Source organism: Pinus tabuliformis, chromosome 9 (assembly GCF_031772625.1).
Source record: "Pinus tabuliformis cultivar Carrire ecotype Pingquan chromosome 9, CPIR1, whole genome shotgun sequence".
NCBI classification, from domain to species: Eukaryota; Viridiplantae; Streptophyta; class Pinopsida; order Pinales; family Pinaceae; genus Pinus; species Pinus tabuliformis.
Window position 1 is genome coordinate 850,541,418 of NC_142307.1, and position 144,179 is coordinate 850,685,596.

Below are 144,179 nucleotides of genomic sequence, written 5' to 3' on the forward strand. Positions count from 1 at the left end.
AATTTTTCTTAGTTATTAGTTTAACTACCAAAACATGAAGATCAATAGTAAACATGAATACAATATATAGGTTGCAAGCTAGGGTCAAAACCTTTTAACTTGAGAGGAAAACCCACAATTTTCTTCTCTTCTTATAGATTCACCAATTGACAAATTCCAAGATCTCTAGACCAGGACCAATACCATTCCAAGACCAAGTCCAACCTCCTTGATGATGTGCTTCCTTAATCCAAGTCAAACCAACTCAAATCTCTTCCAGCAGCACAACTTCGACCCCCAACAACAGAACTCTAGCCTCTATGACAGGTCTGAAATTTTCAGCCCTCCTAGTAGCAGTTGCTTCCACACATGTAAGATTATTTTGGGCTTCCAATATTTATTTAGACCTTTGCTTGAATTTCTCCCTCTTATAGGGTTTGAGGGTTACCTAATGATTCTTCCTTTGACCTTCTATCTGCACTTTCTCCAAGTTCAATCCTGCAGCAGCAAAACCCTAACCCAGTAACAAAAACCCTAGCTTCCTTCCTTCACATGTGTGAAGAGAGAGAGAGAGAGAGAGAGAGAGAGAATATCCCAAACACTTGATGTTTGTCCTTCTCCTTTGTTCTCTGGCCCTTTACTTCTTCATCTTCACTTTCTTTATGAGAGAATGAATTGTTTTCCTAAGAGGTCGAGTTCCCTCCTATATATAGGCTTCCAATGTGGATGAAGTTCCTAAAATTAGGTTGACTTCTTAGCTAGCATGTCGACTTGGTCTTGGAGGGTATTCAGACACTTTTAAATACAAAAAAAATCATTTTACAAGTTACAGTATGCTCGAAGAGGTCTTCAACATATGAAAGTGACTCTTTTGACTTCTTGACCTAGGACAAACCCTATAAGCACTCAATGGGTGCTTGAACTCTAAAATAAAAGACCTCGAGCATGAAATCCATGCTTCCAAAATACCAATAATATTTTTATTTCATTTTACAATATACAAGAATGAAAAGTATATTTCATATTTATGAAGATCGAACCTAGTTACATATTTTTCAACACTCCCTCTTAACTAGTGAGGTGTTCATAAATGGTACATGGACATTCTCTATTTGAAGAGATATCATAAGAAGACTCAGATTGGTAACCCATCTATTTAGCATCATATCAACCAGCATTATCAAATAGCAAGGCCTTGAATAACAACTCTATCTCTCCACAAGATTAGAGCATAATGCTAACGAGACCAATGATTGATAGACACTATCATCATTTTCTATTAAGGCACATAACCCACCCTGGTGTTCATAGAGTATGTCCTTCCAGGACTATTCTTATCTTGGATAGCCAGTCGTCAAATAATATTAGCCCTTTATGACTACTCTTATCTTGGATGCCCTACCTCATTCTCAAAGAGTATCGGATGTCAGATGCTTACCCAATCCTCCATTATTTAGACTTCCCAAAGTGAAGACAAGAATGATGTGTCTATCTCTCCCTTTAAAATAGGGAGGATATATCAAACAATCCAAGCTTATCTCTCAAGTACAAAAGCTTCTTAGGAAGATATTTTTGTCAATATATCAACTACTTGTTCATCGATGGAGACATACCGTAGCTGCAACATACCATCCTCTACCAACTTTCGAATGTAGTGATACTTGTTATTTATATGCTTTTTCTTTCCATGAAACACTGGGTCTTCAGACATTCTTATACAGCTGGTGTTGTCACAATGTATCATTATAGGGTCCATTGGTCCTTCAAACATGTTGGATAACAACTTCTTCAACAAGACAACTTCTTTGCTTACTTCATAGGATGCAATATATTCAGCCTTAGCACTACTCAAAGTAATTAATTCTTGTTTTCTGCTCATCAAAGAGACCATGGAGGAACCCAAACTGAAACATAGTGCTTCTTCCATCCTTCTCACTGCCACACCAGTCGAAATCTATATATCCAATCAATTGGGCATCATTCCTCTTATCATATTTCAGGTAGTAGTGGATCGTTCCTTGAAGATATCTCAGTATATGCTTGGTTGCTATCCAATTATCATGTTTATTCTCTACCTGGAACTGGCTGAGAATATTTACTGCAAAACGTATGTCTAGTCAAGTATTCACCAAGTACATCAGCAAGCCAATCAATTGTCCACTAGGCTTGATTCATAGCTTCTTAGCCTTTTCATGTTTGTGATCATGGGAGTTTTCATATGTTTGCAATCCATTATGTCAAACCTCTTTAGCATCTTGATCACATGCTTTCCTTGACTTAGATACATCTCATCAAATCCCTGTCAATCTTCCATTCCCAAATAATAAAGCATCAACCCTAGATCCTTCATGTCAAATTTTGTTGCTAGTTTCTTTTTCCACTCTTGGATTCGACCTTCCACACTTGTCATGAGAAGATCATCCACATATAGAATAATGATTACAGGATCATCCTTCCCACCTTTGATATAGAGATTTAGATCAATAGAACTCTTTTTGAAACCCAATCTTTGTAGTTATGCATCCATCCTAGTATACTGTGCCCTTAGTGCTTGCTTAGATCCATATAATGCCTTCTTTAACCTGCAAACATAAGCCTCTCTATATTTGACTTCAAATCCCAAGGGTTTCTCTATATAGACTTCTTCATCAATAGTCACATTCAGGAATGTAGTCTTGACATCCATTTGATGAATGTTACATCCTATCAATGCTACCAAAGAGACTAGTGAATGTATAGTTGTATACCTTGTTGTGGGAGAAAATGTCTCTTCATAATCAATGCCTTCTTGTTGAGAGAAACCCCTAGCCATAAATCTTGCCTTATATTTATGAATACTTCCATCTGCTGCATGTTTGATCTTATAGAGCCATTTGGAAGTTACCACTGATTTGTCTTTGGGCCTAGGTACGATCTCCCAAACTTCATTCTTCATTATCGATTTATTCTTCCTTCATGGAATCTTTCCATTCTTGATGTTTGACAACCTCTTCTAAAATGGATCTCCTAAGAAAAATGTACAACCAAAATGAACTTTATAAGAACCAATAGGATTCAAGATGATGATGTCAACCATGGGGGATGATTCACCATTTTTGGAGTAAAAAAGTAAAAAAATAATAAAACTACTTTTTCAACTCGTAGTTTCAACTTATCTCCCTAAGGTTTTACTCAAATTTCGAGCAGGAATACTCGTTGGATGAAAAATTTAATTCCTCATCCAAGGAGTACCCATGTTGCATAATTTTGATGGATCTTGCTACATGAAAAGTGATAAATACATGAAAAATGTGATTGCAATCATGTCTTTTCATGTATTTCTCATTTTTCGTGTAGCAGGGTCCATCGAAAGTATGCAACATAGTTACTCCTTTGATGAGGAATCAAATTCTTCATCCAACAAGTTGAAAAAATAGTTTTTTTCATTTTTCCCTCTAAAATTTGATGATGTAATCTAATCTTATTTTATTATTTGCATTATTATTTTATAATTTCCTTAGGAGGCCCATTTTAGATCTCAAAATTCCTCTAATGGTTCTACTTCTATTAGCTTCATCATATAGGCTACATACCTAGAGTATCTTTTGGGCTTCTTACTTTCCATGAATGTGCATTTTGTTGCTCCATGACCCTCTACATCTAAAAGAGTAAACTTCAACCAATTAGGTCTCTTTCTGGTATCAGGGATGACCACGAGTTGTACAGGTTCACTAGGATCTTCATCTTCATGATTTGATTCTTCTTCCTCCATGGTACCTTTCTCTTCAATTATAGGAAGTTCTTCATCATCAAATTCCATCAAGAGGTCCTTTCATTTCTTGAATGCAATACTTTCATAAAATATCACATCTCGACTAAATTATATTTGGTGTCCTTCCTTTATGTAGATCCTATATGCCTTTGAATTATTACTGTAGCTAACAAATGTTCCCTTCATGCCTGTAGGATCCAACTTCTTTCCCTTATCCTTTGGTATGTGAATGTAAATAGGACAAACAAATATTTAGAGATGGTCCGCGCTTTGTTTCTTCTTAGTGAATGCTTCTTCAAGAGTCATGTTGTCTAGTGATCTGTGAGGACTTTGATTTTGAATATATACAATAGCCTTTTTTTCTTCACCCCAAAGAAATTTTGGCAAATCTTATTCATGTAACATGGCTCTTACACTTTCTTCAATAGATTTATTCTTTCGTTCTGCAACTCCATTTTGTTCAGGATTGTATGGGGCTATTAGCTCCCTCTTAATCCCATATTCCTTGCAAAAAGTTATGATTTCTTTTGAATTTTATCCCCATCATTGTCAGATCTTAGTATCTTTATTATTCTTTTTGTAAGGTTCTCTACTTCATCTTTGAATTCTTTAAATTTGATGAATACTTCATCCATGGATTTCAACCGATAAACCCAAGTTTTTCTTGAATGGTCATCAATGAATTCCACCTAATATAGGTGACCTCCAAGAGACTTTGGAGACATGGGACCACATACATTGAAATGAATGAGATCCAAAATTTATTTTGACCTTGAAGCACTGCTTCCAAATGGTCTCTTCGTGTTTTTACCCAATGCACATCCATTGCATACTCCTTTACGATCCTCTTTGAGTTCGAGGATGTCATTCACCATCGAATTTAGAGTTGGTAATATTTTGTAGATAAGGTGACAAAACCTTATATGCCAAAGCTCACATGGACTTACTTCAATGTGAACCAAGGCTTGAGAGACAGGAGTCAAAAATCTATAGATTCTTCCTTCATGAGTCCCAATCATCTTTGCATTTTTGATTCTTGAGTTTTTATCCCATATTACAACCTTTCCATCTATGAAAATAATTCTATCTCCCTTATTTCTAGACATGAAATGGAAAGTAGATTCTTATGCAAACATGGAAAAAATAGGATGTTGTTGAGATGAATATTTCCTCCATTCTCGAACCCTAGTGAGGTTGATCCAATTCCTCTTATAGGATAACTATTCTTGTCACCAAGATCAATGGAGTAAGAATATTTTCCTCTTGACAAGGTATTTCGTTGATTGTGCTCACCAATGATATATCTTGATGCTCCATTGTTGATTACCCAAATATTCTTGTCTTGAAATGTGCTAGTAAGTGATGAGAATAGTCCTTCGTACTTTGAGGATGTCTTGGTCATATCCTTCTTGAGAGATAATAAGAGATCCCATAATTATTTGATGCCTTTCTTGAGATGACTTGCTACCACAGTACAATTCTTTAGGAACTTCTTCAATGTAGTAGAGATCTTCATCATGCCCTTAGCCAACCTTAGCTCTGATACCATGTTGAGAAATCTATAGGGCAATAGTTAGAATGATTTCTCTTAAACTTAATAACTTCTTATGATGTATTTTTACTTTTTCTTACTTATTAGCTTCTTCTCTTATTATTATGTTTTTCTTATCATCAAAAAACTACCAAAACAAGAAGATCAATAGTACACAAGAACACAGGATATAGGCCACAAGCCATGGCCAAAATCTCTCCACTTGAGAGGAAAACCTACAAATCTCTTCTCTTCTTATAGATTATTCATTTGACTAATTATAAGACCTCTAGACTAATACCAATACCCTTACAAGACCAAGCCCAACATCCTTGATGATGTGCTTCCTTAGTCCAAGTCAAATCTAGTCAAATCTCTTCCAGCAACATAACTTCGACCCCCAACAATAGAATTTCGGCCTCTATTGCAGATCTGAAAATTTTGGACCTCCCAGTAGCAACAACTTCCACACGTGTGAGCTTATTTTGGGCTTCCAATATTTCTTCAAACCTTCACTTGAATTTCTCCTTCTTCTAGGGCTTGACGATGACCTAATGAGCCTTCCTTTGACCATCTTTCTGCACTTTCTCCCAGTCCAATCCTGCAGCAGAAAAACCCTAACCCAACAGTAGAAACCCTAGCTCCCTTCCTTCGAACATGTGAAGAGAGAGAGAGAAAAAAAAAATAGTCGAAACACTTGATATTCATCCTTCTCCTTCCTTTTTTAGCCCTTTCCTTCTTCTCCTCCACTTTCTTGATGAGAGAATGAATTGTGTCCCTAGGAGGTTGAGTTCCCTCCTATATATAGGCTTCCAAGGTGGATGAAGTTCCTCAAATTACACTGACTTATTAGCTGGTAGGGCAACATGCCCTTGGAGGGTATTCCAACACTTTTAAATACAAAAATAATTATTTTTACAAGTTACAATGTGCCCGAAGGGGTCTTCAACATATGACAATGACTCTTTTGACTTATTGACCTAGGGAAAACCCTAGAAGCATTCAATGGGTGCTTGACCTCTACAATAAAAGAGCTTGAGAATGATACCCATGTTTCCAAAATAGCAATAATAATTTTTCTTTCATTTTACAATATACAATAATCGAGAGTACATTCATATTTATGAACACCAAACCTAATTACACATTTTTCAGCTATGGGAAGGCAACCTATTAAAAAATTTAAAACAACGCTTTTTCAATTCTATTATAAAATGTGCGGTGGCATAAGAATATTAAAATCAATACACAAATATTGTTTATCTCCCTATTATTGCAACCTTCGACATGCAAACCCTCATGCATACAAACACACAAATAAATTGTGTAACACAAGAAACATTTATGAACTTACACATACGCATTTAGTTGTCAAACCTCCATGATTCCTTGCCTATTCTCGCCACGTCAATATGAAGTGAGTTGTTCCATCCACTCCATTAAATGAAATGCCACAACAAACCCCACCGAAAATCAAGAACCTGTTTCGCCACATCAATTTTCAAAATATCCTCACCGTACTTGGGTTAAGCCTTGAAGGAGGGTTCATAACACCAATAGTTATATTTAACATCGAACTTGATGTGTTCCTTGTGACTTGTAGGTATGTCAATAAACAAATTTATATCTGGCATACTGATGTGCCTCGTGACACTTTCTACACGGAGTTAAACACTGCAATTTCATAACTCTATCTCATAACTAGTTCTAATTGTTGTATCCACAAATCAAACTATGGGTTTTGTTATCACAACAAACTTAATTTTCAGGGGTTGTCATATATTATTTGTTAGGGATCTTGCCAACGATTATGTTAGTAGAGATTTTTCTCACGAATGTCAAGTGGAAATGTTCAACATATATTTGAACTGACTTTTTTAGTTTGACGTTGCAAATCATAGTGGTTTCTACAAATTGATGTCGATATGCCAATGAAAATTCCTGTCATAATACTTTTTATCATATAGACTTTTGTGGTTAAAATCTCACTTTTCTTAGTATTTTTTTTGTTTTGCAGGATTTAATTCAGTTTTCATGGTGAGAAACGAAAGCATAATATAATGGGATTTGTCCTCTAGAAAGAAGGATAAAATCCCAACTATCACTGTGCCATATCTAACCAAGAAAAAGGATGAGGAGAGACCAAATTTTTGAAATGTTTGTCTTTGACAGATTGAAGCTTAGGTTCAAAGATTATTGTTTTCCTTGCAACAAAATAGCTTCCATATCGACCATTTTCAGAATGTAAATCCAAAATTGATTTTGAATTTCAGATGCTTTGTTAGTTATGTATCCAAGGGATATTGATGTGTGACCCAATTGGGAAATCTCTATGTATAAGACTGACAGTTTCTTTGAAAATGGGAGGGGGGATCTAGAGGAAAAAAAGTGCGCACACCAGAGGCGATAGGAGGAAAGGATATGTTTTGTAATGTTATTGTGACAGTGGATATATTTTATATTTTTGTAAGTGTTAAACTTTATTTTTTTTATTCAATCAGTTGAAACTTATATTATTTGTTCTCTTTCCATGGTCACTATATTTATCATCTTTTGTACGTTTTGTGGTTTGATTCTTGAATGTTGGGAAGATAGTAATATTGTTGCTGTGTGATTTGATTCCATAAGCAAACAATAAATCTATTTGCATTTCATTTTTTCTCAGTTAAATTAATTTCAGTTGTTTCAATTCGATCACTTTTGCCTACAATGACTTGTGTCCTGAGGCTGATTATGATCTGGGCATTGATTTAGCTTAGATTTTTGTGGTTTGATTCCAGGAGTTTAGGCAGTGGTTGATGTTACTTTTATTAATATATATCCCTTATAATATTTTAGAAAGTTTTTTATTTATTTATTGGTTTTATTCATCAATGAATAACAGAAACATTATTTGATCTTTTGAAATTGTTATAGTCATTTTCTCCTCTATTTCGGCCAGAAATTGTGAATTTATATATTTAAGTTTTATTCTTAATGTGTGTAATCATAACTGACAGCTTTTGATCTTTGTTAGATTGAGAGAGTTGAAACTTGCTTTTACATAGCTTCATACATTTCATTTAAACCACATTAAGTATTATTTTCTATTAGTTTAATTCATAGTTGCACTTATAAATTAAAGATAGTTTGCATTTGCATTCTAGAATTAGTAACATGTTTATATTTGAACATTCAGTGTACATATACATAAATTCATTTTTTTTTTTTTTTTTTTTTTTTTTTTAATTATTTATCATTGCTAGTTACTTTTCTTTCTAGCTTTTATCCTTTGTTTATATATTTTGTATATGTTGCCATGTTGACTTGTATCATATTGTAAACACTTATTTAACTTGTAGAATAAGTACACTAACATAATTATAGATTAGATTAACTATATGATAAAATAGAATAGGATTAAACTTTGTCTTTTCCTTTTCATGAGAGAAAGAGGTGAAAGACCAACAAAGCCTATAAACCCATCAAGAACGACCACACCAAATAACCAGGCCTATTAAAGACCTTTGGTTTAGGTCATTTCTCCCCATTTGACTAGCTTGGAGCATAAAATCTGTGTCAACAAAATGGCACTAGAAGGAAGGCCTACAAAAAATTAATTGATTAAATCATGAAACTTGTGGCCTCTATTGTTTCTAGATTTTAACCCTTCATTATCTCATTTCTTATGTACTAGAAGACATGTCAGAAGATAAGCTAACCTATAGGGAGTCAATCTTTAATTGTTTCACTTAATTCATGGCTCTAGCTCTAACTTTTGTATGTGAGGATGTTTTTAATTTTCCATTATCATATACCCCTTTAAATACAACTAAATACTTGTCTAAATGTAGATTTGATGGTGAGGATCATTCTTTGACTGCTCTTATACATCTTCAGTATTTTATTTTTCAATGTAAAGATTTTGCAAAATTACTTGACAATGTGTTATGCAGGATGTTTACTTTGAATTTCGAGGGGAGGATACTTAACTGGTTCAAAGCACTTCCATCCAAATCCATTTATTCATGGGACCAATTCATTGATATATTTCTTAATGCACATCAAGATTATGATTATGATTCATTGTGTTCAGAAATTAATAGTTTATCTATGCATGAAAATGAATCATTGTAAGAATTTTCTTCTAGGTTTATTATAATTTGTTAGACACTTCCTTTAAAATATTTACCCCCTAGGCACAAGCTAACCTTATGGTTTCTTAATCTTGTTCTTTCTAGTAATAAAAAATAATAATGAAAAGAGCATATATTTTGATCCAATGGTTATTCTTGATCTTGTCTTGGAATTTTTAGTGCCAACCGATGAATCCCATATTCCTTAACGATCACTTCTAATAGGAAGTGATATTCCACTTTCTAAACAATCTAAAATTAATTTAGATTGTAAGTCTCAATTGTAAGCTATTTCGGAAATCCTTCTTGATGTTGGTTGTGAAGAGAAAAATTCATTAGAAGAGCTTTATATTGAAAATCAAGATTTAACTTGATAACATATTGATGATGATTCTTCCCTAGAGGATAATATAGAGCTAGTCTCTACTATTCTAACAAAAGATTCATTCAATAACCAAAATCTAACTAATAATAATTTTGAAGATGTTTCACTTCATCAAAATTACATGTACTATGTTAATCATTATTTCATGTATCCTAATTTGTTTATGAATCTTCATAGATGTAATAATGATTCATTTGATGTTTGTGCTCGAACTTCTATTTTAACTGGTTCAGATTTAACTAAAGAGGAAAATCATGCAAATCAACACAATGAGCTTGATGAGGTTTCATTAGACCCTGTTCATGAAATTGAGGTTGAAAATAATTTACATGAGTCTCTTGCATATCCATTTGTCAATAATATTTAGTTTGATCTTTGCCATGGTTTACAGGAGAGGGAAGTTCCTTATGATGATTATGATGATGATTTGCAAGATGATGGCATAGATCTTTCTAGACATGTGTCAAAATTATCAATTTTATGTTCTTTTGATGACAATATTTCATGCCCTAGACTTATTAATTATTTATCAGTAGGGATAAGAACTTATTCAAAGTTGTCTCAATGAATTTGTTCTATTGATTTAGATAAACCTGTGTTTAACAAAGAATCTTGTATTTATCATAATTAATTAGTTGAGATTGAAGATGATAATCAATTAAATGTGATTATTGTTCCCCATCATAATCATAAAACCTTTACATCAAGCCATGATGGTTCAAAATTATTGTTCAAATATGTTTCTTCATCTCAAATTGTTGATTTTCAACTATGTGATTTTGATAAGGACTATCAAGAAAATGGAACACTTTTTCAACCTAGAACTATCACACTTTCTTATTCTCTTGATGTAATCTATGAAATGGACCCTAATTATAATATCAAGATCCTTTTACAAAATTTTATTCATCATGATCAAGGATCTTTTGCATCTGCAAATTCTTTCAAACAATTTGATGTTAATGTTGGTATATACAAGGATATGATTAAAGATTGTCTTGAGCAATCTTATCGAGTAGTTCCTGAAGAATGATAAGATCATACATGCCATGTTTCTAAATGAAGAATTTCCAAGTAAGCATGATTTGTTTATATTTAATTTAACTATGCCCTAATTATTATACTAATTAGAGATCTCTTTGTCGTTGCAGGATTGGAGCTACCTGAATGGCTAAACTAGAAATTTCATTTCACCTAGCTTTTTCATTTTCTGGGTACTGTAGGGTAGGTTTGTATGTAGAATAGTCTTTGCTTGATTTTTCACTTTTTCTTGTTGAATAATGCAGGTATAAAAGTATGAAGTGAAGACAAGCCATCATCACGACATCATTAGGGAAGTTTACTTAACTGTGTTTCTTACGATTTTTATTCTTGTTCATCATGAAATATTTAATAACTATTGAATGAGGATACTTTAAGCGAATTAATGATTCATTAAAATTGACTTATGAAAATATACCTATTATGGTTCCCCTTGCTTTGAAATGAACATCATACTTGCAAATTTTCATTTAACTTTTTATTTTATGATTTATTTAATAAAGTATTAAACCATCAAACATCTCGAGCAATGTTTAACTTTTAAAGTCAAGAATATTCTTATAAATGGGATACAATATTAAAGGTTAAATTATGTAAGTTTTCGAAAGTTCATAGTCTCCCTATTCTTTTATCCTTTTTATCATTCTTGGCTTGTGATTTGATGAGCACATTTGTTGAAGTTCAATTTCTTTTGGTCCATTTTCATGTTTTTGCTTTGTTTTTGTTTGATTTCACATTTGTAGGTTTCCACAGCCTTTCTCCCTAGCTTGAATGAGGATCAATTTCACCATTTTTGGGTTCTCCTTGGCATGATTATTGGGAAAATAGTTTATCCTCAGTTATACATAAATGAAACTTCACCTTTAAGGAAATTCTTCTGCAAATATGTTTTCCTTGTGCTGACACCCAATTTTCTTGATTTTGTAAACTTATTATCAGACTACACTTAACGATTTCCTTAATCTTTCTGCCATATTTTAAAATATTTTTCTTAAACCCAAGACAAATTCTTCACATCACAAATTTCTTAAAAATGGATATTTAGGGAAGCAAAACCAACCAGTAATGATTAGTCATTAAAAAAAATTTCACGTCATCCCTCGCTCTTAAGGAGCAGATTTGCCTCCCCAATTATTAAGTAATCCATTGAAGGTTAATTGTAATTAGAGTTGGTTTTAACTAAGGGATACAAGGTCTCATTAGGAGTTAACCTATCATGATCATGGGTCCTAACAAAAATGGCATTACCACTATTGGTCACCAAGCCAGGGTAATGGATTTTGGTCCCAATACTAGAAGACAAAAAGTCTCATCATAAGCCAACTTGTTCACTTTGGTTATTTCTTTTGAATGGCACTGTCATTTGTTAGCTACCAAGCCAAGATAATGACCTTCGGTTTATTTCTAAGAAAACACAAGTAAAGTAAATATTCTCAAAAGATTCTAAATCTATATCTAATACGTGGGATAAAGACATTTCTTTGGGTTAAAAGGAATCCCTGTTGTGGACATAGACGCTTACTGGCAGCGGTGGCCATGCCTGTGGTATTAAAGTTTAATAAACACATATATTTACTCAGTTACCTTGTATTTCACTAATCTCATTTATGATAAAGTTTGTTGTTCTCATTTTTGGGTTTATCCTTAGAAAAGTTTTGAATTATGGTGGAAATGATTTGGGAATGTTGCATAATTCCAAGTTTTGTTCATAAGAATTAGATATGGAACTTTTCAGGTTACTTAAGCACCAACATTCCATAAGGTCTAATTTTTATTCCTTGATTTTTATAAATTTAGGATCCCTTACCCAAAGATAACTAGTTTTTCCCAATATGTCACCATTTGTTGCCCTGCCAACAACTCCCCTTACATTTTTTGTCAAAATGAATGGGTCCCCATTAGAGATTTTTGGAAACTCTCCTTTATTTCACTTGATTCACTAATGGTTCCTCCCATTTGCAGTAACTGAATTCTTCGCTTCTTGATCCTTTAAGGTTATCATGATGTTGTGGTCTCTTTCTTTTGTTTCAATCCTAGGGATTGTTGTTTTGGTTGATTGGTTTTGAGTGAGTTTGCATATCGATTTGGGTTGCATTACACTACTCTCACATTTCCTATAATTTTCCAATGAATGAACATTTTGGAGTGACATTGCTTTCACACCATGGAGCGTTATTTTGATGAATTTCGACTTATGCTTCGAAAGATTGGATGTATTTCCTTTCATCAATTCTTTGTTTCATGTCTCGTAGCCTTGAGTTGACGCAATTTCTTTCTGTGATTATTTTCTTAATCCCATGTATATATGTATAAGAATTATTATTTTTGTTGTTTATTTTCATTACTCGTAAATAATTATATTATTAAGAAAATATCGTAATGTATATATTAAATAAACATTTTACAATATATTAACAAACATAACATAAATATTTTAATGATATATATATATATATATATATATATATATATATATATATATATATATATATATATATATATATATATATATATATATATATATAAAACTTAATACATATATCAAAACACATGAATATCACATGAAAACAAATACGTAATCTGTATGATATGTTTCAATATGAAATGAGAAACATGAATATAATTGATAAAAATTAAAGTGAACAAAACGATGGAGCAGATGACTTCTCTTCTTAATATTACAAATCACTTAAATAAAATTACATTGGAAACATCACTAATAAATGACTCGAGTGGAATTCGACTTAAACTGGACTAAGTGAAACTAAACTAGGACACTTGGAGGGACGGTTTTGACACCTAACAGGTGGTTGGAATTAGATTCTCCAACACTCCCCCTTAATTACAACCACATAAAATTAAATTAAGATACCTATTGGTCTATGTATCAACTAGGTTTACAATTTAAAAATTGACTTCAACTTTTCTTCTTCTCTTTTTCTAGATCTTATAGCCTCTAAATTGTTTCAACATTTTCTTCTTGTTGTAGGATTCAAATTTTGTTTTCTTTAATTATTGGTGCAAGTCTTCCATAGTTCTAGATTGTCCAAGCAAATCCTAGAATTCTTCAAAAAATGATTTATATGTGGGTTGTTGTCACATATTATCTTCTGTAGTGCATTTTTCATCTTTAATCTACTGCAACATAAGACTATAATACATTTTCATCTCTTCATGACTCCAATACTTGAAAATTTCATTAATTTATTCATCATGCATGTTGTCTTCAACATTCAATTATGTAGCTTCTATGCATACCTCATCAAGGCATGGTGTTGCAAGCCATGCTTCAAGGAAAATTAATTCTTCTTCATAATAGTTCTATGTACCTGCACACTAGAAATCAATGTTAGAATTAAAAATATTTGCAGAACCACATTGGTTCTGTTCCTTCTGCTATGCAATGAGAGATTTCTCCTATTGCGCTTCTTTCTCTGCCTCTTTTTTGTCTCTATTTCCTCTTTGTGGGCTTTCTTGTTTTCCTCTGCCTTTATCTATGTCTATGTCTTTGTCTCTTCCTCTTCTATACTAAACTGTGTTACTGCACATAGGTTGTCTTCCACTCACTCAAGTGGGATTTTCTCACTTAATAGCATCATCTTTATATGATGTTTTTGCTGCATCACCTGCAACCATTCATCATTAGCCAACAATTCTTCATCAAATTTTACATCATAAATATTATTTGTTGGATTCAACATAGTATCAACTGCTCCAATGGCAGTTTCATTGCCATCAGCAAGCTCTGTTGCTTGATTCACCAAACTTTCATTAGTAAGCTCTGTTGTTGGTTTTACCAAATCTTCATCAGCAAGCTCTGTTGATGGATTTACCAAATCTTCATCAACAAGATTTTTTATTGGATTCACCAAACTTTCATTTTCAAGCTTTGTTGCTGTAATCACCAAATTTTCGTTAGCAAGCTCTGTTGCTATATTTACCAAATCTTCATCCACTTGCAACTGTGCATAGTTGGATTGAACAAAATTTTCATCTCGATGTAGATCTATTGCTATAGATCCACCTTCATCTTCAACTTCAATACTCTCCCTTACACCAAAACTCCTCTCAAGGGTATCCCAAGCTTCCTTGGTTGTAATGGCATCTGAAATCAAGGGAAGAATGTTGTCATCCATAGATTCTTTTATGCATGTCAATGCAAAGGCATCTTTTTTCTTTTTCGCTTCCAAGTCTTAAAAAATCCCAAATATCTCTTGATGTTGCTTTGACCTTCTTAGCCTCTTGGCTTTTCCCATTTGCTAAATGTTGACTCACTAGGACTCAACAGAAAAAACAAATTGTAGACATTGCATTTAATTGCAATAAAATAAAAGCTTTTTCTTCCATAAACAAACAAATTTATAAATTTTCACAAAAACAACATTTTTACAAAATCTTTAAAAAAATCACAATACCCTCGATTGAAAAAATACATTTAAAAAAAAAAAAAATTCAACCAAAACAATACCGCACCCTTTTTTTTTTATAACAAAATTAAATCAAACACCTTCTTACAAATATCTCTTTTTCCTTTCAAATATTTATAAAAGAACACTCAAAAACAACATTTTTAAAACCTAACAAAGAAAATTCCCTCTTTAAAAGAATTTAAATCACACACTTCCAAAAAGTTCAATTGTATTTCCTAAAAGAAATGCATAACTCTTGTTTTGAAATGACTAGTGAACTTTTACTTTTCAATAAAAAAGAAACTGGATCGTTTTACTATAACGCACTGAGTAGCATTATGATGGAGCGTGAAGGTTGAAAGCGTGAAAGGATTGTCGACTAACGTGGCTTTTAACCCTTCTTTGCTGCGTTAGCAACGCTTAACGCATTTGCTGAATTTCTGGGTTGCGTTAATAAAGCAGTGGATTAATTTTTTGATGCGTTATCGTGGATGCAGATTAATTTTTTTTTTTAAGCTCAATCTTTTTCAAGTGGTTTTTCTCTTTTTCTTCTTCGCATTAGATTGCTTCAAACATTTTTTTGCCCTGTCAAAGGGTTTTATGTTGGCTTGCCTATTCTTTCTGCTTCGCTCACGCTGTTGCTTTCGCTCACGCTGTTGCTTTCTCAGAGAGCCTTTTGCAAACTAGTTTATCTTCTATTCTCCTGCTCTCAAGGAGTCTCACGCAGGCTAAACTCTCATACCATGACAGAAATTGAAGTAAACAAAACGATTGAGTAGAAGACTACTCTTCTCAATATTACAAATCACTTAAAGAAGATTACATTTGATAATATCACTAATACATGACTCTAGTGAAACTCAATTTAAACTCGACTAAGTAAACATGCTTGACCACCTAAGTTAAAATTAAATTCTCTAAGTATATCAACTTAGAGCAGCTTGGTTACCGCTGTTTACTGATATGATAGAGCTTACTGTAATCATGGTAACAAAATATATGATATAACCATTATAAATCGTGTTTTTTTATGTATACATATTTCTTTTTTACCACGTTTGTCTTGTTTCGTATTTTATAATGCCATAAAGTACATAACGAATAGAGGGCAAAGGTAGTGGGGAGGCAACATATTGGAAAATTTACAACAATGTTTTCTCAATTCTATTATATGATGTGTGGCAACATGCGAATAATCGTTTATTGCCATATCACTGAAACCTTCGACATGAAAACCCTCATGCATATATGTACACACAAATAAATTGTGTAATGCATAAAACATTTGTGAACTTACACATACACAGTTAGCGATCAAACCTCTACGATTCCTTGCTTATTCTAGCCATGTCAACATGAAGTGAGTTGGTCCATTCGCTCCAAGAACACTGAAACAAATGAAACACCACAACAAACTGTAAATCATGCTAAAAATCAAGAACCTATTTCAGCACGTGAAATGTCAAAATATCATCGCAATACTTGGGTTAATCCATGAAGTGTTGAAGATAATGGAGAATATCCTAGAATAGGTAGAGTTGGTTCACATAACTTTCGGATAGGAATTAGTTTCTATTTCTTAGGATGTTGTTTTAACTTCCCTAAAACCATGTTTTCTATTTAATGTGTAATGTGGATGAACAATGTAGAGCATTCTGCAGAGCCAAACTCTCTTGGTTCAGACTCTCTTTCATAGAGCTGACTAGTGGGTTTTATTTTTATTAATACAAACATTACCATTTTTATCATGGTATCAGAGTGTCAGGGCTGAGGAGCCTATACGCTAGCTGGTGGGTGGTTCTTTGAACCGAGTTTATCACAGTTTTAAGGTGGATAAATGCGACGATTCCAAAATCGTCGCTGGTTCTGAGTGTACCGCTTTGACGAGTGCACTGTAGCTCCTTCGCACATATCTTTTAACTTTTTCGTCGCAGGAAACACGTGTACAGCTGTGATGACGTCGCAAAAAATACAAGCATATCTGCAATGATCGTGGAAGCCAATAACAAGGTTGTGGTTGCGAGGGGAAGCCAAGAACAAGGCTGTACTGCCAGAGAAGCTATGTGGAGAAGCCAAGAACAAGGTTGTAGTTGATAACAAAAGGTTGTCTGGAGGCTGAGAAAAAAGCCATGGTGATCTGTGGGTGTGTTGCGAGATCAAATAACATTGAAGGTCAGTGATCTGTCTTTGTCATAGATCTGGGTAAGTTTAACATCTTTTACCTGTCGAATTTTTTTTTCCTAAATCGCCAAGATGAATAACAATATTTTTGAAGCATGCATGAGCGAGTATAAAAAGCTTAATAGTTCCAATTATGAAAATTATAAGTTCAAGATGCAGACTCTGCTAGAAGCATAGAGTGCTTGGACGATTGTGAATGGGGAGGAGTCGAGGCCTGCGGCTGGATCAACATCGGTCCCAGATTGGGAGAAATGAGAAAGTAGAGCAAGGACAATGCTAAAGATGTCAGTGAAACACTGCATTATACCGCACATCAGAGAAGGGAAGTCAACTAACGAGATCTGGGGAATTCTGAAGGAATTGTACGAGATCAGGAATTCAAATCATCTTCTATTCCTCAAGAGTAAGATCCTATCCATGAAGATGGAGGAGAATGAAACAATTACTTCATTCGTAGCAAGGATTAAGGATCTGAAAACTAAATTATCAGATATTGGTCATACAATGGATGATACAGATCTTGTCACCATTACAATGAATGGTGTCACTGATGATTATCAAATGTTCATCACTGGGATAAATGCCAGAGAAAAGATCCTGCATTTTGAAGAGTTAACATGTATACTGATGCAAGAAGAAGAGAGGAGATCAACTCTGAAGCACCAGAGTTCCGATCTTGCATTGATGGCAAGGAAAAACTTCTAAAAAGGGAAAGGAGGTCCACAACAGTAAAACGGAGCAAGTTCATAGAAACAACCAAATCTGACCCAAGGTATGCATCCGAATAAAAACTACTCTGAAATTAAATGTTTTTATTACGGAAAATTGGGTCATATTGTCAGGGAGTGTAGGAAAAAGAAATATCATGAAGAACAGCAGAAGCCAAAAAGACATGCAGGTCATTTCGCGAATGGTGATCAGGTGCATAATTTAAGATTGTTCATGGCAGATTGTGATGAAAATGTTGATGCAGACATCTGGTATGTAGATTCAAGAGCGTCAATGCACATGACAGGGAATAAGAATTGGCTGGATGATTTTAAAGAGATCAATAAAGGCGCACAGATTTACCTAGGTGATGACATAAGTCATCAAATCAAAGGATGTGGGAAAGTTTTTGTTATTTTACCTGATGGTAATATCAAACAAATTTATAATGTGATGTATGTGCCTAGCATAACAAAGAACTTGATTTTTGTATCTATGATTACAGACCAAGATTTGAAAGTTGAATTTTTAAAATCTAACTGCTACATTAAAGATCTGCTAGATGGCATGAAGACAATTGCTATAGGGATCCGAATAGGAGGTCTGTACAAGTTGGATGTGAGACCTGCACCAATTCGAGCATTGACAGCAGCGATCCTGACTACAGAAGATCTTTGGCATCAGAGATTCGGCCACATCAACTATAATGATTTTCTGTTATTACAAAAGAAGGAAATGGTAAGAGATCTTCCTATGCTAAAACAAGTACATAATGATTGTGATGCCTGTACTTTAGTAAAAATGCATAGAGAATAATTCCCTGTTAGAGTAGAAAAGAAACAGAGGGATATACTGGAGTTAAGCACACAGACCTTTGTGGTCCTATGCAGACAAAATCATTAAGAGGTGCACTGTATTTCCTACTGTTTATTGATGACTGTATGAAGTTTTATTGGGTGTATTTCTTAAGTAAGAAGAGTCATACATTCAAATACTTTAAGCAGTTTAAAAATATGATTGAAAGATAAACAGGGAAACAGATAAAAATTCTTTGTTCTAATCAAGGGGAAGAATACATGAAAGATGAGCTTATCAGATATTGTAAAGATCATGGAATTTTGCAGCAGTTCACAGTACCCCATATTTCACAGCAGAATGGAGTGACATAAAGAAAGAACAAAACTTTGGTGGAATGTGCTAGAAGTATGCTGAAAGGTAATAATCTTTCGAATGGTTTTTGGGTTGAAGTAGTGAATACTGCGGTTTATTTGAAAAATAGGAGTCCTACAAAAAGTCTTGAGTCTAAAACTCCTTTTGAAGCATTATATGGATATAAGCCTGCAGTAAAACACTTAAGAATATTTGGATGTAAAGCATTTGCCCACATACTAAAGGAAGATAGAAGAAAGTTAGACTCAAAAGCCATTAGATTTACTTTTATAGGGTATTGTTCGTCATATAAAGCATACAGATTATTTAATCCCTCTACTCACAAGATCTTTGTTAGTAGAGATGTTAAATTCCATGAGCAAGATAGTGAAGAACCTGATGAGCACTATGATGGATGGGACATTCTGTACTTTGAGGAAGAAGAAGAAGAGAACAATCATGGTCAGCAACAAATTAAGGCAAAGGATGAACAACAACAGCAACAACAACAACAGTAGTAGCAGCAGGAAGAAAAAGTAAATGATGATCAAATAAGGTTTGAAACCACCACCCCACCACTTAGGAGATTAAGTAGGAAAGCTCAAATGGCTGCAAGATATAAGGAAAATTCTTTTATAACTAGTATGATGAATGTGGTTGAACCGTCTAGTTATAAAGAAGCAAATGAAAGTAGTGAATGGAAAGCAACCATGGAATAGGAATATGATTCAATAATCAGAAATAACACTTGGGAATTGGTAGAACTTCCTAGAGGAAACATACCATAGGTTGTAATGGTTATATAAACCAAAAATTAATGCAGATGGAACTATAGAAAAACTGAAAGCTAGGTTGGTTGCAAAGGGGTACACATAAAAAGAAGGAATATATTATGAATAAACCTTCACCCCTGTAGCTAAATTGAACACTATCAGAATGTTAATAGCTTTAGCTACTAAGAAACATTGGATGATGCACCAATTAGATGTAAAGTATGCATTTTTGAATGGAGAACTAAAAGAAGAGGTTTATCTAGAGCAACCGGAAGGGTTTGTCCAAAAAGGAAAAGAACATTTAGTCTGTAGATTGAAGAAAGCACTTTATGGACTAAAACAAGCTCCTGGGTAATGGTATGAGAAAATTGATTCATTTTTTCTATAAGCTGGCTACAATAGAAGTAAGAATGACCCTAATGTTTACACCATGAAAGATGAACAAGGGTGCGTAGTGCTGACTTCATTATATGTAGATGATTTGATAATTACAGGTGATGTTATATATCTAATTGATGAAATCAAGCAACAGATGTCACAGATGTTTGAGATGAAGCATCTCGGTGAACTCAGATACTGTTTAGGTCTTGAGATCTGGAGAGATTCAAGTCAAACATTTATGTCTCAAGAAAAGTATGTCAAAGGCATGTTAGAAAAGTTTAGAATGGATCAATGTAAGCCGGCACCAGTACCATTGCAGTAGAACATCAAATTGCAGTGTGAGGATGGCTCAAAAGTGGTGGATGCAACACTTTTCAGACAGCTGGTTGGGAATCTGATCTACCTAACCACCACTAGACCTGATTTGGCTTATGCAGTTAGCATGTTAAGCCAATTTATGTCTAAGCCACTCGAAAGCCTTTGGAATGTAGCGAAGAGTGTTTTGAGGTATCTACAAGGTACTATAGATTATGGAATTATTTACACTGACTCTTCTGATGTTAGATTGGAAGGATTTGTAGATTCATATTGGGTAGGAAATGTAGCTGATCGCAGATCTATAACAGGTTATGCATTCAGTCTTGGATCTGGGGTGATCACATGGAGCAGCAAGAAGCAGAACACAGTCTCCTTGTCTTCAGCAGAAGCAGAGTATCAAGCCATGTGTGCAGCAACGTGTGAGGCGGTTTGGTTGCAGAGACTTCTCCAGGATGTTGGGGAAGAACAAACAGTCACAACAACAATCAGATGCGACAATCAAAGTTCAATCAAGCTGGCCAACAATCCGGTGTTTCACAAAAACACTAAACATATTGATACTCAATTCCACTTTGTCAGGGAGAAAGTGAAATCCAAAGAAATTCATCTGGAATATTGTAATACATGTGATAATGTTGCAGACATTTTCACTAAGCCTCTTGGAATACTTAAGTTTCAAATGTTTGGGAGATGTTAGGCATATATGTGAACCCATTCTCCATTAAGGGGGAGTGTTGAAGATAATGGAGAATATCCTAGAATAGGTAGAGTTGGTTCACGTAACCTCAGGATAGGAATTAGTTTCTATTTCTTAGGATGTTGTTCTAACTTCCCTAAAACCATGTTTTCTATTTAATGTGTAATGTGGATGAACAATGTAGAGCGTTCTACAAAGCCAGACTCTCCTGGTTTAGACTCTCTTTCGTAGAGCTGACCAGTGGGTTTTATTTTTATTAATACAAACATTACCATTTTTATCATGAAGGAGGGTTCATAACACCAATAGTTACATTTAATAGAGAATTTAACATGTTCTTTGTAACTTGTTGGTATATCATAAACACATTTTTATTTGTCATATTGATATGCCTCCTAGCGCTTTCTACATGCAGTTCAACCATATGATTCGATTACTCTATCATATAACTGATTCTATTTGTCATACCCACAAATTGAATTATGGGATTTGTTATCACAACAAACTTATTTTTCAGGGGTTGTCATTATTATTTGCTTGGGATGTCACCAACGATTATGTCAATAGAGATTGTTCTAACGAGTGTCAAGTGGAAATGTTCAACATAGATTTGAACGACTTTTTTAGTTCGATTCTGCAGATCGTAGTCGTTTCCACACATTGTTATCGATATACCAAGGGAAAATATTGTCATAATTCTTTTAATCATATAGACCTTTGATTTTCCAATAATGAGAGTATTGGTTAAAATCTCACTTTTCTTAGTATTTGTTTGTTTTGTAGGATTTGGTTCAATTGTCATGGAGAGAAATGGAATCAGAATGCAATGGGATTTGTCCTATGGAAAGAAGGATATAATCCCAATTATCACTGTGCCATATCTGACCAAGAAAAGAGATGAGGAAACACCAAAGTTCTGAAATGTTTCTCTTTGATAGATCGAAGCTTAGGTTCAAAGATCACCATTGTCCTTGCAAGAAAATAGCTTCCATATCAACCATTTTCAAAATGTAAATCCAAAATTGATCCTGAATTTCAGATTCTTTTTTAATTTAAAATTTTGTATCCAAGGGATATCGATGTCTAACCCAAATGGGAAATATCTCTGTATAAAAGATTCGTTGTTTCTTTGGAAATGGGAATGGGGGTCTATAAGAGAGATAGTGCACACACCATAGGTGATAGGAGTTATGGATATGTTCAGTAATGTCATTGTGACCATGGATATATTTTAAATTTTTGGAATTGTTAGACTTGATTTGGTTTTATTCGATCAGTCAAAACTTATATCATTTGTTCTCTTCCCATGCTCACTCTATGTATCCTATACAGTTGTTGTGTGATTTGATTCTATAAGCAAACAATAAATCTATTTGCATTTCCTTTTTCCTCTATTAATTTAATTTTTTTTCAATTCGATCACTTCTGCTTTAGTGACTTGTCTCCTAAGGCTAATTATGATTTGGGGATCAATTTAGCTTAGATTTTTGTGGTTTGATTCTAGGAGTTTACACTGTAGTTGATGTTACTTTTATTGATATATATCCCTTGTTCCTAAAGCATTTTATTTTCTATTTTTTTTTATTATTTATTGGTTTTATTTATAAATGAATAGCAATTTCTTTTTTGATATTTTGAAATTTTTGGATCCATTTCATCCCTTTATTCTGGCAGAAAATTATGTGTGAATTTTTATATTTAAGTTTTATTCTTAATGTGAATTATCATAAATCACAGTGTTTGATCTATGTTAATTTGGGAGAGTTGAAATTTGCTTTTACTTAGCTTTATATCTTTTATTTATAATGTAGTAAGGATTATTTTTTATTAATTTAATTCATAGTTGCACTTATAAATTAAAAGATAGTTTGTATTTTCATTCTAGAATCAGTAACTTGTTTATATTTGAACATTCAATCTATATATACACATATTCATTGTTTTGTATCATTGCTAGTTACTTTTCTTTCTATCTTTTATCCTTTGTGTATATAATATGTATATGTTGCCATGCTAACTTGTATCATATTGTAGACAATTGTTTAACTCGTAGAATAAGTACGCTAACATAAGTATATGATAACTTTGACTATAGGATAAAATGGGTTAGGATTAACCATTTCCTTTTCCTTTTTGTGAGAGGAAGAGGCTAAAGACCAACGGAGCCTATAAACCTATCGAGAATGACCACACCAAACAACTAGGGCTATTAAAGAGCTTTAGTCAGGGTAGTTTCTCCTTGTTGACTAGGGTGCATAAAACTATTGTCAACAAGCATACCACTTGGCCATCCTGCATTAAGACTCCTCCAAGTCCTTCCTTGTAGGAATTTGGTCACACTAGAAAGTCTTTGTTTGGGTCTATTATACTAAGAACTAGTGCATGAGCTAACAAATACTTCAGCTACTTAAAGCTTGAAGCACATTCCATTGTCCATTTATGTTTTTTCCCTTTCTTTTGAAATATTGTGATTAGATAATCAATCTTGGAGAAATTTTTAATAAATCTCCTATAGTAACTTGAAAGCCCCATGCATGATCTGACCTCATTTGCATTTCTTGGTGTTGGTAATTTTATAATTTCTTTATTATTTTATGGATCAACTACCACACTTTCCTTTGAAATAACATGTGCCAAACATTGAATCTGAGACTTGAAGAACTCGCACTTGTTGAGCTTAATATATATCTTGTGCTCCCTCAACAGTTGTAATACCGCAACTAATTGTCCTTCATGCTCCTTAGTTTTTGAGTAAACCAATATGTCATCAACAAACACCAACAAAAACTTGTCCAAATATGGACTCAATACATTTTCATTAGGTGTATGAAAGTATCTGTTGCGTTAGTAAGCCCAACAGGCACAACCACAAATTCATAATGCCCATACCTTGTCTTGAACATTTTCTTATAAATGTTCTAGTCCTTCATGTGCACATGGTGATACCTAGACCTCAAATCAATATTTGAAAATAGTGTTGCTCCTCATAATTGATCAAACAAATCATAAATTTGTGGCAAGGGGTACCTATTCTTGATAGCGAGTTTGTTAAGCTACCTGTAGTCTATGCATAGTCCGAGCATGCCATCCTTCTTCTTCATAAATAATACCAGTGCTCCTCACGACAACACACTCGACCTTATATATCCTTTGTCTAGCATTTCCTTGAGTTTTAGCTTTAGCTCCATCAATTCTAGAAGGTCATTCAAGCGAGAGCAATAGATGCATGTGTTGTCCAAGGCAATAATTCTATGGAGAGGTCAACTTCTCCATGTGGTGGTAGTCCTAGGATATCCTCAAGGAAAATTATCCTTGAACAACTTTAGAACTTGGTGTTCCACCAAGTTGTTGCCACTATTAATCTCATAACTACTAGTTATTTTCACAACAAACATCTTGCATCCATTCTGGCCACTCCTTTTGGCTTGCATCACTATTATTAGTTGAATCGATATCAACTTTGACATTCCTTGTAGTACAATTCTTTCACTGGTCTCATTAAGGCATTCAATTGATTTTTCAAAATAGTGAACTTTGGTCCTATGAAGGGCTAGTCAATCCATCCCTAACAATGCGACATATGCACCTAGTGAAAATAAATTGAAATTAGTAGTTGTAGGCATGTTTCTCAACTCAAATGGGCATGATTTGACTATGTGCTCCACTCGCCTCCTTTCCCTATCGCCAATTGAACTAGCCAATATTCTTGGCGCATTTCCTAGTTCAAAGCAAATTTTTCGACAACTATTGGACTGATATAACTAAAATTCAATCCAGGGTCAATTAGAACAGAGATATTTCTATTTCAAATCATACCTTCCATTTCAATAATCGATGCCTAGTGGTCAACTTTCCTATTTTCCATTGCAACATAGATTCTGGGTCTATTCTAAGACATGTCCCGAACTATCTTAGCTTACTATACACTATAAAAAATTGGGACAACCTCCTTGCATTGGGGACAACTTATTTGTAAATTGTCTCCTCTACACTCCCTGCAACCATGGGTCTACTCTAGGGCTCATTCAATTCTTATCTGACAACTTTAGAGGAGTGGTCATGATCAACAGTAGCGATGGGCCTTACACTTCTACCTTGCTAGTGACCCACAACTTTTTCTCCTTTCCTTTATACATGTGATGTCCCTTGGGTTTCCAGTTGGTTTTCTACTTAGATCTAAACTTGGATTGATCTAAAAATATTTCAGTTTATGGCTCATCAAATTCTATCCTTTCCTTGAATGCTTGTGACAGGAAAATAAAATATATATTAACCTTTGGCTTCTCATCCCTGAGGTAGGGTATATACCTAAAAAATTCCAATAGCTTAGTTGTATGCTCATTAGATGACAATTTCCCCATATTGAGTTCATAAAAATCCTTGGCCTTACTATCATAGTACCCTTTAGACAGGAACTTCTTTCAAAAGTATCCCTCAAATCTCTTCGAGGACAACTCTTCTCCTTGAATGTTCTTGACATTCTTTAGGTATTCCCACTAGATACCAACTTTCACCCTTAGGATGAAGGTGGCTACCCTTGTTTTCATATTTTCAAACTAGTTATTAACCCTGAAAAAATTCTTCATCCCTAACATCCACACCTCTGATTCTTCAACCTTCTTCACCTCTTCATTAAATGTAGGAGGCTTTTTCTTCTTAAATTCTTCCAGCATGAAGTATTTCCCTTTCCTTCTTTGTCAATGGTGTAATAGATCTGACCTGCAAATATATGAAAATAATGCAAGTACGCTCAAAAATAACAAAAGAGTAATAGATAAACTTCAGTTCTTTATTAATATCAAACCCTTGAGGTAGGGTAACACCATACAATCACTCCTTAAGGAAGGAGAACACTCCACAAGCCATATGCTTTCCAATACAATAATCCTTGACACATATATCAATGGGGAGTCTCTAGCCTCTATATAGGCTTTATACATACAATACCGTGGATCATTACCATGGATCTCTCAATACCATATATCTAATATAATGGGCTTATCACATTATTCCTAACTACTTGTGGTCCCTTACATGATGTGGCTTAACCACTTTATTTATTAACTATGACCCATTTATTTATTATCCTTACATCTCATTATTACCTTGGGTACCTCCCTCTATACCCCATAATATCCTATAACATCCCCCCTAGGTATACTACATTCCACCCCCCTTAAACATGTTTCGTCCCCGAAACATAAGAAGAACACAAATAATAAGATCTACTCAAAAGAGTAGTCCACTGGTACCATGCACGTGCATCTATCCATCCAAGAGAAAGGTGAACCCTCGATCTAGCTGGTGCCTCGCTCACTTGAGATGGAAGTTGATCCTGGTGGTCCTCTGTGTTGATGTGATGTGGGTGGATCGTCGCACCTCTCTATTTGTCGTGTATGGGTTGTTGTCCTTGTTGCTAATTCGTTATCATCTTTTTGGTTGTTTTCTTGCTGGGTGATGTGGGTGGTGATATGTTGAAGTTTTTACCAATGGTGTATCTTTCTTTAATTTGCCATATAATGGATCCTAATTGGTATCTAGTGCATGTTGTGGTGCCTGCGGTGGTTGCTTATCTTCAAGTAGTACTTCAACCACTCACTCCTCATCCGATGTGTCAGTACCTACAACATTTTGTGCTTTAGCTTCCTTGGACTCTACCTGTTCATTGATGGAAATATTCTGTAATGTAATTTTCTTCTTTTTATACCATAGCTTTAGGAATTTCTTCTGCACATTAATATTGATAGTACCAACTGATTACATCCAAGGGTATCCCAAAATAACATCCATATTAGCCATATCTGAAGCAAAAAAATCAGAATGTAATACATACTTGTCCACAGAAACCTTCAAATATTTATAAACTTGAACATCCTCATTATCAACCTGTGTGTTTTCAATGTGTTTTGTTGGAACTTGCAATTTGTTTGCCAAATTAACATTGATAAAATTATGCTTGCAACTAGGATTTATAGACACAATTATCTTCTCCTTCTGAATACATCCATGAACCTGTAATAAGGAGATACCATCAGAAAATAACCCCTTATGTGTCTCATTCTCCTATTTTCTAGCATGAGATCATTTTTCTAAAAGAACTTCTATTTTTTCATGAGGAAGTCACCACACTGAATCGTCAAGTGAGTACAACCATTTAGCAGCCTCATCTTTTATATTAAATAGTAGGCAACTTGTCGAAAATTTCTTGGATTGAGACTTGTGATATTTTATAAATTCTTCAATAGTGGGACCATTATCACGACCTGTAAAATTCATCTGAGTAGAAGCCATGAAGTAGAATGGGGGTTTTGAAAAAAAAAATACCTACTTTATGCAGCAAATTTAAAATGGCCACAACTTTGTCAATATTGCTTAGAATCCTTATTATAGCCTATTTTCTCAAATAGAACGACCATTCTGCATCTTCCCATGTGATATAAATCTCTATCCAGACATTCTAGAAATTCAGATTCGCTCTGCAACTATTCCGCCATAAAAAAATTCTGAAAAAAAATAGCTGATTTTAAATCAACGATATCTCCCTCATCTGAACTCTGATTCGACCGATTTTTTTCTTCAAATTGGGTAATTTTTCGAGAGGATATTAGATATGCAATTATTTTCTTAAAATCCCCCACAAAAATGCAAAAATTGACTAGATATCCGCCATCCACAAATTGTCGTCGGAAATATTTATGCAACAGAGCTGATTTTTAACTCAGCGATATATCCCTCATTCGAACTCCAATTCGGCTGATTGTTTTTTTGAATTTGGGTATTTTTCACAAAGAATCCATATCTACAATTTTGTTTCTACAGAATTTTCCCCAGAATTTTTAGATCTGATCTGCAAATTCGCTGCCCCAAAAAAATCCTGCAATATATATATATATATATATATATATATATATATCCACTTTGCCCAAGAAAGTGCTATGATACCACTTCTAATAGGTTTGACCCAAAAAATATGAAAATAATGCAAATACACCCAGAAATAACAAAAGAGAAATAGATAAACCTTAGTCCTTTATTAATATCAAACCCTTGAGGTAGGGTAACACCATACAATCACTCATTAAGGAAGGAGAACACTCCACAAGCCATATGCTTTCCAATACAATAATCCTTGACACATATATCAACAGGGAGCCTCTAGCCTCTATATAGGCTTCATACATACCATATCATGGGTCATTACTGTGGATCTCTCAATACCATATATCTAATACAATGGGCTTATCACATTATTCCTAACTGCTTGTGGTCCCTTACATGATGCGGCTTAACCACTTTATTTATTAACTATGGCCCATTTATTTATTATCCTTAGATCTCATTATTACCTTGGGTCCCTCCCTCTGTACCCCATAATATCCCATAATGTACTCCATATTGAGTTCATAAAAATCCTTGGCCTTACTATCATAATACCCTTTAGACAGACACTTCTTTTAGAATTATCCCTCAAATCTCTTCTAGGACAACTTTTCTCCTTAAATGTTCTTGAAATTGTTTAGGTATTCCCACTGGATATCAACTTTCACACTTAGGATGAAGGTGGCTACCCTTGTTTTCATATATTCAAATTAGTTATTAACCTTGAAAAAACTCTTCATCGCTAACATCCATACCTCTGCTTCTTCAACCTTCTTCACCTCTTCATCAAATGTAGGAGGCTTTTCCTTCTTAAATTCTTCCAGCATGAAGTATTTCCCTTTCCTTCTTTGTCGATGGTGTATTTTTTGCTATAGAACTAGGTAGTTATTTAGGGAATATTATTGTCTTTTATGGGGTACTCAAAGGAGTTCCACCCCTCATGATGTCTTCACTTCCTTGTCTGTGCCTTTTCTTGCATCTGTTTCCTTTTGCACAATCAATCCTCATACTTTTCCTTACTTTCCCTAAATAAATCTGCTCGAACTTGTAGCTATCTCCAAGATCATGTTGCTTATATCTTTGTAAATATGATAAGCTTTGTAGTAGGAACACATTTACTTCATCCCATTTCTCTTGAGCTTTGACAATCCTCTTATTTTCAGCCTTACAACTTCTTAGCTTTTCCTTCAAACTTCTAAGTGTATCCATCTAGTCAGGAAATCCTACCTCTCCTCTCTTCTTAACTAATTCTTCCTCATGCACATGTTTTGACCTATCAGTGCTATACTATGCCATCTCGTTGTTTATTCCCTTTGATCTTGTGTTATGCCTTTTGTGTCTTTCTATCTTGTAACATCAAATTCCAAGTCAGTACATCTATCATAACAATAATGAAATTAATATGAAATCCATGGTTCAAGTATTATAAACATCATATAACAACATTCATGATCAGAGACTACACTCTACAATAGATCCTAAAACATCATCATACCAGGCAAAAGCCCCTAGCTCTTCTCCATAGGTCCAGTGTTGAACTATTTTCTCAAATAACACTTTGTAACACCTATATCCACCACATTGACCATACTAAGTGCAAAAGAAGACATTAATACCACTAATCAAACTTAAAAATCTTGTTATGGAAATGGGGTCTTAAAATTTCATCAATTTTCAAACTCCTCGAGACTAAAAATTAAGGCCACTGTTGCACCTGAATCAATGACACCTTTCCAGCGATATAAAATTTATCGAAATTGACTCATGAATCAAAGGTATAGTCATTTGAAGTTGAGCCATTAAACTCCAACCACATCAGTGTTATGATTCCATGTGGCACCCATGTGGTATCCCTCCACACCCTCATGGGAGGTCCCCATCATCCTTCTTTTCTCACGTTTTCATAACCATTCCTAAGTGGCATTTCATCCTCACCAGTGCATGGTATTAATCGGTCCACCCTCTTAACCTTGCAATCAACATTTTTCTCGTTATATTCATTCTCAACTTTGGCCACTCCTTTTCCTTAGCACAAAGTGAAAAATCACAAAACGTTAAGTCCATAATGATATAGGAAATTTACATCAACTCCTAAGTGGGGTTTCTCGTCTCTCGACCCTCAACCCCTCATTAACCTTGGCCTATTGCCAACCACCTTCCCATTGTTTCAAGGTGATATAAACTTGTTCGAATTAATTAATGGAAGGGATTTCCATCTCGATCGGCATCAATCTCAGCCCACATCTTATCATGCTTCGCCACAATCCTCCTGAGGTCTTGAGACCCCAAGGGCTGAGATGACATCATCACAACGTCATTCCCTCCAAGTGGACTCTTTCGGGAGCACCACATGTTAGTGAATATTTGGGCCTCTCGACCCTCTGATATGGCCTATTCTAGCTACAACATAGCAGACCATTATGGCACCATGTTAGCCTATAATCATGCCACCTTCCCACCTCACTTGGGTCCCACAGTTCTTGACCCTTAGTAACGAAACCATAATTTCACGTTATAATGATTTGGCCCTAATTCAAGGGATCAGTTTAGTGCTCAAAAGTCAAGGTGTGCGACAAAGATCGAAACATGTACCATAGCATGGATCTTGGCTTTCTGAAACCAACACAACTTGTCTCACTTAAAACAAATATCATGTGCTACCGATATCACATTTTGACCGATTTGTCAAGTAACTAAAATTTTTGTAATATGGATTGCAGGTACGCCCAGTCAGCAATTAATACACAGACTAGGAAGGTGACTGGGAAGTTTACTATTTTTTTTATGTTTTTATGAGCCGATGGCAGGTTTTCACTTAGCCTCTCCACGTTGGTCAAATTTTCTTGAGTTTTGATTGGTTGTGCATTCATTGAGGTGGTCCAATGGTGGAGAGCCATGTGGGCCAATGGTTGATTTCCATGTGGCCTCCCAAATGTATTGTAAAATTTTGTTTGTGGGTTGAACGAGCCTAATGGGATTCAAACGGGTGAGGGTGGTAGCACAGTGCTCCACCACTATGCCACCGATGTTCCTTGTAAACTAACCATTGCGCCACCAGTGTTCCTTGTAAACTATGGGTGCATGCATACATTTCAGGTTTATGTGGAACACATATGAGGGAAGGGGCCAAGGATAATCCCTAGCCCATGGCCACACCCCACACCATAGTACCATGGTGGAGGGAGCCAAGGGTTAGGGCTTAAGCCCATCCCACAGTGTCTGTGCCATCGTATACGCCCATGTGAACCACCAGCACTAATAGTCGAAGCTTGGAGTGGAGGGGGCCAGCCCTGGGCCATATGTGACCAATATAACCATAGGTCGGAGTAGGCAGGGAGAATTTGGGATGGGGGCGTAGCACAGGGCCTATCCCTCAATCATATAGCGCTTGATAAGACTATAGGTATAGTATGGAAGGGGTCATCCTCTAGGGCGAAAAGCGGGGGCTAACCCCAAAGCCACATGGCCACATATAACCACAACCCAATCCTTAAGTTCAGGTGTGGGTTTCAAGTGCCAAGTTCCAGGTTTTATGGTGCACCCAATGACCAAATCCAATTCTATTGGGGGCTCGGTCGATGGGGGTGGGCAGTTAGCCCCAGCCCTTGGGCACGTGGCTCCCATACAACCACAAATTTCAGAATTTGGGGTTTAGTGGACAAGTTAATTGTCTAAAAATTTCGCCCATTCGGTGGGATTTTAGGCCATGTTTGCATGCGAGTTCTGGGTTTGTGTTACATAGTATTTTGTCACCGACCCTGCATTCCCTGATCCTGGACACTGCCGGTCCGTGTTATTGACATCTACTTTGTGTCATGTTGCAAAATATGTGTCAGTGTATTCCTTTTCAGATCCGGAAGAATACCTCAATTCATTACTCCTGGAGCAGACCCATTTTAACTTATGTTTTTGGGTCGTTGCGGGTCATCAACTGTTCCACCCATGAAGATGACCAAGTTTGAACTAAGCCTAGCGACAATGTCACTCTGTCTCTTTGTTTCACGCGCGACGAGTTACTTTTGGCGAGTTTGTTTTAAAAAATTGTCAATGAGTAGTCCTAGGGTTGGTTGTTGGATTAGATGAGCTCGGCTCTCTCCCTTGGGATGGTTGTTCCACCTTTTGTGCAACCTCCTAAAGGGATAAGCTCTTTCTCCCATCTCTCATGGAGGCTCCTCCTCTCATAAATATCTCCTTCATGGATGAGATCTATTGGTTCAAGTAGTAGTAGTGGCAAGTGGAAGTTGAAGTTAGAGAGAGTAGAGTTTGGAAGTAGCCTCTTATGTAACTTAGCCTGGGATGGTTTTGTGTGGATTTGGCTTGATTGTATGAGTGTTCTAGCATCATAATTTTGCCTTCTGGGTAGGAGAGAGAGTTATTCATCCTCTTGGGAGACAATTCATGAGTGAATTCTTGCATAGACTTGCTGACAGGACCCTTCAAGGAGACCTACAATGTCAAGGCATGGTTGTAAGTTTTACTTCAGTTCATATTAATACAAATATCTTATGTCAAATTGCATATTGATAGATTGAAGTTCCTTGACCCTTTAAGTAGATTGTTTTTGTCGTATTCTATTATGTTCATTGTTGTTCTCTATATGTTGTTCCAGGTACAAAAGTGATTAGAAGAAGAGCTAGAGCAGCACAACGAGAACTTCATCAAACAAGGATTTGAAGGTAGGCCTTCATGACATTAACTATCTAAGGTAATTTTCTTTGATATTGTTTTTGATGTGATTAGACCCACTCTAGGGCTAGAGGGGTTGCCTTTGTCCATAGAGGGAACTATCCTGCATCATAGTTTGGGGTGCTCAAGCCAATTTTGGGCCAAATTAGAGGAGGGTTAGCTATGGAAATTGGGAAAAACTTGTAATATGCATAACTTCTACAGTTTTTGGCCAAATGAGGTGCAGAAAGAACCCATATGGGGGTTTTTGATAGTTTTGGATCCATTGGAGACATAAATTTGAGCACTTAATGAAAGAGGCCTTGCATTAGAAGATGGACCAGGAGATGTAGCCCAGGAGAGGGGTGAACTCCTTTATCATGTTTGTTGTTATGTGTTTATGATATGGAATTTTGTCTCTATTTTAGTTGTTAACTAAGTTTAAAAATCATTTGTTTATGTGTTCTATAACTTGATCCATTAGCCAAAATACATAAAATTTTCACATGAAATTTGTTCATCATCTTCAAGTTTCATAAACAGTTCATTTTGGTATAAGAGCATAAGGTTATTATGAAGGTTTGATTTTTTTTGCAAGTGTTTTTATGATTCTTACAGGGTTGAAGCTTAAAATAGGAGAAGGGGAACTTTTGGAGCCAAGATCTCAAATTGTTTCAAGGAGAACAAACACACCTCAAATTTCAATAGTCATGGCACATGAAGAAGGTCCTGAAGGGATGTTTGAAGATGAAAGAACTTTTAGAAAATATTTATTTGAGATGTCTGAAATGGTAAAGGTTCTTTATGAAGAGAGGAATTCAAGGTTGTATGGAGAGAGCTCAAAACCTCCAAAAGGAGATGGAGGAAAATGAGAGAAGCCTCAAAAAGGGAATGGAGGGAATGGTGACAAACCACCACCTTCACCTCCATCTTCATCCTCATATTCATCCTCATCTTCTTATACTTCTTCAAACCTTTCACAAACACCTCCAAATTCTGGAAAAGGACATGGTAAAACCCCTTTGTTAAATCTTGATATAAATTTTGAATTGTCTATGTGTGATGGAGAGGTAAATGCTGAGAAATTATATAATTGGATTTGTCAGATTGAAGTGTATTGCACGATACAAAGAATCAAGGATGATGAGACCAAAATTCAGCTTGCTTCTCTTAGGTTGGAAGATGCATCACTTATTTTGTGGAAAGCCAAAAATCAAGAGGACACGAAGAAACATGGTAAGGTTTTGTCCTCTTGGAATGATTTTTTTGTTGCAATATTAAGGTAGTTTTATACATTAGCATACATGCAAAAAGCTATCATGAATTAACAAAACTTTAGGCAAGCTAAGGGGAAAAATGTGCAAAGTTATACTCAATAATTTAGGAAAAGGGCTTTGATTTTGGGTATATATTTTTCCTCTCAAGATACTTTGCTCAAATACATTGGAGGATCACATAGTTATTTGAGAGATACCATTTTCATGTTTAACCCTACAAAACTAGATGAAGTTTGTGTACAAGCAACTCATTTAGAAGCAAGAGGGAAAAATGTTTCTAAAGAAACTAGTGACAAGTCATTCAAGTTTGGAGAAAAAGGAAAGGAGAAGTTTAAAGGCAAGCATAAAAAGAATGCTTCAACTGAGAAAGAAGGAGAAAAACTCACATGTAAACACTATTCTAAAGAAGGCCATGATGAAGACCACTATTGGAAAATTCATCCTAAGATGAGACCCAAAAAGTTAAAAAAAAAAGGAGAAAGAAAAGATTGTTACAACTACACAACAAGATCTAAGATCTGATTCTGGAGATGAAATAAAAATCATAGCCATGGGATTGAAAGGTAAGGATTCAATTGCAAGTACTATTTCTTCTACCAAACCCATTGAAACTCAAAATGAAAGATACATAATAGAGTTGTTCCATATTAGAATCATCACAAAACATAACAAGGTTGATACTTTGTTTGATAGTGGTTCACAAGAAAACCTCATTTCAGAAGGCGTTGTCAAAAAACTAAATTTGGAAACCATTCCCCATCCTAAACCTTATCCTTTGGATTGGGTATCTGAAAATTCCAAATTGCAAGTGACAAAAAAATGCATGCTTAGATTTGTCATCACTGCAAATTTTATTAATGAGGTAGAACTTGATGTGGTACCACTTGGAATTTGTGGGATTATTTTTGGAAGCCCATACTTATATGACAGGAAAGCCATCTTTCATCGCCATGAGAACAACTATCACTTGTTAAAATATGGGATTGAGTACACTGCTAGTCAAAATTTTACATTGTTGATGATTAAACGTAAAGATGTTGATGAATCTTAAGCCTTTCAAGGATATGAATCAAGTTTGAAATCATATTACATTGAGGTTGCTAATCCATGTGATAAGATGTTTCAAGAATCTATTGTGTTGCCTCTTAAAATAAGAAAACAATATGAAGTTCATTTGCAGTAGGATGATTCACTTTTGAACATTGGTTTGAACAAGATGCCATTGTTAAAGAATGCAAGGATAAAAAAAAATATGCAAAAGCTTTTTAACTAAGAGTAAATTGGTTCTAAAATATCTTCTTGTGGGTTTCATAACGTTTTGGCTTTGAAGAGGGATGGTGCAGGGTAATAGCGATCAGATTTAGTAAAGAGTCAAGCCAAGTGCAAGGCTAGACATGCTAAGCATCGTTATGAATACAGTGATCAAGGTGAAGTGCAATTGAGATTGAATAAGTCTTATTTGATTGAAGATCAAGGAGGGAAAGTTAAAATTCCTTCAAGGGTTGTTTTCTGTTCTGAATATCTTGAAAAATTGCAGCAAGATATTATCTTTGACAAAAGGATAAAGACTTCAAAAGTGAAGTACCTTCATGAGGAGCTAAAAGTGACAAAACAAACAAAACCAAATGGGTTGAAATTGGAAGGGTGAGGAAATTGCACCCTCATCTGTTTTTTGACTAAAAATGAGCTCTTGGAGGTTGAAAAGCTTCCAATGGGTAGGAGTAATCCAAGGGATCAATTTAGTGCTCAAAAATAAAGGTGTGCAACAGAGTGTGAAATTTTTTCCATTGAGTATATCTCAGCAATATGAATCCAACACAACTTGTTTCACTCAAAACCCATATCGTATGCTCCCAATATCGTGTTCTGATCAATTTGCCAAACAACTAATTTTTGTGTAATATGGGTTGTAGGTACACCCAGTTAGTAGTTTGTATGCTGAATAGGCAGGTAATTGGGAATTTGACTTTGTTTTATGGGTTTTTATGGGCCAGTGGTAGGCTTCCACTTAGCCTCTCTAGGTTAGTCAAATTTTCTTGAGTTTTGATTGGTTGTGGGTTTGTTGAGGTGGTCCAATGGTGGAGAGCCAAGTGGGCCAAAGGCTGACTGCCATGTGGCCTCCCAAATGTATTTTAAAATTTTATTTGTCAGTCAAAAGGGCCTGGTGGGATTTGAACAAGATACCTCTGGGGTGGCATCACAATGCTCCACCACTGCACCACCAGTGTTCCTTGTAAACTATGGGCGTGAACATACCTTTAAGGTTTATGTGGTGCACATATGGGGGAAGGGGCCAACGATAAGCCCTAGCCCATGGCCACACCCCACACCACACGACTGTGGCAGAGGGAGTCGAGGGCTAGGGCTTAGCCCTGGCCCATAGTCCTCGTGCCATCGCATACACCCACATGAAACCACCAGCACTAACATATGGAGCTTGGAGTGGAGGGGGCTAGCCTTAGGCCATATGCGACCCATATAACCACAGGTTGGAACATGTGGGAGAATTTTGGATGGGGGTGGAGCATAGGGCCTAGCCCTCAGTCATATAACGTTCGATAAGACCGTAGGCAGAGTATGGAGGGGGACAACCTCTATGGTGCAGAGTGGGGGCCAGCCACAAGGCCACATGGCCACATATAACCACAGCCTAATCCTTAAGTTCAGGTGCGGGTTTCAAGTTCTAAGCTCTTGGTTGTATGGAACACCCAATGGCCAACTCCAGTTCCATTGGGGGCTTGACTGGCGGGGGTGAGCAGTTAGCCCCACCCCTTGGGCACGTGGCCCCCATATGACCGCAAATTTCAAAATTTGGGGGTTAGTGGACAAGTTACATGTTTAATAATTTCTCCCACCGGGCAAGATTGTAGGCCAGGTTTGCGCTTTGGTTCTAGGTTAGGGGTGCTCAAGCCAGGTTTGGGATGAATTTTAGGAGGGTTAGCTATGGAAATTGGGAAAAGCTTGTAATATGCATAACTTTCTCAGTTTTTGGCCAAATGAGGTGTAGAAAGAACCCAGATAGGGGTTTTTGACATTTTTAGATCCATTGGTGACATAAGTTTTTAATTTTGAGCATTGTAAAGCCATCTAAAAACAAATTTTAGCACTTAATGAAAGAGGCCCTACATTGGAAGCTGGACCAGGAGATGTAGCCCAGGAGAGGGATGAAGTCCTTTATCATGTTTGTTGTTATGTGTTTTTGATATGGTATTTTGTCTCTGTTTTGGATGTTAACTACGTTTAAAAATCATTTTTTTATATGTTTTGTAACTTGATCCATTACCCAAAATATATAAAATTTTCACTTGAAATTTGTTCATCACATTCAAGTTTCATAAACAGATCGAGTCCCTTTTTATGATTTTTAGCCTTAAGGCTTCTATCCCTAGACGTTTTGTCATTAATTGTGTTTGGGAATCACCACACAACCCTAAGGCCCGAGACGGGAATTCCTTACGGAACTTATCAAGGAAATATTTGTCTCTTCCCACTGATCATGTGCACATATGTGAGGGCTTCCAAAGGTTTGATACCTAAAGGTCCCAATACGAGTATCTTGTTATGTTAATTGTCGGTAACATTACCATCTCATCCCCCTCCTCCCTCAATACTTAGTTGAATTCATGTGTGACTCCCTCCTGAGCTTGGGGTATGCATCTATATATGTATATAATATGGGGATGACGTGACATTTATGCAACTCGACATATCCCTCCTGAGCTTATATACGTATGTATGTATATGTGAGCCTTCGCCAAGTCTCTCAACATTTGTCAATGCCTATTTCTTCTAAGATTTTCTATGTGTGTGTGTGTGTATGCATAGAACAAATGCATGCCCCCTACAACCAATCTCATAATATAGGGCATGCTACTACAACTCATTCTAACACAAGAATTCAATCAACAATGGAGATTTACCTATCCCTTATTCTTAGGGAAAAAAATTGAATTCAGGCTCATAAATAGAGATAAGGGTTAGCCATTCCTCATCCATTACACAAGAAATAAACCTTTCCTCATTAATCACACAAGAAATAAACGTTCCTATTTATCAATATATACATTTTTAACAACACAATAAACATTTACATAACATTGGTAGACACAAGAATTCAAATAAACACTTATATTATAACGAGAGGTATAAAAACTAATATTAGGACTTCAACTCTCCACCCAACCTTAGATTGACTACACCATGATAATTCTTATAGTCAATCACCCCAGAGCTAGATTCCAAGATTGAGGAGGTAGTTTACTTAGGAATTCTCAATTGTTACTCACATACTGTGAAAAAACCCATTTCTCAGGTGCTTTCAACATTTCCCAATTGTTACACCAAAGAGGTCTTTATTCCAACATAAATGCATAGGATATTTTTAGTGCAAGAGTCTCAATTCAGTCCTAGATAGAGATTTACATAAATAGAAGGGAGAATTGTTAGTTGTGTTACCACTATAATAGTAAGAGAAAACCTGCCAATGACTTCTTAGTGGTGCTACACCTGTGTTCTCATCCCTAGGCTACACTAGGTGATATCAACCCATATAGACTTGGAGTGCCTCATCCTATGAGAAATTCTCAACCAATTATTTTTCTTGTGGTTTATCAGCCCCAGAAGTAAGCCACAACATTTTGATTCTCGGATAGCAAGCCCTCTTGGATTTCTCAAATGGGCTACCATTAGAGTGACCTCTTACCCATAAAATCTCTTTGACATTATTCTTCGCATGTTCATGCACAACCTTCCCATGCACTTCTTGAGAGTAGATCTCCCTCCCTTCCCCCATGAGATATCTCCTCCTTTTCACATCCCCCTCTTCCATCATGACCTACTCCCTTGTCTCTTGTGCTTCCTTGGAATGTTGACCATGTCAATGCCTTTCATGAGGACATGAATTCCTCATCCTCTCTTCCCAATTCCCAGACACACTCAATTAATTGTGCATATTTGCTTGTAGTTTTTCCCCCAAGAGGAGTATAGGCTTGTCCTCCCTGCGGGGAGGCCCATACAATTCCTCCACTTCATAAATGTGTAGGTCAAGTTCATTTAAAGCCTATCAATCATCCCCTGATTGTCATCAAATAACCAAGCTTCCTCCAATTTAAAAAGTAACCACCTCCCCAAAGTTCTGAAATCTATGTTCCATCTCTCATCTATTTAATTGTGCTTATATTTTTAATAATTTAATTACAAAAAAATATTTATAGATATTTACAAGAGGCGATTTTCCAAAAAAGGCTATCATAGACACCGCCCCCTTGGAGAAACATAGTCTTTAGTTTTCTATACCTAAACATAATTACAAACATGCTTTAAACCAAGCATCAAAGACTATTGTGAGCTTTATGTACACAATTCTATACACAATTTACAAAGTTATTTACATTTTCCTAAACAACAAATAAAAATGGATATGTTGCGCACATTTGATCAGTTATCTCTCATGTGGCTTCCTTGGGCCCAAATAGCCTCCACTACACTTTGACTTGCTTTATGACTCAATTTTGGAGCAGAAGTTTCCTCTGATCAAGGATGCATAGAGGTTCCAGAAGGAACTCTCCCTTTGGGTCTACATGTAACACCAAGCAATCATTCACATGATTAGCATCATGTACATACTTTTTCAGTAAAGAAACTAAGGAAAATTTTAAGGATGGATGTTTATCTTAAATTTTAGCAACCTTGGTGAATCTTACTAGTCCATAATATCCAAATTTTAAAATGTTTGATGATAATTTTGTAACAATATTTAGATTAAGTATTGGGGGTTTTCATAGTGCATTATATTAGATATCATTTTGGGATTCAACTACATTAAGTAAGTCATTGTGGGGACAACTCCACTGTTAAGCGCGCTTGAGCTAGAGGCAATCTAGGATGGGTGACCTCCTGGGAAGTCCTAGTTACTGGGTGCAAGCCCCGGAAGTGATGATTGATGCCATGTGATTCATTTCACTAGTTTCAATCCCACTTCTTCACCCTTGTGGGCATCACCCGATGCAATGAGTGCTAAGTGGACTATTCAAAAATCATGAGAAATTAGTCAGTTACGACTATCTCTCATGGAAATGGTCATAGATGAATGGCTTACTTAATGCAGTTGAATCCCAAAATGATATCTAATATAATGCACTGCGAAAACCCCCAATACTTAATTCAAAAGAGTGAAGGGAACTCTACTTGAATGGTTCATGAGGCATAATACTTGCTCAGGTTTTGCAAATGGGGTAGCAAGCTAAGTGGGCTTGATTGTGGGAAAACTCCACAGTTAAGCGCTCTTGAGCCAAAGGCAATCTGGGATGGGTGACCTCCTAGGAAGTCCTAGTTACCGGGTTCAAGCCCCTGGAAGTGATGATTGATGCCATGTGATTCATTTCACTAGTTTCAATCCCACTTCTTCACCCCTGTGAGTATCACTCGATGCAATGAGTGCTAAGTGGACTATTCAAAAATCATGAGAAATTAGTCAGTTACAACTACCTCTCATGGAAATGCTCATAGATGAATGACTTACTTAACACAGTTGAATCCCAAAATGATATCTAATATAATGCAATGCAAAAACCCCCAATACTTAATTCAAAAGAGTGAAGGGAACTCTACTTGAATGGTTCATGAGGCACAATACTTACTAAGGTTTTGCAAATGGGGTAGCAAGCTAAGTGGGCTTGATTGTGGGGAAAACTCCACTGTTAAGCACACTTGAGCCAGAGGCAATCTGGGATGGGTGACCTCCTGGGAAGTCCTAGTTACTGGGTGCAAGCCCCAAAAGTGATTATTGATTCCATGTGATCCATCTCACTAGTTTCAATCCCACTGTTTCACCCTTGTGAGCATCATGTGATGCAATGAGTGCTAAGTGGACTATTCAAAAGTCATGAGAAATTAGTCAATTACGACTACCTCTCATGGAAATGGTCATAGATGAATGACTTACTTAGTGCAGTTGAATCCCAAAATGATATCTAATATTTATATTTCTGATTATTTTATATTAGACAATATATAATATTGGTGATTTAAGATAAAATAATTTTATACTATAAAATTCGAGAGAATTCATTATTAGAAAAATGGAAATTGGCAAATCTTTTTTTGGAAAAAGCATGGAATATTAGCCCAATTGCAATTATTAGCCTCTAAAATTTTCCCTAAAAGAAAGATGAAAAACATTATAAAATTTTACTATTGGTGGCAAGTCCGGCCTATATGTTGCTGACCCTATCCTTTCAAGCACTTGAAATGACCCATAAAACCATGGTGTCATCTTAGCAGATGAACTAATTTTCAAAGAAATTTTCTTGGGTCAAATTCCTAGGTAGGCATGCTCCCCTACTTTAAATTCCTTATGCACTCTATGTTGGTCCACATAACTATTATGTTTATCTTGGGCCACATTTAAATTTTTCCTAATGGTCACCATTTTTTTCTCCATTTCTATTAGCAAATCAGGCCAAATAAGGACCCTAGTCACTGGATCACTCCAACTGATAGGAGTATTGCACCTCCTCCCACAAAGAGCCTCAAATGGATTCACTTTCAAGGATTCTTGGTAACTATTGTTGTAGGAAAAATCTACTAGTGGATGAAACTCCTCCCACTTCCTCGATTGGTGCATAACATACAATCTAAGAATGCCTTCTAGTACCCTATTTATCCTTTTTGTAGGCCCATCTGTTTGTGGATGATATGTTGTGTTAAATGTCAATTTTTTTCCTATGCAAGCAAACAATTCCTTCCAAAAAATTGAAGTAAACTTCACATCTCAATCTGATATAATTTTCTTAGGTATTCCATGCAACCTCACGATGTCTCTTATGAACAATTGATCTATATCACTTGTTGTATGAATCAATTTAAAGCCAAAAAGTGAGCCACCTTGCTTAACTTTTCGATCATTACCATGATGGCATTATTTTTCTTGGATTTCCTTGGAAATCCCATAATAAAGTACTTTGAAATTACTTCCCATTTCCATTTCGGAATGAGGATTGGTTGTAGTAAACCCACTGTATGTCTACATTTAGTCTTTACTTATTGACATTCGGTTCATTTAGAGATAAATTCAACCACGTCCTTCTTCATTCCAGGCCAATAACAATATTTCTTAATGGATGTTACCATATTTTGGTAGCTTGGGTAACATGAGTATGGTTTTTTTTTTAAGTTCATTTAGTATGAGATAAATTAAATTGTTTCCACAAGGGATGTATATGCAGATTTTAAATTGTAACTTCCTATCCCTTGAGAGGGAGAAATTTTGATTTCTCTTGCCTTTTGGCTCTTGTTTCAACTCTTCTTTTAATCATTGATATTTAATATCTTGTTTCCCTACTATTTTAATTATCTCTTGGAGATCAGTCCCATAGGAACCTATGGCTACTATATGGCATAATTGCAACCTCTTGTTAAGTGCATCAACAACTATATTATCCTTGCCTTTAATATATTTGATCTCAAATTCAAATTCACTAATTGTGGAAAGACATCTAGACTTACTTGCATTTAACTTTGGTTGGTTAAATAAATATTTCAGGCCCCCATGGTTTGTCATCAAAGCAAATTTCCTTCCAAGGACATAATGTTCCCACATCTTCAATGCATGAATGATCATTGCTAGCTCTAGATCATGAGTCACATAATTTTCTTCTTGCTCATCTAACTTCCTTGACTCATAGAATATCACTTGGTCATCCAAGATCAAGCCTCCTCCAAATACTTCTTTGTAGGCATATGTGCACATTACAAAGTCTTTATCTCGGTCTATTATTTTGAGCGCACGAGTTAACAAATACTTCAAATACTCAAAGCTTGCAGCACATTCCACTGTCCATTTGAATTTCTGCCATTTCTTTTGCAATGTTGTGATTAGATAAACAATCTTGGATAAATTTTAATAAATCTCCTATAGTGGCCTACAAGCCCCATGAATGATCTAACCTCAACAAAATTTCTTGGTGTTGCCGATTCCATAATTTCTCTAATATTTTTGGATCAAGAACCACACCTTCCTTTGAGACAACCTGTCTTGAATACTGAAAGCACTCGCACTTGCTGAACTTCACATACAACTTGTGCTCCATCAATAATTATAACACCACATCTATGTGTTCTTCATTCTCCTCCTTGGTTTTTGAGTAAACCAAGATACCATCAACAAACACCAACACAAACTTGTCCAAGTAAGTACTTAATATATTTATTCCTTAGGCACATGATAGTAGCTAGTGCATTAGTAAGCCCAAAGGGCACAACCACAAATTCATAATATGCCTTGTCTTGAACATTGTCTTACAAATGTCCTAATCCTTAATATGCACTAGGTGATACCCATGTTGGAAATAATACTGAGAGGGGGGGTGAATCAGTATTAACAAGTCAATAATTTTTCATTTCCATAATCATTTTCATATATGCTACTTCAGTTAATGGAACTCGCATGTATACACAACTGTGTTTAAGGCAACTAGCATATATCCTACAGACTTATGATTCAGTTAATTCATCATATGTTGATCTTTAATCAATGCATCATAACCATATAAACAGTAACCAGGTGCAGTAAAAATAGAACAAACAGTCACACACATGAACATAAGATATAAGGTGGAAATCCAATGTGGGTGAAAACCACCTGCTGCAATCATCTCTAACTTCTTTTTGAATTAGAAACTTATTTTTACAATTTTTGTACTGGTGCAGTCTTATACCAGTACGCAAGCTTCTACCTGCAGAAGGCTACAACCTTCCCTCGTTCTCCAGCTTCTCCTGGAAGGGAGCTACAACCCCCTAGCTCTTGTACTAGCTGCTATGTTTACTAGTACATAGGTGCTGGCCTACAGAAGGCTACAACCTTCTCTTTTCTTCCAGGGACCATGTTTCATAAATTTTCAGACTGGATCCATCAATAGCATCATTCAATCATCAAATCAACCAATCTCCTTTGCACCAACCACAACTGAATCAACCAATCACTTTGACAACCCTTCAATTTGATCTTTTAGAATGTTGTAACCAGAATATAGTAACTAGAACACAGTAACCAGAACCTAGAACACTGCAACAACAAACAGAGGTAGCTAAAACATATTTTATGAGGTATACGCTACTTCAATGTGTCAAACCTGCATGCATACAAACTTTTCTCAAGGCGAACATACGTAGAGATCTGCAAATCAAATTTAAGATGTATACGCTATTTTGATATGCAGAACCAGTGTGTATACGCGCCTTTTCTAAAGTGAACATGCGTACAGATCTATAAATGATGATTTAAACTTCACAACAATTGTAGACTTCAGTTATACCCAGATCATCATATTTACAAACTACAACATGCACTAGTTATTCAGATAAATGATCAAATCACATAAAGATACTTCACTTCAAGCCTTTAGATCTTGACCGATCATTAGATCTTATCATTTATCATGCACTAAGGTTCATCCTTGGTTCAGATCTAGCTATGCACCATAACCCATTAACTTATATACTAGATATTTCTCTTCATCAGATATTCAATACTTGAGTACCTTTGCCTAATGATCTTCTCCTCCTTTTATAGTCTTAGGCCTTACTCAATACCATGGACCAAAACTACTTAGGACCAATACCTTGGACCAAATACCTGGGGTCAACACTTCGGACTAGATACCTTGGACCAATACCATGGATCAAAATACCATGGACCAAATACCACGGACCAAAACTTAGTTTTCCAACATGTACGTGCCTTTCCTTTTGTGAAAGTGCATGTGTACATTATATGCTCCTTTTGGTCTTCTAACCCGCGTGTACACGCGGCTTGGTCAATGGGGAACCTACGTATACCTCTCTTTCTTCATTTTGTGAGTCTAAACTGTGATCTGTCATTTGAGTGAGTTGCCATCAAGGACAACACTTGTGTTATAGTGCCAAATCTGTGTCATAATGCCAACAATCTCCCCCTTTGGACTTGATGGCAACCCCAAGTCACTCTTCCCCTTTGTCATCAAGGGCAAAGGGTTATGTTCCCCCTGAGTACATGCTGAATTCTCTAATATGCTAAATTGTGTTGATTGAGCTCCATGATCGAGTCCATGCTCCCCCTGAATATAAGTAAGGTCTACAAAAAGATGTTCTAAAAGAAGAACTTGACTCTGTACATACATCATAAATGACCTTCCTATCACCAATGACTTATACATACATCCATCTCCCAACCAAGTGGGGATATACCAAGTTTGACTCATCCATCCAACCAAGTGGGGATATACCAATTGTTTATACATGTCAAAAAAAGAACATTACATCATCCATCCCATGCATAGTGGGGTAACAAAATAGGTCATTTCATGACCTTTACATTAAAAGACATACATGACATATATAACAGAGACCAAATATCTGAGACAAGACCATGATAGTCATCAACAACTAGCATGTGTCAATCAACATCCACACCAGCAACCATGATCTCCCCCTGAACCTATTCCACTTGAATAAAAAACAACTGTGTGAATTTTTACCATGATATTCTAAGATAATGCCAATAATGCAGAAGTATATGCTCCCCCTGAACCTGTGCCAGATGATAATTGTTAGATCTGATCATTTCATATAGTAGAAGAGTTATCAAGGCATCATCATCAATTAGATATACATCAAGTTATCAACAACTTATGAGAGCCAACATATTTCCACATGTCATCCACAGATTGTAACCATCATCAAGAAGAGCAGATGATTCACTTAACCATATTAGACTCCTTTCATCCTAAGTCTGGCCCACTACTTTTCCTCAAACCAACATATATGCGACTGTATCCACAGAAACCAATGTATGTACATGACTGTGCTTCATGAAACTCGTGTATAACCACCTTTCTCTGAAACAAATAAGTTTTAATAGTAGGATGATGCATCAACTACTCCCAGCTTCTGTCTGAGATATTCAAATGTCTCTCTAGGTAGTGGTTTGGTGAATATATCAGCAACTTGTTCTTTGGAGGGAACATACTCCAATTTTACCTTTTGTTCAAGCACTTGTTCACGTAGAAAATTATATTTGATAGGTATGTGCTTGGTCTTGGAATGCATGACTAGATTCTTTGAAATATTGATGGCACTTGTATTATCACATAGAATGGGGATGGGTGGAGTACATGTGATCTGAATGTCTTACAATGTTTGCATCATCCAAAGGAGTTGTGTGTAGCAAGATGCAGCAACCACATATTCTACTTCAGCTATAGATAATGCAATTGAACTTTGTTTCTTGCTGAACCAAGACACTAATCTTGAACCCATATAGAATGCACCGCCACTAGTGCTTTTTCTGTCATCAACGCTTCCTGCCCAATCTACATCTGTATATGCATGAAGTGTAAGATCTGTATCTCTAGGATACCATAAACAAAAATTCTGTGTCCCTTGAAGATATTTGAAAATCCTTTTGACTTCCTGAAGGTGTGATTCCTTTGGATTTTCTTGGAATCTTCCAACTATTCCTACTGCATGCATGATGTCTGATCGAGTACCTGTTAGATAAAGCAGACTGCTAATCATGGATTTGTAGGTTGGTTGATGTACTGCTGTTGATTCATCATTTGAACTGAGACTGCATCCTGTTACGATTAGGGTACAGATTGGTTTAGAATCTTCCATGCCATATTTTTTCAAGATCTGTTTGAGATATTTGGTTTGTGATAGAAAAATACCATCTTTATTTTGTTGAACTTGTGGACTAAGAAAATATGTAAGATCACCAAGAAGGGAAATTTCAAATTCCTGTTGCATTACCGAAGCAAAATTTTGACTCATGGCTTCTTCATTGCTACCAAAAATGATGTCATCAACATACACAACAAGTATTAGCAATTTATTATTGTCAATATTTGTATATAGATTGCTATCAGCTGATCCTTTTGAGAAACCTTGTTCATGGAGATATTTGTCAAGACGGTAATACGAGGCCCTTAGAGCTTGTTTTAGACCATAGAGAGCCTTTCTGAGTCTGCATACAAGTTTTGCATCATTTCCAAGAATGAATCTGTCTAGTTGCTCAATATAGACTTCTTCTTCTAAGTCTCCATTAAGAAAGGCAGATTTTACATCCATTTGGTATACTTTGAATTTCTGAAAACTAGAAAGAGCAAGGAACATTCTTATGGCTTCAAGTCTAGTAACAGGTGCAAATGTTTCTTCAAAATCTATACTTTCTTGTTGAGCATATCCTTTACAAACAAGTCTGGCCTTGTTTCTAATAACTTCTCCATTTTCATTCAACTTGTTTTTGAATATCCATTTAGTTCCTATGATATTCTTATCATGAGGTCTAGGAACTAATTCCCAAGTATTATTCTTTTCAATTTTCTCAAGTTCTTCATTCATGGCCTTGACCCAACATTCATCTTTGCATGCTTCATTTACATTTTGAGGTTCGGTGGAGGAAAGCAATGCTAGATAGCTTGAAGCTTCTGTAATAGTTCTTCTTGTCTGCACACCTGCCTCTTTCTGTCCCAAAATTTGAGTCTCTGGATGATTTTTCTGAACATACCTGGATGGAGTCTTTTCTTCTACTATTATTTTTTCTTCTGGTGCTTCATTGGTTTCTTCTTCAAAATTAGGCTGATTTGATGTGGGAGGATAATCCTCATCTTCTTCACAATCTTTGGTTTTTACTTGCTTTGGATTTTTGCATGCTTCATCAACCACAACATCAATACTTTCAATAATTTTCCCAAGTATTTTATTATAACATTTATATCCTTTACTTCAGAAAGAGTAACCAAGGAGAATGCCTTCATCTGCTCTGGGTTCAAACTTACCAAGTTTTTCATCAGTCCTTTTGGTGTAACATTTGCTTCCAAAAACTATGAATTATTTTACAGTAGGAGTCTTACCATACTAAAGTTCATGTGGAGTTTGAGTGTTGTTTACCCGAACATTTGCTTGGTTGAGAATAGTGACGGCAGGGAATGTAGCTTCACCCCAGAAGGTTGCAAGATTTCCAGACTCATTTAGCATAGCACGAGCCATTTGTTGAATAGTTCTGTTCATTCTTTCTACCACTCCATTTTGCTGAGGAGTCCTTGTAGTGGAGAATTGCCTTTTTATTCCATGTTCTTCACAAAATTCAAAGAATTCATCTGAGGTAAATTCCCCTCCTCAATCAGATCTGAGGCATTTGATTTTGTGATCTGATTCATTTTCAACCAAAGATTTGAAGGCTTTGAATTTTTCAAATGCTTCATCTTTATGCTTTAGAAGTCCTATCCAACACATTCTGGAAAAATCATCAATGAACAATATAAAGTATTCTTTTCCACGAGGTGACGTTTTCCTTGATGGTCCACATAAATCAATATGAACAAGTTCAAGAGGCTTACTAGATGATCCTTCCTTTTCAGGGAAGTGCGCTCTGGTTTGCTTACCAAATTGACATGTTTTTCATATTGTATTTTCTGGGATGTTGATATCAAGAAGATCATGAACATCCTGGAATCTGCATGCTTTTCTTATTTGAGAGAAGATTAGATGCCCCAATCTTTTGTGCCATAGCCAGTGTTCATCATTTTTTCTTAGATAGGACTGTTATTTTCCTCCCTTGAGTATGTATAAGTTGTTTAGAGTTATTATACCTTTGATCACAGTTTCTCCTGTATCAAGCTCACGAACAACACATCTATTTGATCGAAATACAACTTCATTTCCTTGATCACACATTTGACTGAAACTCAACAGGTTATGCTTTAGACCATCAACATACATAACATTCCCAGGTTTAAATTTTTCTTTTAAGAGAATAGAACCTTTACCTTTTATGACAGCGGGAGTGTCATTTCCAAATGGGACCTTCTTTTCCTTTTCTAAGGCATTATATGATTGAAGTTTTTCTTTGTCACCTGTCATGTGTTTTGAGCATCCACTATCGATATACCACTGATTTTCTTGTCCTTCTGCATACAAGGCTATACCACATATTTCTGTTTGCGGTTCTTTCTTTCTCAATATTTTGGGACTTAGTGAAGTTTGCTCCTTCTCAGATGTTTGCCGAAATTTACTCCTACATTCAGATTCTTCATGACTGAAGTTGTTGCAGATAGAGCATTCGATTTCATTTTCAAGAAGAGAAAAGTTATTGTAGGTCTGTTTCATGATCCCTACCACATTCCTTTGATTTCGTGCCTGTAGTCATGATGGTCTTGTAAGCAACACATTGAGAAGCTTTGTGTCCAAAGTTATGACGTGAAAAACATTGGCCATTAAAGAAGTTCCTGCGATTATCAAATCTACTAACCTGGTGATTGTAGTTTCTATTGATATTCATTCTTGAAGCAGATTGAGTATGATTTACTTGAGGTTGGTTGTAGCTTCTGTTCATCCTTGAAGTAAATTGAGCTTGATTTACCTGGTGATCTACTTTATGCCTTTGTTGACGATTGTCAAACTGTTCACTCCTCTTTGCTGCATCAAGATAGCTTTTAGTGGAGGTTGACAGCTTCTGTGATTGAGATGCTTCTTCAGTATATCCAAGACCTATCTTTATCAGAGGAGAATGCTACACTTTGATAATTTCATTTAATGTTTCTGATCCTTTTTTAAATCTAAGATTGAGAGCTTTTATTTTCTCAATATCTTTCTTAGACCCACAATTTCACATTCTAGTTTTTTATTGTGTTTTTCTATTTCAGCAAGTTGGAATGTAAAAGTATCTATAATCATGTTCTTTTCTTCTAAAACAGATTTTGAGTTTAGAGATTTCTTCATAAAGTTCATCTTCATCTAAAGCATTCAAGAAATCATCATCTTCAAAAGCCATCAGAAGTCTATAGTCATTACTATTTTCATCTTCATCACTAATTGATAAACCATCGCTATCTTCATGCGTATAGTAGCTCTTCTTACTTACATTTTGGTTTATATTCCATTTATCTGATTCCTTACCTTTATCAAGCTTATCTTTATGAGGACATTTGGAAACATAATGACTGACTCTTCCACAAGAAAAACATTTGAAAGGTAGTTTACCTCTGAATCTTCTAAAACCCCGGTTGAAGGTTCTTAAAAAAGTTTTCTTCTTCCTCTCCTTCTGAAATATGTCTTGATTCATTGAGTTCTTCTCTTCTTGAAGCTTCTCTCATATTTGATGGACTTCCTTTTCTCATTTCGAAAGCAGTTAAGATTTCGTGTAGCTATGTCATAGTAATATTCTAAAGATCCTGCTTTTCTTCTATGGCAGATACTTTTGATTCAAACTTAGTAGACAAGGATCTTAAAACCTTTTCAACTAAAGTAACTTCTTTTATCTCTTCACCCAAATTCTTCATGTGATTAACAATCTCATCTATACATAAGAAGTAACTAGCTATACTTTCATCATTGTGCATTTTGATAGTTTCATATTGAATTCTAAGAGTTTACAGTTTTGCACATTTTACCTGAATGTCTCCTTCATAGCTTAGAACGATATTGTCCCATATTTCTTTGGTGGATTTGAGCTACATAACTTTGACAAATTCTGATTGTGACAGACTCCCCAATAATGTATTGACAACCTTGGCATTATTTTCATATTGCTTTTTACCTGCTGCATCTATAGGAATTGCTAATGGAAATGTATATCCTTCTTCTACGATTTCCTAGACATCTATTCCAAGAGATTGAAGATAGGTTGTGGTTCTTACCTTCCAATAAACGAACTTTCTCCCATCAAAGATTGGTGGTCTGATGGATCCCTCTCTTTCATGGTTACTCATGATGATGGATCTTCCTTCAAGCAATCAAACTTCTTTTGAAGGACCTGCTCTGAAACCAATTGTTGGAAATAATACTGAGAGGGGGGGTGAATTAGTATTAGCAAGTCAATAATTTTTAATTTCCATAACCAGATTCATATACGCTACTTCAGTTAATGGAACTCACGTGTATACACAACTGTGTTTAAGGCAACTAGCGTATATCCTACAGACTTATGATTCAGTTAATTCATCATATGTTGATCTTTAATCAATGCATCAGAACCATATAAACAGTAACCAGGTGCAGTAAAAACATAACAAATAGTCACACACATGAACACAAGATATAAGGTGGAAACCCAATGTGGGTGAAAGCCACTTGCTGCAATCGTCTCTATCTTCTTTTTAAATTAGAAACTTATTTTTACAATTTTTGTACTGGTGCAGTCTTATACCAGTACGCAAGCTTCTACCTGTAGAAGGCTACAACCTTCTCTCATTCTCCAGCTTCTCCTGGAAGGGAGCTACAACCCCTATCTCTTGTACTAGCTGCTATGTTTACTAGTATGTAGGTGTCAGCCTACAGAAGCCTACAACCTTCTCTTTTCTTCCAGGGACCATGTTTCATAAATTTTCAGACTGGATCCATCAATAGCATCATTCAGTCATCAAATCAACCAATCTCCTTTGCACCAACCACAACTGAATCAACCAATCACTTTGACAACCCTTCAATTTGATCTTTCAAAATGCTGTAACCAGAACACAGTAACTAGAACATAGTAACCAAAACACAATAACCAAAACACAGTAACCAGAACCCAAAACACTGCAACAAAAAATAGAGGCAGCTAAAACATATTTTATGAGGTATACGCTACTTCAATGTGTTGAACTTGCGTGCATACGCACTTTTCTCAAGGTGAACCTGCGTACAGATCTGCAAATCAAATTTAAGATGTATACTTTGTTTTGATATGTAGAACCAGCATGTATACGCGCCTTTTTTAAAGTGAACCTGCATACAGATCTCTAAATGATGATTTAAACTTCAGAACAATTCCAGACTTCGGATATACTCAGATCATCATATTTATAGACTATAACATGCGCTAGTTATTAAGATAAATGATCAAATCACATAAATATACTTCACTTCAAGCCTTTAGATCTTGACCCATCACTAGATCTTATCCTTTATCAAGCGCTAAGGTTCATCCTTGGTTCAGATCCAGCTATGCACCATAACTCAATAACCTATATACTAGATCTTTATCTTCATCAGATATTCAATACTTGAGTACCTTTGCCTTATGATCTTCTCCTCCTTTTATAGTCTTAGGCCTTATTCAATACCATGGACCAAAACTACTTAGGACCAATACCTTGGACCAAATACCTGGGGTCAACACTTCGGACCAGATACCTTGGACCAATACCATGGGTCAAAATACCATGGACCAAATACCACGAACCAAAACTTAGTTTTCCAACATGTACGTGACTTTCCTTTTGTGAAAGTGCGTGTGTACGTTATATGCTCCTTTTGGTCGTCTAACCCGCATGTACACACAGATTGGTCTATGCGGAACCTACATATACCTCTCTTTCTTCATTATATGAGTCTGAACTGTGATCTGTCATCTCAGTGAGTTGCCACCAAGGAAAACACTTGTGTTATAGTGTCAAATCTATGTCATAATGCCAACAAACCAATCCTAAAATCAATCTTTGACAAGGTTGTTTCTCCCCACAATTGATTAAACAAATCATCAATTTGCAACAAGGGGTGTCTATTCTTGATTGTGACTTTGTTAAGCCACTTGTAGTCTATGTGTAGTCTAAGGGTGCCATCCTTCTTCAAAAAAAAAACTGGTGCTCCCCATGACGACACACTCAACCTTATGTACCTTTTATCTAGCATTTATTTTAAGTTGTAGATTCATCTCCATTAATTCTCGATTGATCATTTGATTAGGAACTTTAGATGAAGGTGTTCTACCAAGAATTAATTCTATGTAGAAATCAACTTCTCTATGTGGTGGTAGCATTGGGATATCTGCAAGAAAAGTGTCATTGAAGTGCTTTAAAACTAGGTGTTCCACTAAGTTTTTGGCACAGCTAATCTCATAACTATTGTTTGTTTTCACAAAAATTTATCTTGCAACCCTTCCTAACACTCCTTTTGGATTGCATTTTTTTTAGTAGTTGGACTGATGTCAACATCGACTTTTCTTGCAACACAATTCTTTCACTAGCTTCATCAAGGCATTCAATCGATTTTTCAAAATAATCAATGTTGTGTTAATTTTTGCAATTGTGGTCAAATTCTACCTTGGAAATCTCAAATGAATGAGATGGTGATTGCATTATATTCCTCTTTTTGAGAGGACCAAATAGATCACCTTATTTCGACAAGTGAAAGTTGGTTTTTGAATTTATTTATTTAATCATGTATATTGGGTTAGGTCAACCCTAGGCACATGTTAAATTGGACAAGTCGGCCTCAACCCCAAGTGGACCCTGATGGAAGCCTATAAATAGAAGAGACCTCAAGCTCATTTGGACACATTTTTCAAGCCATATTCTCTTCTCTTATTGTCTTGGTTTGCATAGGTATGTTAGAGGAAAGTTTGTGCAAGGGTCTGAAATCTCAAGAGTGAAACTCACACTAATATAGGGTTTTCTGATTCCAGGACACTGGCACAAAACTGGGCATTTTATTCCCTGGACATTGGAACATGGTGGTCAATACATTGTCCATAAACCCCTAGATGCTAGCACGAAGTGTTTATGGGAGTGTACGGGGGTTTTTGCTACTCAGTTTGGTCCCTGAACGCACACACAGTACGGTCCTACGAGTGTTTGGGCTGTCATAGATGCTCGAACAAAATACTTATGAGAGCATCCATAGTTTGAGGTATATCTGGGTATGCTTGACCCTGGACACCCTCATCCTATTCAACTGGGAGCATCTAGATCTGTTCTAGACACAATCTTCCAGTTCTACAGAGAGTGTCTAGGATTGCTATAAATCCTCGCATAGCTCCTCCTCCCTCCATCGGGACTGAAAGATGCAATTTCAGTATTTTGAAGAATATTCTCAATGACAATAGTGCTCAACATTATCCAACAGTTGACTACAGTCGATAACAACACATTACAACCATCTGAATGAGGGTTTTGATTATAAGCATGATTAGATTTGTTTAATGGATATCATAGTTGTTTTGTTGCATAGATAAAGTTATGGATCATTGTACTTTCTTTTTCTGAATCATTTGATGACAATCTAAGAAGAAGAATATTTGCAAGGGTTTTCCCCATAGTGGGTTTTCCCCTGGTCTCAGACCAATCCTGATGTCTCTATGTGTGTGCATGTTTTTCTTCTATTGTTCCTTTATGTTTCATTGCATTGATGATGATGATGGTTGTTCTTTCTATATAAATGCATATGATGATGAATAATTGTGTAGATCTTAATAATGTATGATGATATGGGGAGAACTTAATGTATTAATGAATAAATTCAATTATCAAAGAAAATAATAATGTGTCCCTATGAAAAATTAACATGGTATCATATTAGGCCTGAAGAAAAGCCATGGAGATCACCCTGGTGATGACACCTTTGATGGAAGCAAGAAGAGGATGGTGGAGACCTAAAATAATTCTATGGTTTGAAGAAAACCCTAGGAAACTTGATTATTAGGGTTTGATGGATTCTATGAGGTTAGGGTTGGAGAGAAAACCCTGGTTTATGTAAACAATATGGTATATGGAACCTAGTTGGTCAATGTGAAGATGCTCAAGAACTTTACAAAGATTTGATGAAGCCCTAAATGGGATAATCCCTAGTAGATATGGTTGGATAATTCAAGGCAAAATTGGTATATGGACCATGGATATTGATAGCTCTTGAAGATTAGTTCAAGAGGTAGAGGATCACCTCTCATTAAAGATACGCATTTCTTGACTTATGATGCCTCTAACTTTTGTTTAGACCTATGGATCTAATGACTATGTTTATTTCTTATACTTCATGCATATGTATTTGAGTATATGGACATTTCTAACCTCTTGATGAGATGTGATGAGTAGATCCTTCTTGAGGATCATTTTGAGATGCAGGAAAGAAAAGCTAGATCTGGAAAGAGTTAAAGAGGTACTTGATGAAAATATGACAAATTGCTTCAAGCGGCCTATGTCTAATGAAAAGGTGCACAAGTATTTGAATACCACAAGGTATGCATGGTATGTTGTATTTTAGCTATAACATTGGATGGGTCGGTAAGCCCTAAGGTAGGACGAGAATGTCTCTTTCTTTGATGGATCATACATGCATATGAAAGTGACTTGGATCTATGTTCCTATGATGAAATGATGCACCTGTTGTTGAATATTTTGATCTTCTTGAATTCTATGAGGATATTTAATGTTGATACATTGATACACTTTATGTTTGGCTAACATCCATCCGTTGTACATATTGATCCTATAAATAAGGCTAGCACCTTGACTCTAGTAAATGATAATCTTGATACTTGTCATGATGGATTTTATATAGAAGGATAGTTCATTGACTCCTATACATGAGTCTATTGATAATGCTTGTGATCAACATGATGAAACCATATGGAAAGAGAGATTGACACTCATTGTTTTGATAAAGATTTATTGAATGACCTTACCTGATCCTATTGATCATGATAAACATGATGTTAGAGGTATAACTATGAGATTGATATTCTAGATCTCTTACTACCTATGGTCATGTCTTGATGGCATATGGTTAAACTGAATGTCCTAACTTGATGAAGTGACTTGATAGAAAGTTCTCATAATATTTGAGATATGATGTTGCATCTATATGTTGCTTTGAGTCTAACCTTTGATGAGAGATTGAGGTCATAGCCATGATAGATATATGTTTATGATATAATAGATCTATTGTTGCTTGACTTTAGTAGAGATAGGTTAATGACATAGATTCCTAGTTAGAGGGAGAATATATTCTCAATATTCTTACTCATATTACTATTTTCATTATGTACAGTTGAAGTATGATTTATGTGCATATAACATTATTGATATGCAACATGGTCTCATATCTGAAACTTGTATAGAAATTAGGGTTTCTCCTCTAGGCACAGGTACTAAAATGGGAAATATCGTCCCTAGACACATGCATGCTAAGGCCCAAGTAGTGTCTAGGCACTAAAGACACTCCCATGCTAACCTAAAGGGAGAGTTTAGGGGCTTGACTGCAGTTGACCATCATCTAAAGTTTTCTAGAGATGTCTGAACTCTGAATCAAGGTGTCTTTGATATACTCTACCATTGTAATTTGATTTATGAAGTTGTTGGGTTAAATTGTTGATCACATAAAAATGAAGTATCTTGCTTGAAATCAATATGTTCACCTGAAGATGTCAGTACCACAAATTCGCTATAGATAACAACAAGATCTGCAAGCAAAAAAAGTTTGAATGTTTTTTATAACGTGAACATGCAGACTGAACTTTTGTTTGCAGGTGACTGGGACATACATATAGATATGTCACTATATTTGTGCTACAATATTTTGGCATAATTTGGCTTATTGATATAGATGAGTAGACTTTAGTGTTATGTCATGATACTTGACAATAACTTGGAATTTGGAATTTGATGATTGAGATACGTTTTGACTATAGATCTCTCTACGATAGAGAATTTGGACTTGACTTGATGACTAATGATATGATTTGATGATTATTGATTTTCCCTGATATCAATGCTATGTGGGCATAATGACTTATGTGGGTATTCAAAAAATGATTTTGTATTGGCCTCCTCATTCCTAGCACAATGGTTGGGGTACTGATAGTTGTTATTTATCATGAAATTGAAACTTGCATAACTCATTATTGGTGTATGCATTTGCACCTAGCGGTATAAATGACTTACATTATGATTATGAAAATGACCTGATGAATTTGGATTGATATTGAATGATTGAATACAACTTGTTGGCATGATGAAATCAAGATGTGATATGAGCTCCACCTGTCTCCTGGTTAAAATAATTGATACTACGATGTTGATGACTTTGATAATGGTTGTGATTTGACTTATAAATTATGATAAGCTGACTCTGTTGATGTGATGGTACAACATTGATTTATGTAATGATGATTATGTTGGCTAAGAAAGAAATTATTCTTAGAGCATTAAATGAATCAAGATCCCCAATCCATACATGTCTATATTTGACATTTATTTGATGAAGTCAGGATGATGAGTTCCAAGGTATAGCTTTGATTTTGATTATGGTTTTGGTTTTATATCTTGATGGTATACTCTTGGTAGGTGATGAGCCTGTGATGATCTAAATCAGAGGGAGATAGCTTCTGAAGCTCGAAAAGATGTATCATGACATGATGAATCAATTTCTGGAATTTGGAAGAGAAATTCTATATTGAAAAATGTTTTTGAATAATGAAAAATGCAAATCCTTGGATACTCCAATTTGAAGTTAAAAGATGTTATTGAACTTGACATGGCATCTGATTGTTGATTGAATCATTGTTGTTCCATTTTGAACATCCATCTGTATATGTCTATACATACATACATACAGACATACATACATACATATATATATATATATATATATATATATATATATATATATATATATATATATATATATATATATATATATATATATATATATATATATATATATATATATATATATATATATATATATATATATATATATATATATATGATGTGCATAGAACCTGAATAAATTCATGAGTGAGCTGCTTCATTCACATAGAGTTGCCACCAAGCATCTTTTGAAATATCTACATGAGATATTTTATTTCTGAGGCTGAGATATTTCTCCTATGATATGTGATTGCATGGATGTATTGTTGTTGATAGAGATTATTGTTATGCACATTTGGATGTTACTTTAGTATGATATATGCCCTGATATCTTGGTTGAGAGGTCCATAATACGATTGAGGATGAGTACGATGTTGCTAGTATGGCTAGTTGTGAGGCAGGATGAAGAAGCTCCTTAGAGAGTTGTGTGAGCATGATTTGGATATGACATGGATACATTATGATGACATAGAGTGAGATATGATTGGCATAAAGTCCCATATTTATAGTCAGTACTGAGATGCTCTCATATTTTGAGAAAGTGCAGTTGTTTGAGATAAGCTTAGGCTTGTGGTTGGAACCTCCTTAAGAGGGAGGATGATTATGGTATCCTTTTGTATTTATGATCTAGCATGACATTTGATTTGATGTCATGTATGAATAGGAAATAGCTGCTATTGAGACAAGCATATACCAGATTTGAGTATGATGAGATAAGTGTTGATCGAGGAAACTAAGCCAACTCTTCCTCCCGGCTTGAGCTCCCAGGGTGAGGAATTGAGATAGAGGGCTCATGGGGTTGAGGGAACTCTGGACAATAGGGTATGACCCCTATTTGTTACAAATAGGGTTTAATATGTTTCTCCCCTATCTTAATAGGTTCGGAGAATGCTTCTCCCATGTCTAGTCTTTGCAGACTATACCCAAGTTGGCATCATACCCACAAGCTTAGGATTTCGGGAATATCGCTCTTCATTTGGACAACAAGTTGAGAGTGTGCTTGGGGAGTGAAACCCAAGTCAATTATGATGCGTGTCTTCTACCACATGACTATTTAAGGTCATCGATTGGAAGATCAGTAGGAAATAGGATGGGTTGAGATAACCTAATGTTATTCCAATTTGAGATTGAGCTCCTTGATGAGATCCAAGGGTTGATATGTGCTCCCCTGTGTGTTTGGATATCCTATTTCTCGATATGGTGTTGTAGATGTATAACTCCCCCATGAGATTACGGCTCAAGATGTGTTCCCCAATGTCGTTCCAGGTTGAGATGTGCTCCTTGAAGATATGCTCTTTGATGATGATTGATGATGATATTCTGCGTAGTAGCCCACTTGCATATATTCTAGGTACCATCTTGATGGATATAGGGTGGTAGCTTAAGCTCCCCTCCGATAACAAATTCTTATTCTTATAGATTTGCGAATGTTCAGCCTACGAGCAAGAACAATCAAGAGATAAGTAGGAATAAGAAAGGGATAGATCAAGAAGTACATTGATGATTTGTGATGACGAGATACTTGAGGTTATCATGGAATTATGACTACATGATAGAGATGATCAGGGATGATACATGATGATAGTTGATGACACAAGAATGGAATATTAATCGATTGACAGATATTGGCAAGTGGAATTGTCCCTAGTTGAGAGGGAGTGTTAATTTTTGCAACTACAATCAAATTCCACCTTGGAAAACTCATATGAACTATATGATTATTGCATTAAATTCCTCTTTTTGAGAGGACCGAAATTGACCTAAAGATCACCTTATTTCGACAAGTGAAAGTTGGTTTTTGAATTTATTTATTCACTCATGTATATTGGGTTAGGTCAGCCCTAAGAACATGTTAAATTTGACAGGTTGGCCCTAAGCACATGTTAAACTGGACAAGTCAGCCTCAACCTCAAGTGGACCCTCATGAAAGCCTATAAATAGAAGAGACCTCAAGCTCATTTGGACACAATGATTAAGCCATATTCTCTTCTCTTATTCTCTTGGTTCGCACAGGTCTATCAAATGAAAGTTCACACAAGGGTCCGAAATCTCAGGAGTGAAGCTCACACTGATCTAGGATTTTCTAATTCTTAGACACTGGCACACACTCATAAATACAACATCTATAAAGACCTAGATGTTGGCACAAAGTGTTTATGAGAGCGTTCGCGAGGCTAGGGTTTTCGCTGCTCAGTTTGGTACCCGAACACATGCACAATATGGCCTTGAGAGCATCCAGGCTGCCATAGACGCTCACATAGAAGACTTATGAGAGCGTACAAGGTTTGAGGAAGATTTGGGTATGTTTGACCCCATACACCCTCATCTATTTCACCTAGGAGCCTCCAAAATTGTTCCAAATGCAATCTTCCAGTTCTACAGAGAGCGTCTATGACTGTTATAGATGCTCACACAAATCCTCCTCCTTGTGCCCAAGACTCAAAGATTAAATTTCAATATTCCAAATATTCCTCTAAGTGACAACAATATCCAGTAGTAGACTATAGTCAGTGACAACAAATTATAGCCATCAGAATGAGGGTTTTGATTATAAGCATTATTAGATATGTTTCATGGATATCATAGTTGTTTTGTTTCATAGATAAAGTTGTGGATCATTGTACTCTCTTTTGCTAAATCATTTGATGACGATCTAAGAAGAAGAATATTTGCAAGGTTCTTCCCCATAGTGATTTTTTCCTTGGTCTCAGACCAATCTTGGTGTCTCTATGTGTGTGCATGCCTTTATTCTATTGTTCCTTTATGTTCCCCTGCATTGATGATGATGATGTTGTTCTTTATATATAATTGCATGTGCTGATGAATAATGGTGTAGACCAGAATAATTTAATGATGATATGGGGTGAACTTTATGTATTAATGAATAAATGCAATTATTAAAGAAAAAAAAATGTATCCCTATGAAAAATTAACACATTGGTATTATGAAGGGCCAACCAATCCATCCCTATCAATGCATCATATGCACCCAATGACAATAAACTGAAATTATCATATGTAGGTGTGTTGCTCAAGTCAAATGGGCATGATTTGACTATGTGATTGACTCAACTCCTTGTCATTGTGGCCAATTAAACTAGCCAAGATTCTTGGTGTGCTTCCTTGGTAAAAGTACATTTTTTGACAATTGTTGGACTGATATAAGTAAAATTCAATCTAGGGTCAATTAGAATAGAGATATTTTCATTGCAAACCATACTTTCCATTTCAATAATCGATGCCTAGTGGCTAGCTTTCCTATTTTTCACGGCAACATAGATTATGGGTATGTTCTAAGCCATGTCTCGAATTGTCTTGGCTTTTTATGCACTATTAAGGTTTGAGATAGGGTCATTGCATTAGGGATAGTCCCTTTGTAAATGGTCTCCTCTACGCTCCCAACATTCCATGCATCTCCTCTAGGGCCCATCCACTTCTTCTATAACAACTTTTAATAGGAGTGGTCATGACCAATAATAGTGATGGGCCTTGTGCTTCTACCTTACTAGTGACCTACAAATTTTTTCCCCTTTCCTTTATAGCCATGCTTTCCCTTGGGTTTCCATTCATCTTTGTACTCAGATCTATGCTTTGATTTCTCATATAAATATTTTAGTTTCCAAATAGCATCCTCTAAGGTTTGTGGCTCATTAAACTATATCTTGTCCTTGAATGTTTGTGATAGGCCACTGAGATATCTTTGAATCTTTGAGTTCTCGTCCTTGAGGTAGGGTATATACCTCAAAAATTCCAAGAATTTAGTCGCATATTCATCAGCTAACAATCGATATTGAGTTCATAACACTGCTTTGCCTTACTATCGTAGTACCCTTCAAACATGTACTTCTCTCAAAAGTATCTCTCAAATCTCCTCTAGGACATATTTTCTTCTTGAATGTTCTTGACATTATTTAGGACTTCCCACCAGATATTATTTTTTCCCCTTAGGTTGAAGGTAGATACCCTTCCTTTCATATTTTTAGAGTAGTTATGAACCTTGAAAAAATTCTTCACCCCTAGTATTCATGCCTCTACTTCTTCAGCCTTATTCTCCTCTCCATAAAATGTAGGAGGCATTTCCATCTTAAATTCTTCTAGCATGAAGTCTTTCCCTTTTTGTCCTTATTGATGGTTTCTTTTTTTGTAGCGCTTGTAAGATGTTCGGGGCTTCTTATTCTATTTTTTGGGTTACTTAGATGAGTTCCACCCCTCATTTTTTCTTCACTTCCTCGTTAGTGCCTTTTCTTGGATCTATTATGTTTTGAACCGTCAGCCCTTAGTTCTTTCCCTCCTTTCCCTGAATAACTCTGCTTGATATTATATATAGCTCCTAGATAATGTTGTTTTTTTCTCTACAAATATGATAAGCTTTGCAGTACGATCACATTTACTTCATATTGTTGCTCCCGAGCTCTAAAAATCCTCTTGTTTTCAGCCTTACAAATTTTTATCTCTATCTTCAAAATTCTTAGTGTATGCATCTAGTTAGGGAAGCCTACCTCTCCTCTCCTCTCTTCTCAACCGATTCTTCCTCATGCCCATGCTCTGACCTGTCAATGCTAAAATGCACCATCTTGCTGCTCATTTCCTTTGTTCTTTTGTAGTTCCCTTTATGTCTTTTTATCTTATAACATCAAATTCCAAGTCAGTACATCTATCATAACAACACCACAATTAATATAAAATCCATGGTTCAAATACTATAAACATCACATAACCGCATTCATGATTAGAGACTACACTCTACAATAGGTCCTAACACATCATCGCACCATGTTAAAGCCCCTAGCTCTTTTCCAAAGGTCCAGTGTTGAACCTTTTGTTATGATACCACTCTATAACACCTAGACCATCCTAAAGGAAGAAGAAGGTGTTACTATCACTAAATCGACCTTCAAATTCTTGTTATGGAAACGGGGTCTTAAAATTTCATCATATTTCAAACTAGTCGAGACTAAAAATAGCACCACCACTGCATCTGACTCAATAAGATCTCTCTGATGATATAAAATCTATCAAAAACTAACTCCTAGATCAAAGGTATGGTTGTTTGAAGTTGAGCCATTAAACTCTTGCCACATCAATGCTATGTTACCATGTGGTACCTACGTGGACCCCATTTCCATGTCATCCTTCTCTACCACGTGTTCTTAACCATACCAAAATGGAATTTCCTCCTCACTAGTTCATGGTCCCTACCATTCCACCTGCTTAACCTTGAAATCATCATTTTTTCTAGTTATACAAAATCTTGACTTTGGTCACTCCTATTCCTTGACACAAAGCACAAATTCACAAAATTCTAAGTCTGAGGTAGATGGTTGATTTCCTGTCAACCATCAAGTGGGGTTTCACATTTCTTTGAGCTCACCCCCTCATTAACCTCCACCTACCACCAGCCACCTTCCCATTGTTTCGGCCTGAGATGGACTTGTCTGTATTAATTGATGGAAGCGATTTTCGTCTCAATCCCCGTCAATATCGGCCCACTTCTCATCATACTCCACCAAAATCCTCTCAAGGTCCTGAGACCCCAAGGGTCGAGATGACATCATCTAATTTCATTCCCTCCATGTGGGCTTTTCTGGGAGTGCCACATGTCACTTGATTCTTGAGCATATTAACCCTCTAATATGGTCTGTTATAGCTATCATGTGGCACACCACTATGGTTACATGTCAACCTTGATGGGCCTCCAAATTAGAAATAAATTAAGGCCCATATAACCTTTCCTATTCACATAAAGGCTATATTAAATCTCTCCTTCTACACTTAATAATGTTTTTTTAGCTTTAATATGTTCTTAGGAAGGCTTAGAGATAATTTCATATTATGTGCCTAATATTATTTATTTTGCAGAATATTGAGAGAATATGGAGTAAAATTTGAATGAGATAATATAAGGACTTGCTCTCTATTATAGGAGGATTAATATTGGATAATAAATTAACAATATATTATGAAATTATTATAGAAATTGTGGAGCTCCAGTGATGGAAAATCTAAGAATGTGCTCCATGTCACTTAATCCAAATTCCTAGTGTTGAGAACCAGATCCACTATTTGAGGTATTTTGGAGGGGAAAGATTCTTCCTTTCAAGGAGAATGATTCCTAATAATTTTTTATAAGTACCAATTCGAATTTTCCTCTAGGGGCATGTATTTATTAGTCTTCTTGTGGAGAAAACTTGTTATTTAGTAGCTCCACTTTCATTTCTAGTAGGGATGTACTTGGATTGATTCAAATAATGAAGTTTAGTGCCATTTTTAGCTTCTAAATATTGGTTTCCTTCATAGTACTCTGAGTTTCCTTAGGCTTGGCCATCCCATGAGCCTCGGAGCCCTCTTGTACAATTTATTTATTTCCTTTGAATGCTTTTTTCATTTTCATCTCTTATTTATCAATTTACTATTCATGATTATTTTGTTGTAGACCTCATATTGGTTAAATGATTGAAGTGGTTTTTTTTTTTTTTTTTTAGGTTATTTGTAGAGTCAAAATCATCATACATCCTTGGAATATATTTTAAAAATCAAATTCATCATTTAGCTACTTGGATTGGTTTACTAGTTCACAAATCTAGAATTTCTAGAAGTCCCTTGTAGCAAAATAGTAGTAATTTTACGCTATGTTTTAGAATATGTTAACGAGATTCATTTGAGTTGATTCCACCTATATTAGGTCATTAAAACATTCAAGTTATTAAAAAAATTTACCCCATATAATTTTCACTTGATTAGGTTAAGAATTTGGGAGGTTAACTAGCTCATTAATTCTTGAATTTCCAATTTTTAGACTAGTAATTTTCTTTCTGTCTTTTAGAACGTGTTAACAAGGGTATTTTGGAGTGATTATACTTGGAATGGATTCCTAAGAAATCCTACTTAATAAAAAAAAATTCCCTCCCAATTTGAATTTTATTTACTTGGGCATTTGTCAAGTTATCTCACTGCTATAGCAAAATAGGGCCTCCTATAGCACCTCTTGTAACACTCTTGTAGCACATGTAAAATTGACCAAATTTGCTCCAAAAGCTTGGTTTTTGTCTCTTAGGCTTGAATCATGACCCCTAGGCTCTGAATCTGTGATTTATTGAGACCAAAAGACCTATTAAGCCTTGCCTCTTCTCGATTGAAATTCAACTTTGTAGTTTGGATTAATGGACATATTCATAACTTGAAGAGCATAATGAGGATTTTCATGAAGCACCTTGTGAACTCTATTGAAAAAATATATCTTGAATGCAGTGATTGAATAATGATTTCATTTTGTTTCATACATCTTAAGCTATGGTTTTAATTTCCGTCACTGTTATTTCTATTGCATAGACTAGGCTTCATTTTGATGTACCATTTACACTCTGCAAATAAGTTAATGTTTAAATTTTTACAAATAGGATTAACATTTACATTCATGCAAAGTAGAATAGCCTTTCCTTTCTACAAAATTAACTAGGATTTCCTCTCTGCAAAAGTAATTAGGTCTCCTTTCTGCAAATAGAGAAAAATTTCCATTTCTGCAATTAGTTTAGGCTTGGATTTCATGGCCTTCACTTCATTGCATGAGATCAATGAAAGAATGCCACATTGAATGTTGCACATATAGTGTCGATATCTCATAAGTTTGTACGAAACTTGGGTTGATAATTTAAGTTGGTAGCCTTGGGAGTTGCAACATTCTTATTGGAATACTGAGGCTCATCAATTTTTGGAACTATCGTCGAGGAGGTGTCAAAGCATAGATTGTTTTCTTCCATAGTTGATTCATTTCTTTTAATTTCCGCAAGTGTTATCTTCCACAATGTCCTAGGCTAATAAGGAGATCGACGGAGGTAACCACAGACCAAGCTTTTATTTTGGTAGCTAGCCCTACCAAACCAGAGAGGGATCTCTCTATGAAATCACAACCAACAGATGACTAGAATGTAAAGGATTTTAGGCTAGACAGCTAGGCTCAGGTAGGTTTCGGAAAATTTAGGGTTTTGTCACTGGATAAGGGAGAAAAACCAGGTAGCTAGGTCAACAGGATCAAAGGGCTACAACAACAAAGATATAAAGGAGCAAGGTAGCATTACTTTTGCGATGGATCTTCAGGGTTTGTTGGTGTAGTGTAGTGTTTAGAAGAAGCTAAAGGTCTTAATGAGCATGAAACATGAATTCATTAAGCAAGAAAGAAAGTACAACATAATGATATTCCCTTAAAATTAGAGCTTTATGCAAAGAATTTTGTTTATAAACTTTAAGGAAAACCATCGAAGAACTAATTAGTGGAAAGAGAATATGAATATCTTTCATATAAAGCTATTACAGAGAAAGAAAACATCACAAACTTACTGCACATGAATTCCTATAAAATAGCTGCAAACTGTATCCTTTGATTTCCAGAAATTATCCAAGTACAAGCTAGAATAGTTCTCTCCTATGATGTCCAAATAGTCCTTATATGACTGAGAAAGTGATAAATAAAGACCAAAAAAAACATCTCCCTATTCTTAAGGATAGAATTCATGACTCTAGGAACTGTTACATTAGTGGTACCAACCAAACCCTATTGCCTAAGGAAATTAAAAACAACGTCTTCAATTAACTTTGACTCCAACCACTCTCATAAATGAGGCCAAAAATACATCAAAACTACTTACAAAGACTAATCACCCACTATTACATCATATTTACACTAGGATTACTCAATTACATCATTTACATAAGTGAAAAAGTCAAACTAGGTTGAACTGATGAAGAAACTAGACTCCTGGAAAAAGTGCATCGTGAACTGTAAAAAGCATTGCATGAGATTGTAGGCCACTTTTGAAGGCCTTCATGAACTCCAAATTGAGCGCGTGATAGCGCATTAGAAATATCTTTCTATCTACTACACAATTGACTCCTCAAGCACTGAAAATGATCAAATATAGCCCCTCAAAAATGAATTCTCCCAAGACTGGTCAAAAAGCGTAGTGTGATCTCCAAAAACAGGGTAGAAAGGTGGTTTTTAAGCGGTTTTTGGCCATTTTCACCCTTCAAACGCTGGTGAATTGGATTTATAGGTGTCCAAAGATGATGTATAAGTCAAGATCTATCCAACCATATAGATTTTTTGTCATTTAGATCTCTCTAGAAAAAGTGCAGCGTGGCCCACGCTACACTTTTCATAGGGTGATTGTGCCAAAAGTTACAAAAATTCTCAAAAAACAAAATTTCCTCCAAAATTTTTCAAAATTGATATGTAAGGTCCTGAAGTTGTATGATATGATATAAGGGAGGCATCAACAAGCAAAGCTATTTTTCCTTCCCTTTTTTCTTGATTAAGGTTTTATTTAGCCTTGCCTTCATTTGTTTGACCTTTTCTCTCAAAATCAAGTTCCTTGTGTAATAATGGGAAGCCATGTGTTTTTGAAGCCTCTTGTCCCTATTAGCCTTCTTGAGAAGCTTCTCTAAATTATCATTGACTTTTCCTAGCCAATATTCCTTGTCTTCATTGATTTCCCTGTCAATAAGATCATTCACCATGATCTGCTTCCTTTGTTGCTGAAGTGCCTTTTTAAGGCCTTTTGTCTTTGGTTTTTGTCTTGCCACTTGCTCTTGAGTTTCAACTGGGTCCTCTACCTCTATCACTGATTTACCTTTAGTCTCCTTTTGAAATTTCAAAATGTTCTTTTCTTGAAGCATTCTATCAACTTTTAGTTGCATATTTTCTTGTTGTAGGCATGCTATAAAAGAATTTTCCTCTGTCAATTTGTCCTGCAACCTTTTGAGTTCATTCTCCTTGTCCACCATATGATGCTCAACTATCCTACGCTCCTCATTAGCCTTCAAAGTAGTCTCATCCACATCAAGATGGAAAGTGTCATCATCTTGGAAAAGTGTCTCATGATGTAAAGGTGATCCCTATTGTACTGATGTAGAAGGCTTGGCCCCTTCCACAATCTGTGGAGCAAACACAAGCCTGTTCCCTCTTTCATAAGTTTTGGCTACTTTATCCCCACCTTTCTTATTCTTCATAATAGACCTACTATATGAGCCAATTTTTGTTTGAGTAAGGGGTGTTGATGATGAAATAGGTCTAGTAGGCTAGTTGAAAGAAGGAAAGAATACCTCTGCTTCAATGAATGTATCCCAGGCAATGTTTAACTCCTTAAGATGATGAAGGACAATAATATTGATGAGGGAGTGATGAAATAGGTTGTTTTTTTGTAGCTCATTGTTTCTACGCTGCACTTTGTATGCCATCTTGTCTAGGCTTCTATACAGGTGTAGGATATGTTGAGTAGTTTCACCCTAGTAAAATGCATAAAAATTCTGATTGGATAGCTGTAGAGCCTAGAGAATCTCCCCTCACAAGTGAAATATTTCATTATGATCTTCATCAAAGGTGAAAACCTGTCAAGGAGCTAGCCAAAAGGAAATATTTTCTTGATGTTGTCTTTGTATGGAGCTTTGAGGTAGGGTTGATACAGCTGAGTATCCAATTCTTGAGTCTTAAACCACTTTTCACCAATGTTTGGTATTCCTGTATCTTCTACTATGATGTCAGTTGAGATGACAAAAGTTACCCCTAAAATTGTAACTTTATCCTTTTTGAGGTTTGTGACAAACAATCTGGTTAATTCAGCATGATATTGACTTTTTGCACCAACTCACAAAACTCAAGACACCCTGCATGCTAAAAACATTGCTTTGAAAGTGGTGAAGACATCAGCTCCTAAGTATTTAGAGGTTAATACCTTGATACCTATTCACCCTTGTTATAATTTTTCTCCTCCTCCTCCATAAAGACTATGAATATAAATCTTAAGGGGCAAAACAAGGGAAGGGAAAGAGGAAATAGGATGATGGGGTTAGGGAGGGGAATTAAGTGTGGAAAAATTAGGGAGATATATGGATGTATTAAAAGTCTTAGGAGGTGGAAAATGACAAAAATAATGTGGTGTTTAGTGTAGGGAATTAAAACATAGTTTTAGCCCTAACTCTGCCCAAAACACAGCGTAGGAGCTCGGGTTTGATATAGGAATTATGGAAATGATGGGACAGGGGGTGTAAGGTTTGTGGGAAGTGTATTTGGATGTGAGAAAGGGTAGAGTGTGTATGGGATAGGTATTTTTACATGCAAACATGAAAAGGAGGGCTTCCCACAGAAAACATAGCGAGGTAGCATGAGACCAATTTTTTGGAATGTCTTTGGCCATAAAAACACTGAGGAAGTGGTTGGTGATGAATGAGATCTCTTTAGTAATGAAATGAGTGAGGAAATGAGCTATGATGGTCTTTTACAGCTTGTAGAAGTCAATTCCTTTTCATAGTAGTGGGGTGGCCCACACTATGTCTTTTTCACTTTTTCTTTGGAAACTATGTAGCTTAGGAAAATTCAATGCAATTTTTAGAACATAACTTATTACATCACTTTGAAATGAATTACACTTAGAAACATAACTTTTTGAGCAAACCCTACCACTACTCCTTCATTTCCCGGTTTATTGAATGAAATGACAGTTTTGATGACTCTAACCCTAATGACCTAATGGAGACACTAAGCGGAATGAAGACCATGGTGACATGACTAAGATGATGATAATGATTTGTTCGATGATGGCACATCCAAATGAGTGATGGCAGTGACCGGAACATGAAAATCTTGAAGGAGCAACAGTAGACCTATACACACTAGCTAGTGACCAAATTTTATTCTTAAAACTTAGTGACATGATCAAATTTGACTTGAGACCCATAAAAAAAACTTGGTAAAAGAATATTTGATCACTGGTGATAGGAAGAACTGACTGGAACTAATAGCAAGAACAAAAAAATTTCATTAGACATATTTCATTTCAATGATAGAAAAATTGCATTGTATTAGCATTATTATTCAAAAAACTTTATTAAAAAAAAAATACTTCTCCAACACCAAACACCCCATTTTTTCATGTTGTGCAGTAAGAACCACATCACCATCCACTTTTGTGGGTAGAAGAAAAATAAGTGGCAGAGAAGGTAGAAGAAATGGATGGAGATGATGACAATTAACAAGAACCTCTTGGATTTCCCATTCAATATACTGATATCGATGTTCATATGAAGAACATCCCTCCATCTTTCCTTCCCAAATTGCACGGTATGAGGTTAGAGGATCCAAAAACCTTTCTCTTTGAATTTGAAATACTTTGTAGATATTATGGTAACTTACTAAACACTCAAAAATTGAGATTTTTTCCGGCAAAATTGAAGGATAGAGATCTTAAATGGTTCACGAGTTTAAGGACTAATTCAATAATATCATGGAATGATATGCAAAATATATTTCTAGAAAAATATAAAGACCATGATCTTAAATAATAAATCTTTATAATGAATCAAAAAGAAGATGAGAGTCTTGAGCATCTAACATACATATTTATGTATAATGTTAAGAGGGAAAATGATCAGATATTGATCTAGGACTTTAATGATAGCTTAAATTTCAAAGTGTTTGAAAGAGTGTTGAACCTAAGTGACTCGATAGATCTCATCTTCTTGATTCCGGTGCCATGAACGGTTTGAAAAACTGACATCGTATGAAGGAGTTATCGCAATTTGAAAAGTCTAGTAAACTACAATTTCCAAGAATAAATTGATTTTTGGGAAATATTAAAAAAAATAATATTCCATGGAATATTCCCTAAAATATTCCTTTTTGGCTGACCAATCAGGTGCTGACATGTGGCAATCCTGGAGGCCACCACATGGCCCTAGAATGGTATGGTAAAATTTGTTGGGGTCTGACGGAATCGAACCCGTGACCTCCGGCAAGACAAACCAGCGCACTACCAACTCCACTCTACATTGTTTCTTAACAGGTAAGGTTCACACATTGTATTTATGTTTTAATGGGTTGTGGTTTGGGGGTTAGGACCGCCAACGGTCCCATACGACCTGTTCACATGTCTCAGGTAACTGTTGTTTGCCAACAAACCACCAGCCTTAACAATCTTATCCCCTTACTGCCAGTTGAAACCTGTCACATGCGCGCCGATAGTTATGGTCACCTCCAATAGTTAGTTTGGTGGAATGCTAAAATAGGGCGGTCATGCCAAAATTAACTTTAGTTAAGTGTAGTTAACCAAAATTAGTGGAGGATCTCTAGGGGAAACTGCTTAAAGGCACTCCAGAAGCAGTTTTCGACCTAAGAGTGTGAAACAAGAGTCTAGATAGGCTAATTGGAGCCTTCTGAATCCAATGAAATAGTCCAAAGAAGCTGAAGAAGCCATCTTCAAGGAGATTTTCATCTGGGGAGATTTTGGAGCTTAGGGCCACCAGGGATTGGAGGCAGCTGCAGGAGCTACCAGTATTCGTTCTTACATAGAAAACAAACAGTCATTCCTGACTATAATGAACCTTCTAAATCCATTTCAAGGGTTTACAAAAGCATCTGGATACTTCTAAAGGCTGAGATGCTATAGGGAATTTCCAGGCAACCAAGAGCCAACCATGGAGGAAGGCCTATATCGGGGATGCAGTGCTCATTTTGAGCAAATGAATAGTCTAGTATTGATGTTTGATATGTGTTGGAGATAGTAGAAGAGGTTTTAGAGATAGTTGAAGAATTCTGAAGGAGTTAGTGCCATCAAGAAGCTCATGGAAGCTCAGTGCACTGATTGAAGGAATCAAGTCTAAGGGATCTTAGATCTGTTTGCAGAGTGATGACAGCCATGATAGGGATATAGAAGGTTTTCTAAGCCCATTGGTTCAGTTCAGTAACCTTTGGAGTTGATTGTGGAACTTGTAAAAGAAACTTTGCCATAATCCAAAAGAGCCTAGTCAAGATGACAAAAGCTCAAGGAGACGTAGCCCACGACATTCAGGTGAACTCCTAGATTAAATTTGTTGTTATGTGTTGAAGTTTATTTGTTGCATTATATGGATATTATGTGTGTTTAATATCAGCATAAACAAATCGACTTAAAGCACTTAAATAGTTAAAAACAAACAATACATACACACGTTTCAAGTACTTAATTCTGCAATTGTCAACATAAGCTAGATCATATATTTGTAAGCTTTGGAGTGGGAGGTTCTTGTAAGAATAACAAGATGTTAAACCCTGATTTTAGATCAGGTGGTATCAGAGCAGGATGCTTGATTGACAGAGCAAAATATTGCTTGTTTGAAAGGTGTTCAAATAGTCAAATTCTATTGTTTGATTATTTGTAAACTGACTATTGTTTGAGTTTGCAAAGGTGAAGGGAAAGCTATTGAAAAGCTAAGTCCAGGAGAGGAAAATAAGGAAGAAGGGCTGAAGGCATTCTCCTTATCCAAAGGACATCAAGGAAACCCTTGAAGCATAAGAGGGTTTGTTTACAAAAGGCTGCTTGAATAAGAATTTGATTCTACTGCCATTTAGTTCAGAAATTTGTCATTAGTTCTTTGAAAGCTTTGTGAATTTTGTTAAAGCGCTTTTGTTCATTTTGATGATGAAAACTTCTACAAGTGAGTTTTCCAAATCTTCGTCTTTCACAAGATTCTTTGATGAAGACATGAAGCTATACTTGTTCATCATGATGGATATGGTGAGAGAAATGTATGAGGATGAAAGAAAGAGCACAAAACTTCAAGAGTAGTTGAATTCCATGAAGGAAGAGAAGCAGTTGCTTTCTGACAAATTGCAGGAAATGGAGAGACAACTTCATATTGAAAATATGTATCTGGAAAAGATGCATGAGTTGGAGACATAGATCCTCATTGCCAAAGAAGCCTTAGTCAAGTATCAACTTGAAGAAGAGGTAAACAATTCTAGTTTGTCTTCAATTTCCTCTAAGAATGTTTATGTTGGTTCTTTTGAAAAACATACAAGAGGCATAGGGTCCAAGTAGATGTCAAAAAAGAAGGAAAAGGATTGGGCAAACATACATAGGGCATTATTGAGCCAATAATTATTGAGGAAAGGCTTAAGTATTTGGGTCTTGGCTATGGACAATCTTACGAAGAAAGTTACAAAACAGTCATGAAGGCAATTGATATAGTTCCTAGAAGGAGTTTCATTTCAGGTTCCCTACCTCAAGTGTGTAAAGATTGTATTCATGGGGAATGCAATTATTTGAAACATACTTTGCAAGAATAAGGTGATCATAAGCATGCACTTGAACAAGAGAGTTGTGAAAGCTCTAAAACCATTGAAGAGATTGATGGTGTTCCAAAGGGAGCTACTTCTTCATTTGTCACCTCCTCATGAAGGTAACAAAGGTAAAAGAGAAAGATATAAATCTAATTTCAATCAAACTTCTTTTGATTATGTTAAGCATGGTAAATTTCCACATAAGCATTGGAAAAGAATTGCATGTTCCTTTTGTGGTTTGGTTAGCCATAGTGTTTCTAGATGTTGGAAGAGAATGACCACATACAAGAAAATTTTGAAGGAAAGAAGGCAAGAAGCCAAAGGCCCATTAGACAAGGAAAATTATGCTGTCAATAAGATGAACATGTGTTGTACTTATTTCCATAAGCAAGGACATATTGCTGAAAGGTGTTGGACTTTGAATCCAACAATGCTTCCACGAAATTTGAAGAAAGTGGAGAAAGAGTATGGCAAGAATGGAAAGGAAGTTTCCATAATTGATGTGTGTCAGGATGATCCACATATCGATGTCAATGTGTAGTTAAAGGAAGCACCTTTGGTGTGGATTGGTAAGAAATGGCTAGAGTTCTTATCCAATTAAAGTTGCATGTCTTTTGATTTGACACATTTCTTTGCTAATGGAATGCAAGTTGCAGGATGGAAAAGTTGAGTATGTAGACTCACTTTATTGCAGAAAAATTATATTCATTTCAACTTTGAAAGTACATGTACATGTGATCAAGGATCTTGTACTTATGATTGTGCTTAAGAGAAAGTTGAAGAATCGAATACATGCATAAAAATGATATGTATGAACACAGGGATGTTGATGATTTCCTTGTATTTGAACATGTATGTAATTGACTTGATGGAAAGAAATCGACCATCATATTTATTTGTTTAAACATGTATGTAATGTCATGTTGACTTGGAAAAGTTGATTTGGTCTCCAGGATTGTAAAAGGGAGATAATGATGAAGTGTTTCATATTTGTAAAAGAATTGTCAAGTTCTTTTTGTACATGCTTGACTTGAAGGGTCAAATGTTTGAAAAGGCATGTTTTTTTTTTGTCAGCTTGTGATTTAGTTGATCATTTGTATACAAGATGTAAATACATGATGATGATTCACATGATGTGAAATTTGTTTCTTTTGATGGAGCAAGAATTTATGTCATCAAGTTAGTTTCTTCTTTTGACATCATCTGTTGAAGAAGATTTGCAGCAGCAAAGGTTGCCGTGGAAGTGGCTTGGAAGCAATGTTCAGCTACCTTCTGTAATTTTGAATGAGTTCAAGGAAGACAATTCTTAACAGGAGAACAAGCACATCCCAAAAGGGAAGTTTCGACTACCTTCGAGTTTTGGTTCAAAGGCACTAGCCATGCAGGGCAAGTGTATGGAGGTTGAAAGAAGAGGGTGATGCACTCTCATCTACTGTTCAGATCAGTATATCAGTCTTTTGGGGTCCAAAAGATTCCCAATGGGGAGGAGTGATCAGATATTGATCTAGGACTTTAATGATAGCTCAAATTTCAAAGTGTTCGAAAGAGTGCAAACCTGAGCGACTGAATAGATCTCATCTTCCTGATTCTGGCACCATGAACGGTTCGAAAAACCGACATTGTATGAAGGAGTTATCACAATTTGAAAAGTCCAGTAAACTACAATTTCCAAGAATAAATTGATTTTTGGGAAATATTAAAAAAAGAATATTCTAGGGAATATTCCTTGGAATATTTTAGGGAATATTCCTTGGAATATTCTAGGGAATATTCCCCAAAATATTCCTTCTTGGCTAACCAATCAGGTGCTGACACATGGTAAGCTCAGAGGCCACCACGTGGCCCTGGAATGGTATGGTAAAATTTATTGGGGTTTGGCGGAATCGAACCCGTGACCTTCAGTAAGACAAACCAGTGCGCTACCAACTCCGCTCTACATTGTTTCTTAACAGGGAAGGGTCACACATTGTATTTATGTTTTAACGGGTTGTTGGTTTGGGGATTAGGACCGCCAACGGTCTTACCCGCCAGCGGTCTGATACGACCTATTCACATGTCCAAGATGACCGTCGTTTGCCAACAAATATCCAGCCTTAATAGTCTTATCCCCTAACCGCCGGTTGAAACTTGTCACATGTGTGCCGGTAGTTACAATCACCTCCAATAGTTAGTTTGGCGGAGTGCTAAAATAGGGCTGTCATGCCAAAATTAACTTCAGTTAAGTGCAGTTAACCAAAATTAGTGGAGGATCTCTAGGGGAAATTGCCTAAAGGCACTCCGGAAATAGTTTTCGAACTAAGAGTGTGAAACAAGAGGCTAGCTAGGCTAATTGGAGCCTTTCGAAGCCAATGGAATAGTCCAGAGAAGCTGAAGAATCCATTTTCAAGGAGATTTTCATCCAGGGAGATTTTGGAGCTCAGGGCCACCACGGATTAGAGGCAACTGCAAGAGCTACCAATATTCATTATCAGCAAACAAACATTTATTCCTGACTTGTAATGAACCTTTTGAATCCATTGCAAGGGTTTACAAAAGCATTTAGATACTTCAAAAGGCCTAGATTCTATAGGGAAGTTCCAGGCAACCAAGTGTCAACCGTGGAGGAATGCCTAGATTGTGGATGCAGTGCTCATTTAGAGAAAATGAACGGTCTATTGTTGCTGTCTAATATGTGTTGGAGATAGTAGAAGAGGTTTCAAAGACAGTTGAATAATTTTGGAGATAGTTCCATCAAGAAGCTCACAGAAGCTCAGTGCATCGATTTAAGGAATCAAGTCTAAGGGATCTTAGATCTGTTTGCAGAGTGATGACAGCCATGATAGGGATAAAGATGGTTTTTTAAGCCCATTGGTTCAGTTCAGTAACATTTGGATTTCAGTGTGGAACTTGTAAAAGAAACTTTGCCATAATCCCAAAGAGCCAAGTCAAGATGACCAAAGCTCAAGGAGACGTAGCCCACGACATTCAGGTGAACTCATAGATTAAATTTTCTGTTATATGTTGATGTTTATTTGTTGCATTATATGGTTTTTATGTGTGTTTAATATCAGCAAAAACAAATCGACTTAAAGCACTTAAACAGTTAAAAACAAACAAAGACATACACATGTTTCAAGTACTTAATTCCACAATTGTTGACATAAGCTAGATCATATATTTGTAAGATTTGGAGTGGGTGTTGGAAATAATACTGAGAAGGGGGGGGGGTGAATTAGTATTAGCAAATCAATATAAATTTTTCATTTCATACTCTGATTCAAATACGCTACTTCAGTTAAGGTGACCTGCATGTACACACAACTGTGTTTAATGCAACTAGCGTATATCCAGTAAACTTATGATTCAGTTAATCTATCATATGTTGATATTTAATTAGTGCATCAAAACTTCATTAACCATATAAACAATAAACAAGTGTATAACAGATCATCACACATAAGAAACACACATGAACACCATGATGTAAGGTGGAAACCCAATGCGGGACAAAACCCACCTGTTGCCATCTTCCTTTAAAATAAGAAAAACCTGTTTACAATCTTGTACTAGCACAGACTCATACCAGTACGCAGACACCCACCTGCAGAAGGCTATAACCTTCTCTCATTCTCCAGCTACTACTGGAAGGGAGCTACACCCCCCTGGCTCTTGTACTAGCTGATATATTTACTAGTATGTAGGCGTCGGCCTATAGAAGGCTACAACCTTCACTCTTCCTCCAGGGACCATGTTTCATAAATTTTCAGACTAGATACTGCTGGAACATAACACCAATATATGAAGGCCACATTTCATCCAATTTTCATACTAGACCCATCAACAACATTGAAGCTCAAAATCAATCACCACTGCACTACACCTGCCTCATAAATCTCTGAATCACCCTGTTAGCGCTTGAAATTTCACCTCAGGCTGAGAAAGGTAAACCTCAAGGCTACATCAAACCATTTAGCCTCGTAGCTAGCCCTACGAGGCAGGAGAAGGCTCTCTCCGGTCAATCTCGGTAGATCTTCAATGGGATGAGATGACCAACAAGGTAACACTGATATTAGGCTAGTAAACTGATTAAAAAGGTTGATTTGGGGTTTTTTGGGTTTTTGCTGGCAAATTGAGGAATTGCAATTTTGGGTGCGGGGATTGGACACAGTTTCTGCAGGGGGTTCCTTGGGGCAAGGTAGGAAACAGTATTGATGCCTTAACTTGAGATGGATGATCAGGAATGAAAGATGAGGAGTTAAAGAGAGCAAACAATGACTTTGAATTCCCTTTAGACTGTAGAAAACATTGAAATTAAACAAATTTAAAAGCAAAGCATGGCTAGCATGAATTCATACTTTAACACTTCATTTGTTCAATATGCAGAAGCAAAGAAAGGAAATGAATCACATAACAAAGCTTACAAGAACATTGAGAAACACACCATCAACACATGAGTCCACAAGAATCCCAAAGATGACTGCAAAACCCTGGTCTTCCTTAGCCAAAAATTGCAGAGATACAGTGAAATAATACAATGATAGCTTCTCCCTCAAGAGTCCAACCATGAAAATGAGCAAGAAAGTACATAATATAGATGATCTAACCTCTTTCCCTGCTTCCATGGGTCGAGCTCACTATCCTAGGAGCTGTTTGAACCACTTCTAAACTAAGCACTAGAAAATAGGCAGTCAAAACAACTTGCCTCTATAAACTTGGAAACTAGTTCATACATTCAATTTTTACCCTTTACATGAATGAATCTTCTAGAAGTGTTAAACAAGAGTAAAAGTATCTAAAAAGTGTCACAATTACACCCAAGAGGACCATCATCCACCTCAAAAATTCAAACTGGAGCTAAATTGCGTTTTCTGAGCTGAACTGGTCAAATCTGGCAAAGTTTCCTCAACGGGTCGCGCACATTTCCTCAACGGGTCGCGCACTTTGGAGCTCTGTTTGGAGGCCTTCCCGGTGTCTGAATTAGGTGCAGGATAGCTCGTTGGAAAGGTATGCAAGTCTAATTTCCAACCCAACTAGAATTTGTGAATTTGGAGTTCATTTGCCTAGTCAAAACTCAATTCTCCCAAGACTACTTCTGCAACTCAAAAAAGGGGCAGAAAGTCAAATTTTGCATGTATTTTGACCTTCTGGAGGCCCAAAACCCCATAAAAACTCAAGTCCATCCATAGGCATGTGTAACTTTGCATGAAAAATCTAGAAATGCTGAGTTTTTGCAAAACGGAGCTACGATGACAAAGGGTCTCACCGGGGGTGAGACCCGTTGAGAAGCCAAAACCTGTAAATTTCCCAAAAATACCAAAATTACCCAAAATTCTCAAAAATTTTTGGGATTTGTGCTGTAGCTGATGCTAGTGAGTGCCATGATCTCTGAGGGATGCCTCAGCCAAGATACGGAGTGGATTGGTCTTCTTCCTCCGCCTAAGAGCCTCGGACAACCTCCTTTGGAACACTTTCATCTTGGCTTTACATACATGCATTCTTGCCCAATAATGATTCTTCATGTTTCTCAGCAGCCTTTTCTCTTGGTTGGCCTTAGCCAACAGCCTCTCCAAGTGAGCATTCTCCTGAATGAGCAGCGACTCTCAGTCAGCAGGCAATGGATCACCGGGCCTCCTATGGTTCAAGACTCGGTCGCTACGAATCCTCCATATCTCATCAAGTGCCTTCTCCTCCTCTAGCTGTGTGTTCCGCTGCTCCAGGTAGGTGATGGTCCATTGGGCACCCTCAAGTCTCCTCTGTAAAACATCATTTTCAGCTCTAAGATGCTGAATGATCTCCTTCGCCTCTTGGCTAGGAGAACTGGCCTCGATATCAATCACCGGATCCTCATGAATCATGGGCTCTTTGCCCCTCTGCAGTACCTGTGCTGGTGAAGAAAGCGAGGCCCCTTCCACCTGATGTGGAGATAACACTCGCTGAGCTGAAGATGAAGGCGAGACCCCTTCCACCTGCTGTGGAGATAGTACTCGCCTAGCTGCTGCAAATAAGGCCCTTGGGCCTTTCTGATAAGTGACCAAAGGAGTGGAGCTAACATGTCGGGTGACAGGAGCATCAGGCTGCTGAGATGGTCCTCCCTCCTCATGAATGACCTCCTAATGTGGCTGATGTGGCACTGTGAAAAACTCACGGGAGATGAACTCCTCCCATGAGATGCCCTGCTGAGTCAACTGATGTGAGACTATGAGCTGAATCAAACCATAATGGCATAGGCTCCTGTACTGCTGGGCCGGGGTCTTCCTCTGCAACATGGGCACCATCCTCTGAATGTTATAAAACAAGAAGACTGGGAGGTTCATCATCCTCACTCGGGTGAAATGCATCAAAAGGCGAATGTGATATGAATAGACCTGTGAAAATCTTCCCTCACAGGTAAAATAATGCATAATAAGCCTCATGAGGGGAGCATACTCGCTCCGGAGAAATCTGAATGGGAAAACACCCGTCAAGAGTCTCACAAATGATGGCCGGACATAGGGCTCAAAATGAACAAAATCAAGCAACCTGCGCTTAGGCTACACCTCACCCACATTTGGTATCCCTGTAGCCTGTGAGATCACCTCAGGTGTCAATGTGAAATTCACCCCTGCCAGAGTGACATGTCCATCATGGAGGTGTAAGACAAACAAGCGAGCCAACTCTCTATGATGCTGAATCCGAGAGATCCTCTCACAAAACTGATAGCAAGACATGTACTGGAAGCAATTCACTGCCAAAGGACAGGCCTGTAATTCTGCCAAAGAAGTAGGCTCTTCCCGCTTATGATGTCCTCCGTTACCCCCTCTACGAGGCCTCCTCTGTTCCTCAACCTCTGTAGATGATGAATGGTCATCACTTTGCTCATAAGTTTCGGTTTCTGACATGGTTTTGGAGCAAAGTGGACAAACTGAACTGCTGTCTCTGCCTGCAAAAAGTGCTGAAATCTATGCTGTTTCAAGGGGAACCAGACATGAGGTAAATGTTAGGGGAGGGATCTTTTAACAAGGAATGGGAATATATAAAGATAACAGGGAATTTTTAAGGGAAATTTTGTAAATCATATTCATAAAGGAACACATATTTGTGATAGGGAAATCATTTGCAAAGATTGTTGCATATGGGAAAAAACATGCATAAAAGTGAACATGGGAACATATGCATACATGTTTAATAGGAAGGGAAACCATACACCACACATGTTGACATTTTACCAATAGTTTTTGTTATCTTGCATATGCATGTGGTAGAGGGGAATTAGGGTTTTCACTTTGTTTTGTTTTTTGATGCTTTGGGAGAGGGGTAGGGTTTTCAGTTTTAGTGATTTAGGGATGGGAAGGGAATTCATATTTCATTTATAAAATAATCATGGGGAAAGGAAATGTACATATGAGTGTGGGCAAAAGGGAAGGGAAGGAAACCAATCAAAGGGAAAAACAGCTTGAAACACCATAAACCCTAACACAATTTGCACATGAATATTGCAGCCATACAAGTCCTTTCATTTGCATGATTTGAGGTTAAAATCATAGCATTGAGGGCTTACAATCCATCATTAACCTCCAAGACAATGTGTAAAGAGCCTACCTCGACCAATTTGGATGATTTGAAGGGAGATTAAGGAATTCGGTTGAAGTTTGGAGGCAAATAGCTCAACGGGTTGCGCAGGCCTCCCAACGGGTCGCGCCCGTAGTATTTCTGCACTGCTGAGGGGTCCTGGACGGGTCGCGCACTGCCCAATAGGTCGCGCACCTCCTTCAACGGGTCGCGCACCACTCTGCTGCCCGAAATCACTGCGATTTTGCTCCTTTCGCCTATCACTCTCTCAAACCTCTCTTCCAAGCGTTGAGACGCATAATGAGAGTAAAAGGAGGAAAGTTGAACCTTTATAAACTCCATTTGAAAATTTTCATCCATAAACCCACTTTATAAAGTTTATTTTTGACACTTTTTAAAACACTGATTTTTTGGTTTCCTTTATCCTGAATTTGACTTTCTGAGTGCTTTGACTTGATTCTTTTTGCAGGTAAATCATCTGAGGGACTTTGGCAAAGGGACCAGGGTTATTGCTGCCTTTTTGAAGACTTTTTGGAATTTCATTCTTTTTACAAAAATTTAGCATGACCTTGGCTTTAAAAACAGATTTTTTAAATCCAAGGTTAAAAATGAACTGTACATGATGAAAATATCAAAGAAACATGTTTACCATCCTCCCTCTGGTTTGCTGGGCATTCAAAGACTCTTAAAGACATGACCTAGCAGAGATAAATGACCAAAACCCTAGACCTAGGACCTTTGACCTCAAGACAAAACAAGACAATCTTGAAAGAATTTTAATGACTGATATAACCTAATCCAGCAAAACCAAGAGGGGTATAAATAGACCAGCTCCTCCATCAGGGTTATGGCATGCCTAACGGGATGCAAAATTTGACACTGATGAGACACCTACTAATGCAAATGCAAAGAGCTTTGATCACTGATGGAGGGCTTTCAAGACCGACACTAACACACCCAACACTGAATCACTGAAACCTTGTCATCAAAACACAGTCACCAGAACATAGAGCAGAACACAGAAACCTGCGATAGCCACTAGAACAAACAACAACCTAAAATATCAAATCTCATCATGTATATGCTACTCTGATGAACCAAACCAGCGTGTATACATTTTTTTACAAAAGGCAACCAACGTACAGATCTGAAAATAATCACTTATACCTTCACTGCAAATTTCTACTTTAGACATACCCAGATCATCATACATAAAGGATAACACATATGTCGTTTTTCAGATCTGAACTATTCATACCATATAATGATAATGCATTTTAGTCTTCATGATCCCAGTCCATCAACCTTCATGTGCCACATAGGTGCATCCTTAGCAAAGCATCACATGCTGATAACCTGCATACTAGATCTCTCACTTCATCAAATATTCATCACTTGCATACCTGGCCTAATGATCTTCTCCTCCTTTTATAGTCTTAGGCCTTTCTTAATACCATGGACCAAAACCACTTAGGATCAATACCTTGGATCCAATACTTGGGGTCAATACCTCGGACCTGATACTTTGGACCAATACCATGGATCAAATACTTCAGACCAAAAACTTAGTTTTCCAAGGTATACGCGATTTTCCTCTTGTGAAAGTGCGTGTGTACATATACGCGACTTTGTATATAGTGAACCTATGTGTATACGCTACTTGGTCAATGGTGAACTTGCGTATACCTTGTTCGTATACGCGACTTTGAATACAATACCTACGTGTATATGCGGCTTGGTAAATGATGAACTTGCGTATACCTTTCTTTCTTCATTATTTGTTGTTTACCTGCTATACTGTGATCTTTCATCTGAGAGAGTTGCTATCAAGGACAACACCTATGTCATACTATATCATAATGCCAATAGTGGGAGGTTCTTGTAAGCATAACAAGATGTTAAACCCTCATTTCAGATCAAAAAATTTGCATCATTGAGGATTTGACACACTAAAAACCCTCTTAGAACAATTAGGGATGACTAGATTGATCTCATTGATCTCATGAGTAGAGGTGATGTATACCAATTATCATTTGAAGAAATTTGTGAAAAATGGAAGCGCATCTCAAGAGGAAGGGAAAGGGTAAGTAAATTAACATCAAGATTGGTAAGTCAAGATGAACTTGGAAATTTTCTTGATAACTTTAAAACAAAAATTCTTGAAAATCTAAGTGAACTAGTAGAAATGTTAAGAATGCAAAATGAGAAAAAAGAGGATGTTGATATTTGTGTTATCCATGCATAGTCACATGCTACTAAATATTTCCCATCATTACTGAGGTTGAAGGAAGTTTACCAAGAGGAAAATTGAGCAAGTCAATCGCCAAAGAAATTATGTTATGTGGCTCAAAGAAGACCATGGAAACATATTCAACCCAATATGATGCAAGAACCTAATTCACAATTTCAAGGTTATGCATATCCACCTCAAAGTATTTGGAACACACCCTTTCCTTGGCAACCTTGGCCATCTAAACGCCAAAACCAATCTTGGAAACAAGGTTGGCAAGAACCTTATGTGAGAAATCCACAATATCCCCAATATTTTCCTTAATATCATCCATACCCAACTCCATGCTATCCCTACCATCCACCTCCACAACCACAACCCCCAAGATCCACTCCCACTCAAATACCTGTACCACAATTTCCAAACCCAAACAATGAATTAACTCAAGCCACTTACAATGTTGAGGTACAACACTTCCAAAAAAATCCTCTTAATCTAAATGTTATTCATCTTAGCTCAAGGAGAGTATTGTAAAAAATATATTTTCCTGGTGTCACTAAAGAAAAACATCTAGAAGAGGAAAATGTAGAAGAATCATGTATCACATTTTATGGAGAGAAACCATTGGAGCCTGAGATTGAAGATTTTATGATATGCTCACCATCATATTATTTATGTGTGCAAAGAACTAATCGACAAAAAGTAGAATATTTGAACGGCATAGGAAAATAAGACATAAAAAATGATCCAGATGAGCAAGCGAACCAAGGGCATTAAAAATATATTGAGGTTTGGTTCCAGAAAATCAACAAGATGGAGCATCACTCCTTCAACGATGCTTGATATCATCAAAGTCAAAGAATTTTGTCTTTGATATTTAGGTTCATGTCAAAGCATATATTTCAAGCCAACGCATGTGTTTATATGTCATCTTGATTGCAAATGATTCCATTGGAAGTATTCCTACACTTCAAAGAGATTTTTTTTTCAAGTAGAGTAGGATAGGAAAAAGAAAAAAAAAATGGAAAAAGAGAGAAAAGAAAAAGAAAAAGAATATAGTCTTAGGTAAAAACCTCTTTTGAGGTGTTTGAGATTGGCTCACTGATTGAAAACCCACTTGATGCGGTTAGTGGGTTGGAAATAAAAGGGAAAAAATAGGAAAAGATCCTAGGTGAAAAACTCCTTTGACATGCCTAGGTAGACCTACTAGTTGAAAACCTCATTGAGGAAGCTAGTAGGCGTAGGGAAAAAAAATGAAAAATGAAAAGGAAAAAAAAATATTTGCTCCATGTATCTCTCTCTTGTGAATGCAGGTGCTCTCCAACCTTTGCAAGAAACAAGAACAATTTAGCACCAAAAGAAAAAATCGATCAAAACCTAGTCAATGGAAGTCAAACTTGGGATTTCTCCTCCTTTGCTCAGATGCTCCAACAAGACCAAGGCCATGTCAATCCATCACCCTCATCCATTTCCAACATCCACCCATCATTTCTAAGCCTTTCTCATTCATTTCCCTCGTTGTCCTAAAATGCTACAGGAAGGTTTTATTTTGCTACAGAAGGCCAAAATACACAGGGCATAAATTGTTTTTACAATATCTTGAAAACCGTGGATCCATTGGTTGAGTTGTTTCATGGGGAGTTGAATATGGATTATGGTAAAATTCTCAAGGAATTTTAGCAAATTCTAGTGCACACTTTTCGAGAAATTTCCCTCCATCACCTACAACCATTTTTGTTTTTTCTCGAGGTTCGTGCATCCATTGGCCAAGATTTTTTATGGGGATATGAATAGAGATGATGGAAAGATTATCACAAAATTTCAAGTCAATCCAATCTATTATTTGAGAGATAGGGATAAAATAATTGTGTTACAGGAGCATTCCAGAATTGCTACAGGAACATGATTAGCATGGAGAAAGGGTTAAGATCTTATGTTTTTCATCTAGGAACAAGAGGAGGGGTCCACCATAGCCTCATCATTCATTTTCCACACCACTTGACCTCTTCTCCACTCCCATTTTCATCTTTTTCCATGAAAAGAACCCATTTTCACCCCTTCTTCCATCCCTTCCACCACAAAAAATTCCTATTATCCTTGTCAACATATTACTCATGAATTACCAGTATTTTTAAAGGTATCACTTAAAGGAAATAATGGTACTATGAGGGTCTATGTGACTGATACAAGAAGACACACAAACCTGTAGCAGTCTACACATACCTTATCTTACCATAGCTAAAGCATAAGATTTAGAATTCAGTCACCATGAGAACTTGAGGATTTCAATTTTGATCGTTCAACAACCATAGGACCTCATGTCAATTGTTACAGGATTCTTGATCACCTAGCAAGAAACAACACTTGATTCCAAAAGCACATGCACAAAAGACAAAGGGCTTGCATCATCAAGTTTTAGCGAGCAAACAACATAAAATGTTTATATTCTTCTCAAGAAATTGCAAAATAAAAGGGAGGAAAAGAAATGAACTCATAGAAGATACTAAAAAAACCTCACCCATGTCTAGATCATTCATGCAACCATGAAAGGATCATTACTAACAGCTTTAGAACCACCAAAGGCAGCTTCAAAATTCATATCAGTAGCCTCAATATCACCTGAAAAAACACAAGGATAAGTCTCAGGTATGAAATCCCCTAAACCTTTCCTACGAACTTATTTTAGCTTTAGAAGCATTGCAAATGTATGAAGGAAAAGGTTTTTTATAGCTAAAATTAGCAGTAGAGCAACCTCGGCCGTATCTATCAATTAGCTTCACTTTTCCACCGAGACACCTACATGTGTGGGAGAGGAACAAGACAAAAGTGAAGAGGACTTGATAAAGTGGGTTGTAATCATTTAGTTATGCTAGAGGACAAGGAGTGAAAAGGCGTAAGTGAAGGCCAACTCAGTTAACAAAAATCACTCTGAGTTTATTTTGCATGCAATGAAAAAAGATAATATATATAGATATATATCTATCTATATATATATATATATATATATAAGGTGGAACCACCACCTCTTGGAACCCAAATATTAGTTGTTATAGGATTCAAGTTGTGTGTTATAAGAAGGAACAAAACTGCTACAGGAAGAACAAAGTTGTTAGAGGAAGGAACATCACCGGTACAGGAAGAACATATTTTCTATAGGAAGCTAATAGAGTGCTACAGGGGGGGAAATTTCACCCATAGGGAGGCCCACCACTATAGAAGTCACATCTAAGACGTTCAAAGCACAAAATACCCTACCACAAGAGAAAACGGAGGAGCTACACACAAAAATAGGGTTGCTACACAAAGAAAAATAATTGTTATAGGAGCAACATGGAATGCTACTGGAGAAATAGAAAATGATATAGGAAGTTGTAGCCACATTAGAAGGGGAAGAAAAATACCTCCAAGAACTTCAAGAACATGATCCACAACCTGACCTTGGATCCTACTACAAATTTGTTGAGGGTGGGAGAATTATACCCACTAATTTTGCAATAGCACTCTTCTTTGAGCTAGAAAGGGAAAGAGGCAGAGCTCACATATGGTACAAGTTACAAAATTTAAGAAGGTGGAGGATGTGGGCCTTATGAAGGAAAAAGTGCAACAAATGGGTAAGGAATTTGTTGACTTGGGGCTAAAATAATTAGTCGCGAAGGAGAAAATGCAGAGGCTTTGAGAAAAAATATAGGAAAAGGAGGCACAACTTGCCACCATGACAAGTTTGTCCATGAAGGCCATCCAATGCAGGCAGCCATCCAAATCATATTCCATTGATATAAGGAAGGGAATTGCATGAAAAAACATCTGAGGCATAAAAGAAGAACAACAGGGCAATAAGATGGATATGTTTCTCAGAGGATGCGCAACAGTTTCAGTAGGGGGTATGATGGGCTTAAAAATTAAACGAAAATTAAGGCCTAGATAACCTTTCCTAGGCACATAAAGGCTATATTAAATCTCTCCTTCTACACTTAATAATGTTTTTTTAACTTTAATATGTTCAAAGGAAGGTTTAGAGACAATTAAATATTATGTGCTTAATATTATTTAATTTTTACAGAATATTGAGAGAATATGGAATAAATTACGAATGAGATAATATAGGGACTTTCTCGCTACTACAAGAAGATCATGATTGGATAATAAATGGAAAAAATATTATGAAATTATTGCACAAATTTTGGAGCTCCAATGATTAAGAAAATATAGGAATGTGCTCCCTGTCATTTAATGCAGATTCCTAGTGTTGAGAACCATATCCACTATTTTAGGGATTTTGGATGGTTAAGCTTCCTCTTTTCAAGGAGAATTCTTCCTCATCATTTTTAATAAGTACCAATTCAAATTTTCCTCTAGGGGCATGTACTTCTTAGGCTTCTTGCGGAGAGAATTTGTTATTTAGCATCTCCACTTTCATTTCTAGCAAGGATGTACTTGGATTGATTCAAATAATGAATTTTGGTGCGACTCTTAGCTTCTAAATCTTGGCTTCTTTCATAAAACTCTGATTTTCCTTGAGCTTTGCCATCCCATGAGCCTCACATCCCTCTTGTACAATTTCTTTATTTCCTTTAAATGTCTTTTTATTTTGCATCTCTTATTTCTGCATTTACTATTTGTGCTTATTTTATTGTAGGTCATATCGGTTAAATGACTGAAGTGATTTTTTTTATAGGTTTTTAACAGAGTCACAAACATAATTCATCCTTAGAAAAAATTTGAAAATTCGTATTCATCATTGAGCTACTTGGATTGGTTTACTAGTTCACAGATCTAGAAATTATGGAAGTCCCTTGTAGCAAAATAGTAGTCATGTTAATGAGCTTCATTTGAGTTCATTCCACTTGTATTAGGTCATAAAAACATTCAAGTTAATAAAAAAATTTACTCCATATCATTTTCACTTGATTAGGTTAAGAATTTGGTAGGTTAACTAGCTCGCTAGTTGCTGAATTTCAAGTTTTTAGAGTAGTAAGTTTTTTCTACTTTTTAGCACATATTAACAAGGGTATTTTGGAGTGATTCCACTTGGAATGGATTCCTAAGAAATCCTAATTAATACCAAAAATTTTCCCATCCCATTTTCATTTGTTTTACTTGGTCATTTGGCAAGTTATCTCACTCTTGTAGCAAAACATGGCCTCTTATAACACCTCTTGTAGCACTCCTGTGACACATGTAAACTTGACCAGATTTGCTCCAAAAGTTTTGTATTTGTATCTTAGGCTTGAATCATGATCCCTATGCTCTGAATCCATGATTGAGTAAGACTAAAAGAGCTATTAATCCTTGCCTCTTCCCCATCGCAATTCACCTTTGCAGTTTGGATTAGTGGACAAATTCATAACTTGAAGACCATAATGATGATTTTCATGAATAACCTTGTGAACTCTATTAAGCTATGGTTTTCATTTCCAACATTTCTATTTCTATTGCATAGACTACGCTTCCTTTTGATGTACAATTTACACTAAGTAAATAGGTTAATGTTTACATTTCTACAAATAGGATTAACATTTACATTTAGGCAAAGTATAATAGCCTTTCCTTTCTGTAAAAGTAACTAGGATTTCCTCTCTACAAAAGTAATTAGGTTTCCTTTATGAAAATAGAGTAACATTTCCATTTTTTCAATTAGTTTAGGCTTGGATTTCATGGAATTCACTTCATTACATCAGATCAATGAAAGGACACATTGCATGTTGCACATATAGTGTCAACACCTCTTAAGTTTGTAAAAACCTCCCCTTAATTTTTTAAATCTTGAATATTAAACCCTTTGTTTATAATTAAATTTAACCAAACATGTACATTCATTATTATTTTGTATTATAGGCGAATTCATATTTTTATTCATAGAATAATTTATTTTTAAATCGCACATCGCCCTCATATTAGGTTTTTGAGTGCCCCTATCAACACAATAATAATTTAATTTTAAAATCATGAATATTAAACCCTTTGTTTATAGTGTCAGAAATTATGAATACACCACCATCCTTCAAAACTAAGAAATAAAATATCTCAACTAGTTTTTTTTTTTTTGGTGAATTTTTGCAATTTGATTATCATTAGCAAAAAAAGTACATTGTAATCACATCTAGACTATACAAAGGGATTTCTCCTCCTCACTACAACATATAACATTGAATTATCTTCTGTTTCTAGAGGCAACATCATAAAAACTAAAGTGAACATATGGGCTACACTAATACATTAGGACATTCATTTTCCACTACCAAGATGGAGTAGCCAATAGAAATATTATTTAACAGTCGAGAGCCAGAGCCATATCCAAGACCCCAAAACGTTTATAAAGCAAGGAACCAAAACACTAGAGAAAGGAATTGCCAGCAAACATTCGGCCAATGTACCACGTAAATCCATACTACTAAGATAGCATTGAAGCGCTCAGAAGATATAAGGTGCAACATAATATACCAAAATCACATCAAGCACAAAACAACCATGAACAATGTCACTGTCCCCTAGACCGTAAGTGCATACACCAGGCACCAAGTACTGAATAACAAGATAAAATATATGCCATACCAAGATGCAAAGAAGATAAAAACCCCAGAATGAAACACAAGGATGTAAGGACATACAAGCTCCATAAAATTTGAATTATAAAAACCGCTTGTAGAGAACCAACTAATACCATCGTTGATATGCACAATTTGCTAGCATCAAAAATATAAATATCCAAGCAGAACACAAAAATCTCTACATACCCAACAAATCCCATGTTTTGAGAACCAAGGAAAAACCATCTAAAGAATTGAAATAAGAATATCAAAATGGCAACAAAAAGCATTTGAACTCAAATTCTAATCCTAGTCAGATGAGATGATAGTGAGGTCCTGAGTGATATCAACCGGTGGATTAGTAGGATCTCTAGGAGGGTCAGTAAGGTCACCAAAGGCTAAATATGACACCAAAAAGCTTTCCACTCAAGCCAATCTAGAATAAACATTATTAAGACATAAAGTTGATTTCGTAACCTGTCACTTAATGTCCCCCAATCCAGAAAATACATTATAAGTTTCAACTTGTTTGAATTTAAAAATTAGGCGCAACAATGTATCCATTTGTTGATACAAAACCAAGGAGTACAGGAAATAGAGTTGCCTCTTTCAGAATCTACCTAGATTCAGAACCCCTTTCACATCTGCACCTACCACCTTTGAATCATAATGATAAGTGCATCCCCAATTTCTTTTGACTCTAGAAAAATAATTTCTTTCCTCACTTCAAGAGGAACAACATCAAAGAATGTTCCAACTGAGTCATAGGAAAAGGGTCGAATTCTCTTGAATCCAACATTTCCCACACCATCCCTCCTACTCATCATTCTTTGATGAGGAGGTATGATGACTATAGCAAGAGAGTAGGAAAAAAAAGTACAAGAACCACAACCTATGAAATAAGAAAATGGACAGACCACCGACCCTTGAACCCCTGACTGAAGAACTAGCAAATTGTCCCCTAATTGCCACCAGGGGACCAAATTCAAATAGATTTCCCAATTCAAGACAACACAAAGACATAGAACACCAAATTCACCATAACCATACCAAACTATGAAGGATCACAATACCCAAACTAACAACAAGGAAAGCTCCTACATCCCCAAGATACACCGTCTTCCCCAAAGTATGAACCTGACTAATGAAAAAGAGTAGAAATAACATAAGCTTTGAGAAACCCCAGTACATGGACACCAAGGATTCTAGGAAGATAAATCACATGCAACCCAACAAACCCCTTATGATATATGACTCTTTGACATATAAAATAAGAAACTTGTGAAATTCAAACACACACTATAACATAATCAGGTTATCAATAAGCAATAATAATTATTGTAGAAGGAGATGAAATACATCTACATACGCTAGTAGACTATCCAGAAGGAAACAAGTTGAAGGAATGGACACGAGCTCATCAATAAACTCAATTTGTACAACATCCAAAAGAGAAACCAAGAGCAACAACTTCAAACTAAACTAGGTGAAGGAGGAAGAGGATGAAACTTCACATCCTTTCGCACAGTGAATGTACCTTCACCACCCTACATCATTTAACTCACATTTATAATGAAGAGACCTTTTATTCAAGCCCCAACACCCATTAACATATCTCTGCCATGCCATAACCAACTACGAACACCTGTATAGTGGGCACAACTTACAAAGAGCCCCTATTTTTGCCCTCATTTACACCCCCATAGGGGAAAAATATCCCAATTATTTAATTAAATAAATAAACACATGTTATTATTTATGAAAGGAATTAATTTTTTTTCAATAATATAAAACTTTGGTTGGAAACATAAAATTTATGATTCACCCCGTAGTAATACTCATTCAACAACGAACTCATCTAGTAGGTATGATATAAGAATGATCAAAGTTGTGTTTGATGATTCTTTGCAACAAAGAAAGGGATGATTGCAATAAAATTTATAAAGTTTGATAATTTAATATTTTGTTTATATTTATGTGATAATTTTTTTTTTGAAATAATAATATATATAACAGGTATTAATTTAATATTTTTTTATATTTAGTCCTAGGGGGGCAACCCAATTAGTGATCAAAGGAATGTGAAATCTTTGAAAATTGAGAGATCCAAGGTTCAAATCCCCCTGGCTGTGACTCGGTTTGTGGAGAGGAGGACATGCCATAAACCCCCAGAGGTTTACTATTAGTTATGTGTCAGACAGGTTGCTGGGTTCCTCTAGGATACGAACAAAATTGATCTATATATATATATATATATATATATATATATATATATATATATATATATATATATATAAATGATTTTACTCTAGATGGGGTGTTTTCTGAGGAAAAGAAGGCCGGGGGGAGTGGTTGTGGGTTCCTACTATCCCACCTGGCCGAGAGAGCGGGGATCATGGAAACACACCCCCATAGATAATGTTTAAGGCTGGAATGATGCCAAGATGTCACCACATGCAGACTATAACCATGTTATGTAACTTCCTACACACTCCACACACTTGTTTTGATTGCCATCCATGCTTCAAGGTTGTTCGTCAGGAGCTCACTTGTGTGAAGTATCAACCAAAGTTAACTATATTTATGACACTCCATATTATGGTCCAAAATTCTCACAGTTTCACCGACACTATCTACCAGAGTTATATATCCATATTGTAGGCCTTGGTTCTCATCATTTCCAATTAGGGTCATTTATTGATTCATCCTCTGGAAATCTGGACTCATAATGACTTTCAATCTTCACTGTGTCTCCACAATTCTAGAGAATAAAGTCTTCCCCTTATCAATTAGATCTACAATTTCGATGACAACTACCAAATGGCTTAAAGGTTTGGTACCTTTTCCCTGCTATCACCTTTTCCTTACAAGTTTGGTAGGTATGTTGTATCTTTTGTGCTTGATTTCTTCTACATGCAAGGCAAACTTTTCACCATTGGACATCACCTTTAGTAGGTGTAAACCTAGAGCATTATTATTTCACTGACTCATCTCACATTCAAGTCTCATCTTCAATTTCATAGTTCTCTTTTAGCCTTCTCCTGCTTTTCATTCTAGCTTGGCTCCTTTTTCATTCTAATTGGATTTTTTTGGTGCCCAGGAGGCCTCTCAATGGTTTGGTTCTCTGGGTCACTGTCCCTTGTTAGCCTTGAGTCTCCTCCCCTTCTAAATCCCTGGTTGCATTACCTCCTCCACTTACTGTCAGTCACATGTCTCTTCCTCTAGTCTTGGCCATACTCACTACTTTGTCACTCTATCTTGATTCTCCTATGTGAGGCTCACTTCATGGCTTTTGAAGTTAGCACCTTTCCTCACTTGACCCTTTGTCTCCCTTTCCTTTTTGGCCTCTCCTCCATGCCTTGTTAGTGATCTCACATTTGTAGGGGAGTGACTTCTTACCAGGAATGACCCAATTAGGGAAATACATGTACACATCACTATTTAGAGGAAACCACTACCTAGTTTCTCGAGCTTACATCGGGCCCCATCTAGGATGAACTCACCCATGCTGAGAGAGAAGGAACCTCTCATAGACATCAACTCTTATACTTGGAGGCTCTTGTTGAGATGGCAGACTGGGTGTCATATATTGGACATAAAAGTGGATGCTTCAACCATTACATGCAGCCAGTGGATTCATGTGGTATATGAAATTTCTACTTGGTAGAATTCTATTGGATAGAGCACCAGGCAAATATCCTCCACTCTATGGAGCACTTGCATCATCACATGAGGGGCCTAGATCAGAGACTGGAATACATAGAGCAACACCTTGGAATTCCACCCCCGGCTAGAGGCAACCTAGGAGACAAGGAACCCATCTAGGTCGTAGCTATAGATTCTGACCCCTCCACTTAGTTTCCTAACATGTCCTTGTTTTCCTCATTTCTTATTTCTACTATTTATTTTCAAGGCCAAATAGGCCCATTTTTTAGTGCTTGTATGGTTCATTTTGATTTTCTAAGTATTCTGATATCCTATGCCTTTCTACCGAGAATAATATTTTGGTTATGGTTTGGTCTTCCTGGTGAAATATTGACCTAAGATTTTTAGAATCTTCATGTACACTCTTATTTTGAATACAATACAAAATTTACCCTAAAAAAGATAATAGTAGTTTATTTTAAAGATATTAATTACGTATTAAATATTTAAAATTATTTCTCTTTGGATTAAATTGATTCGATGTATAATTTGTTTTTAAAAATTATACAACATAAAAAATTTCAAAAGTATTATTTTAATTTTATTAAAATATGTTATCAATTTCTTTTTTTTGTTGAAAGAAATGGGTATGAGAGTTTTATTAAAAAAGAAAGTTGGGATCTGGCCCACATTTCTTCAGAATTACCAATATTCCTTGCTGGATTAATATTGAGCATGAAGGCTCAGTCCAATCTCTCAAGCAATTACTCCATGCTACAAAAATTTCAGTCCCATTCCAACTTAAAATTTTCCAAAATTTTCCCAATATCCAAATACATTTACATTCCATTTTCACTATTTTTTTATTTAATTACCAGAGGGGTTTACAATGCACTAATTGGAAGGCCTCATTTATTTGAGGTTGACTTCCAAGTTTTTTGTTTAATTATGCTTCTGCCTCTCTAGCATCCTTCTTAGAGTATCTCCCATGGGCTCTTTTGGAACTACTTATTTGTTGGCTACTTTTTTCATCTCCCCAATTCTTTTTTTTTTCTTTTCTAGTCAATAGTTTCCCTATGCTTGACTATGATTCCTTGGGTATTTTAGGCGTTCTTTCCATTTTATGCCCCTTATTCCCTAAGGAGTTGTCAACTTGTTCTAAAATAGAAGAGTTTTGATTGTTGATCTGAGCCCTATATCGGGTTGATCCTTTTCCATTGAAATCATTTCTTCTGCAGGTGTTTTTCATGGATTTCCTCCTTATCCTCTTCTCGAGTTACTTCTTCCTCCTCTAGAACTTATTTTCACTTATTGTTTTGCAATGCTTCTGATATGATTTCTTCTTATGATTATAGGGTCTTTATTTCTACTTCATTCTTTGGATTTTTGATTTCCCTTTCTTCTATATTGGGGTTCATGACTTCTTCTTCTGGAGCCCCTTTCCTTTTGGTTTGATTACTTTTCTCATCATTTTCCTTTTGATATTGCAAGATCTCAAAAGGGTTTTTTGAGGCTGAGGCCACGTTTTTTCCTTGTGTATATTGGGATTTGGTTGCTACTGATTTTCCTTTATTTCCCACCCTTTTGTTGTATTTTCCATTATTCTTCTTGTGTTGTTGCCAAATATGCCCCTTTAACTATTTGTGACTTCTTACAATCTCTTTCAAAATGGACATATTCATGGCATTATATGCTTTTGAAGGGTAATTTATCATAGTCAATAGTCCGGCAATGAGTCCATTCACCTTGCGTGAGATTTATTTATGAGGGAAACCCTTTCTCCAGATCTACTTCAATGCAATTCTTTACACATGCAAACTGAAATCCTTTGGGTTCATCCCTATCCAAATATTTCTCCAACCCATTTCCGATTGCACGTAGATAATCATCACTCCAACATGAAAGCAGAAGCTAAGGAAGCTTGACCCAAACATGAATTACATTTGGTATGTCTTCATCTGGATCAAAGTCTAATGACAATTTGTTTAGATACATACCTTTAGCCCCAAAAAAATATGGTCCATTTCAAAAAATTACATCTTTATCTTCCTTAAATTCAAACAAGAAAGCAAAAAACCCATTCCCACATGCATACATTCCAATATTTCCTTTCATCAATGGCTTCCAAGTTTTCTCCAGCCATAACTCCATGGATCTTGGGGATGACCACATTCCTGTGAACTTCCCCACTAAATCTCATTTTGAATATGCCAAGGAAGTTCTTCGAAACCCCGTAGGAAGGGCCATTGATGGAATAGTCTCCGCCTTCTTCACAAATTTTGCTTGCACTTCCTTAGATCTAGGTTTTTTGGAGAGTGAAGCTACAAGGGCCTCAAAGGTTACGACTTCATCTGACAGAGGGGGATCAACCTACTCTAAAGAAACCATCTCAAGTTTGTATCAATCCCAAAGATATCAAACCCATTTAAAAACTAGCCTAAGCTATAGATCTCTTCATACCTCTAAATTGACGACTACGACATCGTAGGATCATGTTCACTTAAGGCAAGGTGGTGGCGGCCACACACAAGGACCTTTAGTAGCTTGACATATATTTCACAAGTTGAGGAATGAAGGCTCAAAAATTCAGACAAGCGACAACCTTATTAACAAATTTTACAATGGAAACCCTAACGTAGACACTAAGTAGGTATTAGTTCTTGTTTAACCATTTTAAATATAATCATAATCTCAAACATATCCATAAAGATACTTAAGCATATAGATACTTGATATTATTATACCTATCGACGAGATGTATATAGGTATCAATATTTCTTTGACCCTGCATTAATCGTGTTGATTTTTTTCATATCGAATGTTTTAACCAAAGTTAAATTGGACAAAAAATTGATATTTAAAATTATTTAATCAATTTAAAATCAATTCTCACTGGCTATGCATGTTTGGGGTCTTATTGCAAGCCTCCCTAGATACATAATCTTTTATCTAAAGTTCATACATTTATCCAAAGTTCTTATATATACTTTTATCCAAAGTTTGAAATTCAAATTTGGATTGTTGTGTTTCTTTTTAACTTTTATCCAACATATGCTTTTATCCAAAGTTCGAAACCTAGCTTTGGATTGGTTTTTTGTTTGTTGCATTTTGAACTTTTATCCAAAGTTCAAGTTTGGTAACTTCGACTTTGTTGCTTTTTGGAGTTTGGCATATCATATTTTTCTTGAGTGCATATAGATTTTATCCAAAATTTTGGATGCCATTTTATTCTACTGCCACTTCTCAACTTCCACTACCACCTCTAGAATGGCTCAAACATCAAGGAAAGGCTCCTCGTTAATACTTGTTAACACTTATAAGTGCAATCTTGTTTATGGATAGTTGCTAAGGCTTTACCTTATTTATGTGATATTTTCTACATGATATCAAGTAGCATACCAAAGTTTCTTTAGTTGCGATACTACAACTGATCTACAGCCATTGTACCCTACATTAGTCATGGTACACTGCATTATGGCCACTATACCCTGCATCAGTCATCATACACTGAATAATCAACATTAGCATGCATGATATTTGAGGGAACTCTTTCAAGTCCTCAAACTATTTCAAGCTCTAACTTGAAAGGCACCCATCAGTGGTAGGCATTCACGATACACTACATTATAGCCAATGTATCCTGCATTAGTCAGTGTACACTACATCATCAACATCAACATGCATGATCTTCGAGGGAACTATTTCAAATACTCCAACTCTTTCAAGATCTAATTTGAAAGGCACCCATCAATGGAAAGGATTCAACAAATGGAATGATACAACAAAGTTTTCCAAAAAAAAAAGGATAGCCACTAAAATTGCAAGCCACACATTTAAAACCCTGACCATCATTTCTATCCATCTATATTGTAAAACAAGTGATATTATTGTTGGTGTATATTTTAAAATAAGTAGTGTAGTTTATAACCTCAATGGACATGCACATGTATAAGAAATATTATTCTGTAGAATAATCAATATATAGGGATATCATCAATGCGGCTGATAGTTTATTACATAGGAATAGCCAACAACCTACTAAAGTTTTAATGTTTTATTAATATTTTGGTTAAGCGTAAAAAATATGACAAAAATATCTCACTGCAAAAAAACACAACATTAAAATTAAAAATTTATGGACAAACTTAGACCCATCTCGTTATGTAGCTAGTGTAAGGGTTTAGGATCCACAATTTATCTTTACAAAATACAAGAGTAGATGAACCAAAAAAATAATAGAAAGAGTCCCCTTTTAAGAAAATTTCATGTAGGTTAACGTCTCGAAAGTTGATTTTTTTTTTTTAAACAATAAATTCTAGTGAAATTCCATTATTTACACGATCAAGCTCTCATAAACCAAAGATTTTAAATAATTTTGAAACTAACAGACCAAAAAATTTAAATAAACTTGAAAAAAACTACTTGAAATAAAAAAACGACTAGAAATTATCTTTGAAAAAAAACAAAAAACATCTCATAAGCTAAAGTTTGGAAAAATAACAAAAAAAGCAGCATAGATGTGTCAACGTCCATAAGCAAAATCTTGTAATTGTAAATTAGCCATGCACAAGAAAAAAGATTCATAAAATCAATGTGAAAAAAGGTTTGAACATAATGTTTTAAAGGCAATTCAATGCTAACAAAATATGAGAAATCCAAAAGGATATCACTTGCATATTTGGCCCTAATACCATATCTACATCATCATCACCAAAAGTGATTGATGCGATAAGCTCAAAGGTCTCAACTTGTAACATTATTCTTGAATTGAGTTGATTTGTAAAGATCGCCTGATTTATCCCATTGTAGCTGATATCCAAAGAAGCTACTTTGTGGCCATGTTGCTTAAAGGCATATGTTGGTCAGTACCAAACGCAACATCCCAATGGCATAGGTTGGTCCAAGGACTAAGGAAGTAAAAGAACGATGAACAATTTTATACCCAGTACTAGCTGACCAAGTGAAAGCAGAGGCAATAAGTAGGTTGATAGCTTAAACTACATCATGTCCCCTCCACCAATAGAATCTTAAAAAGCAACAAATAGATGGATCTAATGCGAGGTCCCACACCACTATGGTTAGGCATGTACCCATCAACGTTGTCGAGTTTAAATTGGAATCAAATAACAACTAGTTTTATGTTCACAAGGTATCTTGGTGACTTAGAATAAAATAAAATTACATGTTCATTCATTACACGTGATCACAACATAAAGTGCAATTTTTATTTACCGAATAATTCACAAGCTACGAAAATTGTCTATGATAGGGTAAACCACTAGAAATTTCCTCATTAGTTATTTCTCTAATGATGTTATGGCCTGTTGGATTAGAATTTTAGCAAGCAAGTTTGCAGTGGGTTGCATACAAGCATTTCAATATGGAATTCAAGGCTGAGGACTCTTCCAAAGTAATTTGGTTCATGGAACCATTTATTCAATTCAATACAAAGACCCCATGATTTGGCCCAAATCCCTTTGGCGCCTTCTTGTTATCGGGAAAAGTGTCTATTTAGAACGACCCTATCCCACTAAGGTGTGACAGTGACCTTAGAAACAAACAGAGAAAACTACTTTTGTATTCTTCTTTATGAACTATAAACAAAGAGAAATAGGATGAACCAACCTGTGTCTTGCGCTAGTCCTTTGATCCAATCTCTCTCTTCTTTGACAGCTTCCAGCTACCTGCTTCCTTACTTGCCCAGCTTCACCAAGTTCCTGTAAGATCAAAGAAGAAGAAAACTACACAAAGACATGGATTTATATTCATAAATAGCTTAGGATCAGATTTAAGCTAAACATACAAATGTAACAAACATCAATGATACACAAGCATGTAGGAGAAACTCAAATAGTTTTATTGATATAACAAGAAGATCCAGGAGGAGTTACAACCGATGATTCCTGATCCAGCATCAACCTCCTAGCAGAGAAGCCCCTCTTCACCTCCAACAAAGCATAAATCACCCAATACTCTGATATCTATCTCAAAACCAACAACAATTCTTTGCAATGTACAATATTCCAGCCCCTGGATCTCTTGGATGAGGGATCCATATATAGATGTATGCAAAGAGGATGAGTCAGCTCATGAATTGATTAGTGGCTTCTCTCTGTCAGTTCTTGCTTCCACTTGGAGACTGAGAGCCTCTTACTCATCCCTGGTCGAATTCAGTGAGGCAAGTGTCATTGGAGAAGATTCTGGAAGCTTCCATTATCTCTCCACCTCGTGGAATGACTCTGCCACTTGTCATTTCCCGCTCAACGCACCCTGGTAGTGCATTTAGGTGCATTGCAACGCACCTAGCTAGTGTATTTGGGTGCTATGCAACGCAGCTAGCCAGTGGAGCAGCTGAAATGATCCTGATTTGACTAGTTCTGAGCAGTTTTTGGTGGAGAACTTCTGGGAGAAGCTGTAATTTGTTGACCTTGTTCCTTTAGGAGTTAGAACAACACTTTTAGGGACTTAGGAGCCCTTGGTTTATGGACATTTCATGCTTAAAGCTGTAAGGCACAAAAATGTCTATAACAGTTGCCCCCTAAAGTATGAGGCCGTTTATCGGGTGAAATGATTTATTAGGAGGATCCGAAGTTCTTTCAATGCTGGGAGGAGACCTGTAATAAGATACAATACAATACATTATCTTCATACTGTTTTCATGATCTAGCTGAGGCGGGCGTTCCCATGCTCAGCTTTATAAATTCATTTTCATGTACATAGGACAGACAATCGTCTGATGGTAGACTGATGATTCTAATAGAGCCATCATCCTTTTGGTAGGATGATTATCTGTGCTGCAATGCTGTACATTTCAATGTCTTTATTTTCCTGAATATATATCATAGCCCGGATGGATGAAACTAGATCCGGGGTCTTCAATCTCGTCCGATCTTCACTCGAAGTACAAGTCGATCCATGTGAGAAACGTTTTGAAGTTGAACATGGAAAGACATCGCTTGATTACCAGTCAATGATGTGAACTATTAACAAGCGCGAGAGGAATCACCGATAATGATAATGACCCTCAAGGTACTGCAGTACAATTCACGTGGTGTGAATAAAGGACTTGGCGTCGAACACCACGCAAAATCTTTCGGTCGAAGGTCATTGATGTATACCTGTTGCCAGAAGTGAGAAACTTGCCATTGAGGCATGCAAGCTTCAAAGTACTGAATGGGGTGTTCCTAGATCAACTTCTTGGATAATGAGCTGATGTCGACAAGAAGCGATCCGTCAAAGGAGGGCCTTAATGAATCCCACATCAATGACACGGAATGGAGCAAATGATTTTGATGGAGGTGAAAACGATCTGATGATATATGGTTCAGGGTGGCGGTCATGAAAGAATGAAGTATGATGTATGGTAGTGGATGGGACACAGGTGACTTCTCTGGATGACTTCTCTTGAACATGTCGGCGACACTTATGTGATGGATTGGTAGCATTTACCCCAAATGTGGATGGTATGGCGAGACCATGGCGATGTGACCGGTGAATGAAACAACCCAACCCGACTCAGGCACGGAGTGGAAGTGTCATGTTCAAGAGCGACTTGCTACCAATAAAGATTCTTTGAGTTTTCTTCCCAATTTTTCCCCAGTCATTGCTGACCAGTACCTCTTTATTTTTGTCAAGCTTGAGGAGGATAACATATGCTTGTTCTATAATTTGCCCTTCGGGCAAACCCATCGCTATGTTTTAATGAGCCTAGCGATAGTGAAACTCGTTCTCGTCTAAAGACAAGTTTGTCGCTATTAATCTTTTTAACGAGTCTAACGACAAAGATAACTCAGTCCTTTTCATTTTTAGAGAGTCTGAAAAGGTACGTAAAGGTAACTCCGAAATTCCTTTTTCGTCATCTAATCCCTTAAGTCCGAAAAAGTATAAAACAATACAGAAGGGATGGATTTTCGAGCATTTTAACGAGCCGAACAAAACAAGCGCTCGATCTTTTTGTGCAATAATCCCTCAGGTCCAAAAAGATTAAAATCTAGAGTAGGGATAGCACTTCCGGTCGCTTTAACAAGCTGGAAGGCCAAAACTTGGCAATCTTTTCATATTTTACGAGTCAGTTGAAAAGAGCTTAAAGAAGACTCGTCTTTTGAGGAACGAGTGATAAAATGGGTAGCAGCTGATTCCAGGTAAGGTTTGGAATTTTCCAATCACGGCAGTGTCACAAGGATGGCTAGTGAAATCACTCTTCGCAGCTGTTCCTCAAAATGGGTAAACAATCAAATGGAGGTGAATGATCGGCCAATGGAAAAGTGGAGGTGACGGTGCAAACACGACCAAGGCTTTAATGGCTGAAATGCTTCATTCACGGTGGTTATTTACCGGGGGATAGTTCATTTTTTAACGAGCTTAAACGTGGGTGGAAACATTTGCTCGGTCTTATGTTTTTTTTTTAACGAGCTTGAACTATGTGCTAAAACTGCTCGATTAAATGGTCTTGTTTTGATTTTTACCATAGATGGCTTTGTCCTTCCAAAGATCGTACTGTATTTTCAACTGCTTCATCAAACTAGTTAGAAATGAACAAAATTTGCTTAAAAACGAGATTAAAACGCTAATATTTTAATTTGAACTACGTAAAAGTAAATAAAAACTGTTTTTTACCTCTCATTTTACCATTTCGTTTGAACTTGGTTTGTTGGAGCTTTGGAGGTGCTTTCCCCCTCCATTTTCATCAGTTGATTTTGGGAGATTCTGTGGACGATTCTCGGCGCCGTCTGGACCAAGTAGGAGCTAAACCCGAGCTCTTCCATTTCATGGTTTCCTTTTTTGCATTTTGTGTCTTATTCCCTGCTTTTCTGAGCCCCTGGGGTTTGAGGGATTCGTTGTGCCATCAACGCACCCCCAGGGTATCGAAACCTGCATTGAATGTTGGCCTGTATGAAGGCAGTTTGACATTCAACGCACCTGGAACACTGCTGCAGGTGCGTTGGGCGCAGAAAGGGAATTTGTTGCACAATTTTTTAATGGAATTTTTGCCTGTTTCTCATCAAAATCAGGATCTAACTCCTCTCTTGTTTGTTTTTCAGAGATCTTGGAGCAAGATGACCCTTACATGGCGAGAACGAGAACATGAAGAAGATGACATGATCCAGTTACAGTGAACGCGCTGCGGAATTGTGGCTTGCTGAAGTTCTTCCGCATCTCTAGCATGAGACAGTAGATTAACTTACTGCAGTATTTGCTCGACGCTTGGGATCCTATCAACCAGGTTTTCCAGATTAGGGGCAAATCTATCCCCTTGACTGCAGTAGACATCTATTTCTTGACTGGCTTGTTGAGGCGGGGTGCCCCCATCTCTTTGTCAAGTTCGGTCCGAGGAGGCGATTCTGTGAGAGATTACGTCCGCCGGTATTGCAGAGAAGGATCTTAGCTGAGTAAAGACGGCAATATCATCATCCATGATGTCACTGACAGGTCTCTTAGGACTATCCTGTTTACTTTTGGTAGGACGACCGGTAGTGCGTCTCTTCATGTGGCCAACCGATCCTATATGCAGCATGCCTTGCAATGCCTTCAACCGAAGGTGTTCAACTGGTGCGACGCAATACTTCTTGTGATGAAGGAACAGTTGACCAAGATAAAGAACGGGAGGTTGAAGAACTTTGGGTATGGTTCTATTTTGACCGCCTTTGCCTTGGAGAAGATACCACTGATGCAGCCGCAGTACATTACACTTGACTTACCTTCTCCTACCGAAACACGTATGCAGAGATGGGTTGACCATATGTCTAGGCATGCTAGCCAATCTCAGATTTCATTTTCTGATACCTTCTTCAGGTGGTTTGATCGTCAGGAGATGGTTTATGCCGAGTATCCATATGCTGGCATGGACTTCCGGGGTGATCCAGATTTAGTACTGCCGGATGGCGAGCAGTGGGGTGCTATTGGTAAAATCTCTGACCATATTGTTGTTTACTGTTTTTGTTTATAATGTCCTTGTGCTTTGTTCTATCAAGACTCTAATCAAACTCATGTGTACATGCAGATGTTGGTCCTGTTCGTCCAGTAGTTCGCCTGAGAGTACCAGCTGCTGCCCCAGCAGGAGAGGCTGCCGGAAGAGCTATTCTTTGCGACCTCGATGTGGCCGAGACTCTTACAGCTTTGCAGGAGCAGGTTGAGGACCTCACTCTTGGTATACCAGATGTGAGGACTGACGAGCTACCTTTGCGGTTACAGCGACATACTACTGTTGTGCCCAGACGATGGACTCGTCTCCTACGCATGATCGCACAGGCTGTGACTTGCTATCATGAGCATCATTAGACTAGGGTGCCCCCTAGCATTTTGAGTTTTTGGGTCGCGTGACCGATTTTGTCTTAGTTACAGAACATTATATGTAAACCATAAACAACGATATATATTTTTGATTTTCGGAGTTTTATTCTGGTTGAGTTATATGATCCACATGTAAAACATTGATGATGTGTTTCCTTTTATAAATGTTGCAAATGTCTATCTAACACATAGTTTGCTAATGAGTCGGTTAATGTGTTTAAGTTTCTGGAAATATGTTGGTATTGAATAAGATCAAATTGTCTTTCCAAAATCTTGACCCTTAGGAACATGCGATAAATAGCTGGGTTTCAGACGGAATATATACCATTGAGTTGTAGTATTACGAGCTGTGAGTCCAGCCTGACAATTAGTCGGCGTATACCATGAGTGATGGCATCAGAGAGAAGTTCTATCAACGCGCTATACTCAGTGATATTGTCCGTTGATCGACCAATACATACACCTCTGAAACTTACTAACTCGCCGCTTGGATCAAAAATGGCCCAGGCTGCGGAGGACAGGTTCCGCGAACTATGACTCACTCCGTCGGCATATCCAACACATGGCTCCAATGGGTTTGACATCTGCAATAAATGTAAAAAGGTGGATTACTCGACCAAAACAAACACCCTAGCGAAAACAAAAATATAACAAAAGCATACTGGTTACTACTACGCGTAGTAACACTTGAGGTACAACCCATTACGAGGTTGCGCTAGTGGAATTCCATCGTAATCCATCAACTCGTAGGCTCCCTTTGCTAACACCCGCTTAACAATGTAAGGGCCCATCCATAAAGATTTAAATTTAGCTGCTCCCAATTTATCGGATTCTTGGTCACAAAGCAAGACCAAGTCACCTTCTGAGAAGACACGGGATTTGACATTTTTGTCGAACTGTGCCTTGACTCTTTTCTTATGGGCTTCGTTAGCCAACGTGGCGTCACGACGGGTTTCATCCAATTGGATTAATTCCAAGAAACGAGCTTCTTCTTCTAAAGTTCCGGGGAGGAGATCAATTGCGAGTTTGAGAGACGAGATTTCACACTGGACAGGTAAGACTGCTTCCAGGCCATATACCAGTTGGAAGGGTGTGAACCCGGTTGCATTCCTTACCGATGTTCGGTAAGCCCACAAAGCTGAGTACAGGATTAGGTGCCATCTTCTTTTGTGAACTCCGATCATCCTTTGCAGCATGCGCTTCAGGACCTTGTTGATCGCTTCAACTTGTCCGTTGGCCTGCGGATAATATGGAGTAGAGCTGTCGTGAGACAGCCCTAGTTTGGCAGCTAATTCAACCATCATGTGATTGTGAAAATGCGATCCATGATCTGTGACTATAGCTTGCAGTACGCTGAATCTGGCGACTACATGATTGAAAAAGAAAAGGGCAGTTGTTTCACCAGTATTATCTAATGTAGGCATCGCCTCGGCCCATTTGGTAAAATAGTCAACTGCGACTATGATATACCCATGCCCCCCCGGTCGAGGTGGGGTTACATGTCATGAAATCGATGCCCCATTTGGCGAATGGCCCAACAGCAACTATTGGCTGTAGAGGTGCGGGTGGTCTTCTGGTTTTGCTATCGAAAATTTGACAAGCATGACAACTTCTGACTGCGGTTATGCAATCTTTGAACATTGTTGGCCAGAAGTATCCTGCGCGTAAGATTTTTTGTGCTGTAGCATATCCAGATTGATGCCCCCCACACGCGCCTGAATGACACTCATTCAGGACTTTTTCGGCCTCCTCATGGGTGAGGCACCTTCTCAGAACCGTATCAATACCACGACGGTAAAGCGTATCACCGACGATCATGTAGTCTTTTGCTTGGTATCGAATACGTTTTTGTTCAGAGTGGGAGGTGTTTGGCCTGAATTTTTGGGTTTGGAGATAAATGATTATATCCCCATACCACTCATTGCTTGTAGATATCAGAAACAAACTTTCATCCACGATTGATTCTTCGGATGTTTCATCGTTGGACGACGATGGGAGATCGCATAATAATTCTGCGAAAACTAGAGCTTTCTTTGACTTGGATTTCACAAATTCCAGATCAAACTCTTGAAGGATTGTTATCCATTTTGAATATTTGCCCCCCAGCAATTGTCGCAACAATATATAAGTCATGGGGTTGCAATTTGACAGAATGGTAGTCTTCCGAAAGAGGACATAGTGTCGAAATCTTTGTATCGCTTGAACGGCTGCAAGCGCTAGTTTTTCAACATAAGAATATTTGCTTTCTGTATCATTTAAGTTCTTACTTAAATAATATATAGGATGTTCAATTCCATTGACTTCTTGAACTAAAACCATTGCTATGGTTGTATCTGCTGCATCCAGATACAGGTTAAAGTCTCTTTGATAATCGGGGGCATACATTAATGATGCTTTCATTAGGGAATCTTTTAGAGCATCAAAGGAAGCTTTCGCGACCTGATCCCAGACAAAGGGTACCTCCTTTTTCAAGAGATGAGTATAACCTTTAGCAAGTTCGGCGTAATTTGGAATGAACCTCCTCAGAAAGTTTTCTTTCCCTTGGAGTTTCTGAATCTGAAGCAAGTTCGAAGGTGGAGGCAAATTTATGATTGCCTGGACCTTACACGGGTCGAGATGAATCCCATCCTTGGAGACCACAAAGCCAAGTAAATGACCAGAACTGACGCAAAATACACATTTGTGCGGATTGAGTCGTATCTTCTAGTGTCGGCAACGTAGAAATATCGCTCTTAAATGCTGCGGATGATCAGTCCGCTTTCGCGAATGAGCCAGAAGGTCGTCAAGGTAAGGTTGAACGATGTTTTTGATGTCATGGAAGGCATAATTCATTTCCCTCTGAAACGTCGCCCCTGCGTTCTTTAAACCAAAGGGTAATTTTCGATATGCGAATGTGCCCCACGGACAAATGAATGCAGTCTTTGACTGGTCCTGTGGGCGGATATTTATTTGATTATACCCGAAGAATCCATCCATGAATGAAAAGATTTCGCATCCGGCGCATTCATCAGTTATCTGGTCAATGAAGGGTGTAGGGTAGTTTTCTTTTGGACAAGATTTATTTACATCCCTATAATCGACACACACTCTAATTGTCCCTTGTTTTTTCATAACAGGGACAATATTCGATACCCAATCGGTTAGCGGAACCGGGTAGATGAAACCAGCATGGAGGAGTTTTTCAACTTCTGCCTTAATGGCAGCGGCTTTCTTGGGGTGAACCTGCCTTAGACGTTGCCGTACTGGTTTGACATCTGGATACATCTTAATTTCGTGTTCAACGATACTCGAGTCGATGCCTGGCATTTCACTGTATGACCAAGCAAAGACATCTCTGAATTTGCGAAAAAGAGCGTTATATATTTCTAGCTCTGAAGGAGAACAACATTTGCCGACATAAATATTCTCTACAACATCTGTTTTGGTCGAGATATTTATGGCTACAGTCTCTTCAATGTTGGACAAGTTTCGCTCGGAATCCACCGTATCTACAGTATTTGATAGAAAATCAACTACTGAAGGATGGTAAAGGTCATTTTGAGTATCTTCTTCATAATTCGGAAGAAGAGAACGATGGTGGCAATCATTCCATGGTGCTCCTTCAATTACCATAGCTTGGAGAATTCCTTCGTCGGTGGCATGCACTTGTGACCAAGGATCTGAAGGAGTACCATATTCTCTAGACCTATCTATCCAAACGCTTGATGAGCGTTGATTTGGGTTTGCTTCCCATTCCAGAAACATTGATTGCTATAATATTTCCATTGGGCTTGGGGGCAAAACCATTGCATGATCCATGTTGATATCGTTTTCTGAGATCTTTGTGGAAGATATCATGTTGCAGGTTCCTATTGATGCTACTTCCGCCAGATTGATTGAAGGTGGAAGAGCGAAAGTTCCCATTAGTATAGGATCTTTTAGTAGGCCTACTCCGATATTCTGAAGCGAATGGGGGCTTCCATGGATCATGGGAATGCTTCCTGTAACTTTAGAACCATTGGGGAGGAAGTTTTGCTGATCGACGATTGTGATCCCTCCTTGAAAGGGAAAAGCAATCTTTCGAAAATAGGTCGACACAACAGCTGCCATGGCATATATCCATGGTCGTCCTAGTAGGATGTTGTAATCAAGATTCCCATCGATGACTTCAACATCTATTTCTACTGTTTTCCCTCCTAGTTCAACTTTCAAGTTATTTAGGATACCGTATGGGGTATATGTCCTTCCGTTGAATGCTTTTAATGTCGTCGCAGACCGCGACAAGGTTGGAGATCCTAAAGTTTTCCAGCAACTCATCAACATAATACATGTAGATGCCCCCTCATCAATAATTGTTCGATGAACAGTTTTGTTGAGGGCTTTCACTTGAACAAGGAAAGCTAATTGAGCTGGTAATTGAGGATCGTACCCTTTGTGGTCGAAGGATACAAGATTGGAATCCTTTGGATCAATCCCACCAATGGCCGATAATAATTCCTGCCTTTGTAATGGGCAATTTTGTAGTACTTCAAGAGTCGACATAGCAGATGGCGATTGGGCCAAATCTTCCACTATGCTATAATGCTACGCCGCTCTAGCGCGGGGATTAAATGTTGACCTGTGTACTACTCCCTTCGGCGGTTTTATCGTAAATTCAGGCATGGTGGGTGGTACAACTTCTGTCGAAGTTGTTGTCGAACTACTTGGTTGATATTTATCCTTATTGTTCGACAGCTGCGGATTCCCGCAATCTTTGTTCCTTGTCGAAATCAAAGCATCATTCTGCTGTTTTGAAATCGACAACATTAGCACTTGAGACGGGGAAGCATTTCCACTTTCAACCAGATTTTTTCCTGGATTTGGAAACGGATCAGTTAACACTGCTGAGGTTTTCGAACTCTTGAAGAATTTCTTAAGCTCAGCTCTGTGTGGACAATCTGCGGTCCGATGATCCTCATCGCATATCATGCACGGAAATCTTGTTTTCCTATTTCCAGGAGGGTTTGAAGAAGATTTTTTAGGTGATGATTCCTCTTGTTTCTTCTTCTTCCCTTTGCCTTTCTTCTCGCTTCCTGGTTGCTTGGTTTCTTTGCCCTTATCTATCGATATGGAATTTACTTCCGAAGCAAGAAGTTCATCTTTTGCATTTTGACCTAAAATCTTACGGGCCTTCTTGGATGTAGCCTTTGTCGATTTCGTGTCTGTCGCGCCAATCACGCCATCGCTGGCATGAGAGTCATTGTTCGATTTAGGAGGAGGAGGAATTGAGAATTCCGGTCTAGGGGCGTCAGGTATTTTGTCGTAGAGCGTGCCAGACTGAGTGTAAATCAAGTCCAGATATTGTGCACGAGCGATCACTTGCTCTTCTGTTACGACTCCCCCCTTTGCCACATCTTCCGTGATGGAAGGCAGTAATGACTTGATAAACCATTCAGCTAATAGCTGATCGGGAACGTACGTTTTTACCATCCTACGACGACGTCGCCACTCATGTATATGATCAGATATGTGAGTGGCCATCATCTGTTTGAAGTTGGTAAGCAGTTCTGTTCCCATTTCATACCTTATTGGTAATTGAAAATGGGTTAAAAAGGTTGTGGCTAAGGTACTGAAGTTGTCGAACGAAGCTCTAGGCAATTCAATGTACCATTTTGCCACTGGACCCGTTAACGTCCTCTGAAAGAGGCGAAGTCTTATCGAATCATCATTTAGGGTGTTTGATGAACACCATAGATGAAAGGTCATCACATGATTCGATGGATCTTCACCCGGATTTCCATTAAATTTAGGAATATCTGATGGAAGTTTATGCGGAATCGCTGGCCACCAAGGGGCATAAGCAATTGGATCGTTTGTTAACCGGTTTAAATCAGGTAACTCTAAAGTTGCCACGAATGGTAACTGTTGATTCAGGTTAGGTGAAGCATACCCAGGATACGATGGAATCGCCTGAGTAGTTGGTCTTTGCATACCGGCATAATGCATTTGATGCTGGTATGTTTGGTAAGGTTGGTGGACTTGACCATTATAAAATGGTTGATTTTGACCGTTTTGAATGTACGGCTGTCCACTGTTCGCAAAGATCTGCTGCTCAGCACCTTGGTATACTTGTTGGAATTGTGGTTGTTGGTATTGCACCAGCCACGGTTGTGAAGCGATGTGCTGTTGCCCTATACTAACCGTTTGACCAAGGTGAGGGGTAATCGTACCTGTCTGGACCTGTGTCGACCCACTAGTCGGCGATTGTGGTTGTGCTGCAGGGTCAAGGGGTTGTTACATTATAACCTGAGAAACTTGAGGTTGGCATACAACAGGCAGTGCTTGAACTTGCGACACCGTCACAATAGCTGGAGTGGTCGGTATGTTCGACATAGGTACGCATTGTTGCATTGAATACACAACTCTTGGTTGTTGAGGTAGTATAGGTACCCAACCACTTGAAGTAATTCCAGTATAACCTGAATGTTGTTGTGAACTCCCGTATGGATATCCTCCCGGAGGGGATAATGACAGGGCATACTGCCCCCCATACGGTGGTAATCCAGAATTCAAGGGAATTGTTTGTCCTTGGGGACCGGACTGCCCAAATTGACCTCCAAATGGATCAATTTGTTGAGACTCAACATAAGAGTTTCCGGATATAATTCCGGATGAACAAACAGGAACGGACCAAACTGTCGAAATAGCCCCTGGGTGGGCTCCTTCTAGCGGTTGTGAGCTAGTCGGGACAGATGGTATGCCGACGAACATTGTCGGAGTGACAGCAGGGAGTTCTGCCGTCGTTATGTCAGAAGACACAGTCCTAGATGTTGACGGTTTTTCAGACATTTGTAGTCTATCCAAAAGATTACCTAGCGATTCTACAGGAACTTCCGCTGGTGGTAGACTAACTTCTGATGTCGAAGGATATAGAGTGATCCCGACTCCAAAGTGCGTTGGAGTACTTGTTTGAGGATCTTCTACAATTTCTTCTATTGCAATCAGACCAGGTGGAAGGGGAAGACCGTCAGGTCCGTAAAATATTTCTGGTGCCGAAGAAGCAGCGACAGATGTTTGAAGAGTAAGACTCTCTGAACCGGTTATAGATGGAACTGGTTCAGTAACACAAGTGTTTATTCTCAAACTAGGATCAGTACCACTGTCCTTCTGTGGCTGTTGAACTTCTTCTGTTGAGGCAGGGATTCCAGAAATGTTTGGAGTAACCGGAGTCTCTGATGTCGTTGGAACACTTGTTCTAACTTTGATAGGAGACTTGGAACCGGTTAAACGAGTTCGCTTTGTCCGTACTGGTTTCGCTTCCGGAGACAAAGACAGTTGACTCGTAAGCCTCCGCGAACGACGGGGTTTCAATTGACTTTCTTCCACGATTGCGGATTACTCGATCAACTAAAATAAAGGGAAGGTATGTTTCCGAATTAAATGAATTTTAGACGCTTTTGACACAACTTGTTTTTTCAGTTTTTAAGAGTCGAGAAAAAACAAAAGATGACTCTAGTCTCCTTCGATTTTTAATGAGCCTGAAGTGACAAGTGCTCAGATGGACCTTTTCCGTTAAGGAGTCTGAAAACGAACGAAAGGGACTGCTCTGGAGGTCTAGGTAGAGGGAGTACCAAACCAATCGCAAAACTGTAGAATACTTTTTACGGTACGGCAGTCAATCTTCCCGAATGCTGTGTTCAGTGCATTGCGATCAGTAGGGCGGCTGACACGGCTTCCTATGGATAAAGGTTTTAAGCCTATAGGGGTCTCCCAATATATACTCGACGGTACGTGGGAGCACAAGTCTGTACTGGCACTTATCATCTCAAAGTGGAGGAATCACCCAACCAGTGATGTTTCTAATCCATCTTCCTTAGAAAGACTCTTTGATCTAGAGATGTTGCAAGAGCTTATCATCATGAGAGATATGGTGTAAGAGATGAATGAAGAAAGGAAGGAGAACACTATACTTCAAGAGGAGTTGATGGCCATCAAGGAGGAGAAGCAAGAACTTCTTGAAAAGATTCATGAGATGGATATTCAACTCCATGATGCCAAGGAAACCCTAGCCAAGTATGTGCATGAAAATGAGGTATGCAATTTAAGTTTATCTTCAATTTCCTCTCAAAATGAATGTTTTGGTGCTTTTGAAAGACACACTAGAGGAATAGGGTCCAAATTATTGATGAACATGGGCTATGAAGGTAAAGGGTTAGGAAAACATACACAAGGCATAGTTAAGCCAATTGTTGTTGAGGAAAGGCCTAGGTATTTGGGTCTTGGTTATGGACAACATGATGGAGAATGCTCCAAAACTGTTGGGTCCCTATAATACTAGTGATTACCCCATTACTATTGTAGTTATACCCCTTATTAATATTTTTGTGCCCCTATTGCCCCCATATTGTTATTACTGTGCCCCATAGAATCCCTCTATTGTTATTTTTGTGGCTTTATACTATTATTGTTAGGTCCGCTGGATTATATTGTGACTCCTTAGACTCATATATATAGAAAGGAAATTTTGTCATTTGTATCATCCAAGAATTGTTCATTTATGTAATGTAAAGGAGGTTTCCCCCTCGAAGAGGCTGAATTCTAAGGCGTTGATCTATCTTTTCTATCTTTTCTTGAGCTGGTTTCATAACATTTGGTATTAAAGCTTTGGATTTTAGGGTTTCGTTGCTCCAAACAGGTCATCGTGGCATTTTCGCTATAACTTTTTTTCTGCGACATTTCAGAAGTTGCAAAAAAAACCCATTTGAGAATAAATCGTTCTGAACCTCGGGTAAAAATTTCAGAGCTTTTCCGGCTATATTTGTGGAGATATGATCTGAGGAAGTTGGTCTTTTTGCAGACTCCTGAATTACATTCCAAACAGGTGACCTGGGAAAAATCGTCATAACTTTCTATCTGGGGATCAGATTGAAATTTCATAAGAAGGTATAGAAAGAGGATGGACTATAGTTTCTTGTATGCATTTTTCAGATCCAAAGGTCGAAACAGTGACTCGTGGCATGTCGTACAAGTTCACTCTACTGAACTAGTCTATAATCAAGTCACTGTGTGAGATTTCACATAACTCTTCCTTGGAGAATCCAATTTGGGTCAGACTTGTGGCATTGGAAAGAGGATGTAGAAGGCTACTACAGGTCACAATTTTAGAACTGGAGGATCTGAATTTACAGAGATACATCAGATTCAATATAAGGCTTCTACAAAGTGAAAAAAGGTGTGTAGTTTTTTTTTTTTTTTTTGCGTAAGCTTGGTTTGAAGGAATTCAAAGGGCATAGTAAAGCATTATTATCGGTAACTAATGCCCCGAGGAAAGAAAATTCAAACACCTAGTAAGGAACCTGAAAGCTCTAGCATGACTCATGAAGAGGAGGAAGAAATGCTACATGATATATCAAAATTACAAGAACAAGTGCAACAAATGTCACGCTCACAAAAACTAACAGAAGCTAAGATAAATGGCGTGGAATCTAAGATAAATGGTGTGGAATATAAGATAGAGGGCATGGAAGCTAAGATGGACGATTCAAAGACAGATTTGAAGAGAGACATGGCAAATTTGAAGACAGATTTGAAGACAGACATGGCAGATTTGAAGATAGATTTGACAAATTTTCTACAAGAAATACTTACTAATGGTGAAAAGGTTGTAAAGGAAACTCATGATGTGAACAAAAGAAATGTTAATCATGATTCCATAGACTCTAATGTTGGATCGAAGACCCACCATATTCCAAAAATCGATATAAGGAAGTTTGATGGCAAGGATCCCACCACATGGATATTACAGATGGAGCAATTCTTCGATCTCAATAATGTGCAAAACACACAAAAGGTACGTATGGAAACTTTATATTTGGAACCAAATCAGTTTATATGGTATCAATGGCTTTTCTCTCGTAAACAATTTATCACTTGGGCAATTTTTACGGAAGAATTGATATCACATTATGAGGATACAAAAAGCAACACTTTTTTTAGCCAATTGATAAGTCTCAAACAAAAGGGTTCAATAATGGAGCACATTGAGGAATTCCAAAAATTGAAAATAAGGGTAAAAGATATTACAGAGGAGCATAGGATTGATGTTTTCATAGGGTCTTTAAAGGATAATATCCAACATGATGTTCGCCTTTGGGAACCTGATTCATTAGAGAAGGCATTCAAGTTAGCAAGAAAAATGGAAAGCAAAATTATGGCAACTAGGAAGCATACCACTCACAACTATAAAGATGGAAGTGTTGTTGCCCCTAGTCTTCCACAACCTATAAGGTTGACACCACAACAATTGGAAGAAAAAAGAGCAAAAGGGCTTTGTTACAGTTGTGATAGCAAATACACTAAAGGTCATAAGTGTGCTGAGAAGAAATTATTCTACATAGATTGTGAAGAGGAAGAAGAAAAGGAGCAAGAAAGGTCAAAAGAAAAGGATATAGTCCAGGAACAAAGTCTAGATGAAGAACAAATGAATCCGACCATATCTTGTAATGTATTGGCGGGAATTACCACTCCTCAAACTGACAAGATAGAAGGACAAATCAAGAAGAAAAAGGTAATAGTGTTGATTGATTCAGGAAGCACCCACAATTTTATTCATTGTAAGGTAGCAAAAGATTGAATTGCTTCCTATATCCAGCACCAGAGTGTCAAGTGATGATTGCAAATGGAGGAACAATAAATTGCTCTGGAAAGTGCCATAATATCAAGCTATCCATGGGAGAATATGTATTGACTAGCCCAATGCTTTCCATTCCAATGGGAGGTGTTGATGTTGTACTAGGAGTCCAATGGCTACAATCCTTGGGTACAATAGCTTTTAATTTTCAAGAACTTTTCATCAAATTTTCTACAGAAGGAAAGGAAGTTGAATTAAGGGGTATTGCAGGGAAACCAGGAAAGATAATCAGCTCTAATCGTATGACAAAGCTTCTAAAAAAGGAGCAAAGAGGTGTAATTGCACAATTATGTTCGCTAGATGTTTCCACATCGGAATCATCTATTTCTCCAGATCTCCAAAAAGTCCTGGACAATCATTCCAAGGTATTTGAGACTCCCAAAGGTCTCCCACCTATGTGTGATCATGATCATGCTATTCATCTGATTCCAGGAAGTGTTCCTCCAAACATCAGGCTGTACAGATATCCCTATGTCCAAAAGACTGAAATTGAATGTATGGTTGCAAAAATGCTAGAGGCTGGTATAATTCAATCGAGTCAAAGTTCTTTCTATGCTCCAGTAGTATTGGTGCACAAGAAGGATGGATCATGGCACATGTGTCCGGATTATAGGGAGCTCAACAAGCTCACTATTAAAGATAAGGTCCCCATTCCTGTCATTGATGAATTACTGGATGAATTGCATGGATCAATTTACTTCACCAAGTTGGATCTTCATTCAGGATATCATCAAATCAGAATGAAGATTGAAGACATTCCGAAAACAACATTTAGAACTCATGAGGGTCATTATGAAAATTTGGTCATGCCTTTTGGCCTTACCAATGCACCTTCAACATTTCAAGGTTTGATGAATTCAATTTTCAAACCATTCCTTAGAAAAATTGTGTTAGTATTTTTTGATGATATACTAATCTACAGCAAGTCTTGGAAGGATCATGTTGAACATGTTGACAAGGTGCTAAAACTATTGGAGGAGAAACAATTATATGCAAAAAGATCCAAATGTTTCTTTGGAGTCCAGGAGGTGGAATATCTGGGTCATATTGTATCTCATGAAGGAGTTAAGGTAGACCCTAGAAAAATTAAATCCATTAAGGAATGGAAAATCCTCACATCCATAAAGCATTTGCAAGGATTTCTCGGGTTGACAGGGTATTATCGCAAGTTTGTTAAGAATTATGGGAGAATAGCAGCACCTCTAACAACATTATTGAAGAAAGATGCATTTTCATGGACTCCGGAAGCAACAAAGGCCTTTTAACATCTTAAAGAGGCAATGTGCCAAGCACCGGTCTTAGCTACACCGAACTTCAAAAAAACCTTTATTATGGAATGTGATGCTTCAGGAAATGGAATTGGTGTTGTTCTAATGCAAGATGAAAGACCCATTGCTTTTGAAAGTTGTCCACTCAAGGGAAAGTTTTTAAGCAAAGCTATTTATGAGAAGGAAATGTTGGCAATACTCCATGCACTTAAGAAATGGCGACCCTACCTAATGAGAAGACACTTCAAGGTAAAAACGGATGATAGCCTTAAATACTTTTTAGAACAAAGATTATCCTCTGAAGAGCAACAAAAGTGCGTCACAAAGATGTTGGGTTATGACTTTGAAATCATCTACAAAAAAGGGAAGCAAAATGTGGTGGCAGATGCACTATCAAGAAAGGATGAGGATATGAAAGCATTGTTATGTGCCATTTCTATTATCCACCCAGATTGGATAAACGAAGCAAGGGAGGAATGGAAGAATGATGAAGAAATGTGGGCATTTATTCGAAAGTTACAACAAGATTCCAATACGTCTGATACATTTATCTTGCAAAATGATTCGTTATGATACAAAGATCGCTTATACCTCTGTAAGAATTCCCAACTAAAACAAAAGATTCTTATGGAATTGCACACTTCTCCCTTAGGAGGGCACTCAGGATTTTTAAAAACTTATCACAGGGTTAAGAAGGAATTTTTTTGGGATGGCCTTAGATCAGATATTCAAAAGTTTGTGGTGGAATGTTTGGTTTGCCAACAAAATAAAGTTGAAACAATTAAGACACCGGGTCTATTACAACCTTTATCCATTCCATGCCAACGTTGGGAAGAGGTTTCAATGGATTTTATCACAGGTTTACCCAAGTCTGAGGGAAAGAGTGTCATCATGGTGGTAGTTGACAGACTTACCAAGTATGCACACTTTTGTGCATTATCACATCCATTTAAAGCCAATACAGTTTCTACTGCATTTATGGAAACAATTCAAAAGCTACATGGAAACCCAAAGATTATTGTAAGTGACAGATATCCCATTTTCACAGGAAATTTTTGGACAGAATTATTTTCTTGTCTTGGTACTCAGTTAGCTCATAGCTCATCTTATCATCCTCAATCTGATGGTCAAACTGAGATAGTAAACAAATGTTTGGAAGGATATCTTCGTTACTTTGTATCTGGTTAACAGACACAATGGGTCAAATGGTTGCCTCTTGTTGAATGGTGGTATAACACTTCCTTCCATACATCAACAAAAATGACCCCATTTATGGCACTTTATGGGTATCAACCACCATCCATCACATCATATTTAAGAGAAAATTATAAGGTTCAGGCAGTGGAACATCACATCGAACATCAACAACAAGTCCTCCAACTCTTAAAGGATAACCTCGTGTTGGCACAGAATAGAATGAAACAACAAGCAAATCAACATCGTAGTGAAAGAAGTTTTTATGTAGGTGATTGGGTATTCCTACGGCTAAAACCATATAAGCAAATGTCCCTCAAGCAAGCTAAGAAGGATAATAAATTATCACCAAAGTATTATGGTCCGTACAAGGTGTTGCAAAAGATTGGTACTATGGCATCCAAATTGGAGCTTCCTGCAGATTCTCGATTGCACCCAGTTTTCCATGTTTCATGTTTAAAGAAGGTTATAGGCGACAAGCTCCCAGTTCAAACAATATTGCCAGAACTTGACGAGGAAGGAAAAATTATATTGGAACCGGAAGCAGTCACAGAAATAAGAACTCGACAGCTACGAAATCGATCAATTTCAGAGTATCTTATCAAGTGGAAGAACTTATCCGCTGAAGATTCCACATGGGAGGATGAGAATTTTATGCAGAAGTATCCAGAACTACTCAAGCGTTGAGGACAACACTTTTTTTAAGGAGAGGGGCATGTTGGGTCCCTATAATACTAGTGATTACCCCATTACTATTGTAGTTATACCCCTTATTAATATTGTTGTGCCCCTATTGCCCCCATATTGTTATTACTGTGCCCTATAGAATCCCTCTATTGTTATTTTTGTGGCTTTATATTATTATTGTTAGGTCGGCTGGATTGTATTGTGACTCCTTAGACTCCTATATATATAAAGGAGGTTTTGTCATTTGTATCATCCAAGAATTGTTCATTTATGTAATGTAAAGGAGGTTGCCCCCTCGAAGAGGCTAAATTCTAAGGCGTTGATCTATCTTTTCTATATTTTCTTGAGATGGTTTCATAACAAAAACCAAGGAGGCACATGAAGGTGTTCCAAGAAGGACTTTCATTACATGTTCATTACCTCAAGCTTGTGAAGTTTGTGTTCATGAGGAATGAAAAAGTTGTATACCCACTTTGCAAGAAGATGCTCATAAGCATGCAACTAGTGGAAATGAAAAATAAGAGGACATTGAAAGCTCTAAGGTCATTGAAACCATTGTTGGTATTCCGTAGAGAGCCACTACCTTATCAAATTCACTTCCTCAAGAAGGTGATAAAGGTGAATGTGCAAGGTATAAATCTTCCTTTAATAAAGTTTCTTTTGATTATGATAAACATGGTAAATATTCACATAAGATTTGGAGAAAATTTACATGTTCCTTTTGTGGTTTGAATAACCATATTGTTTCAAGGTGTTTGAAGAGGATAACCATGCACAGGAAACATTCAAAACAAAAGAGATAGAAAGCCAAATGTCCATTGGATAATGGAAACCATGTTGAAAACAAGATGCAATTATTTTTCACTCGTTGCCATAAGCAGGGTCATCTTGTAGACAAGTGTTGGACTTTGCATCCAACAAGTCATCCACGACATTTGAAGAAGGTGGAGAGAGATTTTGGCAAGAATGGAAAAGAGGATTCCATAGTTGATGTGGGTTGAGATGATACACATGATGAAGTGCAACTGAAAGAAGCTCCTTTGAAATGGTTTGGAATATATGGTTAGATTTATTAACCAATTAAGGCCTTACATTTCTTAAATTTGATAATTGATGCAAATCTTGCCTTATTGATGCATTTCCTTGTTATTTGGATGCATTTATTTTCTCCTGAAAGTATGATGCATATTGCATGAAGCAAGATGTTGGAAAAGTAGACTTATGTTGACTCACTTAGATGCAACAAAGATGGCAATTTGCAACTACAAATTTGCATGCATGTTGCATTCTTTAACTTGCATGTTTACACCAAGAAGGTGTTTGAGAGTGGAGTATGTTGACGCACTTTATTGCAACAAATTTGGTCATTTCATCTCTTTAAATACTCATACATACCAATGGGATTCTTGTTCTTGTGATTGTACTTGTGAGAGAGTTGAGAATTTTTATACATGCATGATAGTTTGCTTGTGTGAACACTGGAATTTTTTATAGTTTCATTATGATTGAAAATGCATGAGTAATTGACTTGTGTTGGTTGGTTGGTTGATTTCTTTGTTGACATGTATGTTGCAAACTTGAGAATTTTGATCATTTGCACATGCATGAGTGTCGGCTTTTGTGGCAATTGATTGTTACATGTATGTTATATCGACTTGGAAGAGTTTATTTTGTCTCCAAAGATTAAAGGGAGATGTGACGAAATGTTTCAGGAGAATGTGGAATTCTTGTGTAAATCGTCAAGTTGTTGTACATGATTTTGCTTGACTTGAAATTCAGTTGTTTGAAGAAGCATGTTTTGTTGACTTGTGTTTAGTCGATGGTTTATACACCAAGATGTAAGAGTACATGGAAATGTTCACATGATGTGACATTTGTTGCTTTGAAGAAGAAAAAGGAAGAGGTCATCAAGTTATATTCTTGCATGAGTGTTTTTCAAGGTTAATGGTGTTTCTTGTGACAAGATGTCGCAGGATTTTGGAAGGTCCATGCTTGAGAAAGAGGCTCATGATTAGCCTTCATTCTCAAATCATGACATGATCAGTATGTTAATACTAGAGGATGATGGAAACAAGAAGCAAAAGTGGACAAAAATTCCAAAAAAAAAAATTGCAGCCATTATAGACCATTTGATGTGTTGACGCCAAGAAGCAAAAGAGATTACGAATGCATTCTCCCAAATGTGGAATTTGGAACTATGGAGGTAAAAAAATGGTCATTTATTTTCTTGTTATTATTGATGTTGGAACTCATTGTTGTAGTTCACTCAGATGGGCTTAACTTGGAAAAGTGGTTTCCAAGGAGAAGCTTGCATCGAATGCATGTCTTTCAAAGGAGGAACATGATTCTCAGTGGGAAGGCCATCAGCCAGTTTTCCAAGAACCGAGGGACCGCTTTGGTACAGTAGGGTGTTTAATTAGCAAGCAACCAACAAGCGTTGTATTGGGTCAGCAATAAAAGGAGAACACTGGTTGAAGTGCCAAGCCATTTGTAAGGCAAGGCATGTCAGTGAACCCAAGTGGTTATCATGGAGATTTTTCCAAGTAGAATCAATCGATAGAACTTGGGAAGGAGAATAGTATTCAGCTCTCATCATATAACCAACTTTTGTGGGTCCAAAAGCCTGTCATTGGGAAGGAGTGATCAAAATCTAGATTAGGGGCAAAAATTTGCTCAGAAATCAAAGTGCTTAGAATCGCTCAAAACCTAAATGACCACATCCATCTTAGTGATACGATCCTAATGCAACTCGTTTCACTCAAAATGGAGTTCGTATGAGAAAGATAGAGACTTCTGTCTGCTTTGTTAAACATGCAAAATTTTGGGTACAAGTTGACTGGGATGCTGACTAGGCATCCGTACAACCCAGTCAACAAAACAAATATTCCAAGTAATATTCCTTGGAATATTCCTAAAATATTCTGACATATGGCTCAATCGAATTTCGACAATTGTCGGAATGTAATTAGTCAAGTGAATTTTAGGTGCACCAATGAGAGGATGACATGTGGCAAGCCCAGAGGCTGCCACATGCCCTCTCAAAGGTTGGGTAAAATTTTGCTTCGGTAGGCTGGGGAATCAAACTTGCGACCTCGCCCACACAAGCCCAACGCGTTACCATTCTGCCCTAACATCGCGACCTCACCCACACAAGCCCAACATGTTACCATTCTACCCTAACAGTGTGTCTTAACAAACAATGGGCACACATTTTATTAAAAGACATAAACGTTGGCGGTTGTGGGAGGAGAGGGCCAGCCCCCTCCACATGTGACCAACCTCCAAAACCAGGAGCCAACACTAATGATAACCATGCTAATTATTGTGCTAAATGGAGATTAGTGTTAATTAATCAAATCTTATCCCCTAATTAATTGTGGATTTAGTTGGCAGAAGTTTGGCAGGTCCGATAAATTCAACATTTACTCCAAATTTTGCGGGGTTAACTGGAGTTTTCCTGGGGAAAATTGAAGAGACCATAACTTCTTCATTATTTGACCAATTTTGGTTCAGAAAGAGTCATTCCTAGATGATTTGGATGCTCTAAACACAACGAAATAGGTTGCAGAGGAAGAAAGGCACTTCTGTATGTGATTTTTCTACGTTAAAGTTTAAGGAAGCCTAGGGCCACTAGGAGAGGAGGTCAAGCCTAGATCATATGAAGTCCAATTGCAAAGCTTGGAGAATCATTTTTGGGGTTTTTGGGTCTTATGAATCCAACGGAGTAGGTTGCAAAGATATTGAAGCACTACAGGTGCATTTAATCAGATAATTTGACCATTAATCCAAAGAGGGTCTAGCCATTGAAACAGGTCCAAGGAGATGTAGCCCAGGAGGGGTGAACTCCTTTATCAGCTTTGTGTTATGAGTTTACTGTGTTTTATTTCTCTACAATTTACTTGTTGTATATGTGTTTTAATCAACTAATTAATAACATAAATTGCTCATAAAAGACACTCAATACTTGACACATAATTCCTCACATTTTGGTTAATTTGAGATGATCCTGAACACATTTTTAATACTGATGAGGGAGCTTGCATATCATTAACAAGTTTTGCCAACATTTCAGATCAATAAAATATTATAATTATTATGTCAATTATGTCAATGGGGAAGCCACAGGGGAGTGGTGTCTTCTACTAACATATTGGTTGATTGATTATGATTCATTTCACAGATAAAGTGAAACATGTAACTTGGGATGAGCTATATTTGTTACAAAGTATCAAAAGATTAAGCTCTTAGATGGTGGACGTTGTTTCCAGCATGTCTACCATCCAAATGAAACCCTTTATTCTTCCAAAGAGTAATTTACTCAGCCTTTGAAGTTTCATATCGAGGGACAAAGGGGGCTCATGGGGCTCCAAATGGATTCTCTCACCAATGATGCGTTGGGGTAGATAAACCCTTGACACAATGTTTTAGAAAATGTACCTGCAGGCATGCAAGGAGACAAGCATGATACTATTTATGTGATAAGTTTATCATAAATACATCACAGAAACATCCAATCCAAATTGTTCTTAAATAATTTGAAGCACCAAAGATTCAGTTGTTATGCCCACACATGTACCTACCAAACTCAATATAGGAGGCCTTTCTTAGCTTGAAAGGTCTAAGGTGCAAAAAAGTATATCTTGATTGGTTACCATGGGAAATTCATCACAAAGTGAGAATGAAATCCATAGGTGTGTCACTAGCTCTATGTCTAAGAGCACATATTTTCTATTATTTAGAAATCCTATACATACAGAACAATATCCAAGATCTCAACAACAATGAAACTACTAGAAATAGGTCTCTCTTTCCTCTTTGGAATAAGGGCAATCATTTTTTCTTGAGTAGGTGTTTTCCTTATATTGCACACATATTGCAGGAATATTTATGGTAGTAGAAAGAAATCCTTTTCCTTCTTTTGGGAAACAAAGATGTGATGTAGTGATGCTTCTATTTATGATGAATATGAATGAAATGATACCCTTGCTTCAAAATTTGTTTATTATGTTGATGGTATACACTGATGAATTTGTCTTCATTGTAATTCATTCTTCCATTGTTATTTAAACTTATTTATATTAATGGATAACAATGTTTGTGTTATAATATTATGAATCATTCGACTAGTTTCTATCTCCAAAATTCCAAAAGAATCAAATAGTTTAAGCACTTAGAACTATCTACTAGAGAAGTCACACCTTTTTGGGAAGAATGACAATGAGATATGTTAGGTAGGCCCAACAAAATAAAGATTCATGTTTACCTCAAGATATATCTCCCTCTATTGACTCGGTTAAACCTCTTCTTTTATATATAGATAAGATATGATGATTCAAGTTTCTCATATCGTACATTACCTTTCTACATTATGTGGGGCATATGGAGAAGCAGGAATGATAATATTTTTGACCAAGTAGTCATAGACATAAGAAGAAAAGTTTTAAGAATCTCTTTATATTTCTTGGAGATTGGGCTTAAGAAGGAGAAGCATACATGGAGACACGTCCAATTTAAGAAGGTATGGTCACAATATCGTGTTGTCTTTTTTGATGGGGCATATTCTAGCATGGTATGTGGTTGTGGGGCCTTTTTAGTCTTGCAACCTAACAATTAATTTCATTTCAATTTGCATAGTAGTTTAGGGACCAATAATAGAGCTGAACTTATCGCTCTTTGGGGGGCTCTTCTATGTGAAAATTCGCTTGTAATAGAGGATTTACTTGTTTTTGGTGATTCTAAGGTGATCCTGGATTGGGTAAAGAAGAGGAAAAAATTTGGATCGCCTTCCCTCACTTTTTGGATGCAACACATTAGAACTTTGATGAGGTCCTTTTAGAGACTTCCCTTTAATAATGTCTATAGAGAACAAAATCAAGTGGAAAATCTCATTTCAAAGTAGGAATGCAATGTTTCACCAAGAAAGATCTTCTACTCAACCTTTGACAACAATTCTCTCTACAATTTGGGAGCTATTAATATTTAATGGACAACAATTGACTGCCCATACATTTTCCTAACATGGTTTTGTTTTCTTTTGAAGTGGTCATGTTTAGAACAAGCGTCACGAAGAATGTTAATAACACTCTTGCATGGTATGTTGTGAAGAAATTAGTCTCAGAGAAAAGTAAACTGTTAGATGATTTAGTATTTCAGAAGAGCTTGTAGAATCTATATGTTTTAGATGTTAATTTTTCTCCTTTTAGAGTCTTTTTGAGACATTCTATGATGCACAAAGATGAAAGGACTTGAGGTATGAAACACCATAAAATGTATCTACTTGTCTTATTAATGAAAGTGTGATGGTTTTTTTCTTTTTGAAAAAAAAGATATTATATGATGATTCCAGTCTTTCACGTCTTCATCTTGTTGAGCTTATGTTCAACCCTTATTCGCCTAGAAAGAGAAATCTCACCCAACAAGTGATTGCTAAGAAAAACCATGTCAATGCTATATTTGCAAATCAAACCAAAAGCACAAGCACTTACAATACAAGATAAATGTTATGTAGTAGTTAGAAGAATACTTTCCTCTTTTTGTAGTTAGGAATACTTATGAAGATTTTTAGGAAATTAAGCAAATCTTTTATTATCTTTCAATTGAATGTAGATATTTCATGAGGATGGTGAGGATGCTTACAATATTATTCGAATTTGGCAGTGACAACATGTGAAGGTAACTGTCGGTATGCATCAATCTACATGCCTAATTATTCCTTTGTAGGGTTAGATCCATTTCAAGATAATTAATTTTATTATTAAATGTGGAAAATTACTTAAGAGTTCAATATAATTATGGAGATAGACAACTTAGATAATGTCTACAAGCAAGATGATAATGATATTGACTCAAATTTAATGTTCTATTAACTTGGTAGGTAATCTCCTTCAAATATTTTGTTATATTTCAATTATGCATTTATTTATTATTCGATAGGTATGCCATTGCATTGCAATCTTTTTTTGTATGTAACAATCTTCCAAGCATGCTATAATATTCTTATCCTGTGACACCTTTATGTATTTTAGCACATTAAAATGTACGAAGTAGTCCTAAATTTTGATGTTATAGTTTATCTCTTTATAATTATGATGCTTCTTCTTCAAACTTAACTATAACTATAACTTGGTTCTTTATAATTATGATGTCCTTTCTTCGACATGAAGCAAGTAAAAATATATAATAAGGACAAATGTACGAAAACAAGTCCCTGTCTTGAGCAGGGGCTTGAAGAAATGATTTATCATTACCACCTCTCTTTTAATGAATTCCAAGGGAAAACTCACCAGAATCATTAGATTCCATGAGTTCATTAAGAAGCTGTGTAGAGCATTCTTCCTGTGATATTGGAATTGTTCTTTTAGATCAAAGTTCATACATTCGATCAATCAATTTACAAACAACATCTATTGGTCATGTTGTATCATGATTTTTCCCCACTTAGTTGTTAGGGAAGAGAAAGCTAATTATCATGGGAGATTTCCTCGATCATTATCACATACAAGCACTAGCTAGATCACTCTTTGAAATCAACCATGCTTCATTATGAAACATCACACTCAAATATTTCTATGATCAAAAGGTGCCATACCCTTCGGTGCTCTATTAGTTTTATCCACAATGCGAGGTATCTCTCAAAATCGAATGTGAAGGAATTCTCTATAGAGTAGATAGTCATATCGAGAGAGACCAATGTATTACTATGTAAATATGTCCCAAAAAGATTACAATTTTAAAATGTGTTCATAATATGCATTTTTTGCATGTTATTTGTGATCAAAGTTATAAAATCAATACAACATCGTATAGAATAATTGTTAGGCTATCTAACAAATAGCTTTAGTATTCATTATACACTCGGAGAATAGAAAATTTGGATTTGTGTTGAATCATGGAATCAAAGTTGATGGACCAATAATAACATCTAAGGAAATTCCACAGTGGAACAATCAAGCCTTTGCCTTTAGGTCCGGGGAGCACCCACCCCTTTTCCCATTCCAGCCCCACTTAAGCTCGGGATACTTTTTGTCGAATTCCTAGGAAGCCTGTGAAGAATCGACTGAACTCTTACCAAGCACTTTTTTCCACACACCTGCATAATTGACTTCTTTTGCACTAAAGACTTTGCTAGTTAACTAATTAAAGATCGTGTTATTCTTCCACATAGTTCTTCCGCATTATTATTATTATTTTATACTATTGGTAATATTATAACTCTAAATATTTTTAAATAATTTACTAAACATCGTACCGAGTTTGTTGAAAATGCAAAGTGGAAAACACCCCCATTCTTACCCACATTACCCATCCTCCACATAGTAAAATATTCGCACAAGGAAAACTTCAAAAAATGAAACATAGTAACACTAATTCGAAATTTTTTCATAGTTAAATTAATTACTTGTCGACAACATAAATTTCCTTATGCACTCCCATTTTCTTGCCCACACACTATCCTCCACAAGTCCTTCGAACAATGAATGCTTACATTGTGCAGACTCAAACTCGACATTAATGACAAAGACAAAATCTTAAAATCAAGGAAAGTTAGATCGATGAAATATTTACATTGCTAGAGTGACTTGCAAACATAGAGTCAGAGATTAGAACCGTAATTCACTAAGTTTATCAGTGAGTGTACTACATATTGAAGTTTATGGAGCATGATTTTAGAGTTAGAGAGCAAGAGCTCAGTACTTCTTTAGCTAGAATAACTGGTTCTCTCAAATTTCTCATGTCCATTTCAACCTTCTAAATCACAAAATGGAAATACTGGACTTGAAGATGGAGCGATTGCAATTGGAAAATGAAACATTGAGTTTTCATTTGGATAACCCGGTTCTCGAAAATACCCTATTGTACACGCAGTAAAAGCTTCGCAAAGTGAAACATAACAATATTAATTATCATGTTCTCCCACACATATCCCATCCTCTACAAAGATTTAATTCTAATACCAATTCTCAGAGAAATAACACATTGTCAGAGCATTCACAAAACCCCCCATTCTCCATAGCTCTAAAACCAGAGCTCTACTCAATTTCTCTCCTACACATACTTCAAAGAAACTGCCAAATATAAACAAAAAATTGGTAAAGGTGAATCAGTTTAGAAGCCTGGAGTATCTCTGCACTATAGCTATTGTCCAAGCTCAGCTTGGCAGATAATAGTTTGTGTAAGGGAACAAAAACTCAAATAAACCTCCAAGCTCTTAAACACAATTTGCAAAGATAAAACACTACATGCCCCACTATTTCTTCTATCACTGTAAAAAATGTCTTTTCCCTCACTATACTAGCTATTTCAAATGTTTGCAGTCTCGTTTCCCTAGAAATCACCACCTGCCACTATTTTTTGCATATAAAACACGTTACAGAGATAAAGCCACCATCTGGATTTTCATCTTCCAGATATCTGTCCTCTGATTTATAAAATACAAAGCTCCAGGAAAACACATTTCATCTCAACATTCAATTCATTGACTACACACCCGTTCATGCATTTAGAAAACCACATAAGAACTAAAACATCAAATCTAGAAACATGATTTTTTTATACTTTCAACGTAACACAAATGCATATGTGCAGAACCACAAAGAAAATATATTTATGCATAAAAATATATCACGCACAACCAATTCCGCACAACTTTGTCCGCACAACCACTTCCACACTCAACAATGCCCTTCTGTCAGTCATTGACATTTGAAAATGATATTAATAAACATGTGTCATATATATCATAGGCAAGAAGCACTCGTTCCAAAATAAAAATTGGATAAAGCATTTATTCTCCGCACACACTATCTCCGGACAACACAATCCATTGCATGCAAAAATCTCTCAAGATTTCATTCTATGCACTTCTGCACTCTGAAAAGTCCATTAATAATAAAATAAGAAGTTCTCTTGTGCACTATCTACTAATATCAAAACACATAACAATTAAAAGTCTCCCCGCACTTCCTTCATTCCGCACAAATTCTGCACATGCATTTATTCTTTGCATAACATTCGCACACTCACAACCACCTCCGCACAACTTCCTCTACACAACTACTTCCACACTCTATAACACCCTTAGTCCTTGACATTTGAAACTGATATTAAATCATTAACTGCCACTATTTTGCATCTGAAGCATGCTACAAAGATAAAGCCACCATCCACATATGTATGTTCTCCAATTAATATAAAACAGTTTTGCAGGTAAATAAAATCCATCTCAACATTCAATTCACCAACTACACACTTGCTCACACATTCAAAAAATGACATAAGCACCAAAAAATCAAATGTAGAGACATGATTTTCATATACATTAGACATAACACAATTGCATATGTGCTGAACCACAGAGTAAATCCATTTATGTGCAAAAATATTTCACACACAACCACCTCTACACAACTTCATCCGCACAACTACTTATGGACTCAACAACTCCCTTTCATCACTCATTGACATTTGAAACTGATATTAATAAATGCGGGTCCCAGATATCATGGGCATAAAGCATTTGTTCTCCACACACACAACCTTCGAATGAAACAGTCCATTATGTGAAAAAATCTCTCAAGATTTTATTGTATCCACTTCCACATTCTGCAAAATATATTAATAACAAAATAAACACTACTCTTGTGCACAATCTACTAATACCAGAACACATTACAATTAAAAGATCCCTCCGTATTTCCCTCATTCTGCACAAATTACGGACATGCATTTTTTCTCAGCATAATTTCCACACATACACAACCACCTCCACACAACTTCATCTGCAAAACTACTGCCGCACTTAGTAACGCCCTCATTCATTGATATTCGAAATTGATATTAATTAATGATCATTCATCCTGAAATACGTCCCTAATTAAGAATTAAAAAAAAAGATTTGTATATTTATTATTTTAATAAACTTTGCACAAAACTTTCACATAACATCTACACACTCACAACCACCTCCCCACAACTTCATCCACAGAACTACTTCCGCACTCAATAATGTCATTCGATCAAGAATTGACATTGGAAACTCCACACACACTACCTTTGAACAACCAATTTCGCACAACTACTTATGTAGTTGCGAAAAACATTCCTAAATAATAATTAAATAGTGACTTGTATATTTATTATTTTAATAAACCTTGCACAAATCTTTTCGTACATTCATTTTACCGCACAACACTTTTTATTCAAACAGATTGGAAACAAAGTTCTTTTAGCGCCCCCGTCTATGCAAAAGAGCCCCAATTCTCCCACACATACTCCTTAATAATTTCAATAACATATTTGTTCATCCCTATTCAAAAAAACTTACAACTGCATCAATTATTGCATCATTGACCAGAGCACCGACATAACAGTGCCCCACAACCACATGTCACACAGATTGAAAACAAGGTTTATCTAATATTGCATAATAAGAGTAGATTTTAAGGTCCAACGACTACGGTAATTTAAAAAAAAAAAACCTAGCTCTCTTTGCACCCTCGTCTATGCAAAAGACCCTAGTTCTCCTGAACATACTTCGTCCTTCACACAGTAAAAGTTACACACAACGAAACTTTGGCAATCACCTCATCGTTCATCGATGTCACGACGCTCACTATGCAAAGGACCCTAGTTCTCTCGCACATAATGTGTAGTCCACACAAGGAAACATAATACTATTAATTTGACATTTGTTCAACCCCACCCCTCTGGAGCCAATGCAAACAAATTGTCACTGCATCACTTCTCACATCATTGAACAAAGCACTAATATAATATTATCTTACAACCACATCAATCCTCACATCATTGAGCAAAACACTAACATAACAGTGAGTGTTAGAGCACTCACCTACACAATGGCCACTCACAAAATTACTTTTATTTTAATTTTAAAATGAATTGTCAGGCATTGGAAAAAAATGAAAATAAAACACCCCTCACTAGGGGAATTATGTCCCATTAGAGTTTCCTCAGCCAATTAGAAATTAGAAATAACATTTACTGAAAATATGAAAATTATTATTGAATTTATGCAAAAATAGAAATATTAAGCATTTTCCCAAAACTTTGGTTAAAAGTGCAAAATCCCAGCTAAATAATGCATAGTCAACGCAACTTGACCGCAAATTGAATGCTATAGTCCTAATAAGATAAGGACTAATAATACCATCAATTAACCATAAAAGAAAATGACCAAAAATGATAAATTATTCATAATTTGTGTTTGAAAGTGATGTTACCTAACCAATTTTACTAGCAAAGAAAGTGTGAGTAGATTTGTGAATTCTAAATTTGACCAAACACTATATATTGCAATATAAACCAGCCACTTGACTTTAAAAAAGGTTTCGAGAGTTCAATAAAACTAATCAGCCACTAACAACATATTAATGTATTAGTGACATCCACCCTTGTAAATTAAAGAATTGCTCTAGATTTATACACATGTCATGTAATAGTGTAAACCAACAACTACGTCATTGAGATAAGATATTGAATACGCAAAAAATAAATTTGCATTTAAAAAAATTACCAATATCATGAATGAAATGTTATCAATCACATAAACATAACTAAAGTGTAATTATTATATAGGGTAATTCCAGAAACCATTACGGTATGTCAAAATGTTATATCATAACATTAAATCTTTTAGATGTAAAACAATTCAACATATGAGGGGATGTTCTTTGACATTGTATGTGTGTTAGCTTGTTTCCATAAGCCATGATTGTAGCCAAAGTATGACAAGGGTATTATTATAGTGAATTCAACTTATAAAAAATATAACAAATAAATATCACTAAATTATATAATAATTAGATTCCATACTAAGTAGGAAAGTTAAATCATAATTTAAAGATGACTAAATTTTGAGATATTTTACCATTGTTTTTAGAAGATTTATGTAATTTAGTATTGAGAAGATATTGTCATTTAATATTAGAATATAATAAAAAATATTTATATTAAAAAATTAATATAATATAAGTAGGTTTTAAAGTAAAAATACTATAATTACTTTTAAAGTAAATTTAAGGATATGTTTTTAAATTCAAAAAAAAAAAATATTGATTTTTTTATATCTCAATAATAATAATTACAAAGATTTTTTTGGCTCATGAGTGGGTCTTAACAAAAATAAAATGTCTATTTAGTTATTTGTAATAAGAAAAGTGAAAAATGTTTATTAGTTATTTATGTTTATGATTTAATGAAATTAGAAAAATGATTGTTTTTTATTAGTTATAGCAAATAAAATAAAGAAGATTAGGCTCTATTCATAATTGTTGTACATATTTATATAACAAAAGAAAAATATAATTAAATAAAAATGAATAAATTACATATTAATATTTTTAAAAACATGTCAACATAAATCCATCTTAAACCCTTATCTAGCAAGCACTGCGAGGGATCAAATTTCTTAAGGTTTAATGATAACAAAGATTTACTTCGATTTATGAGTTGGCCATGAAAAAAAAAACAATGTCTAGTTAATTAGTTTGTAATAAGAAAAATAATGAATACTTATTAGTTATTTATGTTTATGAGTTATTAATGAAATTAGAAAAATGATTTTTTTATTATTAGTTATAGAAAATAATTAAAAAAAAAATATTAGAATCCATTCATAATTGGTTGCACAATGGGGAGATGTTGTGACATAACATGATATGATAACAAAAAAATAAATAACTATGCATGTAGATATCTACATGACAAAAGAAAAATATAATTAAATATAAGAAATAATTGCATATGTACATACGTATATGAAAAAATATATATATTTTTAAAAACCAATGTAGATCCATCTTAAGCCCCTATTTATCAAGCAATGAGAGCGATCACATTTCTTAAGATATATTTTTTTAATCATATAATATGAAGGAATTAATACATGACCCATTTTCCTTAGCTTGGCCACAACCTTCTATGTTTAGTTGATACATTCCAGGGCATTTTCATTGGCATATTTCCACAAATACTATGCACTGTTTCCTAGGAGGTGGGTGTCCTTATCTGTAACCTCGTGCTAGGAGTCATTTGCCTATCTAAAACTTAGTTTAAATTTTATGATAAACTACAATTCACTTCCGAAAAACATTTAGGAACATATTGTGATTTTTGTCTAGGGGTATAAGACCTAACCAAGTAGCAAAAAGGATTTCTCTAAGCTTCAACATTTATGTTTCACCAAGTCCCATGTAAGCACACTACACACAATCACTCTAGCCAATGTCTTGCAAAATCAACCCCTTTGTGAAAAATTTGCATTGAGATTTATTAAACAAAACCTCAGCTTCAGATATCCTCAAATAAATCAATTTTTGACCCAGGAATCCTAGGAGGGGGGTTATATCTAGGTATAACATTGTGCTAGGAGTTCAATAGAATAAAAAAAATATCCATTAGAGTCTTGGTTTCAATTTTATGGCAAATTGCATGTTTCTTCCAAAATTCATTATAGACATATTCTCATTTTTTTCTAGGTGTATAAAAACATAACCAAGCAACAAAAAGGAGTTTCATAGTCTTCGACATTTTTGTTTGGCCATTGCCCATATGAGAATGCTATCCATAATCGTTCCAACTAATGTTTTAGAAAAATGAACCCCTTATGCAAAATTTGCATTGATCTTTATTGAACAAATCCCTAGATTCAAAGATCCTCAAATAAATCAATTTTAAACCTATGGAAACTTAGGAGGGGGGTGTCCCTGATTGTAACATAGTGCCAGGAGTCCAACAGAATTGATGTTTCGGCCATCCAAGTCTTAATTTGAATTTTATGGTGAGTTACAAGTTTTTTCCAAAATCCATTTAGGGACATTTGTGATATATATATGTGTGTGTGTGTGTGTGTGTGTGTGTGTGTGTGTGTGTGTGTGTGTGTGTGTGTGTGTGTGTGTGTGTGTGTGTGTGTGTGTGTGTGAGATTTATTTATTTAGTTATTTTTCATTTATTTTATTTTTATTTTTTCTTTCTAGGGGTATAAAAATCTAACTAAGAAAAAAAGGGAGTTATCTAAGCTTCAACATTTGTGTTTGTCCAAGGCCCTTGTGATCATGCTACCCACAATCTCTCCAACAGGTGTTTTGAAAAATCAACCCCCTTGTGAAAATTTTTCATTGATCTTTATTGAAAAAACCCTAGCTCCAAAGATCCTCAAATAAATCAATTTTTGACCCATGGAATCCAAGGAAGGTGGTGTCCCTACTATAACCCAATGCTAAGAGTCCAATGTAATCTTAATCCCTATTTGAATTTTATGGCAAGTCGCAAGTTGCTTCCAAATTTCATTTAGAGACATATTGTGAGAATATTTGTGGGGGTATAAAATTGAAATCGAGCAATAAAAAGGAGTTATGTAAACTTATACATGTTTGTTTTTCCAAGGCCCATGTGAGCACACTACCCACAATCATTCCGGACAAAATTTAGTAAATTTAATATCCTTGTGCAAAATTCACATTGATCTTTACTTAGAAAGAGCCTAGCTTCGAAGATCCTCAGAAAAATCAAATTTTGACCCATGGAATCCTAATATGGTGTTCCTAGCTATAACCAGGTGCCAAGAGTCCAATGGAATTGATGATAACTTATATGAATCCCAGTATGAATTTTATGGCAAGTTGAAGTTGCTTTGAAAAGCCATTTAGGGACATATTATGATTTTTGTTCAAGTGCATAAAAACCAAACCTAGCAAAAAGGAGTTCCCTAAGTTTTAGCATTTTTGTTTGACCAAGGCCCATGTGAGAATGCTACTTGCAATTTATCCAACTAGTGTTTTGCAAAATTGACCCCCTTTGTGCAAAATTTGCATTGATCTTTATTAAACAGAACACTAGCTCCAAACATCCTCAAATAAATTAATTTTTGACCTATGGAGTCCTAGTAGGAGGTTGTCTATAGTTGTAACGTTGTTCGAGGAGTCTAATAGAATTGATGACTTTCCCATCCAAGTATTGATGTTAATTTTATGGCAAGTTGTAATTCACTTCCAAGATCCATTTTGGGACATATTGTAATGGATGAAATTATTTTTTAGACCATCATGGCATATAAAATTAAAATTTGAGCGCATAATTAGACAATGTATGTTAATGTATATTGTCGTGGAATTTGAAAAAACATAGTTTCGTGCAATTTGAAAACCCTACTTTTGTGGAATTTAAAAACCATGGTAATATGGAATTTGATAATGCTAGTTTTTTAGAATTTGAAAAGCATAGTTGGTGGCCAAGGTTTCTTAGTTTGTGGATGTTGTATGAAGGGTTTAGAGAGTATCACTTGTAACAACTTGTATTAAGCTATGGTGACTAAGGAAAAGCATGGAAAACGTGGTGATGGCTAAGATGAAGTGTGGAAAATCTCGTTTTGTCTTGAGAGGCCAACATAAAATTTGTCTTTATGCACTTTCCTTGGGATGTTACCTTTGTTCATTATAATTAAGAATATTATGAAGCCATGAAAAAATATATAGGTGGAATTTTTTCATTTAGACAATTGTTACTAATTTATACCTAAGACACCATAGAAGACTCCAATAAGTGACACACTTTTAAAACAAACACACATGTAAGTGACATAATTTTAAGTGATTCCCATAAGAAATGTACATAGTTGACATGCCATGTACGGTATCTACAATAAGTGACATAGTTAAGCATAAGTGCACAAAGCATTGCACACTTGAGCCATGGTATACCATATTAGGTGTCAAATATAAGTCATGCACCTTAACTAACAACACACAAGTGATGCACACAAGCAGTGAATGAAGACGAGCGTATTGAGTTCAAATTTTAGTACATAATTAGACAATGTAAGTAAACATATGATATTTACCTTGAAGCACAAGTTGGAAATCTTTGTCGATGTATATTAACGTGGAATTTGAAACACTATAGTTTTGTATAATTTGAAAACCCTAGTTTTGTGCAATTTGAAAACTCTAGTAATGTGAAATTTGATAACACTAGTTTTTTGGAATTTGAAAATAATAGTTCATGGCTAAGGTTTCTTATTTTGGAGGATGACATATCAAGGGTTGAAAAGTCTCACTTGTGTCAACGTGTATTAAGCTATGGTGGATAAGGCTAAGCGTGGAAAAGATAGTTGAGGGTTAAGGTGAACTATGGATAACCTCATTTTGTTTTGAGGCATTATGGGAATTTTGAAGTTTAAAATGGACCTCCAAAGGAAAATAATAAAATAAGAGTAAAACTAATAAAAATGAGAGTTATGGTTTTTTAAGGGAAAAAGATTAAAACTACTTTTTTAATTGTATTTTAGATTTATCTCCTTATAGGTTTACTAAAATTTCAGCTGTGGGTATAGTGGAAAGTATGAAGTGTGGGTACTTATTGAATGCATAATATATTCCACATCTAATGAGTGCCCACATCTAATTCAATGAAAGGAAAACATTTTTTCATGTAATTCCATTTTTTCTCAGTGTAGGTATACTGGAAATTATGAAGAGTAGGCACTCGTTAGATGTAGAATCTAATTTCCACATCCAAAAATTTCCCGCACCTAAAATTTGATTAAATCTATAAGGACATAAGTCTAAACTATGATTAAAGTAGTTTTTTCTTTTCCCTCCAAAAATATTTATCCCTAGGGATGACATCATCATATTGAATCCTATTGGTTCTTTTAAAGTTGATTTTTTAAGTACATTTTTTATTTTGAGGCCCATTTTTTATCTTAAAATTCCCCTAATGTCAACATAAACTTATTTTTTATGTAGTTTCCTTAGGATGTTATCTCTATTCATTATATTTATGAATGTGACGAAGTCATGAAACACTATATGGATAAAATTTTGTTGTTTAGTGGTCATCGTGACTAATTTATACCCAACGCACTTTTAAAATCAGCACACACATAAGTGACATAATTTTAAGTGATGCCCCATAAAAAATGTGCATATAAGTGATACTCTTCAAAGTGGGACATATAGTTGACATGCCATTTAAGATGCCTAGTGACAGTGTTAAGTATCAATGCATTGAAACAATGAACACTTGAGAAATGGTACACCATATTAGGTGTCACATATCAGTGATGCACCTTAACTAACAACACATAAGTCATGCACATAAGCAATGAATGATGACCAACATAGTGAGTTCAAATTTGAGTACATAATTAGAAAATGTGAGTAAACACACAATATTGACCTTGCATTGCAATTTGGAAATGTTTGTTGATATATATTGGCATGGAATGTAAAACCATATTTTTGTGCAATTTGAAAACCCTAGTTTTGTGGAAATTGAAAACCCTGGTAATGTGGAATTTGATAACACTAGTTTTTTGTAATTTGAAAAGCATAGTTTTTGGCTAAGGTTTCTTATTTTAGTGAATGTTATATGAAGGGTTTGGAGAAGTCTCACTTGTGCCAACTTGTGTTAAGATATGTTGGTTAAGGATAAGTACATAAAATCTAGTTCATAGCTAAGGTGAAGTGTTGATAACCTCATTTTGTCCCAAGAGAGTCAACATAAAATTTTATCTTTATGAACTTTCCTTAGGATTTTGTCTTTGTTCATTATATCTATGAATGTTATGAACGCATTAAATGTTAAATATGGGTGGAATTTGTTGTTTATACCATTGCGACTAGTTTATATCCAACATATGATAAGAGACTTCCATACATGACATACTTTTAAAAAAACACATATATAAGTAGAATAATTGTAATTGATGCCCCATAAGTAATGTACATATAAGTGTTACTCTTAAAACTGAGACACATAGTCGACATGCCATGTAAGATACCTACCATAAGTGACATAGTTAAGCATCAATGCACTGAAGCAATGGATACTTGAGCCACAATACACCATATTAGGTGTCACATATAAGTTATGCACCTTAAATAATAACAAATAAATGATGCACATAAGCGATGAATGATGAACATCATTACATATGAAGCAATGTCGATAAGTGATGCACCATAAATAACTCATAATTATTTTTCTTACATGACACACATAATTGATACACCATGGGAAAAACACATAATCTAAATTGACCAATGCACATAGTGGCTACAATATATGAGAAGATATGTATAACAAACTTATTCCTTCTATTAACCAATACCCAACGTTGAAAATTAGTCAAAATGTCTCTGTTTTTGGAAAAATGTAGTGTAAGCATAAATATGAGAAGGTGGAAAGAATATAATGCAAAGGTAAAGTGTGGATAACCTCATTTTGTCATAAGAGTTCAAAATAAACTTTGTCTTTATGCAATTTCCTTGGGATTTTATTTTTGTTTATTATATTTATGAATTTTATGAACCCATGAAACATTATATGGACTTGGTGAATGCACTTGGCATGAACTAAGGAAAAAAATGGGATAAAAGGGGACAAAAGGGAAGAATGGTACCTTCATAGACACTTTTAATATGTTTTATTAGTATGAAAACATAAAATTCAACTAAACTAAGACAATGAAATTCAAATTAAAAGTAGATATAATCTAACATATGCTACCTAAGTGGGAGGTGATCCAGTAATCCTAGATGGAGATGTATTATGAGACTCTCCTATGGACACATGTGGAAACACAACAAAATTAAGATTAATTTCTCCCAAATAACTTGGAAATTTTTAGATCAACAAAAATTTGAATCTTGCTAAGTTATCATTGAAGTAGATGTTGAAAATGCAACAAGAAAAATCCTGATTTAATTTTTCCTTGAATTAAATTAGGAGAAAAATTGTAATTCCACATCACAAGACAACTTGTATGAGTTAACTAAGTTAATTTGACTTATTTGGTTCAAATAATTTGAGTTGAGGATCTAACTAGAGTCATGTAGAGTGTATCCTAAATTTCAGGAGCCTTGGTTGAGTTTATTTTGAGTTGTAATTAATTAATTCACTTTAATTGAGTTAAAGTATGTTAAACTAGTTCCAATTGATGGAGGAAGTGGTAGGAGGTTAGATAGTGGGGTGCTTCTTCATGTATTCAACCAATTAACTGATGATTTAACCATAAATAACTCATGCATGTGTGATTTGAGAGTTACCTAGTTGAGATTGGAGTTCAAGGGCAGTGTGTTATTAGTTGTGGAATATTCCAAATTGTAGAGATAGTGCATGCAGTCAGATAATTGACCTAAAGCTATTGCGAAATTATAATTGAGGAAATTCCTGTTTAATAGGGCCTGATTCCCAAGGAAATAGTGCAAGGAAATATGAGCTTTGAGGCTTGGAAATTTGGCTAATTATTGGCCAAAGATAGTCAGTCAGGCAGATGATAGAAAATACTTGTGTAGGTTGAGCTCAAGGTTGAGAAGAATATATTGTATTCATCCAAATTCTTTGATTCATGCAATACAGATAGGAAGGGGTTTTGAGCAGTTTCTTTCCCCTAAATATATCTCTGAGTATGTGTGTTGAATCTTGTCTCATGTTTATTTTTGATTTCATGGTCGATTAATTGATTTCTGCTGATGAGTAAGGTAGATTCAAGTCTTTTGTTTTAGTAAATTACATAAGAAATTTGAATCTACAAGGAATTTCTACATGGTATCAGAGCACGAATCACTATTAGAGCAAGATTCACATTAGATCAGGAATTTTGTAGATTGATGGAGCTCTAGTTTAGGGTAGATCCAAAAGACCCTATGTGCAAACTTCTTAATGGAGTTAGAAGGCTGCTAGTGGGTAGATCAATGAACCAATGTTTAGTGACATAAAAAGGAGTTGTGATTATTGACATTGGTAGATTGAGGAGCAAATATATTTCCCATTGGGAGATCGAGACTCAGAGGGAGTCTAGTTTTAGAGGGAGCAACCCTATGCAAGCTAGCACTTCACAATATGGGGAGATGAGACTCATTATTGTAGTAGTTGCAACACCAGTGCATAAGTAGCAACAAAGAAGTAGAAGTAGTAGTATGAGTATATCAGAGTTCACTTTGCATGTAGTTATACCTCCAGTTGTGAGGTGGGGCAATGTGAAGCAATAATCCCAAGAGTTGCATAAATTGGGAAAGATCCATTGAGGTGCATTGGTCTCATGGATCAGTGCCTTACTACGGGGGCCCACCATATTTAGTAGTAGGAGCATCAATGTCAGTTAGATATTGAGGAGTGCATAAAAGTGTTGACAACAGAGCATGAGTCTCAGCAGCAACACATTTTTCCTAATAGATAGTTGCAGATTGATTCAATGATTATTTTTATTTGTTTTTTATTCTCAGTCATAGATGTTACAGTAGCAGCATCAGCAATGAGAGGTGTTGCATGCAATACATTCCAAAGGTACTAGATTGGGATAGATGTGAATTCCTTTGTTGTTGAGAGGGAGTGTTGAAAATGAAACAAGAAAAATCTTGATTTAATTTTCCCTTGAATTAAATCTTATTTTAGGAGGGCTAGTTGAGTTTATTTTGACTTGTAATTAGTTAATCCAGTTTAACTGAATAAAATTTAGTTAAATTAGTTCCAATTGATGGAGGAACCAGTAGGAGGTCAGACAGTGGGGTGCTGCTTCATATGTTCAACTAGTTAACTGATAATTCAACCATAAATAACTCATGCATGTGTGATCTGAGAGTTACCCAGTTGAGGTTGGAGTTCAAGGGTAGTGTACTACCAGTTGTAGAATATTCCAAATTGTACAAATGGTGCATGCAGTCAGAGAATTGACCTAAAGGTGTAGCACAATTTTCATTGAGGAAATTCCTATTTAATAGGGCCTTGTTCTCAAGGAAACAACACAAGGAAATAAGAGCTTGAAGGCTTGGAAATTTGGCTAAGTATTGGCCAAAGGCAGTTAGTCAGGCAGAGGATAGAAAATACTTGTGCAAGTTGAGCTCAAGGTTGAGCAGAGCATATTGTATTCATCCAGATTCCTTGATTAATGCAATACAAATAGTAAGGGGTTTTGAGAAGTTTCTTTCCCCTAGATATATCTCTGAGTATGTGTGTTGAATCTTGTCTCATGTTTATGTTGTGATTTCATGATCGATTAATTTCTTTCTGTTGATGAGTAGAGTAGATTCAAGTCTTTGGTTTTAGTAAATTACATAAGCAGTTTGAATCTACAAGGAATTTCTACAGTATAATAGTGTAAGGTGTTATAATATCAAATGATACAACTAAGGATGCATCAAGATTGGAATACTTGACATCTTCCCATATTGAACATGGCATAATCTCTTGTAAAATTTGCACATGCCAAAAAAACAAAAAGTAAAAAGGAAGTGATTTAATGTTATTCCTATTGAATATTCGTCAATTGGAAAATGAAATTTATAACCAATAATTTAGCATAAATTAAAAACTATATTAACTTGATCCATAATTTGTTACTGGAAAGGATCATCTATTGGGCCATGGAAAGCATGCCCACTGTGAGAGAATACATGTAGTTCCACCTAACGCAAACCAAGAACACCAACTTGCCTATGTAGAGTTGATGGTCTATAATTAGTGTGGCTTAAAGGCCCTACACTTGGAGATCTTACAGATTCCTCCAATTGATATTTTATAGAGGCCACCACAAATGAAATATGCTGCACTCGACTATGTGTGAAACACATTATCAAATTGTTTGTGTTAGCAAGGTGATCTAGAAGCTAAGGTGCCTATTTGGGGGGGATGGGTGGGGTTAACGAGGTTGGGAGTGGGATTGGGCTTATGGCTAGGAGTAGGTAGTCATCTCAATGGATTACACTTGGAATTTTATTGATCTTGGGAAGAGCCAATACCAACCCCCTGGAACTCACTCATGTCAAAATATTTAACATGGAGATCACATATGAGCTCGACCCATCATTTATGAAATAAATATAATTGAAAAACCATAAACTAATAATTAATTCAATTGTCTTTCCATGCATTGAATGTGCATCAATCCATGCAAAGACATCTCTTCCTCAAATCAGGGGTTTGATTGGTCCTTGGGTCAAAAAATAACACCACAATCATTTGTTTGGTTATATTCAATTCTTTAACTTGTACTTTAGTAATACCATTGGAGTAAGATTCTCTCAACTTGGCCCTATATTTAGTAATATCGATAAACTGACCATGATCATGATTAATGGAGGAAATGATACTATGAAGGGATGCAACTAATGAGAGTCGTTATTGCTCCCTTGTGTGCTTGAGTTCTTCAACCAATATTCTTAATTCATTGAAAATATTTGTAATTTAGGTTTTTGGAATGGGATTTTCCTTCGAGTTTATGTTTTCTTGTGATTCTATTGTGGGGTTGGTTTGTTAATTGGGTTTGGGGTTTTTGGTCATGGTTATTATGTTTAAATTAATTTACAATAAAAAATTTCTCTTTAAAATTCTCTCTCTCTCTCTCTCTCTCTCTCTCTCTCTCTCTCTCTCTCTCTCTCTCTCTCTCTCTCTCTCTCTCTCTCTCTCTCTCTCTCTCTCTCTCTCTCTCTCTCTCTCTCTCTATATATATATATATATATATAATAATAGAATAAGACAAAAAAAAAAAAACACTTTTACTGGGGTGGTAGCTTTGGTTGACGAGTGTGCACATGTTTTGATGCCAATTCACTTGATATTTACCATGTCTATGGGGTTTGTATGGAATAATGCATCCTCGACCCCCTTTTTTCCAATAATAGAGGAATACAAATGCTCTTTTGTAAAAGAACATGCTTGTTCCAGAGACATGTACACATTTAACAAAAGCGTGTGCATTTATATTTCATGTCATTTAGCTAATGTAGAGGTTTAGAAAGCACCAAACCTAAAATAAGAGGAACACATACATGCTTTTAGGAATGCATATGCATTCCTAAAGAATTACACTCGCACACTCCTGTTGCACCAAAATTGGGTAGCACCTTTGTGTAAGTACCCATAACTTCTATAATTTTTAATTCGATCAATGTCAATCTACCTTCTCTGGATAATTAATGATTACACCAAACAATTCTTTTCTCATCCTTGACTAAAGGCCATTCTGTATCATGTTTCACATGGTTATATGGCTTTATTAAAATCTTATATATTTCAACCCATTTTGTAACTCTGTCCATTGATAAAATAATAACTCATATACATATTTGACTTCTTCCTTTTGTGATGCAAATTGTAGAATTCCCTACATTTACTATCATATTAGTTGTAACACTATATATTTCAGCTACCTCCTTTAATTTTAAGGTATTTTTTATAGAGCCCCTAGGAGAACAAAATTATGTCATCCACGAACAATAAGTGTTTCAAAGTGATCATATTTCAAATTCTAATACCTTTCAATTGTCTTCGATCTCTTGATTGCTAGCAATGCCCTACTCAAATATTCAACCACATAAGAAACAATGAAGGTGATAGAGTGCACCCTATTGCAATCCTCTCTCAGGCCTAAAGATCAAAGAAGAACCATTTATTAGAATTGAAAGAGACTGTAGAAACATAACTTAATACCCAATTCACATATTTATTATAGAACACCATATTAATCAACATCAACCTCAAGTAGCGTTAACTAGCCTCGTCATATGATTTTGATAAATCCTCTTTATCACCATATCATTCAACTTCCTAGTTTTTATAGAGTGTAAGTGTTATTGTGTGACCTTGATTACCCATGAATCCTCCTACTAGAAAGAAACCCATGTTATTCCTAAGAAATTTATTTTATGAAATGTCTTTCAACCTCGTCACAATAATATTTGCAATGATTTTATAAGTACAATTTTCATAACAATCATGCGGTATCCACTTAGCCAACATGTGTCATATCATTTGCATTCATGGGATATTAAAGAATAACTCTAATTATATCACTAAATATTGATAAAAGCATCCCAAAATCCTCGTGTTTAATCCCCATCCAAATACACATTTATAATAAAAATCACACACACATATATGTATTCCCTATTTTTTTTATTAAATACCCCTTTTTATACCACATAATACATATAAACCTCCTTGTCCTACATCACCCACTAGATACCTGCAATATCTTGGTTTTACTTTCAAAATTTTAAGACCCTCTTTATATATAAATGTAGTAAGATATTGGTTAACAAGGTGAAGCCCCATAATAACAATATTGATTTGTATTGTTTAAAATAATATGGATTATTTGATTTTGGAATGAGAGAAATAAATAACGCATTGAAAGTAGATAACATTCTACCATTCACCTTAGAATCATTTGTAACTTATATAAAATCATATTTTATAATTTATAGAAATCCAATACAAAACTTGAATGACGTACCATTAGGTTTGAGACTTTTGTCCACCCCTAGATGCCTCTTTTGACAACTCTTCATTATCCTCATAAACAAAAAAATTGGGAAATATTAGATCATTTGAACTATCTCAACAATATTAACTCTCACGTTTTCCTGGTAGATTTCATCAAATTGATTAATCCCATTAATTGCAATAGCTTACAAATTGTTAGCAACCTCTCTATTACTCTTCTTACTAATCCAAATGGCATTGACATTTTTCTTGTGGTTTGACATATTAGTGAAAATACAATACATCTTTCTTGTAGATCTCATCAAATTGATTAATCCCATTATTTCTAACATCTTCCAAATTGGTAGCAACCTCTCTATTACTCTTTTTAATAGTCCAAATGGCATTGACATTTTTCTTGTCTTTGACATATTACTGAAAATACTTTTTTATTTTGTCACCCTTTTTCTCACTTTAATCTCCATACCAATTCTCTGTCCTCCAAAGTATTTCTCTACTTATGCTCCAATTTTTTAATTTTTTTTAGACTTTTCATTTCTTAATCTTGCCAAATATTGAGAATACAAATCACCAAATAGGCTTCAACTCTTTCAAATACGTAGACACCTTTTGTATCCTTTAACTACCCATCAAACATCTAATCAAATGATTTCTTTTTTTCTTGTCTCCTCAAAATGTATTAGAGATTATTCTCTTAAGCCTCTTAATGCAACAGTGATAGATGAATTTCCAACACAAATATCAGACATCTAATCAAATAATTGATTTTTTTCCTGTTTTCTCAAAATGTATTATATATTAGAGATTGTTCTCTTAATAGAACAATAATGGATGAATTTCAGTTTCCCATTTTAATAATATATTTAAAGCAAAAACTTTTGTATTTAATTGTTTTATACCTATAACATATTATTATTTATAATAAACTTATTTTTTAACAAAATTTTGACATTTGACACCAATGGTTATAACATTAATTATATTTTTATTCAGATTTTGTGTTTTTAAATAATTTTTTTAATTTTATATACAATTTAGTTTATATAAAAATATATATTTCATATTATTAAATTAAATTTATATATTTTATAAAATTAATCATAATTATTATTAATTTAATTAGATTTTGTGTTTTTATTTTTATTTTTAATTTTATATACAATATAATTTATATAAAAAATATATTTCATATTATTAAATTAATTTTATAAATTTAATTATAATTATTATAAATTCATAATTAATATAAAATAAAATTCATATAAATTAATATTTTGTATTGTATTTAGGAAAATTAAATAAACAATGTTACGTGAATGTGTTTTAACATATTTTAAAAAAAAAATTAACTAAAAATTCTTTTTTTTTAAATTATGAATTATTTAAAAACAACTATTATTAATAATATTATTATAATTATAATTTACTCCTCTTATAATCATTCCTATCATTTTAATGCTCTTAACACTCTTCTAGCTACTTTTATATAATTTTTTTTCCCATTTAAAACTCTTAATACCCTTTAACATACTTGGAATGAAATGAATTTATCTTTTTAATATCAACATAAATTTAAATAAAAAATTAAATTATTAATATTATAAATAAATAATTATAATTAAATTTAAATAAAAAATTAAATTATAAATATTATAAAAAATAATAATTAAATAATTTTACATTTCATTAATACTCATAAAATATTAATGCTCATAAAATAGTGAAAAAGTTAAATATTATTATAACTATATAAAATAAAGTATATTTATAATAAATTATTGAAAAAATAATTATTTTATAAAAAAATAGTTTAGTTTTATATTATATATATATATGCCTATCACTTTAAAAGTTTTAAATAAAAAATAAATATCATAATTTTTTAATGTGTAATAATTTTAAATTTTAAATTAAATTAAAATGTATAATAATATAAATAATATTATAATATTGTAAGTGTTATTGACATAACTGATTGAGGATAGATTTTTAAGCAAGAAATCAAATTTTACAAAGTAACTGTACACTGCCTTAGGGAAAGAGACATGCTAATAACAAAATATTATAATATTAATTAAATTTTTAGAATGATTAAAAATAATGATTACTTTCTTTATTTAAATTCACAATTTATAATAATTTTAAATTTACAAAACATTATATTAAAATTATTTATAATATTAAAAAAAATATAAATTTAAAATCAATTATAC